We start from the raw sequence: 144,179 nt of genomic DNA, 5'->3' as shown, positions 1-144,179 counted from the left end.
CCAGGGGGTCAGTGTGGACATGGTGGAGGATTACAAATACATGGGGATACGAATTGACAATAAACTGGACTGGTCAAAGAACACTGAGGCTGTCTACAAGAATGGTCAGAGCCGTCTCTATTTCCTGAGGAGACTGAGGTCCTTTAACATCTGTCGGACCATGCTGAGGATGTTCCATATGTCTGTGGTGGCCAGTGCAATCATGTTTGCTGTTGTGTGCTGGGGCAGCAGGCTGAGGGTGGCAGACACCAACAGAATCAACAAACTCATTCGTAAGGCCAGTGATGTTGTGGGGATGGAACTGGACTCACTCACGGTGGTGTCTGAAGAGAGGATGCTGTCCAAGTTGCATGCCATCTTGGACAATGTCTCCCATCCACGACATAATGTACTGGTTGGGCACAGGAGTACATTCAGCCAGAGACTCATTCCACTGAGATGCAACACAGAGCGTCATAGGAAGTCATTCCTGCCTGTGGCCATCAAACTTTACAACTCATTGGCTCAGGATGTCTGACCCTCCAAGGGAGGAGTTGGTCCTGGACTTATTTCCTGGCATAATTTACATATTACTATTTAATTATTTATGGTGCAACTGTAGCGAAAACCAATTTCCCCCGGGATCAATAAAGTAGGACTATGACTATGACTATGACTATGACTTCATCATCTTGTCTACTTGTTGCCACTATCAGGGAGCTATGGGCTTGCACTTCAAGATCTTTCAGTACATCAGTGCTGTTGAGCATTAGCCATACACCATTAGCTGTATTCTTACATCTCAAATTTGACCTCCCAAACTACAAAACCTAGATTAAACCCCACATGTCATTTCTCTGCTCATGTTTCCAACTAGTCTAGGTTTGGCTGAATCTTTTGACAACCTCCCTCACCATTTACAAGTCTGCCAGTTTTTGAGTCATCTGCAAAGTTATCAGTCAGCCCAATTACATTTTTGTCCCCATTATTTACATAAATTATGAACAACAGATGTCACAGCACTGATCCTTGTGGAACAGCACTGGTCACAGACATCCAGTCAGAATAATACCTCTCCACCACTATTCTCTGTATTCTATGGTTAATTTTGAATTTAATCTAACAAGTCATCATGGATCCTGTGTGGCTTAATCCTCTGGATCAGCCTGGCATGAAGGACTTTGTAAAAAGCTTTATAGAAATCCATGTATACAACATCTATTGCCCTAATTTCATCAATGTCTTTGTCCCCTCCTCAAAAGACTCAATCAAGTTTGTAAATGATAACCTCCCACGAACAAAGCCATACTCACTACCTCTTACAGATCCTTGCTTTTCCTCCATACTATATTATGCTTTGTTCCTGATTCCTCTGTAAGTAAATAGTCAATGCCTTTCCTTCACAGTGACAATTATCTAGGATAAACATACAAATGTTTGTAGAACATAGAACAGTACAGCACAGTACAGGCCCTTCGACCCACAATGTTGTGCCTACCCTTAAACCCTGCCTCCCATATAACCCCCCACCTTAAATTCCTCCATATACCTGTCTAGTAGTCTCTTAAACTTCAATAGTGTATTTGCCTCCACCACTGACTCAGGCAGTGCATTCTACGCACCAACCATTCTGAGTAAAAAACCTTCCTCTAATATCCCCCTTGAACTTCCCACCCCTTACCTTAAAGCCATGTCCTCTTGTCTTGAGCAGAGGTGCCCTGGGGAAGAGGTACTGGCTATCCACTCTATCTATTCCTCTTAATATCTTGTATACCTCTATCATGTCTCTTCTCATCCTCCTTCTCTCCAGAGAGTAAAGCCCTAGCTCCCTTAATCTCTGATCATAATGCATACTCTCTAAACCAGGCAGCATCCTGGTAAATCTCCTCTGTACCCTTTCCAATGCTTCCAGATCCTTACCATAGTGAGGCAACCAGAACGGGACACAGTACTCCAAGTGTGGCCTGTGATGAAAGACCAAGTTATCAGAAGATTGATGCTGATGAGAGAGATAAGAGAGACAAAGAGAGAAGCGTTCAAAATGTTAATGAGAGAGAAGAGAGATTAACGAAAAGAGACACAGTTCCAAGTATTGACAGACCGATTGCTTTGAACCTGAACTGTTTGAAGTTTGATGGACAAGCGATACCCCAGCAGGGGGATAAGAGGAACAGGTTCGCTAAGGCACGACAGACACCACGAGATCACGAGATAACAAGACCCTGGAAGTGCGTTGTGCCCCCGCAAGTTGGTGAAAGTTTCGAGGTCTGGTCGCGGGACTGACCATAGACGCACAAGGTGAAAAGGTACGATCAGCGGGAACCTGGTGTGTGTGTCCGCCCTTGCCTGGGTGCTGGGTTCACTGCGGAAGAACGATCGTATCCGGAACGGAGGGGTCACAGTCGGTGACCTCAGACGACGTTAAAAGGGCTCGCCTGAAAGCTAACTGCGAGGAACATCAAAGGTCTGTCTGAATCCAATTTGCATATTCGCTCTCTCTCTCCAACGGCACAACAGCGATTGCTGCGAACTGTACTCAGCTGAACTGAACTCTGCGTCACTTGAGACTGATCATTTTACCCCTAGACTGCGATAGAGCTTGATTGATTCCTATTATCCTAGTTCTGTGTACATGTGTGTTTTATCATTGCTAACCTGTTGCATTTATATCCTTACGATTAGAGTACTGTGTACTTATTTCTTTAATAAAACTTTCTTAGTTCCAGTAATCCAGACTCCAACTAAGTGGTCCATTTCTGCTGGTTTGGCAACCCAGTTACAGGGTATGTAACAGGCCTAACGAGAGTTTTATAGAGTTGCATCATTACCTTGCGACTCTTAAACAGTATCCCTCGACTTATGAAAGCTAACACCCCATAAGCTTTCTTAACTACACTATCTACCCGTGAGGCAACTTTCAGGGATCTGTGGACATGTACCCCCAGATCCCTCTGCTCCTCCACACTACCATGTATCCTGCCATTTACTTTGTACTCTGCTTTGGAGTTTGTCCTTCCATTGTGTACCACCTCACACTTCTCCAGGTTGAACTCCATATGCCTTCCTCAACCCACTTCTGCATTCTATCAATGTCTTTCTGCAATCTTCAACAATCCTCTATACTATCCACAAAACCACCAACCTTTGTGTCGTTTGCAAACTTGCCAACCCACCCTTCTACCCCAACGTCCAGGCTGTTAATAAAAAATCATGAAAAGTAGAGGTCCCAGAACTGATTCTTGTGGGACACCACTAGTCACAACCCTCCAATCCAAATGTACTCCCTCCACCATGACCCTCTGCTTTCTGCAGGCAAGCCAATTCTGAATCCACCTGGCCAAACCTCCCTGGATCCCATGTCTTCTGACTTTCTGAATAAGCCTACCGTGTGGAACCTTGTCAAGTGCCTTACTAAAATCCATATAGATCACATCCATTGCACTACCCTCATCTATATGCCTGGTCACCTCCTCAAGGAACTCTATCAGGCTTGTAAGACAGGATCTGCCCTTCACAAAGCCATGCTGTGTCCCTGATCAGACCATGATTCTCTAAATGCCCATAGATCCTATCTCTAAGAATCTTTTCCAACAGCTTTCCCACCACAGACGTAAGGATAACTGGTCTATAATTACCCGGACTATCCTTACTACCTTTTTTGAACAAGGGGACAACATTCGCCTCCCTCCGATCCTCTGGTACTATTCCCATGGACAACAAGGACATAAAGATCCCAGCCAGAGGCGCAGCAATCTCTTCCCTCGCCTCGTGGAGCAGCCTGGGGAATATTCCGTCAGGCCCTGGGGACTTATCCATCCTAATGTATTTTAACAACTCCAACACCTCCTCTCCCTTAATATCATCATGCTCCAGAACATCAACCTCACTCATATTGTTCTCACCATCATCAAGTTTCCTCTCATTGGTGAATACCGAAGAGAAGTATTCATTAAGGACCTCACTCACTTCCAACAGCCTCCAGGCACATCTTCCCACCTTTATCTCTAATCGGTCCTACCTTCACTCCTGTCATCCTTTTGTTCTTCACATAATTGAAGAGTGCCTTGGGGTTTTCCTTTACCCTACTCGCCAAGGCTTTCTCATGCCCGCTTCTTGCTTTCCTCAGCCCCTTCTTAAGCTCCTTTCTTGCTGCCCTATATTCCTCAATAGACCCATCTGATCCTTGCTTCCTAAACCTCATGTATGCTGCCTTCTTCCACCTGACTAGATTTTCAACCTCCCTTGTCACCCATGGTTCCTTCATCCTACCATTCTTTATCTTCCTCACCGGGACAATTTTATCCCTAACATCCTGCAAGAGATCTCTAAACATCGACCACATGTCCATAGTATTTTTCCCTGCAAAAACATCATCCCAATTCACCCCCAAAAGTTCTAGCCTTATAGCCTCATAATTTGCCCTTCCCCAATTAAAAATTTTCCTGTCCTCTCTGATTCTATCCTTTTCCATGATAATGCTGAAGGCCAGGGAGAGATGGTCACTGTCGCCCAGATGCTCACCCACTGAGATATCTTGATCTGACCTGGTTCGTTACCTAATACTAGATCTAGTATGGCATTCTCCCAGTCGGCCTGTCAACATACTGTGACAGGAATCCATCCTGGACACACTTAACAAACTCTGCGCTGTCTAAACCATTGGAACTAATCCGGTGCCAATCAATATTAGGGAAGTTAAAGTCAACCATGATAACAACTCTGTTATTTTTGCACCTTTCCAAAATCTGCCTCCCAATCTGCTCCTCTGTATCTCTGCTGCTACTGGGGGCCTATAGAATACCCCCAATAGAGTAACTGCTCCCTTCCTGTTCCTGACTTCCACCCATACTGACTCAAAAGAGGATCCTGCTACATTACCCATCCTTTCTGTAGCTGTAATAGTATCCCTGACAAGTAACGCCACCCCGCCCCCCATCCCTTTGAAACCACTGAAATCCAGGAATATTGAGAATCCATTCCTGCTCTGGTGCCAGGCAAGTCTCTGTAATGGCCACTACATCATAATTCCATGTATGTATCGAAGCTCTCAGTTCATCAGCTTTGTTCCTGATGCTTCTTGCATTGAAGTACACGCACTTTAGCCCTTCTACCTCACTACCTTTACACCCTTTATTCTGCTTCTCTTTCCTCAAAGCCTCTTTATATATTAGATCTGGCTTTACTCCATACACTTCTTCCACTGCTCTATCACTCCAGGTCCCATCCCCCTTGCAAATTAGTTTAAATCCTCCCGAACCATGCTAGCAAACCTACCTGCAAGGATATTGGAGTTCAAGTGCAACCCATCCAATCTGTACAGGTCCCACCTTCCCCAGAAGAGATCCCAATGATCCAAAAATTTAAAACCCTGCCTCTTGCACCAACTCCTCAGCCACACAGGAGTAATGTAGTTGACAGGACCTGCAGCTTTGACTGTATTTCTCTCAATGCTAGTGGAATATTTGATTTAATGTAACTTTCTTAGGAGAAAGATCCATGCTAGTACAAACCCTCTGTCGAATAAAGTAGGTATGTATATCTCTATCCATGAATGTTCCACTAGTCACAAAGTGTATCACGATCAGTCTGAGCTATCTTATTTTGCTCTAATTGTTATCTATTTTTTTCCAATAAGATTATATGCACATTACCACCTGGAAATAGATTGGTGCCAGAAATGGAACTGAACTAAAAAAGAATCAGACCTATTGCCAAGAAGGCTAATCAAAACTTCATTGGCAACAGAAATGAAATTAAGCAGAAAGTGGAAAATAATGCTGGAATGAATTTTTTTTAAATCTCCAAATCTTTTTTAGTAATTGTGAGCAGTTGGTTTTGATAAACTGTCATGAATTACAGCAGGTGGAGCTAATTTTGATTTTGTGATAATGCAAAATGCACAATATGATAGCCAGTATTTCATTTCTCATCATTTTAATTTCTGTTCACTTCAATGGAAACAAAACTTGAGTGATATTAAGCGTGACTGACCTGACATTGCCCATTTTCATTGCTGTTCAAATTCAAAATTGCCTCTGATATGCTGTGCCTACAGATGTTCAAGAACGAAGGCCAAAGCATCACCTCATCTGGTTGATAAATCCATCTCACTAGATCTTAGCCAAAGTTTTCCAATTGCATACATTCATTAATTCCGTAATGGTAGAGCAGAAAATAACCTCATTACATTCACTGACAACAGATGTCTTCAGCCATCCCCCAAGACTGCACATCATTCAGCATCTGCATCTCCTGAATACAAATCTTGCCAATAACAGATGTGGTTCCAAAACTAGGGCACCATATTTCATGCAACATTTTGTCACCCCAGTCTATACTTGCTCTTCTGATTGTTAGCTCTAAATAATTACTTTGTTTTGAGGAATAAATGAATATATTAGCTAACAATTTTGGTTTGAAAATGAAAACCTTTGTGCATATTCATTGCTCTGTGGGTAAGGAATGTTTCTAGGGTTGTTTTCCTGGATGTGCATATATGTGATAACTATGAATAGGAAAATGAGCATGTTCTTTTACAGGGACTAGTTACCCACTTTACCACTATTAACTGTGTTCAGATCATTCTGCTTGTCTAGATCCAGACCTATGTGAATTCTTTCTTTTTTAGCTTCCTATCTGTGTGCTCTTCCTTCAATCTCAAATCTCATGCATGTCCTTGATTAATTGAAGTCCCAGATCATACAGTTTATCAGATGGCTGAGTTGGTATTGGAGGACTTCAGATTTTTGGACCATTGAGGTCTCTTCCAGGTAAGGTAGGACCTGTTCAGAAGGGATGGTTTGCATCTGAACTGGAGGAGGTCTAATATCCTAGCGGTAAGGTTTGCTAGTACTGCATGGGGGAGGGGGTTTAAACTATAGTTGCAGGGGGATGGGAACCAGAACGCCAGAACAGGTAGCAGTGTGCTTGTCTTAAAAGATGTTGTTAAGCTTACATACAAGGTGAGGGATCTAACTATTGAGTGTGGTGGGACTAATGTTCTGAGCTGCGTATAAATCAAAACAAAGAGTATTGTAGTAAAGACATAGCTTAGCGCATGGATCACATATCAAATTATGACATTGTAGCCATTTATGAGACTTGGTTGCAAGAGGGACAAGACTGGCAGCTCAGTTTTCCAGGGTTCCATTGTTTTAAACATGATAGAGCAGGATGTATTAAGGGGTTGGAGTGGCAATACTAATCAGGAAAAATGTCACGTCAGTTCTCAGTCATGACCACCTGGAGAGCTCATTGAGTGAGGCTTTATGGATAGAACTGAGGAATGAAAAAGATATGACCATGCTTATGAGATTATATTTTAGACTACACAACAGTCTGCGGAAATTTGGAGGAGCAAATTTGGAGTGGATGATTTAACTTTCCACATATTGACTGGGATTCCCATACTTTAAAAGGGCTGGATGAGAAAGAGTGTTCAGAAAAGTTCTTTTACTCAGTACATAGAAATCCCAGCTAGAGAGGGAGTGTGATGCTAGATCTCCTATTAGGGAATGACATAGAGCAGGTGACAGAAGCTTGTGTAGGGGAACACTTTGTATCCAGTGATCATAATGACATCAGTTTCAAGGTAATTATGGAAGAGATTAGGACTGGTCCTTGAGATGAGATTGTAAATTGGAGTAAGGCCAATGTTGATGGTATCAGGAAGGATCTGGCATGTCTGGATTGGGATAGGTGTTTTCTGGCAAAGGAATGCTTGCTAAATGGGAGGCCTTCAAAAGTGAAATTTTGAGAGTACAAAGTTTGTATGTTCTTATCAGAATAAAAGGCAAGGATAACAGTTTATGGAACTGTAGTTTTTGAGAGATATTGAGGCCTTGATTAAGGAAGTGCGTAGTAGGTATAGGCAGACAGGAACAAATGGAATATAAGAAGTGCAAGAGAACACTTCAGTAGGAAATCAGGAGGGCAAAAAGAAGATGAAAAGTTGCTCTAGCAAACAAGGTGAAGGAAAATCCTAAAGATCGTTAAGAGTAAAAGGATAACAAGGGACAAAATTCAGAGTGTTAATCTATGCATGGGGCCAAGAGAGATGGAGGAGATTTTAACAGCATTGTTTTGTATCTGTATTTACTTGGGAGACAGATAGGTGTGAAGAAATTCAGCACTGAGGACATGGACTCTATACAGATTACAGATGAGTTGGTATTTGCTGTCTTGATGCAAATTGGGATGAGTAAACCCTCAGGGCTTGAAAAAGTGTTCCCTAGGGCCCTGTGGGAGGCTAGTGCAGAATTGCAAGGGCCCTAATGAAGATATTTAAAACATGCTTAGTTGCAGGTGAGATGCCGGAGGACTGGAGATAGTATTGTTGTTCTGTTGTTTAAGAAAGCCTCCAAGAATAAGCCAGGAAATTATTGGCCAATGAGCCTGATATCAGAAGTGGGAAAGTTATTGGAAGGTATTTTAAGGGAGCAGATATACAAGTATTTGGATAGACTGGGACTGAGCAGGGTTAGTCAACATGGCTTTGTGTGTGTTAGTTTGTGTCTAACTAATCTTATAGAGTTTTTCAAGGAAGTTACCAGTAAAGTGGATGAAGGCAAGGCAGTAGTTGTTATCTACAGGAACTTCAACAAGGCATTTGACAAAGTCCCACATGGAAGGTTGGTTCAGAAGGTTCAGTCACTTGGCATTAAAGATGAGATAGTAAATTAGATTAGACATTGAATTTGTGGACGAAGTCAGAGAGTGGTTGTAGATAGTTGCCTCTCTGACCAGAGGCCTGTGACTAGTGGTGTGTCAAAGGGATAGGTGCTGGGTCTGTTGTTGTTTGTCATCTTTATCAACGTTCGGGATGATATTGTGGTAAACTGGATCAGCAAATTTGTGGATGACACTAAGATTGGGGGTGTTGTGGATGGTGAGGATGACTATCAAAGCTTGAAGCAGGGTCTAGGCCAGCTGGAAAAATGGTCAGAAAAGTGGCAGATGGAATTTAATACAAACAAGAATGAGTTGTTATGCTTTGGGAGGGCCACACATAATAGGTCAAACAGGGCACTGAGGAGTGTGATTGAATAGAAGGATTTGGAAATACAGATCCATAATTCCTTGAAAGCGGTGTCACAGGTAGATAAGGTCATAAAGAAATCTTTTGGCACATTGGCCTTCATAAATCAATGTATTGAGTCCAGTAGTTGGCATGTTATGTTGAAATATTTTAAGATGTTGGTACGGCCTTCTCTGGAGTGCTGTGTGCAGTTTTGGTCACCTACTTGCAGAAAAGATGTAACTCAAGTTCAAGTTTAATTGGTATTCAACCATACACGAATACCCATGAATACAGCCAACCAATACAGTGATATCCCTAGGCCAACATGCAAACACAGTACCAACAGTCACACACAGCACAAGGCATGTATAGAACATATATGATATCAGTAAAATACAGTCATAAAAATATATATTGTCCAAGACCCTGGGTCCATGAATGCAGTCTGCATTTGGACACAATACAGCTTTTCTTCTACTGAGTGAACACTTAGGGGGTAGCACCGACTCCAACTTGGACACTGCACCATGCCACCTCCAGTGGAGCGCACCAACACCAGCGGCTCTCTCCTGGGCGGCTGTAAACAGGTGTCACTTAACATGAGCAAGACTGTACAGCTCCCCAGCTGTCTGCCCCGGCCGTGCGCTAATCAATCAGTGAATCGGAATTGCAGCATTCCGCATTAATAATGTACAACAGAGTCTAATGATCACAAGAAATGCAACTAAGATGATAACTCGCTGTTAGTCTGCACACCACCTTTACACAGCAACTTATCTGATGTCTCTCTGATGCAAGCAGCAGCACGATCTGCACAAAGTCCTGCTTCTTCAATTTTTGCACGAAGGAGCAACTTGCTGATGGGGTAGACCTGCTGTACTTTAAGTTTTAAATGTCTGGTAGGGTCTTATGATCATGAAGAATACATTTTAAAAAGACAATAGCACCTTTGGTTAACCCCCCTAGAATCCACTGCGATCAAACATGCCACCATCTAGATAAGTTTAAATGAGTGCAGAGAAAATTTACAGGGATATTGCCAGGACTTGAGGGCTTGAGTTTGCATAGGTTAAGACTTTATTCCCAGAACATGGAAGAATGTGGGGAGATTTGATGGAGACATACAAATTTATTAGGTGTATTGATAGGGTAAATGCAAGCAGGATTTTTTTCCACTGAGGTTGAGTGAGAGTACAACTAGAGGTTGTGGATTAAGGATGAAAGGTGAAATGTTTAAAGGGGAGATGAGGGGGAATTTATTCACTCGGAGGCTGGTGGGTGTGGAATGATCTGCCAGCTCAAGTGCTGGATGCGGGATCGATTTCAACATTTAAGAAAAATTTGGATAGGTACATGGATAAGAGGGGTATCGATGGCTATGGTATGGATGCAGATCAATGAGACTATGCAAATTAATGGTTTGGCACAGACTAGATGGGCCCAAAGGCCTCTTCCTTTGCTGTAGTGTTCTTGGACTCTAATGAACTTGGACTAGAACTTGCTTCCCAAATGTTGCATGGTACACTTGGTGAGGTACTGCGAAGTTATTCACCTTAATGCACCAACACTGCCTCTCCTGGTTAATGTCTGTTTGATTTGAGTATAAAGGAGCACACAGGTTAGCAGCTAAGAAGAAAGAATGCTCAGAGTCCTGTAACCAGATGCAGAGATTTGCCTGAATGCCACTACAAGTGGTGAAGCGGGTAGCAGTTAGAAAAGGATTTGCTTAATTCCCCACCAATTTAAACGGGCAAGGTTTGTTCCAAGAATCACCCCTTGTAATAATGGTCAGTGAAGCACAGAGAATCTGTATTTACCGACAAGTAACTTCTATTATTTTGACTAAAAAGTATGTGGGTTCACAATCTATCTAACTGTGTGCACCCTACCAGAATCCCTGACCCTCCATGAACAGTCAATGAAGAGAAAAGGATATTACCCAGGAAAGAAGTCTGCGCTGGCCAGGCATTCCTCATGGTCCTGATCTCCACGTGACCGTGGGGTCTTCCTTATCCATGATGGTTGATCTCTGGCTGCTGGAGAGTTATCACCCCTGTGCATTTGGAGCTCGAGTCTTATAGTGTTTCTCATCAATAGAACTGTTGGATCTCCATCCCATTGGCCCAAGATCACCTGACCTACCTGGGTCACCTTCTTACTGGTCATTGTACAGGGCTACAGCCAACATTGTTTCATGGCTCTGCCCACCCCAGCCTTGTGTATTTGTGTCTTTACATTCTTACTGGTCCAAACCAGTTAAATGAGGCAACCCAGACAGAGTCTAATGTGATTACAGATTGCTTCTTTGGTAGATCTGGCACTTTACATAACAAGTAGCTGCGACTCTGAGAATGGTCTCGGGTTTAGCAGATCATTACCTGAAGTTTCCTGTGTCCACATTCAGTTGCTCTGATTAGATTATCTAAGAGCAAGGATCAGTTCAGAGTCCACAAAATAGGGGGAAGCAAAGAGAACTGGCTTGTCTGCTTCCCCTGTCCTTGATAGACTGTAGTTTCTTTTGCCAAACAGGATGTTTGTTGGAGTAGATCTACTTTGATCAGAGGTTTGTCACACATCTGTATTTCCAGGAAAAGAAAATTTTCCTTTAAAGTTCCCAGAACTCCTTAGCTTTCATCAGTTTCTCCACAATAAATAGAGAAGTATTCATTTAAGACTTCACCACCTCCCATGGCTCCACACATAAGCAAACACACTGATTCCTAAAGGAATGTACTCTGTCCTTCATTACCCTCTGCTCTTAATAGAGAAAATTCTATAGAATACAAAATACCTTTGTTACAGGTAATACAGAATACCTTATCTGTGAAAGATATCTCATGGCTCCCTAATTGCCTTCTTAACTATATTCATACCTCTCCTACCCTCCTCAAGTTAGTTGCTTGATCCCAGTTGCCTATGGCTGGCATATGCTTCCTTGTTTACCTGACCTGAGCCTCAATATGCCAGGGTTCCACCAGGGTTCCTTCATCCTGCCAGATTTGCCTTTCACTCTAACAGAACTATATTGGCTCTGAACTCTCCCAATCTCACTTTTTAAGAACTTCCCACTGGCCTGATATCCCTTTTACCTGTTTTTACCTGCTGGCAGCCTTTCTGAATTGACCTTTGCAAGTTCCTGTCTAATGTCATCAATATTAGACGTGCCTCAATTCAGGACTTTAATTTGTTGACTTGTGCTATATTCTTTCATATATCTTAAAACTAGTTGAAGTATAGTCACTGTCCTAAAGTGCTCTTTCGGTGACACATCAGCCACTAGCTTACCTCATTTCCCAAATGGAATTTAAATGTCGCCTCATCACTGTTAGGGACATTTCTCTATTGCTTGATAAAACCTTTCTGTACACACTGCCCGGTCTAATTCCTGACAGTTCCTTTCAATATTAAGGAAGTTAAAATCATTTCCTATTAACATAACATAAGATAACATAATAGCTCTGTCTGTCTAAATAGACAATGGATGCGCCCGGTTTCCAGGGCGCAGACATGGGCAATGAATATGGAGATCCTGGGCTGCCCAGACATCAAGATCCCCCCCTTGGCCTCGCAGATGTGGTCCAAAGGAAAGCGAAGCAGTACATTTAGCATCAGCTTGGCTGCAGGAGTTGCCAGGAGGTGACATGATACATCATCCAGCTGCCTTAGGGGCTCCACTCTGGATTTGTGTAGGGTTTACTCCTTAGCCTTCTCTTCTCCTGAAGATACCCACAAGGCAGTGGGATCCGTAACCCTGGATAGGGGCCCATTCCGGGTACTGTCAGCCGGAGCCAGCTGAGCCCGAGACTCGTGTAAGGCAGGGTCGTCATGTCCTGTAGTAGTGACATATGGAGCCACTACCCACTACCCATAGTCCTATTAAAACTCCGTAATTCATACATGTATCTGTGAGCTCCTTACATATTGTCCCATCCAAGACATCTTCCTTATTTCAATTGAAACAGCTTTGAGTTATTGGTGGGATTATTGGTACACTTGATTTTCTGCAGTGTGTGCCGAGAGGGTGCCTTGCTTATGACTTGGGATGAACCCAAACATAATCTATTTCTGCAAGAGCAGAAATGTCTTCACAGTTTAGTTTTGCTTTGTATCTGATGACATACTGCTGTGTTTGATTTTTGTAATTTCCCATTCCAGGAGGCATTGAACCCAAATATAACTGGAGATAAGTGATCAGAAACTATGGAAGCCGATTTGTATTTGTAGCCTTCATCATCACATGATAGCTTTGATATCAAGTCTGGATAAGGACATCTTTCTATTTATGTGCTGCTTAACACCAAACTGGGTCTGGCTATTCTGAACATAAGATTTTCCAGTCATAACAGTCCATGCTAAGCTTTGTATTAAATTCATTTATCTTTGTTTCCTGGTTCAGAAGATCACCAAAGCTGCATGCTCTTGAAAATGAAAAAAGTATGACTTAGATCCTTTTCACATTATTTGGTGAAATATTATTATAAATTTTCATTTTTAACTACAAATTGATTTAGGAAATCCTTCATCATTATAATGATAAAAATCTCTCAAATAAAACTCAATTTCATTTGCTTCTCCATGTGGAGTGCAAAGAACCAAGTTTGCACTGTATCACATCTTTTCTAATTCATATACGATAAATAAAGCTTGTATTTGACAATTATTACTGTACTTTTTACTTTTTCTTGAAACCAGTGATAGTTCACATTAGATTAATAAGGAGAATAGAATACCCTCATGCATCCAAAACTGCATTTTTGATTGGTTTTGAATAAGATGAAATCCTGTCTGCAGAGCCTCTTGATCAATGCCAGATCCTCGCTTCTCTCTGCCCCAGGAGAGGATCCAGTGGGCTCCCGGCAGTGGGCTGGGAGCAGGCCTGAGGACTGACTCGACACTTGCATTGAGTCAGGGCAAGTTACTGGAGAAGCCTGAAGTGGTTTTATTCAATGGCAGGAGAGAGCCCTCAGTGTTCATTCTTGGATGGGTCAAGCTCAGTGGTAAGAGGCAGAGAGTGCTGGATGCTTCTCTGACAAAGTGATCAGTGGTGTATCACAGAGATTGTTGCTGGCATCTTTTGTTTGTGATGTGGAATATGTTAACAACTTGGATGTGAGTGTAGGAGGTGTGACAGTAAGCCTGTAGATGACACAATAGTTGGTGATGTTGTCGATAGTGAGGAATATTTTTGAAGGTTACAGCAGGATTGCTACTGGATCAAAGGTTGGATGGAGTTGTTGGAAAGTTGGAGCAAAAGTTGATCGGGTTGGAGGCATGTCTATACGTGAGTGGGTGGGTGAAAGGATGGGAAACGGGGCATGTTTTGTTGTTGCTTTCCCTCCTCACCCCCACTTCCTGCCTTCCACAGTGACACTCCATGCATGACTCCCTTGTCCATTCATCCCTCCCCACTGATCTCCCTCCTGGCACTTATCCTTGCAAGTGGAACAAGTGCTACACCTGCCCCTACACCTCCTCCCTCACTACCTCACAGGGCCCCAAGCAGTCCTTCCAGGTGAGGCAACACTTCATTTGTGAGCCTGTTAGGGTCATCTTCTGTACCTAGTTCTCCTGGTGTGGCTTCCAGTACATCAGTGAGACACGACACAGATTTGGGAGACCGCTTTACCAAGCACTTACACTCCACCTGCCAGAAAAAAGTAGGATCTCCCAGTGGCCACCCATTTCAATTCTACTTCCCATTCCCCTTCAGACATATCAGTCCAGGATCTCCTCTACCACCACGATGATGCCACACTCAAGTTGGAGGAGGAACAACTTATATTCTGTCTGGGAAGCCTCCAACCTAATGTCATGATTATTAATTCTTCAAACTTCTGGTAATTGACCAAACTTCACCATTCCCCATTCCCATTTCACTCTCTCACCTTATCTGTTTGCCTGTCCATCATCTCACTTTGGTGTTCCTCCCCCTTTCCTTTGTTCCATGGCCTTCCATCCTCTCCTATCAGATTCCCTCTTCTCTAGCCCTTTATCTCTTTCACCAATCGACATCCAGGCTCTTTATTTCACCCCTCCCCTCTCCTGGTTTCACCTATCACCTACTTCCTTGTACTTCTTCCTCCCCTCCCCCTGCTTCTTACCCTTACTTCTCATCTCTTTTTCCAATCCTGATGAAGGGTTTTGGTTGACTGTTTACTCTTTTCCATAGATGCTGCCTGGCCTGCTGAGTTTCTCCGGCATTTTGTGTGAATTGCATTGTTTTGTTGTTGTTGCTGCTTGTGTTCTGCTGAACACTGTGGGTATACTATGTTGGTGCTGGAATGTATAGCAACACCTGAGGGCTGCCCCTAGTACAGCCTTGGATGTGTTAGTTGTTAATGCTTTCTATAGCGCTGTACTGTCGTCCTCAACCAGGCAAAGAATCTGATCCAAAGTTCAAAGTAAAATTTATTATCAGAGTACATACATGTCACTACATACAATGCTGACATTCGTTTCCTCTGGGCAAATCTATAGAATGGTAGCTGTAAACTGGAAACATCAGGAAGCTTAAACTGTAAAGAAACTGTGCAAATGTAGATATAATAAATAGCAATAATTACGAGCATGAAATAACAAGATAAAGAGTCCTTAAATGAGCGTAGATATCCCCTTTTGTTCAAGAGCCTGATGGTGGAGGGGTAGTAACTGTTCTTGAACCTGGTGGTGCAATTCCTGAGGCACCTGTACCTTCTGCCTGATGTCAGCAGTGAGAGAAAAGAGCATGGCCTGGGTGGTGAGGATCTTTGATGATGGATGCTGCTTTTCTATGGCAATGTTTCATGTAGATGTGCTCAGTGGTTGGGAGGGTTTTACCCATGATGTACTGGGCTGAATTCACTACCCTTTGTAGGATTTTCCACTCTAAAGCATTGGTGTTCCCATACTAGGCCATAATGCAGCCAGTCAGCACACTTTCCACCACACATGCATAGAAGTTTGCCAAGGTTTTCGATGACATGCTAACCCTCCGCAGACTCCTGAGGAAGTAGAAGCATTGTCATGTTTTCTTCACAATAATATTTATATGATGGGTCCAGGACAGGTCCTCTGAGATAGTGACACCCAGGAATTTAAAGTTACTGACTCTCTCCACCTCTGATCTCCAAATGATCATCAGCGCTCCTGAAGTCTACTATCAGTTCCTTAGTCTTATTGTCATTGAGTGAGAGGTTGTTGTTATTAGACCACTCAGCCAAATTTTCAATCTCCCTCCTGTAAGCTGATTCATGACCACTTTTGATAAAGCCGCAACAGTGGTGTCATCGGCAAACTTGTTTATGGTGTTGGAGCTGTACTCAGCCACACAGTCGAAGGTGTAAAGCGAGTAGAGCTGGGCAATAAGTATACATCCCTACGGTGCTCCAGTGCTGATGGAGACTGTGGAGAAGATCACCAGGTCACCAACTCACCATTCAGACAGGAGCTGATATGCTTCAACACTTCAAAATTCATGCACTTAACTGCTGATATACTTCAGAGATTCCTGCCAGTTACACAATATTTTGCAAGATAATTTGCCATCCATGGAATATTACATTTTATTCTTATACATACACCACAAGAAGTAGAGCGATACACATTAACATACTGCTGTTACTTGTCAACGTGATCACACAACTGACTCAGATACAGATGTACACAAAACCCAAATTATTTAATTCAAGTCAAAGGATTGAATGGGGTGGTGCTGTGTGAAGAGGAGGATCAGTATGGTGAGTCTCCCATCTGTAATGGCTTCTACTCCATTCCTGGCCATGACTTAGCTAAGAATGACTGGCTCTATCTCCTCCATAGGAGTCAAGTGAAGAAGGCGTACATCCTCATCTTTGTATTTCCTATCTCTAATTGTGTGCCAACTTTTGCTGTTAGAGAATGGAGTGAGTGTCGTGCAATGTTTTTAAATGCTGTACTTGCATTGGTTAAATAGCTGACGTGAGTGTAAATTGTCGATGTAGCTTGCATCCATGTTAAGTGTTGAAGGGGTGGGGGGGGGCCATGTATCTGTTGTACTGTACATGGATCCTGATTGATACAGATCATTGGTAGGTGGGTGGTGGGGTTGTGATGGACTGAGTAATAACTGAGTCCCCTGGAGAGGTTAGCACGTTATGGAATTTAATGATGCATTTACTGACATTAGCCACTTGCGGGAAGCTGTAAATCCTTGCAGCACTATGATAGTGATCATTCTGACAGCATTGTATCCAGGAGTTCAGCGACATACAAGCTGTTTCTGTACAGCCACATTTGGGCTATTATCATCCAATCAGACAACTCTCAGTCAGCCGTAAGTGACAGAAGCTGTTGTTGATAGTGCTGTGAAGTGGTACATTTACTGAATCAGGAAGAGTGAGAGCTGCTGAAATGCGCTGTCTGTAGCCTGCCCATTTAACAGACAGTAGCAGACAGCTTCAGAGATTGTGTAGCAAGGCAGAAGCAGGTGACCAATTTCTATTAATTCTGGAGATGAGGGCGCTGCTGGTAAAGACAGGATTTATTGCTGATATACATTATCCTTAAGGATATGTCGGCTGCCATCTTGAACAACTGTTGCTCAAGTCAGAGAATCGACACTGGTTCAACAATGTGTGCAGAAATCCTCTCTGGAAACAGCACTGAAATATGTTGACGTGTCATCTATTGAATTTTTACAAAGCCATAGAGAGATGCAAAGCATTAACAGGTCCTATGGCCCACAGTATCAGTGATGACCATCAGCTATCCATTTACATGAACCCCTTTTTAAAAACCCTCCACACATTCTCGTGAGCAACCTGCAAACTTTTCAGATTGCGTCACTCACCTAAGTACCAGGGACAATTTATGGTGGCCAAATAACCTACCATGCTGCACTTCATTGGTTCATTGGAGGACACTGAAGCACGAGGAAATAACCCCTATGTCACAGGATGAACGTGCAGACCCCACACAGACAGCATCTGAGGTCAGGATTAAACACAAGGATCTGTCGCAGTGAAGCAACATAACCTAAACAACAGGAATTCTGCAGATGCTGGAAATGCAAGCAACACACATCAAAGTTGCTGGTGAACGCAGCAGGCCAAGCAGCATCCCTAGGAAGAGGTACAGTTGACGTTTCAGGCCGAGACCCTTCGTGAGTCCTGACGAAGGGTCTCGGCCTGAAACGTCAACTGTACCTCTTCCTAAAGATGCTGCCTGGCCTGCTGCGTTTACCAGCAACTTTGATGTGTGTTGCCAACATAACCTAAAGGTTAATTTGCAGGCTGAGTCAGTGGTGAGGAAGGTATTCATTTTGAGAGGAGTAGAATATAAAAACAACTATGTAATGTTGAGGCTTTATAAAGCACTGGTGAGGCCTCCTTTGAAGTATTGTGAGCAGTTTTGGGCCCCTTATTTACGAAAGGATGTGCAGATATTGGAAAGAATTCAAAGGAGGTTTACAGAAATGACTTCAGGATTGAAAAGCTTATCATATGAGAAGTGTTTGATGGCTCTGGGCCTGCTGTAGTCACTGTTATTCAGAAGAATGAGGGTGGATCTCATTGAAACCTATTGATTGTTAAAAGGCCTCAACAAAGTGGAAGCAGAGAGGACACTTCCTATGGTGAGGGAGTCTAAAACCAGAGGACACATCCTCAGAATAGAGGCATGTGAACACTACCTCACTTTTTTAATATATATTATTTCGGTTTTTGCACAATTTTTAATCTATTCAATATACATATACTGCAATTGATTTCCTTATTTATTTATTTATTTTTTTCTTCTTCTGTATTATGTATTGCATTGAACTGCTGCTGCTGTCAAAAAATTTCACGACACATGCTGATGATAATAAACCTGATTCTGATGTCCATTTAGAACAGAGATGAGGAGGAATTTCTTTAGGCAGAGTGGTAGATCTGTGGAGATCATTGCAACAGGCATCCGTGGAGGCCAAGTAATTGAGTATATTTAAGGCAGAGGTTGATAGATTCTTGATTAGTCAAGGCATGAAGGGATATGGGGAGAAGGCAGGAAGACTGGGGCTGAGAGGGAAATGAAACAGCCATGTTGAAATTGTGGAACAGACTTAATGGGTCAAATGGCTTAATTCTGCTCCAATATGTTATGGTTTTATAATTCTGCCATCCTCAGGATTACATGGGTAAGTGACATTCAACAGGTTAAATATGGTTGTGAATGTTTTAGCCCTTTTTATTGGCAATGGCTAAAGCATTTGCAGCCACTCACAACCCTGAGATTCTCATCCCAGAAGCCAGTCTCCAGCCAGTTCAATTTACAGGTGATATCCAGAAACAGTTGAAACTTTGTATACAGTGAAGGCTACGGTAAGAGACAACATATCAGCTGTAGTACTGAAGATCTGAGCTATGGAATTAGGTGAACCCTTAGCCAAACAATGACTCTGGCATCCACCTGACAGAATGGAAGGTTGTTCAGGTATGTCCTGTTAAAAAATGCACATGGTACATATCCAATCTTCCTGATTATTGCCCAGCCAGCCTACTTCCAGATGGAAGTGCTGTGAAGTGTTTTGCCAGGTGAAGAGAACTCAACACCTTAACAGTACAATTCCAAACTTGGACTGACAAGCTGAGTTCTAGAGAAGAAGTGAGGTGAATGCAAGATGCATCATCTACAAAATATGCAATGGTTACTTTCCCAGACTAAGCCAAAGACTCTACTATCAAGAAGGTAGCAGATGTATGTGAACATTACTGCTTGTAGGTTTCTCTTCACACCATGCACCCTCCTTACTTGGAAATATATTACTGGCCCTTCATCACTGCTGGGTCAAAAATCTGGAACTCCCTCCCCGTCAGAGCTGTGGGCATACCTTCATCAGGAGGACCATAGCAGTTCAAGAATGTGCTTCAAGGAAAATAAGGCATGGGTAATAAATGATGATCTGGTCACCAATGGCCAAATCACAAGCAATATGTTTTCTGTTTCCTCGCATTGACTCTAAGCATGTGTCGGGGAAGTTCCCTGACTCCCTGTAAACACAGGACGTCTTTCTAACTTTCCGAAAGCTCCACCAAGATCTCCAGTCCAATATTTGAAACCTTGCAGCCTGCCCTATCCCATATTATGACACTCTCTTGCCGGAATTACTTGTAACAAATCTGCCAGCATCTGATAAAGTCACAATGCATCTTCCTCTGAAGAGTTTCAAGCTTTTAAACAGTGCAAGAATATCTTAAATGGAGTTAGGTACTCACAGTGCTGTTGCCAGGCCATCCCCATTCCATAGGTTAGTAGAAGGTGAAGTTAGAATAGGGAGCTTGTTGAATTTAGCAGGCAGGATTGTTGGTGCACTGCCTGTTTTCTAGTCAGCAGGGACTAATCATGCATCATTATCCCTGCTCATATTTTCAGAAGCTAATGAATTTAGCCCCTAGTGTAATCCTCTGCATTACTAGAAATCTGTTATTATTTGATTCCTATTGACCTCCTTAGATACAAAAAACCTGACTCAGCCAAACTAAGTGATACATTTTCAATATGGGAATTGAGACAGTTCATTAAAATTATTCAAAATGCCCTGTCTGCGAGTTTCAGTGCACTTACAGCTGAGTTTTTCCAGAACTACAGATTGCTTGTAGATAAATATAAATTGGAAGTGCTGTATCATGACATTTTGGAAAGTGGCTGCTTGGCTTAAACTCTTAAATCCTTATGTTCTTCATACATCCAAAGGTCAGCAGCTTGTCAAAGCTGTCTCTTGCCATCTAAACTTTTTTTTTAATTGGGGATAATCTATGGGGACTCATATAATTTTCTTCTGATGCATAAAGTGACTATATAATTCATGCACTGCTACAGATGGGACATAAATTTAATTCACATATTCACCTCAGGAATGAATGATTTATCGTCAATTCAGAAATAGATCGATAACCCATACAGCAAAAATACTTAAAGGTTAATCTAATTATAAAAAAAATCTTAAGAAAGAAATTAGAAAAGCTAAAAGAAGGTATGAGGCTGTTTTGGCAAGTAAGCTGAAAATAAATCCAAAGGGTTTCTACAGTTATGTTAGTGGCAAAAGGATAGTGAGGGATAAAATTGGTCCCTTAGAGAATCAGAGTGGACGGCTATGTGCGGAGCCAAAAGAGATGGTGGAGATTTTGAACTATTTCTTTTCTTCGGTATTCACTAAGGAGAAGGATATTGAATTGTGTAAAGTAAAGGAAACAAGAATGGTAGTTATGGAAAGTATGACATTCAAGAAGAGGAAGTACTGGTGCTTTTAAGGAATATAAAAGTGGATAAGTCTCCGGGTCCGGACAAGATATTCCCTAGGACCTTGAGGGAAGTTAGTGTGGAAATAGCAGGGGGCTCTGACAGAAATACTTCAAATGTCATTAGAAATGGGGATGGTGCTGGAGGATTGGCGTATTGCTCATGTGGTTCTATTTTTTAAAAAGGGTAAACCTAGCAATTATCGGCCTGTGACTTTGACGTCAGTGGTGGGTAAATTGATGGAAAGTATTCTTATAGATGGTATATATAATTATCTGGATAGACAGGGTCCGATTAGGAACAGTCAACATGGATTTGTGCGTGGAAGGTCATGCTTGACAAATCTTATTGAATTTTTTGATGAGGTTACTAAGAAAGTTGAAGAGGGTAAAGCGGTGGATGTTGTCTATATGGATTTCAGTAAGGCCTTTGACAAGATTCCACATGGGAGGTTAGTTAGGAAGGTTCAATCGTTAGGCATTAATATCGAAGTAGTAAAATGGATACAGCAATGGCTAGATGGGAGACGCCAGAGAGTAGTGGTGGATAACTGTGTGTCAGATTGGAGGACGGTGTGTAGCAGTGTGCCACAGGGATCTGTACTGTGTCTAATGTTGTTTGTCATATATATTAATGATCTAGATGATGGGGTGATAAATCGGATTAAAAAGTATGCAGATGATACTAAGATAGGTGGCATTGTGGATAATGACGTAGGTTTTTAAAGCTTGCAGAGAGATTTAGGCCAGTTAGAAGAGTGGGCTGAAAGATGGCAGATGGAGTTTAATGCTGAAAAATGTGAGGAGCTACATTTTGGTAGGACTAATCAAAATAGGACATACATGGTAAATGGTAGGGTATGAAGAATGCTGTAGAACAGAGGGATCTAGGAATAACGCTTTCTTCATGTGGATAGGGTGGTGAAGAAAGCTTTTGGTATGCTGGCCTTTATTAGTCAGAGCATTGAGTATAGGAGTTGGGATGTAATGTTGAAATTGTATAAGGCATTGGTAAGGCCAAATTTGGAGTATTGTGTACAGCTCTGGTCACCGAATTATGGGAAAGATGTCAATAAAATTGAGAGTATAGAGGAGGTTTACTAAAATGTTGCCTGGGTTTCATCTCCTAAGTTACAGCGAAAGGTTGAACAAGTTAGGTCTTTATTCTTTGGAGCGTAGAAGGTTGAGTGGGGACTTGATAGAGGTGTTTAAAATTATGAGGGGGATTGATAGAGTTGACGTGGATAGGCTTTTTCCATTGAGAATGGGGGAGTTTCAAACAAGTGGACATGAGTTGAGAGTTTAGGGGTAACATGAGGGGGAACTTCTTTACTCAGAGAGTGGTTGCTGTGTGGAACGAGCTTCCAGCAGAAGTGATTGAGGCAGGTTCGATGTTGTCATTTAAAGTTAAATTGGATAGCTATATGGACAGGAAAGGAATGGAGGGTTATGGGCTGAGTGCAGGTCGGTGGGATTAGGTGAGAGTAAGAGTTCGGCACGGACTAGAAGGGCCAAGATGGCCTGTTTCCGTGCTGTAATTTTTATATGGTTATATGGTTATATGACACTGGGAATGGACTCGAAAACATCAAGAACAACTTTTTATTTAAAATAAAATGTTTCAATAGCTCTAAGGATGTCTTACATCACCCAGAAATGAAATCTGCCTCTTCATTCAATTTGTTTGGTCACCAGTATGAAAATTCCCTAGGTAATTTCTGAGGTCAGGACATGTTAGGCACAGCTTTGTGGGCCGAAGGGCCTGTATTGTGCTGTAGGTTTTCTATTTATCTATAATTCTATCTAAGCATCTGTTAGCAATTAGACATACAATTCAGCATTAAATTGGAAATGGTGTAGGTTGCAATGTGTATTAATTGTCATTGAATTAAAGCTCATTATTACCAATTCTATTCTAATGGAAGAAAGGAGATGGAAGAAAGCAAATCCTATAGAATATAAGTCCTTAGATAAAAAAGTTAAAAGCTTATGTCAAAAAGCCAAAGAAGAATGGTTGAACTAGGAATGTGAGCAAATAGAAAGAATCCCTGTTACTGATCCAAAAAAGGTTACATCAACAAATCAAGAATATCAGTGGTAAAAAGCTCCTCTGTTCTTCAGGTGGATGTTGGAAAGCAAAGGACGGTACCACTATCATGGAAAAAGATAAGCTTATGGACAGATGGACTGAGTATATTCAGGAATTGTTTGAAGACAAACCAGGTGAAAAATCAGAAATTAAGAAAATCATTGAAGGTCCAAGTATTTTAAAATCTGAAGTTCGTAATGCAATAAGTAAAATGAAGAAAGGCAGCAAGTTCTGATGAATTAGTAATAGAAAAATTATCGCCCTTGAAGATTATGGAATTTAAAAACTTACTGATTTAATCAATGACACTTATGAGACTGGAATAAGAAACCTGGAGCAATAGAATGTGAATTACATAGGACCATAAGTTTAATGAGTCATATTACCAAGATACTTCTAAGAATTTTGATAACAAGAACTAAAAGTAAGATACAAGCTGAAATAGGCAAAGAACAATGTGGTTTTGTGAAAGACAAAGGTACAAGAAACGCAATATTGATGTTAAGGATAATATCAGATCGAGCTTTTCAAGTGTAAAAAGATTTTGTTTGTTTGTTTTATCGACTACACAAAAGCATTTGATAAAGTGAAGCACACTAAGTTATTTGAAATATTACAGAAAACTCGAGATCTAGATTCGAAAGACCTCTGCCTAATCAGAAATCTGTACTGGGAACAAACTGCCACTGTAAGAATAGATGGAGAAGTGAGTCAGTTTACGAAAATCAAGAGAGGAGTTAGACAAGGGTGTGTTTTCTCCCCTGATTTATTTATTGTGTACACATAGAACATAGAATGGTACAACACATTACAGGCCCTTCGGCCCACAATGTTGTGCCGACCCTCAAACCCTGCCTCCCATATAAACCCCAACTTAAATTCCTCCATATACCTGTCTAGTAGTCACTTAAACTTCACTAGTGTATCTGCCTCCATCACTGACTCAGGCAGTGCATTCCATGCACCAACCACTCTCTGAGTAAAATATCTTCCTCTAATATCCCCCTTGAACTTTCCACCCCTTACCTTAAAGCCATGTCCTCTTGTATTGAGCAGTGGTGCCCTGGGGAAGAGGCGCTGGCTAGCCACTCTATCTATTCCTCTTATTATCTTGTACACCTCTATCATGTCTCCTCTCATCCTCCTTCTCTCCAAAGAGTAAAACCCTAGCTCCCTTAATCTCTGATCATAATCCATACTCTCTAAACCAGGCAGCATCCTGGTAAATCTCCTCTGTACCCTTTCCAATGCTTCCACATCCTTCCTATAGTGAGGCGACTAGAACTGGACACAGTACTCCAAGTGTGGCCTAACCAGAGTTTTACAGAGCTGCATCATTACATCACGACTCTTGAACTCTATCCCTCGACTTATGAAAGCTAACACCCCATAAGCTTTCTTAACTACCCTATCTACCTGTGAGGCAACTTTCAGGAATCTGTGGACATGTACCCCCAGATCCCTCTGCTCTCCCACACTACCAAGTATCCTGCCATTTACTTTGTACTCTGCCTTGGAGTTTGTCCTTCCAAAGTGTACCACCTCACACTTCTCTGGGTTGAACTCCATCTGACACTTCTCAGCCCACTTCTGCATGTTTCCCTGCAATCTTCGACGATCCTCTACACTATCTACAACACCCCCAACCTCTGTGTCATCTGCAAAATTGCCAACCCATCCTCCTACCGCCACATTCAAGTCATTAATAAAAATCACGAAAAGTAGTAGGTCCCAGAACAGATCCTTGTGGGACACCACTAGTCACAACCCTCCAATCTGAATGTACTCCCTCCACCACGACCGTCTGCTTTCTGCTGGCAAGCTAATTCTGAATCCACCTGGCCAAACCTCCCTGGATCCCATGTCTTCTGACTTTCTGAATAAGCCTACCGTGTGGAACCTTGTCAAATGCCTTACTAAAATCCATGTAGATCACATCCACTGCACTCTCCTCATCTATATGCCTGGTCACATCCTCAAAGAACTCTATCAGGCTTGTTAGACATGATCTGCCCTTCACAAAGCCATGCTGACTGTCCCTGATCAGACCATGATTCTCTAAATGCCCATAGATCCTATCTCTAAGAATCTTTTCCAACAACTTTTCCACCACAGATGTAGGGATAACTGGTCTATAATTACCCGGACGATCCCTACTATCTTTTTTGAACAAGAGGTCAACTTTCACCTCCCTCCAATCCTCTGGTACCATTCCCGTGGACGACGAGGACATAAAGATCCTAGCCAGAGTCTCAGCAATCTCTTCTCTCACCTCGTGGAGCAGCCTGGGGAATATTCCATCAGGCTCCGGGGATTTATCTGTCCTAATGTATTTTAACAACTCCAACACCTCCTCTCCCTTAATGTCAACATGCTCCAGAACATCAACCTCACTCATATTGTCCTCACCATCATCAAGTTTCCTCTCATTGGTGAATACCGAAGAGAAGTATTCATTGAGGACCTTGCTCACTTCCACATCCTCCAGGCACATCTTCCCACCTTTATCTCTAATTGGTCCTACCTTCACTCCTGTCATCTTTTTGTTCACACAATTGAAGAATAACTTTACCCTGCTCATTAGGGCCTTCTCATGCCCCCTTCTTGCTCTTCTCAGCCCTTCTTAAGCTCCTTTCTTGCTTCCCTATATTCCTCAATAGACCCATCTGATCCTTGCTTTCTAAACCTCATGTATGCTGCCTTCTTCCACCTGACTAGATTTTCCACCTCACTTGTCACCCATGGTTCCTTCACCCTACCATTCTTTATCTTCCTCACTGGGACAATTTTATCCCTAACATCCTGCAAGAGATCTCTAAACATCGACCACATGTCTATAGCATTTTTCCCTGCAAAAACATCATCCCAATTCACACCCGCAAGTTCTAGCTCTATAGCCTCATAATTTGCCCTTCCCCAGTTAAAATTTTTCCTGTCCTCTCTGATTCTATCCTTTTCCATGATAATGCTAAAGGCCAAGGAGCAGTGGTCACTGTCCCCCAGATGCTCACCCACTGAGCAATCTGTGACCTGACCCGCTTCATTACCTAGTAATAGTATGGCATTCCCCCTAGTCGGCCCGTCAACATACTGTGACAGGAATCTGTCCTGGACACACTTAACAAACTCTGCCCCATCTAAACCCTTGGAACTAATCAGGTGCCAATCAATATTAGGGAAGTTAAGGTTACCCATGATAACAACCCCGTTATTTTTGCTCCTTTCCAAAATCTGCCTCCCAATCTGATCCTCTGTGTCTCTGCTACATTGATACAATATTACAAAAAATAAGAGACATCTTGGGAATCAAAGTTGGCGGTGAAAACATTAATAATTTCAGATATGCAGAGGACTGTGTTAATTGCAAGTACAGAGGAAGATTTACAAAACTTAATTGATAAAATTGTTGAAGAAAGTGCAAAAATGGGTCTATCAATTGCAAAAAGACAGAATGTATGGTGATATCCAAAAAGAAGGAGAATCCTATCTGCAGGCTGAGAATAAACGGGGAAGACATAAAACAAGTACAGAACTTTTGCTACTTAGGAAGCTGGGTGACATTCGATGGCAGGTGTGAAATGGACATCAAAAGAAGAATAGGGATGGCAAAAGACACCTTGACGAGAATGAAGAGTATACTGACCAAAACTAAACTAGGCATGACAACCCGCCTCAGAGTACTGAAATGTTACCTTTATCCAGTTATGTTATATGGCTCAGACTGTTGGACAATATCTAGTAACACGAGGAAACAAATTGTAGCAGCAGAGATGTGGTTTTTGAGGAGGATGCAAAGAATATCACGGACAAAACGAATATCCAACGAGGATGTCATGAACAGAGCAAAGACAAAAAGAGAAATAATGTATGAGGTCATGAAAAGGCAACGTAACTTCATTGGACATGTGATTAGGAAAGAGGAGTTAGAATGCACGGTAATTATGGGAAAGAGCGAAGGGAAGAAAGCAAGAGGAAGACAAAGACAAATGATGTTGGAGACAGCAGCCAGAGAACTGGAAATGAATACCAATGAATTGATCCACTTGACCCAAAATAGGAGTGTGTGGGCCATGGCAGTCAAAGCTCAAACTGGGCATGGCACCTGATGATGATGATGATGATGTTGTGCTCGTTTAATTGACAAGTTGCTGAGCAAGACTGACAGTATGTATGGTGGTGGTGAGTGGTTGTAGGTTTTCATTTGGAGAAAGATTTGAATACAGGAGTAATTCTAATCATCAAGGCCAGAGATCAACCTCATTATGTGTAAGTTGGGAAGGAAGCTGGTCTACCATGTCTAATTCACACCTCTCCTCACTGCCCAGTAATCCTCAGTTAGCACCTCATGTGTTTGCCACCACTGCTTGTTACAGCTTGACCATCAGCTGAGTCTCATTGCCTTGCCAACAAGTCTGATGCTAAGTCCTAGAAATGGGAGGGGGTGTGGGGAGAGATAGAAGGACTTTAAGTAGGGAATGGTGGCCATGAGTGAATGGGAATATGATAATCTCAAACTCTTGACTCCATTGTATGCTTCTTAAAAATAAATTGCCAAAGCTTTGTCCTTCACAGATTCAAAATGTAAGTCCCTAATGCACATCAAACTACAGTGGTCAAGTTATAGTTAGGGCCCTGGCATTATAGATTGGCTAGTGATATGGTGGGGTCATAGTGGCAATTTCATTCGCAAAATCCAGCAGAAGATTTGTATATTCAAATGTGCAGTTGCAGTATGGATTTGTAACAATTTTTCTCTTTCTGGATTATGTTACAATTTGTATGAGGGCAATTTCTGCCTGACTATTTAAGGATCGAATTCAGAATTGGAATTTAAAGGAATTAAGGGGTTTGGCAGAGATACAACAATTGTAGAATGTAAATTTAAGACTCTGAGAGGCTGCATCTTTCTCTAATAATAAAGGCCAGTAAAATACAGGAAGAAGATGGTTTTTAAAATGGGTTATTTTATATACAGAATATTGTAATTAAATTTGGAACAGCATTTGGTTGAAATTAAGATCAATTTAAATAACAACCAGAACAGAAATACAATTTAAAATTATATAAAGAACATAATGCTTCCAAAATAATGAATAGATTATTTCATTAGTGTTTCTGGCAGGCTTGGGGTATAATAGTAGTGAAATAAATCTCCTCATCCCCACCAGCAAACATAATTCTGCACTGAGATGACTAAACAACCCACTTTGAATTGACGAAAGCTGCATTTTTTTATTGGTGAGAGGAGACGTCGGGAAGTGATGGTGGGCTGTTTCTCTGAGTGGAAGTCTGTAACCAGTGATGTACCACAGGGATCAGTACTGGGACCTTTGTTGTTTATCATACACATAAATGACTTGACTGACAATGCCTGTGGTCTAATTAGTAAATTTGCTGATGATGTGGTGGATCTTTAGTGTTGAAGACATCAAGGATAGTTGTCTAAGGATATGAAGGGACATAGATTAGCTGGAAAATTAGGCAGGGCAGTGGCAGATGGAATTCATTTTGAGAAGAGATTTGACAAGCTGGGGTTGTTCTCAGAGGGCGAGTGTTCATCCAGATGTGTTGTGAGAACATTTGCAGCCTATTCGAACTCTCCTTCTAATTAAAACCTTGTAAGAACATCATGGAGAATCTTTTCTGCATTCTGTGCTACCACATCCTATCTATATTGTGGTGGCCAGCATTGTATATAATATTTCAAGTGTGGCCTGATCAATGCCTTATACAGCTGTAACCTGTTGTCCCAACACTTGTATTCAGTATCCTTGCCTATGAAAGCAAGAAATTTAAATGCCCTCTTCATTACCTTGTCCACCTGTGTTGCTGTTTTCAGAGAGCTATGATACTGCATGCCAAGATCATTCTGTGTATTAATGTTTCTAAGGTTCCTCCTTTTAATATGGAGGTTTATAAAATTATGAGAGATTCTGTGTCATTCTGGAGATTAGTGATACTGGTGAAATGTGTACCACCAATAAGAAGGACATAAGCAGAAATCTCTGTAAGGTGAGAAATAGCTTGGACCTTCACAGATGCTTAAGTTTTTTGAAAAATAATATTGGGTCTCATATAAAAAGGAGAGAAGATAGCTATCATTATTGTCTCATGCAGTTGGTGGGACATAGAATATCTGGACTTACTAATACATCATTATTAAACTTAAAAATTCAGACACTCAGAAGTAAATGCATCTTTACTCTTTGGAAAGTAAAATCTGAAACTGTATAGGTGTGCCAATGAGAGACTTTTTTTTTAAAATAACTATCAATTCCACTCAAATTAGGCACTCTTGGATTTAACCCAATGGTCATCACCTGATTGAGCAAAGTATCTGGGACACAATGTAATAGGCAGAGTGAACTAGCATTGCAGTTATTGTGTTGAATTAAATTTACTCAGTGAGTGCAGTGAATTGGATGTAAAAGGTTCCAGACCAGAGAATCGGTCCTATCCTTCTCCATAATTATCTTGAAACTAATGGAATTATGATCACTGGATCCAAAATATTCCCTTACACATTGTTCCTCAATACACAATTCTGTTACCTGCCCTACCTTGTTCCCTAATAGGAGATCGAGTATCACTCCCTCCATAGTTGGGACCTCTATATTGATTAAGGAATTTTTTGTGAACACATTTGACAAACTCTATCTTATCCAGAACTTTTACTTAGGAGCCTCAGTCAATATGTGGAAAGTTAAAATCACCTGTTATCACAACTTTATTTTTCTTGCAACTGACTGCAATCTCTCTACAAATTTGCTCTTCTATATTCCATTGACTATTTGGTGGTATATTAAATAATCCCATTAATGTCGTTATCCTTTTCTTATTCCTCAGTTCCATTCATATATATCCCCAGTTGATGAACTCTCTAGTCTGTCCTTTTTGAGCACTGTCATGACATTTTCCCTGACTAGTAATGCCATACCTTGAATCTCTTCCACTCTATATCATGTCTAAAGCAATGGAACCCCCCGGATCATCGAGCTGCCAGTCCTGCCCCTCCTGCAACCATACTTTACTGATGGCTACCTTGTCAGAATTCTATCTACTGGTACTCTTCTATTTCTGCTATCACTTGCATCCTAATAAAAGCACTATGTCAAAGCTTTGGAGGAAGCATGGAAGAGATTTAACAGAATATTACTCATAATATGTCCCTTTAATCTGAAGAGCCTAGGGATACAGAGTTTTTTTTTCTTTATCAAGAATACAGGAAGATTTAAAAGTTATTTTCAAAGTCATGGAGAACTTTGACTCACTAAATAATGAGAAACTGTTTCCATATAGAATGAGGGTTATTAATTATAACACAAACACAAGAAAAATCTGCAGAGGCTGGAAATCCAAAGCTCAAAATGCTGGAGGATCTCAACAGGTCAGGCAGCATCTATATAGGAGCTTCAGTCAAAAGAGAACAGTCCTGAAGGTGGGTCATGGCCCGAAACGTTAACTGTTTACTGTTTACCATAGGTGCTGCCTGACTGCCGAGTTCCTCCAGCATTTTGTGTGTATTAGTTACAATACTAGAGATGAGGTTGGAAACTGTTTCATGCAGCAGATTGCTATGATCTGGATTGAACTATCTGAGGAAAATTATAATGTTTCCAAAGGGAATTGGAGTTAAAATGAACAGAAAGACATGATGGTCAAATGTGCCACTTCATTTTTATGATCTTGTATTACAGTGCAGATGGATAAGAATTAAATGCAGTTACTTCATGTCTTTATGGTAATATGATAGTTAATTATCATTTTTCTAGGTCTGTGAATTATTGCTCAACTCCTGTCCCCATTTCACAAATGTAGGACATTGCATCAGTGTTGATGTACTGTAAATGATTCCTAACGTGACAGCCATAGATAAGACTGAGTAATTATATGCTCTCATGCAACTGAAAGAATGTCGATAATTTACCATTCAAGGCTATATTGCCCCATTTTATTTAGAGTTATTTTTATTCCCTGTTTCCTGCTGCTTTCAGAAATTGGAGTGTTAGAAAAATATTTTACTTCTTGTTATGTGCAGAGAAGATTTTAAGCTTGGTTCTGTCAGTTTAAGCATAATGAATTAGCTGAAATTTCAAGTGTTCAGAAAACCAACTCATGTTGATTTTAATAAGAGCTCTCCTCTTGGCAATCGATTGAGACTGCTGCCATGAACCACGGTATATTCTGAATATTGTTGCCAAAGCTTGGCGTCAGCATTCGGTGACAGGGACACAAGATTTTAAATTCATCAACTTGAAGTTTGATTTCAAGTAACAAAAATGTTAGACGATGAGCCTTTTGAATGCTGAATTTATGGAGCAATATTAAACAGTGTAGTGCATGTTTGTTTTTGATTATATTCTTGACATTTCACTGTTTCAACCAGAACAAGGACACAATGATTTCTGATAGTCAGTTGAAGAATCCAGGTAGAGATGAGAAAACATTGGCTGAGGCATCTGCTTGGATAATGCCAAAAAGAGTGATGTCACAAAGTTGAAAACCATGTTAACGTGGAGTGAAATAATTTTAATGTATATTTTGGTATGTCATATGCTTGTGTTAGGGCAAAAATTAAGGATTTCCCTCACATGTTATTTCAGCATCAAACTTGTCCAAGCGACATCAAAAACAACACAGCTTAGGGAACTTGCGATCAGTGACATTTTCATTAACATTGGTCTGAAAAGTGATGATTTCTGTTTACTCATAGAAGAATCATTTTGTGCTGATGCTGAAGGCTCAAAGATCTTTCATAAAGAGTTTGAGGCCCTCCATTGTTGGGGTTGTCCATGAATATTGTGTTCTAGCTAGCTATGTGACATGCAAGTCAGGGCAGTACAATATGGAGAGCAAGCTGTTGTCCGTGCAGCTGGCCCCACCTCTCCAAACAGCTGAAGAATCCAAAAGATGACAGAGACCAATAAAGTTTGGCACTAGGGATGTCGTAGGAGTTGCCAGTCAATGTTGAACTCAGTGTTGGACTGCTTCAGGGATTCCAGCTCCGGATATTTTCTCAGGTTTTACTCCCAAAGCCTTCCCTATTGAGTGGGTATAGCTATAAGGCAGCGGAGTTTTGAGATCAGCGGTTTACTTCCCCTAGATGAGTCACAGCTGACATGCCCCATATGCCTAAAGTTACTGGTTTTAAGGTGCCTTTGCCCCTTCTATATCCTAGAAACAGTTTCATTAGGCTTAATACCTAAACCACACAAGAAGGCCAGGAGCTGGACTTGGTTGTCATCAGGTAGGAGATACAGAAGCCTAAAGGCACACAGTCAGTGATTTAGGAACAGCTTCTTCCCCTCTGCCATCTGATTCCTAAATGGACTTTGAAGCTTTGGACACTACCTCACTTTTTTTTTAATATACTGTATTTCTGTTTTTGCACATTTCTAAATAATTTATTCAATATACGTAATTGATTTACTTGTTTATTTATTATGTTTTATTTTATTTATTATTATTTTTTTTTCTCTCTGTCTGCTGGATTATGTATTACATTGAACTGCTGCTGCTAAGTTAACAAATTTCACGTCACATGCCGGTGGTAATAAACGTGATTCTGATTCTGATTGTCAGGGGCTATTTGAGATACACGCTATTGGATAATGGAACCTAATCCCCACTAACCCCTGGCTATGATAACCTCAAGGAACCACATAAAGTGTTAACCAATCTGTATTCAGAGTTGTACCATGAACTGTCGTACACTAGTTTCAATATTCATATTCTCTATGCTTTCACTAAAGGCTGACACATCCTTGCATCTTCAGACATTTAGCTCTAGCTAAAACTGCCCATGAATGCCATTTAATCTCTAGACCAAGCATACCTACTTGAAGATGACACTTTCCAGACATCTCAAGTGGACACTGAGTCCACCCTTCTTGGAGGCATTTCTGGCATTCTGTGAATGTGTTATAGTGAACACCAACGCAAAATATTTATTCAGTCTGTTTGCCATTTCTTTGCCACCTCCGCCCCCACACTACCACCTCTCCAGCATCATTTTCCAGCAGTCCAATATTTACTCTTGTCTCTTACTCGTTATATATCTGCAATGTTTTTTTTATCCTCTTTTATATTATTGGCTAGTTTACCTTCATAATTCATCTTTTCTCTTTATATGGTTTTTTAGTTGCCTGCTGTTGGTTTTTAAAAGATTCCCAATCCTCTACCTTCTCACTAATTTTTAATAAATTATATGCTCTCTCTTAAGCTTTTATGCTGTTTTTGACTTCCCTTGTCAACCATGTTTGCCTCATCCTCCTTCCAGCACTAACCTAATTTTCCCAATCTACCTGCATATTGAAATCCATCATGACTACTGCAAAATTTCTCTTTTTATGTGCCTTTTCCATCTTCTTTTGTAATTTGTAGCCCATATCCTGGCTACAGCATGAAGGCTGGTACATAACCTTCATAACTCCCATCAGGGTCGTTTTACCCTTGCAGTTTCTTAATTCTACCTACACACATAAAAGTTGCTGGTGAATGCAGCAGGCCAGGCAGCATCTCTAGGAAGAGGTGCAGTCGACGTTTCAGGCCGAGACCCTTCGTCAGGACTTTTTCTTAATTCTACCTACAAGGATTCTACATCTTCCAATCCTGTGTCACCTCTTTCTAAGGATTTGATTTCATTTTTCACCAGCAGAGTCTTTTCACTCTGCCTACCTGGCTGTCCTTTTGGATATCCTTGGATGTTAAATTACTGTGATCTTCTTTCAGCCATGACTCAGCGGTGCTCACAACGTCATGATGTAACCATACTCATAGTCGTAGTCATACTTTATTGATCCCGGGGGCAATTGGTTTTCGTTACAGTTGCACCATAAATAATAAATAGTAATAGAACCATAAATAATTAAATAGTAATATGTAAATTATGCCAGTAAATTATGAAATAAGTCCAGGACCAGTCTATTGGCTCAGGGTGTCTGACCCTCCAAGGGAGGAGTTGTAAAGTTTGATGGCCACAGGCAGGAATGACTTCCTATGACGCTCTGTGTTGCATCTCGGTGGAATGAGTCTCTGGCTGAATGTACTCCTGTGCCCACCCAGTACATTATGTAGTAGATGGGAGACATTGTCCAAGATGGCATGCAACTTAGACAGCATCCTCTTTTCAGACACCACCATGAAAGAGGTGTAACGCACCACGTAACAACATCCTGCGAAACTTTAACTGCACTACATGATCATCTACCTTATTCCGTATACTGTGTGCTTTCAAATATAAAACCTTCAGTCCTCTATTCATCACTGTTTTTGAATTTGTCCCCCCGTTACACTTTAACTTATCACATTGACTGCAATTTTGCCCTAATGTTTGCCTGTCCTTTCTTACAGTCTCACTATACACTGCTTCTCCTTGTATACCAACTTCCCCATCCTCATCCCTATCACTCTGGATCTCTTACCCCGGCCAAGTTAGTTTAAACCCTCCCCAACAGTTCGAGTAAATCTACCTGCAAAGATATTGGTCTCCCTTGGGTTCAGGTGTTACCCATCCTTTTTGTACAGGTCATATCTTCCCCAGAAGCAATCCCAATGATCCATAAATCTGAACCGCTGCCCCTCTGCACCAATTCCTCAGCCATGCATTCATCTCCCAAATCATCCTATTCTTCCCCTCACTGGCATGTGGTATGGGCAGCAATCCAGAGATCGCTACCCTGGAGGTTCTAACTAACTCCCTATATTCCCTCTTCAGGACCTCCTCCCTTTCCCTACCTATGTTGTTAGTACCAGGACTTACGGATGTTCACCCTTCCCCTTTAGAATGCTGTGGATCCGATCCAAGACATCCCTGATCCTGGCACCTGGGAGGCAACATACAATCCGGATGTCTCTTTCACGTGAAATTGATGAGCTCTGTATAAGCTCTCAGATGAATGCACTTCAGGCTTCGGTTTGGTTTCTTTGAAATGCCATCGAAACTCATTGCGTGTTATGACTGAAAAGGCTGAACCAGTGTCCAATTCCAGTGTAATTAATTTTCCATTCTCTTCTGGTGTAAGCTATATTGCTTCTCTATTGTTAATTTTTACACTAGCCATTCCAGTGTTACTCTCATCATTATCAGATTTTTCACCAACAGCATGCAGATTAGTGCTCTTTTTGAAACTGCAACTTGACTTTTATGCTTGCCTTTTTTCCCACAGACTATATGATCTCTTATTAAGACCATTTCTGAAATGACAATGCTCAGACAATCTCTTCAATTCAGTCATGTGGGCTGAAACGGATTCCTCTTTCTTTTGATTCCGCTTATGAAACCTAAAGCGCTCTGCAGTCAGCAATGGCTTTGGTTCTAAGTGTCCCTGCATCAGTTTTACAATAGAAGCAAAGCTCATTTCTGATGGTTTGGGGCAAACTGTATGTCTTTGGAACCAATGCACTTAGCAAAGTTGATACTCGCTTCTCATTATTATTTCATTTGCTTGAAAATACTGCTCCAATAGTTAAGTTTAAATGAGCCAATTAACCATCGTGGAATCAAGCTCATCAACCATTCCTCTGTAACCAGATATTTCTGATATTTTAAAATCGTTATTATCACTCGATACTCACTCTTTATGAGCTCTGAATTCTTCTCGATCGTGTCTTCCCTCCAAAGAACACCTGCTGCTCTGTTTCGATATTGCTCTCACTGCATTTTATTTTATTTCAAATGTCTCGCTGCACTTTAACAGGTTGGTAGCTGTGTTGGGTTTGTTTTAAAAATACCTCTGCCAGTGTTATGCTTTGTAACTTCAACATATTAAACTAATTTCAAGGAAGACACAAGAGTCTGGGAATGAGTTTGTAACTTCGGCTTTTCTTTACGAGGTGCACATATATCATGTGGTAGCATGATGATGTATGTAATTAACATATGTAGGATAAGATAAGATATAACTTTACATATCCCAAAGGAAATTATTGTTGCAAGGTTGCTCGGTTAGGAATATACACTTTAAAATACAAAATGTAAGCATTGAGGTATGAAAAAGAATACAAAAAGTAATAGTGCAAAATACAATGTGCAGTGAAACCATGTACTTATAAACTTAAGGAGGAGAAGTTGTAGAGTCTTATAGTCACAGGGAACATGATCTTCTGTGGCATTCAGTGGTGCACCTCAGTGGAATCAGCCTGTTACTAAAGGTGCTCCTCTGTTTGTCCAGGACGTCATGGAGGGGGTGAGAGGGATAGTCCATAATGCTCCACAGCTTCTGCAGCATCCTCCTCTCAGACACAACCACCAGGGAATCCAGTTCCATCTCCAGAACAGAACCAGCCTTCCTGACGAGCTTATCAACATACAACTCGCAATGAATTACTTAAACGAACAAGAATGCTTAATCACACAATATGTATACAAGATTACTCAAATATTATTGAAATATTAAATACACAGAAATGGCTACTTCTATGGTCAGGAGGAAGTGTGAGGAGTTGGAAGAGAAGTTGTTGACTATGAGCACTAGTTCTGTCAGATAATGGAAGTGGGTGGTGGTAGTGAAAATTGGTCAAAATAAATAGAGATCTGAGGCCTTCCATGATGAGGGATACAATTGTACAGGAACTGGGCATGCATGCTAACTATGAGGCACTTGTAGCCAAAGAAATAAGATTAATGAAGTGATGGAGAGCATGTGAGATGTTGTGTATGTAGGTGGGAAGGGTCTGAGCCAAGCAGGACAGAATGGAGTTACAATACAGGTTTTGTCAGGAAGAAGCATTGGGCCTACCAGGCATTTCAGTTTGTGAATCCTGGCTAGGAGGTAGACACAGGCAGTGCATGGTTGTGGAACTTTGAGGCTGGAGGCTGGAGGTTGTGGGGGTGGATCTCCAGAGGTGATGAGATCAGTGGTTGTGGGAAACAGTGGCCCGATGCTTCTCAGAGAGTTTCTGGTTCGGGGTGGGTAACAAGAATTGTCCGAGCTTCCATCTGGCCTCTGCAAGACAGAAGTCAGACTACAACAGCAACACCGTTGTCTGCAGGTTTAATGGTAAAGTTGTGATTGGTGCAGTGAGAGTGGAGGGCAGTATGTTCAGAAGGGGTGTGATTGGAGTAGGTGAGAGGAGTGGTGGTCAAGATAATTAATATCCTGTCAGCAGCCAGAGATAAAAATATTCAGAGAATGGGTGGAAGGCCAGAGCAGAGTGTCCAAGAGGAGGAGGGCTTGGGGCAAGACTTCGAAGGGGTCATCGAGGTTGTGGAATCCTTGCTGAAAAAGTAACCATGGAAGTGGAGGCAACGGAAGAAGAGCTCAGTGTCACAGTAGATATGAAGCTCATTAATAAGCAGGCATTAGGGGTCAAAGGTCAGACACCTGCTGAGGATAGAATGTTTTACCTCAGAGAGGGCAAGGTTGGAAAGGACAGTGGAGACACAGCAGGGGTTCGAACAGAGGCCAGGGGAAGTGGTGCGGTAAAAAGAGGAGGGCTCAGAAAAGTGAAGGGAGGTGTGAGACTCCTGAAAGAAATGAAAATATCTCAGTACACAGCTTTAGTTAGACAAAATCTGGAGGACTATGTATAACGTTAGTTTCCTTAACTTAAAATAGTATACTTGCTTCCAATGGTGTGTAGTGAAGATTCCTCTGATCACTCGTAAAATGATAGAGTTTTCATATATTTAGGAATTGAGTAGGATAGGCCTCAAAGTCAGGGGCATCATTCAAATTTTTAAAATCCTTAAGAAGGCTTGACTGAATGGACACAGAGAGGAGATTCCCTTGGCTGGAGTGTTTAGATCTTGCTTCACGGTTGAAAGTTAATGTTTAAGTTATTTAGGATTGAAAACAGGAGAAACTTCTTTCCTCTGAAAGTGGTGAAGTTTTAGCATTCTTTGTCCTGGAGGCCGTGAAGACTCAATCACAGGTTGTATTGATAATTTTCTGGATATTAAAGGAATTGAGGGCTATGGAGATAATGCAGGAATTAGCGTTGAACCATGATTGTGTTGAGTAACCAACTCTAGTTCCTATTCCTTATGCTCTAATCTTTACCTTTCTCCTCATGAACCAATTTTAATATATCACAGGTGTTGACTTGTGGTTAATAAAATCTGAATGAGGGATGGTTGACCTACAATGGTGGCTGTCCATCATGCCTGACAATGACAGGAGATCTGCGTGGTTGAGTTTTTAAAGTAGTAAAGCCATTAATACTGGGGCAGTTCCACTCTCTTGACCTCAGAAGTTCAGGCCCAGTGGTACGAACAAGTGTTACAAACTGGGATCTTCCTTGGTGGCTGTGGATGACCATAATGTCTTCTGTGCCTTGTCATGCATGTCGCTCTCCACAGAGTGTTGCAGGACTGCTCCTGGTCATTGCATCTCACCGTAGATCTTATCCACCTGGTCTGCTGGAGCTGACTTTCAATGTTAGGACAGGTATGTCTCTATATCACCGGGGTATGAGGCCCACTGGCTAACCTCACCTTTTCTAGCCTGTCTGTTGAAGCAGTGTGCTGGGATGTGGCTGCTGTCACGAGCAGGCAGTTACTTGGAGCTGCAGGTGAGAGCTGAGTGTCTGGTGGAAACTAAAGGTGAGTGAGCTGCCCCAGAATGGACATGACAAGCTGCTACCTCTCCCTGGACTCACCATACATCCCTGACATACAATATAATCCCTCTAATTCCATATGAAGCAAATATCACTCATTTATTATACTCCAAACACATGTTTCTCGAGGATCCTGAGAAGGCAATGGCAAGAACAACAGAATGTTCAGGAGCTAATTTGGGCTCTGATGTACGTAGCAACATGTGAGTGAGCTCACTCAGTCACTAGCTCACAGACAGCTTGGCATTCAACACCAAAATTCCTTCCAGGCTCGACAAGAAGCTCAGAGACCTCGGCATTGACCCTGCCTTGTGCAGCTGGATCCTGGACTTCCTGTCAGATCGGAGGCAGGTGGTAAGAGTGGGCTCCCTCACCTCCACCCCTCTGACTCTCAACACTGGAGCCCCTCGGGGCTGTGTACTAAGTCCCCTCCTTTACTCCCTGTATACTCATAACTGAGTCACCACCCACAGCACGAATCTACTAATTAAATTTGCTGACGGCATTACATTGATTGGCCTAATCTTAAACAATAACAAGGTAGGCTAGAGGGAAGAAATCATCTCTCTGACACAGTGGTGTCAAGAAAACAACTTCTCGCTCAATGTTACACAAACAAAGGAGCAGGTTGTGGACTACAGGAGGAATGGAGACAGGCTAACCCTTATTGACATCAATGGATCTGGGGTTGAGAGGGTATACATCTTTAAGTTCCTTGTCATCCACATCACCGAGGACCTCACGTGGTCTGTACACATCAGCTGTGTGGCGAAAAAGGCACAAAAGCGCCTCTTTCACCTCAGATGGTTGAAGAAGTTTGATATGGGCCCCATATCCTAAGAAATTTCTACAGGGGCACAACTGAGAGCATCCTGACTGGCTGCATCACTGCCTGGTATGAGAACTGTACCTCTCTTAATTGCAGGGCTCTGCAGAGAGTGGTGTGGACAGCCCAGCCCATCTGTAGTTGTGAACTTCCCATGATTCAGGACGTTTACAAAAACAGGTGTATAATAAGGGCCTGAAGGATCATTGGGGACCTGAGTCACCCCAACTACATCTATTCCAGCTGCTACCTTCTGGGAAATGGTACTGTAGCATAAAAGCCAGGACCAACAGGCTCTGGGACAGCTTCTTCCACCGGGCCATCAGACTGATTGACTGACGCTGATTTGAGTGCATTTCTATGTTACATTATCTGTTCTATTTATTATAAATTATTATAAATTACTATAATTGCACATTTAAGTGGAGATGTAACATAAAGGTTTTTACTCCTCATGTATGTGAAGAATGTAAGAAATAAAGTCAATTCAATTCAAATCCAGCAACCACACAACCACTCCCTCCAGTCCTAAAGTGGAACCGTTTACCTTGCAGAAGAGAGCTGAGTCACTGAGCTAATTTATGAATCAGAGGAGAATTTGATGGGAATGGGAATTTGTTGTGGATATCCCCTTCTTTCTTAAAATATTTGCAGAAGTTTGTATAGGATTTGGCAATAAATATTTAAAATGTTCAGGTTTTTAGCACTTGATGCATATCAAATGAAAAGACTCAAGGAGATTAAAAAATAATCAGCTACAAATACATATTTATCATGTTGATATCAAAGAGGGAAGATAAGATAAACTGGTTTTAAAAAACAAGTTATTTCAGCTATGTGTATTTGACTTGGGTAAACAATTCTCAATCCAATGTTATTACAGGACTGGATCTTTGTGATCAGTGTTGAATAATATATTTAAGCAAGTGGTATAATTCAGAACCTGATAGAGGGTTATATCAGATAATGCCTGAAAATAGGAATAAAGATCAAAATGCACAATAAATAGTGGGCTTTGTATCAAATTTACCCAGCACACCAGGTCAAAGCTGCTAATCCATTTACTAAATTACTGCACACCTACAGTACTATCCAACTTAACTATTCACTGGTTTATCACTTCAGGCCAGGGCCCAAGTTCATGAGTGGCTAGTGCTATTTAAAGCCAGTCTGCACCTTTTAAAATATTACTTAGTGCATAATGGCATTAACCTGGGAGACAGCTGGGAAAGGCACAATGTGGGAGAACACAGAATCCAGGGTTTCCTATTACTGCACAGAATGAGTTGGCGCATAAACTGAAGCGTGAAAAAGATGTCCTTTAACTGCAGGGGAATTTTTGGGAAGGAGTAGAAAGTGTATGAAGGGGCCTTAGATACATAATGAGAGCAATAATCAATGAGCATGTGCTTCAAAATCTTCATCAAATCACACATATGGCAAATCACGACATTCCCATTGACCATCCAAGATTAACAGTGGTAGCAAAGCATTCACAATTAATGCCCCACAGAAGGGAAGTAAGAAGGGATTAAAATTAAACATATGTATATGACTGTGCAAGATATTAACATTCTCAAGTCTGGCATCCCTAGGACTGGTGTGGGGCCTGAGCAAATATTGGGGACAGAAGTTGTTCCAAGAAACCCTAACATCTGCTCAATTTTAGGTGTGGCAGTTCACTCGGCATATTCATTGCAATGCTATACAAAGTAAAATAAAGCTTACAGCATGGCTTCTCAGACACGTGGCTCAACCCATCAGCTTCACAGAAAACACATAAAAAATGCTGGTGAACGCAGCAGGCCAAGCAGCATCTATAGGAAGAGGTACAGTCGATGTTTCAGGCCAAGACCCTTCGTCAGGACAAGCTGTAAGAAGAGATAGTAAGAGATTTGAAAGTGGGAGGGGGAGGAGGAGATCTGAAATGATAGAGGAAGACAGGAGGGAGAGTGATGGAGCTAAGACCTGAAAAGTTGATTGGGAAAAGGGATACAAGGCTGGAGAAGGGAGTGGATCATGGGACAGAAGGCCTAGGGAGAAAGAAAGGGGGAGGGGAGAGGGAGAGGGAGAGGGAGAGGGAGAGGGAGAGGGAGAGGGAGAGGGAGAGGGAGAGGGAGAGGGAGAGGGAGAGGGAGAGGGAGAGGGAGAGGGAGAGGGAGAGGGAGAGAAAATAAACAAACAAACAAATAAATAAATAAGGGATGGGGTACGAAGGGGAGGGGGGGCATTAACGGAAGTTAGAGAAGTCAATGTTCATACCATCAGGTTGGAAGCTCACAGAGACATGGCTCAATTCCCCATCAGTCTCACAGAAACATGGCTCATCCTATCAGCTTCATAGATAGAACATAGAATAGTACAGCACTGTACAGGCCCTTCGGCCCACATTGTTGTGCCAACCCTCAAACCCTGCCTCCCATGTAACCCATCACCTTAAATTCCTCCATATACCTGTCTAGTAGCCTCTTAAATTTCACTAGTGTATCTACCTCCACCACTGACTCAGGCAGGGCATTCCACGCACCAACCACTCTCTGAGTAAAAAACCTTCCTCTAATATCCCCCTTGAACTTCCCATCCGTTACCTTGTATTGAGCAGTGGTGCCCTGGGGAAGAGGCGCTGGCTATCCACTCTATCTATTCCTCTTAATATCTTGTACACCTCTATCATGTCTCCTCTCATCCTCCTTCTCTCCAAAGAGTAAAGCCCTAGCTCCCTTAATCTCTGATCATAATACATACTCTCTAAACCAGGCAGCTTCTTGGTAAATCTCCTCTGCACACCCTTTCCAATGCTTCCACATCCTTCCTATAGTGAGGCGACCAGAACTGGACACAGTACTCCAAGCAACATACATCAAAGTTGCTGGTGAACGCAGCAGGCCAAGCAGCATCTATAGGAAGAGGCGCAGTCGACGTTTCAGGCCGAGACCCTTCGTCAGGACTAACTGAATGAAGAGTGAGTAAGGGATTTGAAAGCTGGAGGGGAGGGGGAGATGCAAAATGATAGGAGAAGACAGGAGGGGGGGGGGATAGAGCCAAGAGCTGGACAGGTGATAGGCAAAAGGGGATACGAGAGGATCATGGGACAGGAGGTCCGGGAAGAAAGATGGGGGGGGGGGTGACCCAGAGGATGGGCAAGAGGTATATTCAGAGGGACAGAGGGAGAAAAAGGAGAGTGAGAGAAAGAATGTGTGCATAAAAATGAGTAGCAGCTGGGGTACGAGGGGGAGGTGGGGCCTAGCGGAAGTTAGAGAAGTCAATGTTCATGCCATCAGGTTGGAGGCTACCCAGACGGAATATAAGGTGTTGTTCCTCCAACCTGAGTGTGGCTTCATCTTTACAGTAGAGGAGGCCGTGGATAGACATGTCAGAATGGGAATGGGATGTGGAATTAAAATGTGTGGCCACTGGGAGATCCTGCTTTCTCTGGCGGACAGAGCGTAGATGTTCAGCAAAGCGGTCTCCCAGTCTGCGTCGGGTCTCACCAATATATAAAAGGCCACATCGGGAGCACCGGACGCAGTATATCACCCCAGTCGACTCACAGGTGAAGTGATGCCTCACCTGGAAGGACTGTTTGGGGCCCTGAATGGTGGTAAGGGAGGAAGTGTAAGGGCATGTGTAGCACTTGTTCCGCTTACACGGATAAGTGCCAGGAGGGAGATCAGTGGGGAGGGATGGGGAGGACGAATGGACAAGGGAGTTGTGTAGGGAGCGATCCCTGCGGAATGCAGAGAGAGGGGGGGAGGGAAAGATGTGCTTAGTGGTGGGATCCCGTTGGAGGTGGCGGAAGTTACGGAGAATAATATGTTGGACCCGGAGGCTGGTGGGGTGGTAGGTGAGGACCAGGGGAACCCTATTCCTAGTGGGGTGGTGGGAGGATGGAGTGAGAGCAGATGTACGTGAAATGGAGGAGATGCGTTTAAGAGCAGAGTTGATAGTGGAGGAAGGGAAGCCCCTTTCTTTAAAAAATGAAGACATCTCCCTCGTCCTAGAATGAAAAGCCTCATCCTGAGAGCAGATGCGGCAGAGATGGAGGAATTGCGAGAAGGGGATGGCGTTTTTGCAAGAGACAGGGTGAGAAGAGGAATAGTCCAGATAGCTGTGAGAGTCAGTAGGCTTATAGTAGACATCAGTGGATAAGCTGTCTCCAGAGACAGAGACAGAAAGATCTAGAAAGGGGAGGGAGGTGTCGGAAATAGACCAGGTAAACTTGAGGGCAGGGTGAAAGTTGGAGGCAAAGTTAATAATGTCAACGAGTTCTGCATGCGTGCAGGAAGCAGCGCCAATGCAGTCGTCGATATAGCGAAGGAAAAGTGGGGGACAGATACCAGAATAGGCACGGAACATAGATTGTTCCACAAACCCAACAAAAAGGCAGGCATAGCTAGGACCCATAAGGGTGCCCATAGCTACACTTTTAGTTTGGAGGAAATGGGAGGAGCAAAAGGAGAAATTATTAAGAGTAAGGACTAATTCCGCTAGACGGAGCAGAGTGGTGGTAGAGGGGAACTGATTAGGTCTGGAATCCAAAAAGAAGCGTAGAGCTTTGAGACCTTCCTGATGGGGGATGGAAGTATATAAGGACTGGACATCCATGGTGAAAATAAAGCGGTGGGGGCCAGGGAACTTAAAATCATCGAAAAGTTTAAGAGCGTGAGAAGTGTCACGAACATAGGTCGGAAGGGATTGAACAAGGGGTGATAAAACAGTGTCGAGGTATGCAGAAACGAGTTCGGTGGGGCAGGAGCAAGCTGAGACAATAGGTTGGCCAGGACAGGCAGGTTTGTGGATCTTGGGTAGGAGGTAGAAACGGGAAGTGCGGGGTGTGGGAATTATAAGGTTGGTAGCAGTGGATGGGAGATCCCCTGAGCGGATAAAGTCGTTGATAGTGTGGGAGACAATGGCCTGGTGCTCCTTGGTGGGGTCACGATCGATACTCCAAGTGTGGCCTAACCAGAGTTTTATAGAGCTGCATCATTACCTCGTGACTCTTAAACTCTATCCCTCGACTTATGAAAACTAACACCCCATAAGCTTTCTTAACTACCCTATCTACCTGCCAGGCAACTTTCAGGACTCTGTGGACATGTACCCCCAGATGACGCTGCTCCTCCACACTACCAAGTATCCTGCCATACTTCGTACTCTGCTTTGGAGTTTGTCCTTCCAAAGTGTACCACCTCACACTTCTCTGGGTTGAACTCCATCTGCCACTTCTCAGCCCACTTCTACAACCTATCAATGTCCCTCTGCAATCTTCGACAATCCTCTACACTATCCACAACACCACCAACCTTTGTGTCGTCTGCAAACTTGCCAACCCACCCTTCTACCCCCACATCCAGGTCGATAACAAAAATCACGAAAAGTAGCGGTCCCAGAACTGATCCTTGTGGGACACCAGTAGTCACAACCCTCCAGTCCGAATGTACTCCCTCCACCCTGACCCTCTGCTTTCTGCAGGCAAGCTAATTCGGAATCCACCTGGCCAAATTTCCCTGGATCCCATGCCTTCTGACTTTCTGAATAAGCCTACCGTGTGGAACCTTGTCAAATGCCTTACTAAAATCCATATAGGTCACATCCAATGCACTACCCTCATCTATATGCCTAGTCACCTCCTCAAAGAACTCTATCAGGCTTGTTAGAAATGATCTGCCCTTCACAAAGCCATGCTGACTGTCCCTGATCAGACCATAATTCTCTAAATGCCCATAGATTCTATCTCTAAGAATCTTTTCCAACAGCTTTCCCACCACAGACGTAAGGCTCACTGGTCTATAATTACCCAGACTATCCCTACTACCTTTTTTGAACAAGGGGACAACATTCGCCTCCCTCCAATCCTCCAGTACCTTTCCCATAGACAATGAGGGTATAATGATCCTAGCCAGAGTCTCAGCAATCTTTTCCCTCGCCTCGTGGAGCAGCCTGGGAAATATTCCGTCAGGCCCCGGGGACTTATCCGTCCTAATGTATTTTAACAACTCCAACACCTCCTCTCCCTTAATATCAATATGCTCCAGAACATCAACCTCACTCATATTGTCCTCACTCTCATCAAATTCCCTCTCATTGGTGAATACCGAAGAGAAGTATTCATTGAGGACCTTGCTCACTTCCATAGCCTCCAGGCACATCTTCCCACCTTTATCTGTAATCGGTCCTACCTTCACTCTTGTCATCCTTTTGTTCTTCACATAATTGAAGAATGCCTTGGGGTTTTCCTTTACCCTACTTGCCAAGGCCTTCTCATGCCCCCTTCTTGCTCTTCTCAGCCCCTTCTTAAGCTCCTTTCTTGCTAACCCATATTCCTCAATAGACCCATCTGATCCTTGCTTCGTAAACCTTATGTATGCTGCCTTCTTCCACCTGACTGGATTTTCCATCTCACTTGTCACCCATGGTTCCTTCACCCTACCATTCTTTATCTTCCTCACAGGGACAAATTTATCCTTAACATTCTGCAAGAGAGCGCTAAACATCGACCACATGTCCGTAGTACATTTCCCAGCAAAAACATCATCCCAATTTACACCTGCAACTTCTAGCCTAATATCCTCATAATTTGCCCTTTCCCAATTAAAAATTTTCCGGTTCTCTCTGACCACTGTTATAATACCATCAAGAATGGTTACCGTACCCTGTACTTTGGAACATCTGATCACTTGGTTGTACATTTACCCCCAATGTATAGGCAAGGACTACAGAATGCAGCAGTGGTGTGGACCACAATGGTATGGTGAAGAGAGACACTGATGCACGTACAGGACTGTTGCGAGTCGATGGACTAGACAATGTTCGATGATTCATTTTTGAATCTGAAGGAATGCACCACAGTTGACATTGACTTCATCAAGATCTGTGTGGGTAATTGTTTGCCCTCAAGAAAATACCAGATGTACCCACATATACTCCGCCTCTGGATGCAAAACAAAGTTAAGATGACACTAAATAGTGACTCCTTTGCTTGCATCTTCGGAAACAGCTCTTTTTCCATCTTTAACAACTTTATTTTTCCCTTTCAGGGTTCTTTTGAAGACCCTGACCCGGAGTTGCACACTGACTTCAGTTCTTTGCTGGAATGGGACCCGTTCTCAGGGTTTCAGGACTGTCCATTATTCGGCATGCCAAGGGTTCAGCCTGAGAGTCAGGCTTGGATTTGGAATTCTAAGATCTCGGGGCTCTGGAGACGGGTGGATTGAGGGTTGGTGTCACGGCAGGAGTGCTGTGCATCATAGGGGGAGTCAGAAAATCTACTGCTGTGGGCCTGAAGACCTGGGATCTTTGCAATCTGCAGGCACAGCGCTCTAAAAAAGCGACGTTATGGACTTTTAACATTGTAAACTAGCGAGATGTTTGTTCAGCCACGGGATCCCACCACTAAGCACATCTTTCCCTCTGCCCCTCTCTCTGCTTTCCGCAGGGATTGATCCCTATGCGCCTCCCTTATCCATTCATCCCCCCCATCCCTCCCCACCAATCTCCCTCCTGGCACTAAGCCTTGTAAGCGGAACAAGTGCTACACACGCCCTTACACTTCCTCCCTTACCACCATTCAGGGCCCCAGACAGTCCTTCCAGGTGAGGCGACACTTCACCTGTGAGTTGGCTGGGGTGATATACTGCGTCCGGTGCTCCCGATGTGGCCTTCTATATATTGGCGAGACCGGACGCAGACTGGGCGATTGTTTTGCTGAACACCTACGCTCTGTCCGCCAGAGAAAGCAGGATCTCCCAGTGGCCACACATTTCAATTCCACATCCCATTCCCATTCTGATGTCTATCCATGGCCTCCTCTACTGTAAAGAAGAAACCACACTCAGGTTAGAGAACAACACCTTATATTCCGTCTGGGTAGCCTCCAACCTGATGGCATGAACATTGACTTCTCTAGCTTCCGCTAATGCGTCACCTCCCCCTCGTACCCCATCTGTTATTTATTTATGTACACACATTCCTTTTCGCTCTCTCCTTTTTCTCCCTCTCACTGTACCCCTTGTCCATCCTCAGGTTTTTTCCCCCCCTCCCCCTTTTCTTTCTCCCTGGGCCTCCTGTCCCATGATCCTCTCATATCCTTTTTGCCAATCAACTGTCCAGCTCTTGGCTCCATCCCTCCCCCTCCTGTCTTCTATCATTTTGGATCTCCCCCACCCCCTCCCACTTTCAAATCTCTTACTAGCTCTACTTTCAGTTAGTCCTGACGAAGGGTCTTGGCCCGAAACATCGACTGTACCTCTTCCTAGAGATGCTCCCTGGCCTGCTGCGTTCACCAGCAACTTTGATGTGTGTTGCTTGAATTTCCAGCATCTGCTGATTTCCTCATGTTTGAGATGTTTGTTATGTCTTCCTGCTCACTAGAAAATGGAGACACCACCTTCTCCCTTATTAGGGAGAGAGTGTCATGGTTCGGTCCGTGAAGTCGGGATTCTGGTTCACTGTCCAGTCCATCGCTCCTTATTCCAGGTTTTCTGGTTCCCTTTTTCTGTTGGGTGCTCTAATTGAGGCAGCTGATTCACATTTTGGGCTGGCTACATAAATAGCTCCTTGGTTCAGCTTCAGTTGTTCAGGATTATTATATAGAATGCAATTCTTTTCCCTTCTCCTGTTTATCCAATGATCCACACTCCAGTCTAGCAGGTGGCAGTAATGCACCTTAAAGCTGTTTTGCCAACCGCCATAAAACAACACAAGAAGAAGAAGAAGCTTCAGTTGCTGGACTGTTCCCTTCCCTTCACCTTCCTCCTGCAGCCTCAGCCTGAAGCCTTGGCCTGAAGACTTGCCTGTAACCTCACCTGCGTCCTTGCCTGTATCACTGTCAGGTTCTACCACTGAAGCAAGACTGGAGCCTTGCTGTGTCTAGATAAGGAACTGTCTATTGTTGTTTTGCACTGTCTCTGTGTCCATGCCTTTGTTGGGTAGGTCTGGCTGTTTGCTGCTACCCAGTGTTAGGAACTGTCTCTGTATCCACGCCTGTGCTAGGTAGGTCCAGCTGTTTGCCGCTACCTAGTGTTGCGAACTCTCTTTGTGTCCACACCTTCGATAGTTGGGTCTGGTTGTTTGCTACTATCTAGTGTTGGGAACTGTCTCGTCGTGTTCAGCATTCTGTGTAGAGCCCCGGCCGCAAGTCCTGTTCCCAAGGAGGGCTCCTGGCTCTGTGTTCCGTCTACGAGTCCCGACCTTAAGTCCTGTTCCAAAGGAGGGATCCTGGCTCTGTGTTCCATGTCCCTATGTTCCTGTCTCTCAAGTCCAAGGCTCCGTGTTCCCGTGCTCTAGACCAAGGCTCTGTGTTCCTGTCCTCCCCAAGTCCAAGGCTCTGTTTTGCGTTCCTCTTGTCCCAAATCCAAGGTTCCGAGGTTCCTATCGTCCCAAGTCCAAGGCTCGGCTGTTCCTGAGTACCAAGTCAAGGCTTCGTGTTCTCATCCTGTCCATGTGCCTCGTCCTGTTTTGGAGTTCTGTTGTTCTGTACTGGAGTTCCCTTTGCCCAGGAGTCTCTTGTTCTGTCATGTAGCCTCGTCTAGTCCTGTCTCCCAAGACCACGTCACGTCTTCGCCTAGTACCGGAGTCCGAGCCCAAGTCAAGACCCAGATTCTGGGTCCTTGTCCAGTCTCTGGCTTGGAGTCCGAACCCAAGCCTAGTCATGTCCTTGCCTCGAGAAACCCAAGTCATCAAGAACCCAAGCCATGTCCAGTCCTGAAGCCACTTCATGTCCTCGCCTAGTTCCGGGGTCCGAGCCCGAGTCAAGACCCAGGTTCTGGGTCCTTGACCAGTCTCTATCTCGGAGTCCAAGCCCAGGCTCCTAGTTCCCAGTTCCTTGTCCGGGTTCCGTGTTTCTTGTCCATGTCCTCGCCCAGTGTCTCTGTTATGACAGAGGGATGTTTGAATGCTGGGTGAAATGCGAAGTCTTTGGGGTAACTGCAAGCCTGCGTCTTTGCTATTGCTTTCAAGTGCTCAGTGACAGTGCCAATGCTTGTTTTTTTGCTGCTGGGGGGAGGGGAGATTGTTGCTCACTGCCACTTATGCACGGGAGGGAGGACTTTGGGGATTTTATGTTTAACTGTCGTTCATTCTTTGGGGCACTTCTCTGTTTTCGTGGATATTTGCAAAGAAAAAGCATTTCAGGATGTATATTGCATACATTTCTCTGACATTAAATTTGTACCTTTGAACCATAAAAACCCATGGATGAACCAAGAGATTCATAGTCTGCTGAGGGCTTGATGTGTGGCATTCAAGACTGGTTATCCAGAGCTCCACAAGAAGTCCAGGCAAGACCTACAGAATGCTATCTTAAGAATGAAAAAATAATTCCAATTGAAGTTAGACACAATCAGATACGCATCAGCTCTGGCAGGGTTTGCAGGTCAATACGTTCTACAAAGCAAAACCTCACATAATCAATGACTATGCTTCACACCCCAATGAACTGAACACTTTTTATGCAAACTTTGAAAGGGAGAATAAAACAACACCACTGTGAATTCCTGCAGCATCTGGGGACCCTGCGATCTTTGTCTCAGATGCTTGCATCAGGACATCTTTCAAAAGGGTGAACAATGCAAAGTGTCAGGCCTGATGGTGTACCTGGTAGGGCATGGAAAACCTGTGGCAACCAATAGTGGGAATGTTCAAGGATATCTTCAATCTTCCACTGCTACAGTTGGAGGTTCCCACCTACTTCAAAAGGATGACAATCATACCAGTCCTCAAGAAGAGCAGGGTGAGCTGCCTCAGTGACTATCGCTTAACTATACTCTCATCTAATGTGATGAAGTGCTTTGAGGGGTTGGTTATGGCTAGAATAAACTCCTGCCAAAGGACTTGGATCTGCTGCAATTTGCCTATAGGTCAACGGTGGATGTGATCTCACTGGCTTTCATTTAGGCCTTGAATCACATGGACAATGGCATTATCTACATCAGGCTGCATTTATTGATTTTAGCTCATGTTCAACACAATCGTACCCTGAATTCTAAACAAAAAGCTCCAATACCTGGACCCCTGTACTGCCCTCTGCAACTGGGTCCTTGATTTTCACCTCAGAAGACCACAGTCAGTGCTGATTAGAAACAACATCTCCTCCTCATTGACAATCAACACTGACACACCTCAAGGATGTGAGCTTCTCCTGCTGCTCTATTCTGAGACTGTGTGGCTGGGCACAGCTCAAATGCCTTCTATAAATTTGACGATAACACATTTATTGAATTGAATTAAATTGACTTTATTACTTACACTCTTCATATACATGAGAAGTAAATATCTTTACGTTATATCTCTGTCTAAATGTGCAACTTATAGTAATTTATAATATGTACAACAGGATAGTCAATATAACATAGAAATATAGTTGCATCAGCATGAATTAGTTATTCTGATGGCCTGGTGGAAGAAGCTTTCCTGGAGCCTGATGGTCCTGGCTTTTATGCTGTGGTACTGTTTTCTAGATGGTAGCAGCTGGAACAGTTTGTGGTTGGGGTGACTCAGGTCCCCAATGATCCTTCAGGCCCTTTTTACACACCTGTCTTTGTAAATAACCTGAAAAGTAGGAAGATCTCATCTACAGATATGCTGGGCTGTCCACACCACTGTCTGCAGAGATTGAGGGAAGTACAGTTTCCATACCAGGCAGTGATGCAGTCAGTCATGATGCTCTCAACTGTGTCCCTGTAGAAAGTTCTCAGGATTTGGGGGCCCATACCAAACTTCTTCAACCGTCTGAGGTGAAAGAGGTGCTGTTGTGCTTTTCTCACCACACAGCCGGTATGTACAGACCACGTGAGGCCCTCGGTGACGTGGATGCCGAGGAATTTAAAGCTGTTCACCCACTCAACCCCAGATCCATTGATGTCAATAGGGGTTAGCTTGTCTCCATTCCTCCTGTAGTCCACAACCAGTTCCTTTGTTTCAGAATTTCTGACAGTGATGAGGAAGCATACAGGAGTGCAACAAGTAGATCAGCTGGTTGAGTGCTGTCGCAACAACAAATCTGTACCCAGCATTGGTAAAGCCAAGGAATTGATGGTGGACTTCGGTAAGGGGGGAGTCGAGGGAATACACACAGGTCCTCATTGAGGGATCAGCATTGAAAAGCATAAACAGTTTCAAGTTCCTCAGTGTCAACATATCTGAAAATCTATCCTGGGCCCACTTCCACGATGCAATTTCAAAGAAGGCACAACAATGGCAGTATTTCATTCAGAATTTGAGGACACTTGGTACTCACCAAAGACTCTAGCAAATTTCTACTGTGGATACATTCTAACTGGATGTATCACTATCTGGTATGGAGGGGCCACTGCACAGGATCAGAAAAAGCTGCAGAAAGTTGCTAACTTAGCCAGCTCCATCATGGGCACTAGCCTCTCCAGCATTCAGGAAACCTTCAAAAAGGCAGCATCCACTATGCAGGACCCCAGTCATCCAGGACGTGCCCTTTTCTCATTGCCCCCATCAAGGAGGAGGCACAGAAGCCTGAAGGCATGCATTCAGCATTTCAGGAACAGCTTCTTCCCCTACGCCATCACATTTCTGAATGGACAATGAACCCTTCCATGTACACTACCTCACTGTTTTCCTCTTTTTTTTGCTTTCTTTTTACACTACTTACTATATTTGATTATATGTATTAATACATATATATATATATATATATATCTTACTACAATTTTACTTTTTTTTTATTATATAACTTAGAGTCTGGATCAATACGTGGAAATGTGATGCTGTGGGCATTACAGAGACTCGATTGACTCAGGGGCAGGAATGGCTGCTGAGTGTGCCGGGGTTTAGGTGTTTCAAAAAGGACAGGGAGGGAGGAAAAACAGGTGGGGGAGTGGCACTGCTAATCCCGACTGCGGAAAAGGAGGAAGTCATGGAGGGAATGTCTACTGAATCATTGTGGGTGGAAGTCAGAAAAAGGAAGGGGGCAATAACTCTACTGGGTGTTTTTTATAGTCTCCCCAATAGTAACAGAGACATCAAGGAGGAGACAGGGAGGTAGGTTCTGGAGTGGTGCAATAATAATAAGGTTGTTGTGATGGGTGATTTTAACTTTCCTAATATTGACTGGCAATTTCCTGACGCAATATGTAAAGATAGAAAATAGGTGCAGGAGTAGGCCATTCGGCCCTTCGAGCCTGCACCGCCTTTCAGTATGATCATGGCTGATCATCCAACTCAGAACCCTGTACCTGCCTTCTCTCCATACCCCCTGATCCCTTCAGCCACAAGGATAGATAAGCCAATTAGAGGAGAGGCTGTACTTGATCTGGTATTGGGAAATGAACCTGGTCAGGTGTCAGATCTCTCAGTGGGAGAGCATTTTGGAGGTAGTGATCACAACTCTATCTCCTTTACCATAGCGCTGCAGAGGGATAGGAGCAGACAATTTGGGAAAACATTTAATTGGGGTAAGGGGAAATATGATGCTATTAGGCAGGAATTTGGGAATATAAATTGGCACCAGATGTTCTCAGGGAAATGCACGGCAGAAATGTGGCAAATGTTCAGTGAATGTGGTATGTTCCATTGAGTCAAAGAAAGGATGGTAGGGTAAAAGAACCACGGTGTACAAAGGATGTAGAAAATCTAGTTAAGAAAAAAAGAAAAGCTTACAAAAGGTTCAAGAAACTAGGTACTGCTAGAGCTCTAGACAATTACAAGGGTGCCAGAAAGGAGCTCAAGAATGAAATTAGGAGAGCTAGAAGGGGCCATGAGAAGGCCTTGGAAAGCAGGATTAAGAAAAATCCCAATGGATTCTACAAGTATGTGAAGAGCAAGAGGATGAGTCATGTGTGAAGTGGACCAATCATGACAGAGTGGAAACATGTGCATGGAGCCAGAGGAGGTAGCAGATATACTGAATGAATACTTTGCTTCAGTATTCACCAGTGAAAAGGACCTTGGCAATTGTGGGGATGACTTACAGTGGAATGAAATATTTGAGTGTATAGACATTAAGAAAAAGGATGTGCTGGAGCTTTTGAAAGGTATTAAGTTAGATAAGTCGCTGGGACAGGACAAGATATACCCCAGACGACTGTGGGAAGTGAGGGAGGAGATTTCTGAGCCTCTGGAGAGATGATCTTTACATCATCAATAGGGATGGGAGAAGTACCAGAGGATTGGAAGGTTGCAAATATTGTTCCCTTGTTCAAGATAGGGGTTAGAGATAACCCAGGAAATTATAGACCATTGAGTCTTACTTCAGTGGTGGGCAAATTGTTGCAGAAGATCCTGAGGGGCAGGATTTATGAGCATTTGGAGAGACAATCTGATTAGCATGGCTTTGTCAAGGGCAGGTCATGCCTTATGAACATGAATGAATTTTTTGAGGATGTAACAAAACACATTGATGAAGGTAGAGCAGTGGATGTTGTGTATATGGATTTAAGTAAGGCATTTGATGAGGTTCCCCATGTGAGGCTCATTCAAAAAGTAAGGGGCATGGGACCCAAGGGATCCTGCTTTGTGGATCCAAAATTGGCTTGGCCACAGAAGGCAAAGAGTGGTTGTAGATGGTTCTGCATGAAGTTCAGTGACCAGTTGTGTTCTGCAGCGATCTGTTCTGGAACCCCACCCCTTTGTCATATTTATAAATGACCTGGATGAGGTGGGTAGAAGGGTAGGTTAGTAAGTTTTCTGATGACACAGAAGTTGGGGGTGTTGTGGATAGTCTGAAGGGTTGTCAGAGGTTACAGCCAGACATTGATAAGATGCAGAATTGGGATGGAGAAATGCAGATTGAGTTCAACCCAGATAAGTGTGAAGTGGTTCACTTTGGTAGGTCAAGTATGATGGCAGAATCTAATATTAATGGTAAGACTCTTGGAATGTGGAGGACCAGCAAGATCTTGGGGTCCACGTCCATAGGACACTCAAAGCTGCTGCGCAGGTTGACAGTGTTGTTAAGAAGGTATATGGTGTGTTGGCCTTAATCAATCGTGAGATTGAGTTCAAGAGCTGATAGGTAATATTACAGCTATAGCTGTAACTACACCTTAGTTAAACCCCACTTGGAGTACTGTGTTCATTTCTGGTCACCTTAATACAACAAGGATGCGGATACAATAGAGAGACTGTGCAGAGGGGATTTACAAGAATGTTGCCTGAATTTGAGAGCATGCCTTATGAGAATAGGTTGAGTGAACTTGGTCTTTTCTCCTTGGAGCAATGAAAGATGAGAGGTGACCTGATAGAGATGTATAAGATGATGAGGGGCATTGATCAGGTGGCTAGCCAAGGGCTTTTTCCCAGAGCTGAAATGGCTAACACGAGGGCATATAGTTTTAAGGTGCTTGGAAGTAGGTACAAGGGGGATGTCAGAAGTAAGTTTTTCCACACAGAGTTGTGGGTGCGTGGAATGTACTGCCAGCGAAGATAGTGGAGGCGGATACAATAGGGTCTTTTAAGAGACTCTTAGATAGGTATGTGGAGTTTAGAAAAATAGAGGGCTATGCAGGAAGGAAATTCTAGGCAGCTTCTAGAGTAGGTTACATGGTCATTGTGGGCTGAAGGGCCTGTAATGTGCTGTAGATTTTCTATGTTTCGAGAATGTATTGCAATATACTGCTGTAAAACAACAAATTTCATGACATAAAAATCTAATTTTAATTCTGATTCTGAACAAAATAAGACTATCACTGATGTCAGAAATAATTTTATATTGTTCATGAAATATAATATGACATTTCAGTCTTAAATCATATATACATAATGTTGTTGAAATCTTGGTGACTTTTCACTAGGGGCTGATCTGACATTGTCTGTTTCAAAACATTTCAGACCAGGGGAGCTGCTGGACCACAGAATGCTGGGTCAAGGAGTTTCACCCTATAGCTAAATAGATGAATCAAAGGCATCAGTAGAAAAAAATGAAACTAATCTTATAGACATTACTGAGGTATAGTTTCATGGTGAGCAAGCTGGGAACTTAAAATATCCAAGAATACTTCAACCTTCTCTGATGTACAATGTGGAAAGGGAAGGAAGATTGCTCAGATACTATGGGATGGAATGTTATGAGAAAGATTGCCAGCCCAGAAAACCAAGGGATAAAAACAGTAATATAGGAACTAAAATTAGCAGAAGACAGTAACCATGGGCTAATGGGAGTCCTGAAAGTAATCAGAGTATTGGACAACAATAAATTAGGAAATTAGAGTAGAAAAACAAAATAATTGAGTTAAACTTTACAATTCAACTAGAATGAATAAATCAGAGAATGACAGAGTTCATTGAAAGTATTGTCAGCAGATTACCAGAACCCTATTGAGAAAGCAAATGGAGAATAATTTACATTTTGTATCATATGGAGTGAGACAGGATTAACAAGCAATTTGAAAAAAGCTGAAGAACTGTGTACATAATATGACAGATTTTCATATTGAGTTTGATAGTAATGTGATTAAGTTCAACAGTCGGACATGAGGAAATTTGATTAAACAATATGCTGGTAAACAAGTGATTGCAATGTTGCCAAGAATACAATGAGCTTGTTTACTGGGAGGGTTTGAAATCAGCAAAAGATGATCAATAAATTGATTCAGATTGAGAACACAGAAAAGGAACAAAGATTAAGTCAGTAAGATGTATAAAAGCAGATTGTCAGCCCTATATGTGAAAAGAGATTACTGGAAGTACAGGTTATTTAAAGTTAAGGACAGGGGAAATAGAATGGGAAATAAATTAAATAGCAGAGGCATTGAACAAATATTTTGTATGTACCTTCAGAGTGGATGATAAAAACAAAGAGGAAGTTATTGGGAACCCAAGAATGGGATGGAATTTAAAATAATTAATACTTGTAAGTAAGAATTTGTGAAGATTTAATGGGGTAAATATTAGGTAACGCCTCAGATCTGAAAACACACATTCTTGGGATCTAAAAGCGGATCGAAATAGTCACATACTGTGTTAGTTCTGATCTTCCAAGATTCCTTAAGTTCTTGAAGAGTTCAATAGATTGAAAAGTAATAAATATAACACTGCTCTCTGAGCAAGAAGAAAATTAGGCCAAACAGTATGACAAAATATTTAGAATTAAAGAAGGGGATTTGACAAATTAGCTGATCTATGTTAACTGATGATACCGATCTGGGTGTGAGAAGAACAAAAGAACTTTGTGTATTTGGTCACATGAAACCTAACGTGGGAAGGCTTAGGAAGATTGGTTGGTAGTTTGGAAAACTGAAGTAGTCTAGTTATGGTAATATTCTGTGGAAATTTGGATAAATCACAAATAGTAAATCACATGAGTAAATCACAAATACGGGCAGCAAATGAAAAGGAAGCTTTAAAATAGATTGAGTATAAAAATGAAGTCTTGCTAACTGTGGCAGGCTCTGTTAGTACCGTGCTTGGAGTACCATGTTCAGTTTTATTTTATATATGGATCCAATTCCTTATATGGATTGCACCAATAAATGTAATTAGAATGTTTCTTAGAATTGGGGTGAAATTTGAGGAAAAATTGAGTATAATGCTCAATGTACCCTAAAGTTTAGAAAAAATGAAAATGAGAGGGGTTGCTGAGAGTGGATAACAACAGATGACCTCCTTAGCTGGACATTCTAGAACCAGAAGGCAGAGTTTTAGGATAGGGTATTCATCATTTAATTTAAGACTGAAATGAGAAGTATTTTTCTCACTCAGTCTATCATAGGAGGCTGCAGGTTCTCAGTTGGTAAGTATATTTAAAATGGGGAGGGAGTTTGGGCACACAGGGATCAAGAGATAGGATCGGATTGGACAGGGTTTGGTGGTAAGAAACGGAAATTAATTGACAACTTCAGTTACAAGCATTAAATAGCAGAGCAGAATCAAGGGCTATAATTACTTCCCCTGTTTCACATTTTTATACGTATATATTCTTACCAGAACAATGGAGATGTATATTAAGTTTGAATATTTTAAAATTCATGTTGACTCATTCTATTAAACACATTCCCAGACAAAACAGGGACATAATTGCAGTAATTTATTTGCATGAAGTGTCAAGACTATCACTGAGGAATAAGTATGATATGAGTGACAGTTTCATAATGCAGCTATGCAATAGCTAATCTTCTCAGCTGTACAATATCATCTCCAATGTGGCTTTGGACAGCATTTACTGCACCTAATTTCCCAAAATGCATCTACTGGCTATAGTAAAAGGCATGGAAAGGTTCTGTTTGATTTATTTTCACATCTCCATTTCTGGTAAGTAAATGAGTATCCCTGTAATACTCCTTCAAGCTTAATACTCTTTCTAGTTTATTTTTTCCTATTTCAGTGTCTAGACATTCCTGGTGAAGCCTGCATTTGTCCATGCCTTAAATGGTTTGCCAATAGTATCTCAGGGTCTATTAAATTGGTGTGTGTTGATCACAGACAGGGTAAGAGGGTAAGAATGATCGATTTCCATCCCTGAAAGATATTAAGGAACCAGGTGATTTGTGCAAAAATCCAGTAGTTTTGTAATCTTCATTACCAATTTGTTTCTATTCCAGATTGTAAACTGAACAAAAGTCACATAGCTACCATGCTAGGATATGAACTTCACAACTTTGCATAGGTAAATCAGGTCACTGAATATCATTTCACTAAGTCAACAACTACACCAACACCTTACCACTTAACAAGGGAGCTACTTCAACTCAAAGCTCCAGTCGGACAATCCACTCAAATTACACAATCCACACCAGGGGTTCATGAAAAGAGGTAATCAGGGCAGCGATCGGTATTTTGAACGCAGAGTTTTGTAACAGTTTTTCTGATTTGAGGAGCACCCAATCAGCCAGTGGCAATGTGTAAGAAGAGTTACCTTTCTGCCAGGTCCGCATTCAAGATTTAAAAAGCAGAGCTTTGAGCCAGTTTTCCTTGAGTTGGACAATCCACACCAGGGGTGTGTTGAAAGAGTTACTTTTTAATCAGGGCGGGAGGTGATTTTTCTGAGTTGAGGAGTGACTAATTAGCAAGCTGGAATCACTAGAAAGGGCCAATAAGAATAATTCAAGTGCAAGCAGAACGGCTATTCTTGTGAGTGTGCCAGTCTTTAGAATGGCTTTGGCTCATCAGGCTTTGCATCCTATTGATATCCTGCTGTATCGTCTGACATTCCTCCACACTATCCACAACACCCCAAACTTTTGTCATCAGCAAATTTACTAACCCATCCCTCCACTTGCTCATCCAGGTCAGTTATAAAAATCACGAAGGGAAGAGGTCCCAGAACAGGTCCCTGAGGCACACCACCGTTGATCTACCTCCATGCAGAATATGACCCGTCCACAACCACTCTTTGCCTTCTGTGGGCAAGCCAATTCTGGATCCACAAAGTAAGGTCCTGTTGGATCCCAGGCCTCCTTACTTTCTCAACAAGCCTTGCATGGGGTACCTTATCAAATGCCTTGCTGAAATCCATATACACTGCATCTACTGCTCTACCTTCATCAATGTGTTTAGTCACATCCTCAAAAAATTCAATCAGGCTAGTAAGGCACAACCTGCCTTTGTCAAAGGCATGCTGACTGTTCCTAATCATATTATGCCTCTCCAAATGTTCACAAATAGATAGATAGATAGATAGATAGATATACTTTATTAATCCCGAGGGAAATTGGGTTTCATCACAACAGCACCAATTAAGAATAGAGCGTAAATATAGCAATACAAAAACAACAAAGAATCAAACAACAAAATGCAAACTATGCCAGATGGAAAATAAGTCCAGTACCAGTCTATTGGCTCCGGGTGTCTGACCCTCCACGGGAGGAGCTGCAAGTTCGATGGCCACAGGCAGGAATGACCTCCCGTGCCGCCCAGTGTTGTATCTCGGTGGAATGTGGCCAAAGTCCAACAGTAAAATGTTCAATATCCGGTCTACAAACACGGTTCTCGATCGTCATGTGACCAGGATTGCACCATCTGTTGTTAACCAGATCAGTAAGCACCCAACTCGTTTATGCTTACCACTCTCAGTGCACTTCTGGTCAGCCGGAACGATATTACCCACCGAACTCCTCTTCTCCACAAGTCTCTATTGTCTCGACCCGGTCCTCTTTCCTTGACTTTGTGATCCCCCTCTGCATCCTCTGTGTGTTTTCCTCCAGATTTCAGCAGGGGTGTCCGCCGCTCTGCTCGCTAAACCGGCCGGCATTAACGCAAACAGCTGGTCCCTGGAATACACAATGCGACCTTGCTTCTGTCCCGCGTGTCGGGATGTAACTTTTCCAGCACTAAAAACCCAAATAAAACTCTCTCTACCAGCATGTTAGAGAGGGTGCAGCTTTGACGTGTAACCGTGAAAAAAAATACAAAAAAATAACGCAAGTTAAAAAGTAAGAAGAAAGTAAGAATAGATCAGAATGGCTGTACCAGGCTGCATGCACAACCGGTGCATGCGCACAAAAACCCTGCCTCTCAGGATCTTCTCTATCAATTTAACAACCACTGAATTAAGACTCACTGGTCTATAATTTCCTGGGCTAGCTCTACTCCTTTTCTTGAATAGGGGAACAACATCTGCAACCCTCCAATCCACTGGAACCTCTCCCATCCCTATTGATGATGCAAAGATCATTGCCAGAGGCTCAGCAATCTCCTCCCTTGTCTCTCACAGTAGCCTGGGGTATATCTTGTCTGGTCCCGATGACTTATCCAACTTGATGCTTTCCAAAAGCTCCAGCACATTCTGTTCCTTAATGTCTATATGCTCAAGCTTTTCAGTCTGCTGTAAGTCATCCCTACAATCGCCAAGATCCTTTTCCATAGTAAATACTGAAGCAAAGTATACATTAAGTACCTCCGCTATATTGTCCAGTTCCGTACACACTTTTCCACTGTCACACTTGATTGGTCCTATTCTCTCATGTCTTATCCTCTTACTCTTCACATACTTCTAGAACGCCTTGGCATTTTCCTTAATCCTGCTCGCCAAGGCCTTCTCATGGCCTCTTCTTGCTCTCCTACTTTCATTCTTAAGCTCCTTCCTCCTAGCCTTATAATTTTCTAGATCTCTATCATTACCTAGTTTTTTGAACCATTCATAAGCTTTTCTTTTCTTCTTGACTAAATTTTCAACAGCCTTTGTACACCATGTTTCCTGTACTCTACCATCCCTTCCCTGTCTCTCTGGAACGTTCCTCTGCAGAACACCATGCAAATATCCCCTGAACATTTGCCACATTTCTGCCAAACATTTCTCTGAGAACATCTGTTCCCAATTTATGCTTCCAAGTCCTGCCTGACAGCTTCCCTGCCTCCCTGTACTCCAACTAAACGTTTCTCTAACTTGTCTGTTTTTTGAAGGAAAATTGTTTGATGTTCTGTACTTGGATTTTCAGAAAGCCTTTGACAAGATGCCACACATAAGGCTGCTTAACAAGCTATGAGCCCACGGAATTACAGGAAAGATTTTAACATAGATAAAGCAGTGCTGATTGACAGGAGGCAAAGAGTGGGAATAAAGAGAGCCTTTTCTGGTTGGCTGCCAGTGACTAGTGGTGTTCTGCAGGGATCTGTGTTGGGAATGACTTTTTTTTTACATTATATGTCATTGATTTGAATAATGGAATTGCTAGTTTTGTTGTAATATTTGCAGAGGATACGGAGGGGCAGGTAGTTTTGAGGAAACAGAGATTACAGAAAGACAGACAGATTAGGAGAATGGGCAAAGAAGGGGAAATTGAATACAGTGTCAGGAAGTGCATGGTCATTCAGTTTTCTAGGGGAAATGAAAGAGTTGACTATTTTCTAAACGGAGAGAAAATATAAAAATATGAGGTGCAAAGGGATTTGGGAGTCCTTATGCAGGTTTCCCTAAAGTTTAGTTTGCAGTTGAGTCTGCAATAAGGAAGGCAAATGCAATGTTAGCATTCATTTCAAGAGGACTAGAATATATATATGTAAGGATGTAATGTTGAGACTTTATAAAGCACTGATGAAGCCTTACTTTGAACATTGTGTGCAGTTTTGGGCCCCATATCTTAGAAAGGATGTGCTGAAACTGGAGAGAGTTCAAAGGAGGTTTATGAAAATGATTCCAGGTTTGGACAACTTGTCAAATGAAGAGTGTTTAATTGCTCTGGGCCTGTATTCACTGGAATTCAGAAGAATGAGGGGTGACCTCATTCCTGATATGTATCGAATGGTGAAAGACTTTGACAGAGTGGATGTGGAGAGGATGTTTCCTATGGTGGGACTATCTAAGATCAGAGGAAACAGCCACAGAATAGAAAGACACCTTTTTAGAACAGAGATGAGGAGGAATTTCTTTAGCCAGAGATTGGTGAATCTGTGGAATTGTTTGCCACAAGCAGCAGTGGAAGCCAAGTCTTTATGTATATTTACGGCAGAGGTTGACAGATTCTTGACAGGTCAGGGCATGAAGGAATATAGGGAGAAGGCAGAAGATTGGGTCCGAGAGGAAAAATGGATCAACCATGTTGAAATGGCAGAGTAGATTTGATGGTCCACATGGCCTAATTCTGTTTCTATATCTCATGCTCCTATGATCTTATAGCAGCCTACTATCAATCTATGGAACAGTGTTGTATAACTGCTGTGACCCATTGATTTAGCTTTCATTATCTCTGGTCATCAGCAGTTAACGTTGCTGATAATCAATATATTCTGCTCTTCCATGATCTCAGAGAGCTGTGTCGAACAACACATTTTCCAAAACTGAATTAGTTTTTAAAACTTACTATAACATCTTTAAATGCCCTTCATTATGAAGTTCTGTAATTTTAAAACTGTGGTTATCAAAATGTCTTTAATTGCATATGCAAAATTATTATTAGTTATCTGCACAACAATCCAAATAGGTCTTTGGACCAGTTATAAATGATACAATCTATTGATAGTTTTGTAACCTGATTTAAATTTAAATAACAATTGCAGTATTCCAATGCATTCGTTTAAGTCACTGAATCCATTGACCGTGAATTAAAGGAAGCAACCTTGACTTTCAAGTCCAAATTGGCAATATACCATCAATCACTCCAAATGCATTGCCCTCAATTTTCATTTCTATTGAAGATGGGTGATTGATCCAACAATTTCTGTTTTACAAAATTATCCCACAAGTGTCTTATTTACAAATTAGAGGAAAACCGTGAGCCAGATTTGGTTGTCTAGCATCAGAATCAGATTTATTATCACCGGCATGTGATGTGAAATTTGTTAACTTAGCAGCAGCAGTTCAATGCAACACATAATCTAGCAGAGAGAGAAAAAAAATCAATAATAAATAAAAATTTAAAAATATAAATAATAGTAATAAATCAATTACAGTACATGTATATTGAATAGATTTTTAAAAATGTCCAAAAAACAGAAACACTGTATCTTAAAAAAAGTGAGGTAGTATCCAAGGGTTCAATGTCCATTTAGGAATTGGATGGCAGAGGGGAAGAAGCTGTTCTTGAATCACTGAGTGTGTCCCTTCAGGCTTCTGTATCTCCTACCTGATGGTAACAGTGAGAAAAGGGCATGCTCTGGGTGCTGGAGGTCCTTAATAATGGACGTTGCCTTTCTGAGACAATCCTACCTGAAGATATCCTGGGTACTTTGTAGTACCCAAGGAACTGACTAGACTTACAACCCTCTGCAGCTTCTTTTGGTCTTGTGCAGTAGCACCACCCCTTCTCTTCCCCCATATCAGACAGTGATGCAGCCTGTCAGAATACTCTCCAAGGTACATCTATAGAAGCTTTTGAGTGTGTTTGTTGACATGCCAAATCTCTTCACACTCCTAATGAAGTATAACCGCTGTCTTGCCTTCTTTATAACTACATCGATATGTTGGGACCAGGTTAGATCCTCAGAGATCTTGACACCCAGGAACTTGAAGCTGCTCACTCTCTCCACTTCTGATCCCTCTATGAGGATTGGTATGTGTTCCTTCGTCCTACCCTTACTGAAGTCCTCTTTCGTCTTACAGACATTGAGTGTCAGGTTGTTGCTGCGGCACCATTCCACTAGCTGGCATATCTCACTCCTGTACGTCCTCTCATCACCACCTGAGATTCTACCAACAATGGTTGTATCATCAACAAATTTATAGATGGTATTTGAGCTCTGCCTAGCCACGCAGTCATGTCACCGGCATATATCATGAAATTCATTAACTCAATGGTAGCAGTACAATGAAATGCTTGATAATTACAATAGAGAAAAAAAATACTGAATTACCATAAGTATATACATGTCTATTAAATAGTTAAGTTAAAACTAAGTAGTGCAAAAAATAACAGAAGTACCTCATGCAACATACATCAAAGTTGCTGGTGAACGCAGCAGGCCAAGCAGCATCTATAGGAAGAGGCGCAGTCGACGTTTCAGGCCGAGACCCTTCGTCAGGACTAACTGAAGGAAGAGTGAGTAAGGGATTTGAAAGCTGGAGGGGGAGGGGGAGATGCAAAATGATAGGAGAAGACAGGAGGGGGAGGGATAGAGCCGAGAGCTGGACAGGTGATAGGCAAAAGGGGATACGAGAGGATCACGGGACAGCAGGTCCGGGAAGAAAGACAAGGCGGGGGGGTGACCCAGAGGATGGGCAAGAGGTATATTCAGAGGGACAGAGGGAGAAAAAGGAGAGTGAGAGAAAGAATGTGTGCATAAAAATGAGTAACAGATGGGGTACGAGGGGGAGGTGGGGCCTTAGCGGAAGTTAGAGAAGTCGATGTTCATGCCATCAGGTTGGAGGCTACCCAGACGGAATATAAGGTGTTGTTCCTCCAACCTGAGTGTGGCTTCATCTTTACAGTAGAGGAGGCCGTGGATAGACATGTCAGAATGGGAATGGGATGTGGAATTAAAATGTGTGGCCACTGGGAGATCCTGCTTTCTCTGGCGGACAGAGCGTAGATGTTCAGCAAAGCGGTCTCCCAGTCTGCATCGGGTCTCACCAATATATAAAAGGCCACATCGGGAGCACCAGACGCAGTATATCACCCCAGTCGACTCACAGGTGAAGTGATGCCTCACCTGGAAGGACTGTTTGGGGCCCTGAATGGTGGTAAGGGAGGAAGTGTAAGGGCATGTGTAACACTTGTTCCGCTTACACGGATAAGTGCCAGGAGGGAGATCAGTGGGGAGGGATGGGGAGGACGAATGGACAAGGGAGTTGTGTAGGGAGCGATCCCTGCGGAATCCCACACCTCAGTGAGTTCCGTGTTCGCCATGATGCGGAACTTTTCTTCCGCCGTCTCCATCTCCGAGCCTACTTCTTCGGCAAGGACTCTTCCACCCCCATTATGACCCCTTCTCCCGTCTTCAACCCTCCTCTTCTTCATGGACACCCCGCTCTGGTCTTCTGCCTGCTCTGGATCTCTTTATTGCCAACTGCCGACGGGACATCAACCGTCTCGACTTCACCGCACCTTGTCCCCATTCCAACCTCACTCCTTCGGAACGCTCTGCTCTCCACTCCCTCCGCACTAATCCTAACCTTATTATTAAACCGCTGATAAGGGGGGTGCTGTTGTAGTCTGGCGTACTGACCTCTACCTTGCCGAGGCACAGTGACAACTCGCGGATACCTCCTCTTATTTACCTCTCGATCGTGACCCCACTAAGGAGCACCAGGCCATTTTCTCCCACAATATCACCGACTTTATCCGCTCAGGGGATCTCCCATCCACTGCTACCAACCTTATAGTTCCCACACCCCGCACTTCCCGTTTCTACCTCCTACCCAAGATCCACAAACCTGCCTGTCCTGGCCGACCTATTGTCTCAGCTTGCTCCTGCCTCACCGAACTCGTTTCTGCATACCTCGACACTGTTTTATCACCCCTTGTTCAATCCCTTCCGACCTATGTTCGTGACACTTCTCACGCTCTTAAACTTTTTGATGATTTTAAGTTCCCTGGCCCCCACCGCTTTATTTTCACCATGGATGTCCAGTCCTTATATACTTCCATCCCCCATCAGGAAGGTCTCAAAGCTCTACGCTTCTTTCTGGATTCCAGACCTAATCAGTTCCCCTCTACCACCACTCTGCTCCGTCTAGCGGAATTAGTCCTTACTCTTAATAATTTCTGCTTTTGCTCCTCCCATTTCCTCCAAACTAAAGGTGTAGCTACGGGCACCCATATGGGTCCTAGCTATGCCTGCCTTTTTGTTGGGTTTGTGGAACAATCTATGTTCCGTGCCTATTCTGGTATCTGTCCCCCACTTTTCCTTCGCTACATCGACGACTGCATTGGCGCTGCTTCCTGCACGCATGCAGAACTTGTTGACTTTATTAACTTTGCCTCCAACTTTCACCCTGCCCTCAAGTTTACCTGGTCCATTTCTGACACCTCCCTCCCCTTTCTAGATCTTTCTGTCTTTGTCTCTGGAGACAGCTTATCCACTGATGTCTACTATAAGCCTACTGACTCTCACAGCTATCTGGACTATTCCTCTTCTCACCCTGTCTCTTACAAAAACGACATCCCCTTCTCGCAATTCCTCCGTCTCCGCTGCATCTGCTCTCAGGATGAGGCTTTTCATTCTAGAACGAGGGAGATGTCTTCATTTTTTAAAGAAAGGGGCTTCCCTTCCTCCACTATCAACTCTGCTCTTAAACGCATCTCCCCCATTTCACGTACATCTGCTCTCACTCCATCCTCCCACCACCCCACTAGGAATAGGGTTCACCTGGTCCTCACCTACCACCCCACCAGCCTCCGGGTCCAACATATTATTCTCCGTAACTTCCGCCACCTCCAACGGGATCCCACCAGTAAGCACATCTTTCTCTCCCCCCCCCTCGCATTCCGCAGGGATCGCTCCCTACACAACTCCCTTGTCCATTCGTCCCCCCCATCCCTCCCCACTGATCTCCCTCCTGGCACTTATCCGTGTAAGCGGAACAAGTGCTACACATGCCCTTACACTTCCTCCATTACCACCATTCAGGGCCCCAAACAGTCCTTCCAGGTGAGGCATCACTTCACCTGTGAGTCGACTGGGGTGATATACTGCGTCCGGTGCTCCCGATGTGGCCTTTTATATATTGATGAGACCCGACGCAGACTAGGAGACCGCTTTGCTGAACATCTACGCTCTGTCCGCCAGAGAAAGCAGGATCTCCCAGTGGCCACACATTTTAATTCCACATCCCATTCCCATTCTGACATGTCTATCCACGGCCTCCTCTACTGTAAAGATGAAGCCACACTCAGGTTGGAGGAACAACACCTTATATTCCGTCTGGGTAGCCTCCAACCTGATGGCATGAACATTGACTTCTCTAACTTCCGCTAAGGCCCCACATCCCCCTCGTACCCCATCTGTTACTCATTTTTATGCACACATTCTTTCTCTCACTCTCCTTTTTCTCCCTCTGTCCCTCTGAATATACCTCTTGCCCATCCTCTGGGTCACCCCCCTCTTGTCTTTCTTCCCGGACCTCCTGTCCCATGATCCTCTCGTATCCCCTTTTGCCTATCACCTGTCCAGCTCTTGGCTCTATCCCTCCCCCTCCTGTCTTCTCCTATCATTTTGCATCTCCCCCTCCCCCTCCAACTTTCAAATCCCTTACTCACTCTTCCTTCAGTTAGTCCTGATGAAGGGTCTCGGCCTGAAACGTCGACTGCACCTCCTCCTATAGATGCTGCTTGGCCTGCTGCGTTCACCAGCAACTTTGATGTATGTTGCTTGAATTTCCAGCATCTGCAGAATTCCTGTTGTTTGCGTTTAAAGAAGTACCTCATTACTTTTTTAGTGTTCCTGGGTTCAATGTCCACTTAGAAATCAATGGCAGAGGGGAAGGAGCTGTACCTGAATCAGTGAGTGTGTGATTTCAGACTTCTGTTCCTCCTTCCTGGCAGCAACAATGAGAAATAGAGCCATTTAATTTCCAGTAAACACATGCCTTCTGTGTATGCACTATCAAGCATCTAAATCCAGATCCAACCCAATCCAACTTGCAAAACTCTAAATCTGTCACATGGAATCCACAGAAGGGTCCATTCTTGCTGTTTCCCCAGTGAACAATTAATTGTCTCCTGGAGGCCACAAGATGATGCACAGCTTTAATAATTGTCATGGGACGGCAGATAGGATGCAACATTTTTCTAATTGTGTTTTTTTTTTGTAAAAGTTGTGTGTAATTTATATTTAATTTCATATTTTCCTTGTGAATGTTGTGTATCTGATGCTCTGTGGCTGTGATGCTGCTGTATTTGTCGTACTTGTGGATACAATTTCTTAATCATATAACAATAAACTTCACTATGAAACTATTACTTTCTAAAATTATTAGCTGCTTTTAATATTTGTAATTATGTGTTTTAGTTAACTTAGTTATAGAAGGTTTTTGGACTGGAACTATTTGTATCAATTTCATGGATTTTAACTCTCTGTAAGTCTATGGGATATTAAAAAAAACTATAATCCTATTGTAACTTTAGCAGCCAGTAATGTCCCATCCACTGGAGTCTGAACGTCACCAGGCCAACAAAGATAGACACTTCACATCTGGACCATGTAAGCATGTGAAACAGCTACCTTCAGTCTCTCCCACCAGTTGGATGAGAACAACATAGAACATAGAATAGTACAGCACAGTACAGGCCCTTCAGCCCACATTGTTGTGCTGACCCTCAAACCGTGCCTCACATATAACCCCCACCTTAAATTCCTCCATATATCTGTCTAGTAGGCTCTTAAATTTCACTAGTGTATCTGCCTCCACCACTGACTCAGGCAGTGTATTCCATGCACCAACCACTCTCTGAGCAAAAAACCTTCCTCTAATATCCCCCTTGAACTTCCCACCCCTTACTTTAAGCCATGTCCTCTTGTATTGAGCAGTGGTGCCCTGGGGAAGAGGCACTGGCTATCCACTCTATCTATTCCTCTTAATATCTTGTATACCTCTATCACATCTCCTCTCATCCTCCTTCTCTCCAAAGAGTAAAGCCCTAGCTCCCTTAAACTCTGGATCATAATGCATACTCTCTGAACCAGGCAGCATCCTGGTAAATATCCTTTGTACCCTCTTGAATGCTTCCACATCCTTCCTATAGTGAGGTGACCAGAACCGGACACAGTACTCTAATAACCAGAGTTTTATAGAGCTGCATCATTACCTCACGACTTTTAAACTCAATCCCTCGACTTATGAAAGCTTTCTTAACTACCCTATCTACTTGCGAGGCAACTTTCAGGGATCGGTGGGCATATACCCCCAAATCCCTCTGCACCTCCATACGACCAAGTATCCTGCCATTTACTTTGTATTCTGCCTTGGAGTTTGTCCTTCCAAAGTGTACCTCCTCACACTTCTCCAGGTTGAACTCCATCTGCCACTTCTCAGCCCACTTCTGCCACCTATCAATGTCTCTCTGCAATCTTCAACAATCCTCTACACGATCTACAACACCACCAACGTTTGTGTCGTCTGCAAACTTGCCAACCCACCCTTTTACCCCCACATCCAGGTCGTTAATAAAAATCACAAAAAGTAGAGGTCCCAGAACCGATCCTTGTGGGACACCACTAGTCACAACCCTTCAATCCAAATGTACACCCTCCACCACGACCCTCTGCCTCCTGCAGGCAAGCCAATTCTGAATCCACTTGGCCAAACCTCCCTGTATCCCATGCCTTCTGAGTTTCTGAATAAGCCTACCGTGTGGAACCTTTTAAAATGCCTTACTAAAATCCATATAGGTCACATCCACTGTACTACCCTCATCTATATGCCTGGTCACCTCCTCAAAGAACTCTATCAGGCTTGTTAGACATGATCTGCCCTTCACAAAGCCATGCTGACTGTCCCTGATCAGACCATAGATCCTATCTCTAAGAATCTTTTCCAACAGCTTTCCCATCACAGACGTAAGGCCCACTGGTCTATAATTACCTGGACTATCCCTACTACCTTTTGTGAACAAGGGGACAACATTCGCCTCCCTCCAATCCTCCGGTACTATTCCCGTAGACAATGAGGACATAAAGATCCTAGCCAGAGGCTCAGCAATCTCTTCCCTCGCCTAGTGGAGCAGCCTGGGGAATATTCCGTCAGGCCCTGGGGACTTATCCGTCCTAATGTATTTTAACAACTCCAGCACTTCCTCTCCATTAATATCAACATGCTGCAGAACATCAACCTCACTCATATTGTCCTCACCAACATCAAGTTTCCTCTCATTGGTGAATACCGAAGAGAAGTATTCATTGATGACCTCGCTCACTTCCCCAGCCTCCAGGCACATCTTCCTACCTTTATCTGTAATCGGTCCTACCTTCACTCCTGTCATCCTTTTGTTCTTCACATAATTGAAAAATGCCTTGGAGTTTCCTTTACCCTACTCGCCAAGGCCTTCTCATGCCCCCTTCTTGCTCTCCTCAGCCCCTTCTTAAGCTCCTTTCTTGCTACCGTATATTCCTCAATGGACCCATCTAATCCCTGCTTCCTAAACCTCATGTATGCTGCCTTCTTCCACCTGATTAGATTTTCCATCTCACTTGTCACCCATGGTTCCTTCACCCTACCATTCTTTATCTTCCTCACTGGGACAAATTTATCCCTAACATCCTGCAAGAGATCTCTAAACATCGACCACATGTCCATAGTACATTTCCCTGCAAAAACATCATCCCAATTCACACCGGCAAGTTCTAGCCGTATAGCCTCATAATTTGCCCTTCCCCAATTAAAAATTTTCCTGTCCTCTCTGATTCTATCCTTTTCCATGACAATGCTGAAGGTCAGAGAGTGGTGGTCACTGTCCCCCAGATGCTCACCCACTGAGACATCTGTGACCTGACCTGGTTCGTTACCTAATACTAGATCTAGTATGGCATTCCCCCTGTCAACATACTGTGACAGGAATCCATCCTGGACACACTTAACAAACTCTGCCCCGTCCAAATCCTTGGCACTAATCAGGTGCCAATCTATATTAGGGAAGTTAAAGTCACCCATGAAAGCAACCCTGTTATTTTTGCACCTTTCCAAAATCTGCCTCCCAATCTGCTCCTCGGTATATCTGCTGCTACCAGGGGGCCTATAGAATACCCCCAATAGAGTAACTGCTGCCTTCTTATTCCTGACTTCCACCCATACTGACTCAAAAGAGGATCCTGCTACATTACCCACCCTTTCCGTAGCTGTAAGAGTATCCATGACCGGTAATGCCTCCCCTCTTCCCCTTCCCGCCCCCCATCCCTTTTAAAGCACTGAAATCCAGGAATATTGAGAATCCATTCCTGCCCTGGTGCCAGCCAAGTCTCTGTAATGGTCACTACATCATAATTCCATGTATGTATCCAAGCTCTCAGTTCATCACCGTTGTTCCTGATGCTTCTTGCATTGAAGTACACACATTTTAGCCCTTCTACCTTCCTACCTTTCCACCCTTTATTCTGATTCTCTTTCCTCAAAGCCTCTCCATATGTTAGATCTGGCTTTACTCCATGCACTTCTTCCACTGCTCTGTTGCTCCTAATCCCATCCCCGTTGAAGAGGGAAAGGACAGATTGGAACTCATTCAACAACTCTGGCCCAATAAAGCAATTTGAGAAAATATGACTGGAGGCACCATAATTGAACAAAGAACGAAAGATTCGAGATACAAGAAACCATAGAAACCATAGAAACTACAGCACAGAAACAGGCCCTTTGGCCCTTCTTGGCTGTGCCAAACCTTTTTCTGCCTAGTCCCACTGACCTGCACACGGACCATATCCCTCCATACACCTCCCATCCATGTATCTGTCCAATTTATTCTTAAATGTTAAAAAAGAACCCGCATTTACCACCTCATCTGGCAGCTCATTCCATACTCCCACCACTCTGTGTGTGAAGAAGCCCCCCCTAATGTTCCCTTTAAACTTTTCCCCCCTCACTCTCAACCCATGTCCTCTGGTTTTTTTCTCCCCTTGCCTCAGTGGAAAAAGCCTGCTTGCATTCACTCTATCTATACCGATCATAATTTTATATACCTCTATCAAATCTCCCCTCATTCTTCTACGCTCCAGGGAATAAAGTCCTAACCTATTCAACCTTTCTCTGTAACTCAGTTTCTCAAGTCCCAGCAACATCCTTGTAAACCTTCTCTGCACTCTTTCAATCTTATTTATATCCTTCCTGTAATTTGGTGACGAAAACTGAACACAATACTCCAGATTCAGCCTCACCAATGCCTTATACAACCTCATCATAACATTCCAGCTCTTATACTCAATACTTTGATTAATAAAGGCCAATGTACCAAAAGCTCTCTTTACGACCCTATCTACCTGTGACGACACTTTTAGGGAATTTTGTATCTGTATTCCCAGATCCCTCTGTTCCACTGCACTCCTCAGTGCCTTACCATTAACCCTGTATGTTCTACATTGGTTTGTCCTTCCAACGTGCAATACCTCACACTTGTCAGTATTAAACTCCATCTGCCATTTTTCCAGCCCATTTTTCCAGCTGGTCCAAGTCCCTCCTCAGGCTCTGAAAACCTTCCTCACTGTCTACTACACCTCCAATCTTTGTATCATCAACAAACTTGCTGATCCAATTTACCACATTATCATCCAGATCATTGATATAGATGACAAATAACAATGGACCCAACACTGATCCCTGTGGCACACCACTAGTCACAGGCCTCCACTCAGAGAAGCAATTCTCTACCACCACTCTCTGGCTTCTTCCATCGAGCCAATGTCTAATCCAATTTACCACCCCTCCATGTATACCTAGCGACTGAATTTTCCTAACTAACCTCCCATGCGGGACCTTGTCAAAGGCCTTACTGAAGTCCATGTAGACAATATCCACTGCCTTCCCTTCGTCCACTTTCCTGGTAACCTCCTCGAAAAACTCCAACAGATTGGTCAAACATGACCTACCAGGCACAAAGCCATGTTGACTCTCCTTAATAAGCCCCTGTCTATCCAAATGCTTGTAGATTCTGTCTCTTAGTACTCCCTCCAATAACTTACCTACTACTGACGTTAAACTCACCGGCCTATAATTTCCCGGATTACTTTTCGATCCTTTTTTAAACAACGGAACAACATGAGCCACTCTCCAATCCTCCGGCACTTCACCCATAGACAGCGACATTTTAAATATATTTCTGCCAGGGCCCCTGCAATTTCAACACTAGTCTCCTTCAAGGTCCGAGGGAACACTCTGTCAGGTCCCGGGAATTTATCCATTTTAATTTTCCTCAAGACAGCAAGCACCTCCTCCTTTTCAATCTGTACAGTTTCCATGGTCTCACTACTTGATTCCCTCAATTCCATAGATTTCATGCCAGCTTCCTTAGTAAATACAGACGCAAAAAACCTATTTAAGATCTCCCCCATTTCCTTTGGTTCCGCACAAAGCCGACCACTCTGATCTTCAAGAGGACCAATTTTATCCCTTACAATCCTTTTGCTCTTAATATACTTGTAAAAGCTCTTTGGATTCTCCTTCACTTTGACTGCCAAGGTAACCTCATGTCTTCTTTTTGCCCTCCTGATTTCTTTCTTAAGTATTTTCTGGCACTTCTTATACTCCTCAAGCACCTGTTTCCCCCTGATTTACCCCCTGTTTCCTATACATTTCATACAATTCCCTCTTCTTCTTTATCAGAGTTGCAATATCCCTTGAGAACCAAGGTTCCTTATTCTTATTCAATTTGCCTTTAATCCTGACAGGAACATACAAACTCTGCACTCTCAAAATTTGCCCTTTGAAGGCTTCTCACCTACCAATCACATCTTTGCCAGAGAACAACCTGTCCTAATCCACGCTTTTTAGATCCTTTCTCATTTCTTCAAATTTGGCCTTCTTCCAGTTCAGAACCTCAACCCTGGGACCAGATCTATCCTTGTCCATGATCAATTTGAAACTAATGGTGTTATGATCACTGGAACCAAAGTGACTTCTTTCACTTGCCCTAATTCGTTTCCTAACAGGAGATCCAATATTGCATCCCCTCTAGTTGGTCCCTCTATATACTGATTTAGAAAACTTTCCTGAACACATTTTACAAACTCTAATCCATCTAGACCCCTAACAGTATGGGAGTCCCAATCAATGTATGGAAAATTAAAATCCCCTACCACCACAACTTTATGTTTCCTGCAGTTGCTTGCTATCTCTCTGCAGATTTGCTCTTCCAAGTCTCGTTGACTATTGAGTGGTCTGTAATACAATCCCACTAATGTGGCTATACCTTTCCTGTTTCTCAGCTCCACCCATAAGGACTCAGTAGACAAGCCCTCTAATCTGTCCTGCCTGAGCACTGCTGTAATATTTTCCCTAACAAGCAAAGCTACTCCCCCACCTTTCATTCCTCTGCCTCGATCACATCTAAAACATCGGAACCCTGGAATATTAAGCTGCCAGTCCTGCCCCTCCTGTAGCCAAGTTTCACTAATTGCTATAATGTCATAATTCAACGTGTCAATCCACGCCCTCAACTCATCCGCCTTCCCTGCAATACTCCTAGCATTGAAATATATACACCTCAGAATATTTTTACCACCACTCACAACCTTTCTATTAGCGGATTTGCTTAAACTTTCAACATCATTTATTTTCACCCCAGCCACACTGTCAGCTCTGGCACTCTGGTTCCCATCCCCCTGCAAATCTAGTTTAAAGCCTCCCCAATAGCACTAACAAACCTCCCTGAAAGGATATTGGTCCCGCTGTGGTTCAAGTGTATCCCGTCTCTCTTGTGCAGGTCCCACCTGCCCCAGAAGAGGTCCCAATGATCCTGAAATCCTGAAAGGTTCAAGTACATTTATTCACAAAAAATGTATAAATCATACAGCCTTTATACTTGCTTACTAATAGGCAGCCACTATGCAAGAAACCTGAAAGAATCCAATTTAAAGAAACAAATAGAATAAAAAATAAAAGACTCGATGCTTAAGAGAAAGAAAAAAATACAGATCATGCAAACTATTGAAGTGAACAACAACATTCTGAACCAAAAATTAGTCCTCAGATCTGAACTCTGGAGCTGCCCAGAGAAGGCCCAAAGCCTCACTTATCAGTTCATCATATTAGCTGGCAAGGAACACAGTAGGTAGGGTAGCCTTCCTATCCTCAGCATCATGGAAATGACCATCATGAAGAATGAGCGAAATTGGATCTCGTCCCATTCGACACTCTGTCTTTTCAGTATATCTTGCACAGAATATAAATTGACCCAACAATGAAACAGCGAAAGGCTCCAGCGCACTGGGGAGAAGAGAGAATATCATGTAGAGCAAGTAAAATTGGCTCTGGCCTCTGATCTGGGCCAGCGTTTAAATTGTCTAAACTGCATTTTGTACCTCACTAGGACCCAAGCATTGCTGTCACAAAAGGCTCCAGGACAAAACCACACTGCCCAGCGAATCACTTTGGGCCCAGATTTTGTTGCCTAGCCCAAAGCTGCTCTCAACTCTTCAAATCAGCTCTGTGCCCAGAGCAATCCAACTTCACACCGGGCCTGTTGTACGAACGTTGAAATTGAATGTCCTCTGCCTGGGTCCCTACTTCTCCTCATGGTGCCCAGAGTGATCCAACCTAGCTCCCAGGCCAGCTGTACAGGCATCGGAACTCTATCTGCAAATCTGGAACGATTCATCCCCCGCCATTGCTTGTACCCTTCACCATTTTTGGTGATAATTTAACACAATTTTCCTCAGAAAAGGTATTTTTAGTGATGCTTTTGTTGGACTTTTTAGCTTTTTGACTACCAGGAAGCTGTCACACATGTTCGGTCGCGACATCTTATTCCAGAAAGTCTAGTAATTGATAGCAACTTGACTGGATCTGATAAAATATGGTAAAAATGAGCTCTTCTCATGAAAGCTATACAACCTCTCATTAGTTCTATAATTCTTAATGAAGTACCTGCATAATTTGTAAGAAACAGCTTCATAATAATTTTAAAGCTTAAGAATTCATAAAAATGAATTGCAATAAATTGAACATATATTTTAAAAATTGCAGATGCCAATTATGACATTGGAAAAATTAAGATATCATTTTACATTAATGATTATCATATAAGAACATAAGAGCTAGAAGCAAAAGTAGGTCATTTGACCCTTTGTATCTGGGCTGTCATTCAATAAGATCATGGCTGATCTTTCAACTGAGGCCACTTCCCTGCACTCTTCAAGCATTCCTCTGTACACAAAGCCAATTGATATACTTTGAGAAATAATTTGTCGTATTGCAGGCTATTCATTTCCTGTGATTTTCATTTTGGTAGACGTCATGGAGTGAGAATACTGATGAGTGCACAGTAAGGTATAATAACACACAAGGAGCTTTTTACCAAGCACAGTACATTACAAAGATATTCTAAATCTCACACTGGGAATAACAAGGTGCTCGTGCTGCATAAAAATGCTAATGACAGGACAGGGTAAGCAGTATCTTCTACTATTGGTTGTAAAGCATGCTGAATTGCATTTTAGCACTTTAAACAAAAATGCATAAGAGATTTGAATGGAAAATGTTACAGTGAGTAATAAAGTTCAGACAAATCGGCAATGGATCTCCAAAAGCTAGCAAAACCTTGGCTTCTCTAAAGAAGCTTTCTAACCTTGTAAATTTTTATTTTGTATACATATTTTTTCTGCTTATGATGTTCTATTTCATGTTACTTGACAAGCTGAGGATGGGTGTATTTAAATACAGTATGCCAACCTGCAATATTAATTTACTGCCATTCTTACAAGAAGTCACCTATCCAAACCTGTTTTTTTATAATGAATTTACTATTTACTAATGATTTACTATTAAAATTGCCCTAATATATCATTTAGTGCTAGACTTTCATGAATCCCTTTCATGGATGAGTTTTTAACATTGCTGTAAAATTTAGTGTAACATTCTCGACCTTGGTTAATTCATGTGTAGTTAGTGAGTTAATGAGAGAAGATGATATTGTTTTGGATTGGACATTCAACTAATAAGGATACAAGAAGAAGCAGAAAATTGAGTGAAAAATATAACATCTTAAGTTCAACATCTATTAAATTATAGATTTTCATTTAATCTTGACAACCTACCTTTAGTTTGTAATATATTAGCTAAAATTATAATGATATGTTATCACATTAATGAAATGAGTGACAGAAAATAATATGAATACTTCAGTTATTGAGAGAGACTGCATAGGCTAAGCTTGTTTCCCCTGGAGCAATGGAGGCAGAGGAGAGGCCTTATAGAAGTATATTAGATTATGGGATGCATTGATAAGATTTTGACACAGAGAATGATTGATATTTAAAACATGCTGCCAGTGAACGTGGAATTAAATACAATTGCCATGTTTTAGATGCACTTATAGAGACATTTAAATAGAGGAAACACAGAAAGATAAAGTTATATTGTGGGCAAATAGGAATAATGTAGAACGGAAGGAAAGTCAGCATAGATATGATGGGCAGTGGGACCAATTTTGTGCTGTACAACTCTGTGATTCTATGATTCAAAGAGTTAATTAAAGAAATAACAGATGTAATTAACAGGACAATGGTAAGTTTATTTGAGTCATTGAGTTTAGTGATTTTAAAAACTGAACTTGGCCTTTGCTAAAAGCCATGCATAACAATGACCAAGCAAATTAGAAACTAGCAAAAGTTGACCTAATAGACGTTCACACTGTTGCATGAGTAAAAGCGTAAAAAGGGAGCAGAAATCCATGGGGATTTGTTCAGGTGTAAACACCACCTTCTGATGTAAAATATCTACAGGGGAGATATATCAGTCCAGATAATGGATAATACAGTAGAAAGTTTTAACTGTCTAGTTCATGCTGTAGATGCTGCCTGACTCACAGAGTTCCTCCAGCAGTTTGTCTTTTGCTTCCTACAAAGGATGTTGTGTTGAGTCACCATCTATGCACAACACTGGGATTCTGTACATGTGAATGGAGAGATGTAGGTAATTTAGTGTATTGGTGTAACTTATTGCATCATGGATCTGTGAAACCTTGGCCAATCTGTAAATTTCTGAAGCTTCTTCTTGTTGTTTACCAAGCTGTGAGTGGAAGGTAACAATGTTATAGAGTCATAGAGTAATGAAGTATGGAACCAGGCCTTTTGCCTTGATCCATGCTGACAACATAATCGTCCCCCAGCCCTTCCCCTTTATTTACCTATCCAAATACCCCTTAATTGTTGAATTTCAACTATTCTCGACCATTTCCTCTGATAGCTTATTCCAGGTGCTCATATGTCTGCTGTGTAGAGAAGTTACTCTTTTGTCTCTTTCAAAAATCACCCCTCATATCTTGTACCTGTACCCTCTAATTTTGGACTCCCCAACTCTGGAGAAAAGAGTATGATCATCCATCTTATCCATAACCCTCATGATTTTATACACTTTGATAAGATCAACCCTATTCTCCTATGCTCTAAGGAATAAAGATCCAGTGTGGCAAACCCCTCCCTGTAACCCAGGCCCTCTAATTCAGGCAGCATCATTATAAATCTTTTTTTGCACCTTTGCCAGCTTGACAATGTCTTTCCCATTGCAGAGTGACAAATTGTACGTAATATTCCAATTGCAGTCTCAGCATTGACTTACATAACTGCAACCTAATGTCCTTACTCCTAAACTTGATGCTTTGTCTGATGAAGTCCAACATGTTAAATGCCTTCTTCATCTCCTTGTCTACTTGCATGGCTGCTTTCAATGGATGGCGCACTTGTTCTCTCAGATCTCTCTGATCTAGAACACTGCTCAGTCCTCTGCCATTCACAGTATTAGTCCTACCTGGATTGACTGTCCAAAATGCATCACTTCATATTTGCCATTCTCAGCCCATCTCCCTGACCAATCAAGATCTCTTTGCAAATCATTGCAATTTGCTTCACCATCAATATGACTCCCTAATTTAGTATCACCAATCAGCAAATTTGCTAATCATGCCACATACATCATATTCATACCATTTACACTAACCCCTGGGGCAGCCACTAATCATAGACCTCCAGTCGAGAACCCACCTTCAGTCATCACCCTTTGCTTCCTATTATCCATCCTTAATCCCAGGCGACCTAACATTCCAGATCAGCCCATCATCATGGTTTACAGAAAGAGCTTAGAAAATGAAGAATCTGGTCCTCTAAGGCAGCAGTTTGATGAAAGCGTTTGATTCAGCTGCAGGACTGATAACAAGAGTAGCCTTCATTTAGTTTTAGACCAGCAGCAGTTTCTTCTCTGTGTTGCATTATTGTACAGGCAGCATGAGGTCGTTGTTGCATCTTACAGCATATTTTTATTGTAACATTTTCTCAAGAAGCATGTTGCAATTTTGTGTGGAGCTCCTGACAGTTCTAAACCACCTCTCTTATTTTGTACCATAAAAAGCAACAATTGCTTCTGAGTCAACAGATTTTAAAATTGATCTGTGACTTTGCTCTTGACTGTCATAACTTTGTGTGTTGTCTTGTAGATGGTAAGACATGTACAGTGACCTCTGCCCATGATGGCAATTTTTAGTTGCAGTGATTATGTGCAACAGTGTTTTAAGATAAATACAACATTAATCATCTCTCTGTCTACTATTCCAGTTGAAATTCCCTTGAATGTTCAAGGTAAACACAGTACCATACAGCAAATGCGTCGGTATCTGTCCCAGCTGACAATTCCCTCAGCCTTGAAGCGCAAGGTTACGAACAAGCAATTTTAGATGATTTCTCAGTGTGGCTTTGTGGGGATAAGATAGAAGTTCAAATTATCTTTCAAATTAGATACTAAATGAAAGAATGAATGGCCCATTCACATTGATGGTAACATTTTTGTGATATTATTTAAAAAAAACAATGACTGGCTGATGGGCATTCATCCTCCATGCAATACTACAGAGACAAATTAACTTGTGGTGCAGAATTAATCACCTCGCCTGAGAGGATGGCACCTTGAAATGATAATTCCATTTCTGGTGCTGCAGTTGCTGCCTAAACAGCTGAGTGTTTTCAATCTAGTCAGTTTGCTCTCTTCTGTGTATTTTATTTTCATTTCAAACTGTGTTTGATGTCACTTTCACTTGATGGAACTTGGTTGTATGTAAATTGGCTAGTGTATTTCCCCGACTATGATGACTAAACTACCATAGTCATTGCATTAGACAAAAGAAAAAAAGCAGCAGATGGTTGAAATCTGAAACAAAAATGAAGAATGCTGGAAATACAGAGGTCATGCAACATTTAAGATAGCCAGAATTTTGACTGATGCTTCTGCAGAATCTATTTCTTCATTTGCAACACTCAACAGTACAGTGATGTTTTATACTTTTCGAACAAAAAGGCAACAATTAAGGATTAATACAAGCAGCTCTGCAGATGCTGGAAATCCAAAGCAATGCACACAAAATGCTGGAGGAACTCAGAAGGTCAGTCAGGATCTATGGAAATGAAAAAACATATGCAGTTTCGGGCCAAGACACTTCTTCAGGACTGAAAAGGAAGGGGGAAGATGGCAGAGTAAAAAGATGGGGAGAAGGTAAGGAAGATAGCTGGAAGGTGATAGGTAAAACCATGTGGATCGGAAAGGTAAAGGGATAAAAAGGAAGGAATCTGGAGGGAGTGGAGAGGAGACCATAGGAGAAAGGGAGGGAGGAGGGGACTCAAGGCGAGGTGCTACACAGGTGGGAAGATGTAAGATGCCAGACTGGAGAATAGGAGGAGGGGGGGGAGAATGGAAAAAATTACTAGTAGGAGAAAGTGATATTCATGCCATAAAGTTGGAGATTGACCATAGAAACCATAGAAAAAAGTATAAGGTGTTGATCCTGCACCCTGAGGGTGGCCTCATCGTGGCACAAGAGGAGGTCATGGACCGACATGTGAAATTGAATTGAATTGACTTTATTACTTACGTGCTACATGAGGAGTAAAAATATTTATGTTACATCTCCGTCTAAATGTGTAATCTGCAATTTATAGTAATTTATAATGGGAATGGAAATGATAAATGATTATTTAGTTTCAAAGACCAACTGCATATCTAAATTTAACAATCTGAGTGTAGAAGAATAACTTTTACATATTTACAATGGGGGCACATTCCAACTGGCTGAACCCCTTTGAGTATTTAAATACCGGTGGCTGGTCTGAAAGGTTCTGAGCACAGGCCACCACACACCTGAAGTATAGTACTTCTCTTACAGTATTGAGGGACGACTCCCTGGATATACAGTCAAAATATTAAGTGACAAAGCAGACATGTTCTGGACTATATATTATGTAGCAGAGATGTTTTTAACAATGTGCTAATATAGGTAATAGCTTTCCTGATCTCAGCAGGAAAGTTTTAACGAGGCCTCATTAGCAGGAACATTTATATATTTACTCTCCATGCATAGTTGCAATGGTGCAGAATCAGAATTTACCACATCTGTCATTGGTTTCAAAGGCTTTGAAGTATCAGTAGAAGTTAAATTAGTTTGTTAGTGATGTAGTGGCATCTGCACCAGACTTTGAGGCAAGTGATCCCAGGTCTGAATCCGGTAAGCTCCTTGTACACTTTCCATCCATGTTGGATTGAGCATTGAGCTAGTGACTGGGCCTTGTTAAAAAAAAAAGTCAAAAATTTTACTGCCCGATGTGCCACAGAGCATGTAAAAGAACAACAAAAAGACTGGTTTTAATCATTATGTCAGATATCCCACCTCTCCTGGAAGTTCTGGGAGTCTCCTGCATATCGATAGTGGCTCCCTGACACTCGGAAATTATATACAATATTCCGGAAATAGATTTTTTTTGAGAGGGAGAGGGAGAATCCTGATTAGTCTCTCTTTGTGCTAAGAGTGGTCCCCAACCACTGGGCCACGAGGAAACAATAAGATTTGGCGATATGAAATGATATGAATCAGCTGCATCTTTCCTCATTCCCTGTCACGCACTGTTGAATTTTAATGCAAGCGAGGTCATTAGTGATCCAAGACTTGCAAAGCAATGGGTCCGTGACCGATTTGTGAATGTCCCCGGTGAATCATCCATGTCAGCGTGGGAAAAAGATCAACTCCTCGAGCTTGCAAATGACGGTGGGCTGAAAAGTATGTTTGACATAACATCTCTTACCGGCATTCTGGATCAAAGTCAAGGCTGAATATCATGAGATAGCCACGAAAGCACTGAAAATGTCGCTTCCATTTCCAATATTTCTGCGAAGTGGGGTTTTCTGCAATGAATGCAATGAAAACTAAATTGCAGAATAGACTGGACATAAGGAACCCCCTTCGAGTATCGCTGTCTCCCATTATCCCTCGATAGGACTGTGTTGTTGCAGGTAAACAAGCCCAGGGCTCCCACTGATTCAGCGATATTGGTGTGTTGCAATGATTTTATATGTTCATACGAGAAAAATATGTGCTGTGCGTTTAATATCCAAACGTTACTTAAAATGTTATGATGCTATTAACTTAAAAGTGACTTATAATTCAGTGGTCCTGTCCTCTGGGCTGCAAAGAATACAGCAGTGGCCAGAACGCACCCAGCACATCTTTAAGAAAAAAGCTGAAATAAACAAGCTAATTAAAATTAGGTGCCACCTGGCAGATAAATGTCGGCCCAGATCAGAGGCGATTGCCGATTGCGTCGTCTCTGATCTGGGCCGACATTTACGTGCTGGGCGGCACCTAATCATTTAGCTTGTTTATTTTGGCACTTTTCTTTTAAAAGTTGTGCTGGGTGCGTTCTGGCTACCGCTGTACAGCTGCATTCTTCGCGGCCCGGAGGTTTGGGACCACTGTTATAGTTGACTTATCACTACATTCATGCAAGGAAAATATATGCTGTGTGTTTAATATTAAATTTGTTAGAAAAACCCCTTTAGAAACAAAATTGAGTGTACTAGCCACTTGCAAGTGACTTACAGTTGACTTATCACCTATGTTCCAGTCGCGTTTAACACCAGCACCCCCCGGGGTAGGCCGGTTCGCAAGAATATTGAGAATATTGTCAGTATTAAACTGGTCTGCAGTGCAATAAAAGCTTGGAGACCCCTGATTTAAACTAGCTGGCTGGCTGCCAAGGAGCTACCCTATTGATGTCCTACGTGATGAGGCTAAACTCCCTGTAGACTTGCTTAAAGTTGTAATAGGATAAACATGATAATACAAGTACGCATTTTAAAGTCACATTTGCTGCATATACCCAACTTGGTTTACAGATTAGACAAAATCACTGAACATATTACATACACCCTTGGAGGTCGACCGGGGGTGGGGTGGAGTGTCTGTTATGTAGTCCACATAATTCCATGCCTCAAGAATCTTTAACAGACAGGTTACAGCTCTTGAACTTAACACAGAATTTGACAATTTCAGGTAACCAGGTTTTCCAGCTTGTATGAAAACTCAGTTTTTCTTTCTGAAGTGCAGAATATTTTCATCATTGTTATTTAAATCTGATTTCTGGCATCTGCAGTGTTTTTCATCCATGTCTGAGGTAGTATTTTGTTTTAATTTTACTTTCTCCTTGGTTTTTTATTCAGCTCCTACTTACTGTATACCCCGTGGATAAATCAGCTGTATTGATCAAGCCTTCAACATCCTCTTTCAGCCTGCACCGACCCTTATATCATTCAGTTTCAACAATCACACACATTTCCTTTGATCTCTCCATTTTTTCCCTTTTCTTTGAGTGCTTTTCAGTTCCAATGAACAGTGATTGAACTGACCATTAAGTTTGTTCCTCTCTTCAATGACACTGCCCGACCTGTTGAGTATTATCCGCTTCCTCTGTACTTTCTTTACAGTAGTAAGTAATCAGAAAGTAGGTCTTTAGGACAGCTAAGGGTTTTAAAGATGCTTGATAACTGTTATGGGAATACAAGTGCCCTTCCTTAACTGGTACAGAATTTCTTAATAATTCTGCAACAATGGTGATACTACTTCATTTAAAAGTGAGAATAAATTAGTAGATCTTCCAAATGTAAGCGTCAGGATTTCATCTTGAGCCAATAGTGCCAAGCTAAGGTTACCTGGCAAACTAAACTAATTTGCACTTTCTTATTCTCCCACTACAAGTGGAAGTTGAGTTTGGTGTAAAAAGGGATAATTTGCAACTAGTCATCCATTACACAGCACAGAAATTTTCCTTTTGATTGAAAAGGATAATTGGGAGGTTTTTTGTTATTAATTGCACAATAAAACCTGGTATTCCCTACTTGAAACTATTGTACATTTTAATATTAACCCTGCTACTCCCCATGTTCTCTCTCATTAACCTTTAATCTGAAGAATATTGTCAAAATTAAAACTTTGTTATATTCAGAATATAGTGTGTTTCAAATTTTTAGCTGATTAGATTTTCTTATGCATGATTAGTATGGAGCATTGGGAATAAATCTTGCAACATACAATAACTAAATTAAAAGCCCTTACCAATGTAAACTTTTCAATTGCTCATTGCTTGTTGTATTATGATGAGATTTTTCACAAGGGAAATTTATGCACTTGTTAACATTTCTCTCAATAATTTACAAGTTGATTTTAAATGAAATTCATCTGCATTGTTTCCAGATTTTTTCCCGTTTCTCTTATTTGTGGAATTTTTTCTTCTTTCAGCGATCATTGGAAATTATATTTGGCACAAAATTCTTCATAACCAATGATAGAGAAACTTGCGTCAGTGAAACATTTATCTGTGGACAATGACCATAAAGATACACAGGTGAAGGCAAACCAAGACTATACAAATTTGCCGCTCACTTGATGTACTGTAATATCATAGTCATTGACTATAAATAAATCGCTACTAATTGGTCCAAAAACAATGATAGCAAGAACCCAATGCTGGTGTGGTTTGAGATCTATTGAAAAAATTGACTTTTGCCTTCCAAGCATGCTACATTTATTTTGAACTTTTGATTGCATTATGACACTGATGTCACTTAATCCTTTTTAGAAGATTCTTGTGTTATATTAAGTGAAGCATGCTAGGACATACATTTGTAAAAAAATTAATTTTATCAGTTGTGGAGTCAGTATTAACAATAATTTAACAAGTGAGTTAAAACTCAGTATTTCAATGCAAAAAAGAAACATGAAACCAATCGTTGTTCTAAAAAATGTGATGGGGTAAATTATAGTAAATGCATTATTGAACCACTTTTCCGTTTAGAAATAACGTGCAATGCTTCCCGAGTGCAGTTTTCTTTTACGTAGATTAAATTTTGTATTTATCTAATAAATATCTTAACTTTTCTGAAGTTTCTTTGGTCAATGAGATCTTTTTTCTCAAAGTAATTTTTGAAAGGTTTATTTATAAGGAGAGTAAAAACCTGATGTCAGGAGATGTTAAACACTATCCTTCTGTGTATTTAGATAATCAACTTTTTGTACTTCAGGGCAAATATATCCTGTTTCCTACAAAATGGGCATTGACAAATTGTTAAACAGCTGTAATTGTACCTTTTCCGGGCCTGAATTTAATTTATTCTTTGCTGATTCCAATAAAACAATAAACCCATATGCAACACACAGAAAATGCTGGAGGAACTCAGCAGATCAGACATCTTCTATCGAAATGAATAAACAATTACTGTTTCAGGCTGAGAACCTGCTCCAGGTCTGGAAAGGAAGGGTGAAGATGCCTGAATAAAAAAGGTGAGGAGAGGAGAGGAGAAGAAGAATAGCTAGAAGGTGACAGGGGAAGCCAGGTGGGTAGGAAAGATAAGGGGCTAGAGAGGAAGGAATCTGATAGGAGAGGAGAGTGGGCTATGGGAGAAACAGAAGGGGGGCACTGTAAGAGTTGATAGGCGGGTGAGAAGAGGTAAGACATCAGAGTGGGAAATAGAAGGGGGTGGGGGGAGGGAATTTTTTTTTAAACCTGAAGGAGACAGCGATATTCATGCCATCAGGTTGGAGACCACCCAGATGGATATTTTGATATATACCTTGATGGTTTATGAGGCATTTAATGTTACATGATACAAGCATTCAACATTTCTAGGTCTGGTGTTACAGCAGAGGCACCCATTTATGAACAAAAGCGTTTTACATTGAATCATGGATTCTGGCTCTCTTCTGCCTTGTTGTCACATTGCTTCCGTTCATATGACTAGAAATCAGTGGGATAGAGCAAAGTGGCTGTCTGTCATACATTCCACTGAGCTTTATTGACTTCATTTCGTTGATGAATTAGATAGGCTGTATAACAGATGGACAATAGATTCTTTAGAGTTTCCTGTTTCAGTAGTAATGTTAAAACCTGCCCAAATGATCTCTACCTCTGATGATTCTAATTAGAGTGGTGGTAGTCGTGTGATCACTTGAGTTGAAATTGGTGTTCTCCCAAGGGCTTAGTCACTTAATGGAGAATGCCTGTGCATGATTTTGTTTAATGTGGGGAGGCTGATGTGTGTGCAGCCATCACAGGATCATTAACATATCAGGGTGAGGATCCAGTGGCAGGGGCATAGAACATAGGACATAGATCAGTACAGCACTGGAACAACCCTTTTGGCCCATGATTTTCTGCTGAATCAATTCGTAATCAAATACGAACGAAACTAATCTCTTCTGCCTACACAATGTACATTTCCTTCCATTTTCCTCACATTCATGTAGCTATCTAAACATCTGTTAAAAGTCGTTAATGAATCTGCCTCGGCCGCCACCCTTGGCAGTGCATTCCAGGCACCCGCCACTCTTAAAAAACCTGCCCCTCGCATCTCCTTTGAAATTACCCCGTCACCTTAAATGCATGCCCTCTGGTATTAGACATTTCAACCATGGGAAAAAGATACTATCTGTCTACTCTTCTCATAATCTTATTAATCTCTATCAGATTGCTTATCAGCTTTTCCTACTCCAGAGAAAACAGCTCAAGTTTGTCCAACCTCTCGTTGTAGCATATACCCTTTATTCCAGATGGTATCCTGGTAAACCTCTTCTACACCCTCTCCAAAGCCTCGACATCCTTTCTATAATGCGATGACCAGAACTGTATGCAATACTCCAGATGCAGCCTAACTGGAGTTTTATAAAGCTGCAATATAACTTCCTGACTTTGAAACTCAGTGCATCGATTAATAAAGGCGAGCATATCATATGCCTTTTTAACTGCCCTATCAACTTGTGTAGCCACTTTCACAAACCTCCAGTTAGAACAAGTCCCTTCCACCACTACAGTCTGTCTTCTATGGCAAGCCAGTTCTGCATCCAAATGGCCAATTCACCATGGATCAGATGCATCTTAATCTTCATCAATCACTCTTGTCACCTCTTCAAAAAACTGTCACAAATTAGTACAACATGATTTCCCCCTCGCCCTAATTCAGGTATGGTTGTCCAAATGCTCATAAATCCGATCCCTAAGAATCCTCTTCAGTAACCTCCTTATCACTGATGTGAGACTCAATGGCATGCAAAATGACTGGGGACCCTTCACTGCTGTTGTGTTGTTGTCATCACCTTCAGCCAGTTCCATCGAGGTCTTTATTCTCAGTATTCTCATGCTCTAAATTTCCATCTGAATTCCATTTATCTGCATTAATTTCTATTCATTCCTGTCATTCTCTAATATTTGACTCTGTACATCTCTCCTTTTTACTCTTAAGGCTATTGGCTAGATCTTGACTTCTCAATTTCTGTAGCTTTCACTATTCATCTTCAGACACTTGTCTCTTTCCTTCAATGTACAAAGTAGATTTATTATCAAAGTACATATGTGTCACCATATCCAACCCTGAGATTCATTTTCTTGTGAGCATACACAGTAAACCCAAGAAACACAGCAATCAATGAAAGACCGCACCCAACAGAATGGACAAACAACCAGTGTGCAAAAGACAAACTGTACACATACCAAACAGAAATAATAATAATAAACAAATAAACAATAAATATTGAGAATATGAGATGAAAAGTCCTTGAAAGTGAGTTGATAGATTGTGGGAGCAGTTCAGTGTTGGGGCTGATGAAGCTGAGTGAAGTTATCCCCTTTAGTTCAAGAGCCGGATGGTTGAGGGTTAATAACTGTTCTTAACCTTGGTGGTGTGAGCCCTGAGGCTGCTGTACCTTCTTCCTGATGGCAGTAGTGAGAAGACAGCATGGCCTGGGTGGTGGCATCCTTGATGATGGACAGCACCACCCTGTGACAGCACTCCATGTAGATCTTGATTCCCAAGCACCATCCTCATTTCCCCCTTTTGCATCGATTCCTGAGAATAAGCACTTTTGACTTTTGTCCAACTCATTCAAAACTGCCACTGATTCACAATTGCCCAGCCTGTAGCCTTGTATTTACTGGAATTCTTCGGCTATCTTGGGCAACGACATTCTCACCCGAACTTCAATGTTCTCAGCAAATTCCTCATTTTCTCCATCCTCTTGCCTCTTTCTAATATTTGCACTCTTTTCAGTCTAAGGAAAACAGCACTAATGGGAAGCAAGTGGCCTCATCATTCATTTCTTGATTAGTCTCATTCACACTTGTTAAAGCCAATTTGCATCATTCCAATTCCAGAGAGTGAAAATGACGTTATGTTCAATTCCTTCTGCTGCGTACCTAGCAAATGCTTATATTCTTACCCAACCAATCTTGCCACTAAATAAAACACAAGAAATGCTAAATGTTCTGTATCACATGTTTATATCTTTTTGAAATTTGGGACAGAATTTCAGAGCTCAGAGAACACTGCAATGGAAGTACTATAACGTGCATTTAGCTAACCAGGGATAAAGTTCTCTGTACAGGCAGACCTCAGGTCTCCTGTGACAGGGAAGTGAGTATAGGAAAATCTGCTATAAGCAGGCCTCACTAACTCAGTGAATGAGTGATAGTATCTGCTTTTCAGTCGTAGCTCCCTTCACTCAACCCTGCCCAGGGTGGGTGTGAGGGAAGGACATGAGGGTACGATAGGCTTGTTCACATATATACTCAGTGATCACTTTATTAGGTACCTCCTGTACCTAATAAAGTGGCCACTGTTTGTATATTCGCGGCCTCCTGCTGGTGTAGCCCATCCTCATCAAGGTTTGATGTGTTGTGCATCCAGAGATGCACCTCTGCCTTCACTGTTGTAAGACACGGTTATTTGAATTACTGTTGCCTTCCTGTCACCTTGAATCCGTCTGGCCATTCTCCTCTGAACCCTCTCACTAACAAGGCAATTTTGCCCTCAGAACTGCCACTCACTGGATTTTGTTTGTTTTTCCCCCATTCTCTGTAAATTCTGGAGACTGTTGTGTGTGTGAAAATCCCAGGAGATCAGCAGTTTCTGAGATACTTGGACAACCCCATCTGGCACCAACAATCATTTCATGATCAAAATCAATCAGATTACCTATCTAAAATGCTGGTGGAATGCAGCAGGCCAAGCAGCATCTATAGGAAAAAGTACAGTCGACGTTTTGGGCCGAGACCCTTCATCAGGACTAACTGAAAGAAGAGATAGTAAGAGATTTGAAAGTGGGAGATGGAGGGGGCGATCCAAAATGATAGGAGAAGACAGGGGAGGGGAGGGATGGAGCTAAGAGCTGGAAAGTTGATTGGTGAAAGGACTACAAGGCTGGAGAAGGGAGTGGATCATGGGACGGGAGGCCAGGGAGAAAGAAAGGGGGAGGGGAGCACTAGAGGAAGATGGAGAGAAGGCAAGGAGTTATTGTGAGAGGAACAGAGAGAGAAGAGAAAAAATGAAAAAATAATAAATAAGGGATGGGGTAAGAAGGGGAGGAGGGGCATTAACGGAAACGTTGACTGTACTTCTTCCTGTAGATGCTGCCTGGCCTGCTGCATTTCACCAGCATTTTGTGTGTTGCTTGAATTTCCAGTATCTGCAGATTTCCTCATGTTTGCAGATTACATATCTTCCACGTTTTGATGTTTGGTCTGAACAGCAACTGAACCTCTTGACCATGTCTGCATTCTTTTATGCACTGAGTTGCTGCCACATGATTGGCTGATTAGATATTTGCATTAAAAAGCAGGTGTACAGGTGTACCTAATAAAGTGGCCACTGAGTGTTTGAACTGCCCATGTAGAGGTTGTTCGTAATCTAGGGAAAACCTGTATATGACTTTATTCTAATGGAAGTAACAGTTCCTCTTAATTCTTCACCAAAATTAGCCATTTATTGGGTACCTGACCTAATTTATCACTGGAGGTTCATTCTCTTCTAGATTCTCTGTCTGCTTTCTCTAATCTCAACTGATTCATTGGAATGATATTCCAACATTCACAGCTACCCTTCAACAATAAGGATTGACTTCAACTTCCTTCCTGCTACTGCTGATGTTAGAGATCATTCCTTCTTCGCCAGAACAGTCTTCCTACAATTCCAACAAGGCTCTCATATTTCTCTTTAAAACGTGATCCCCCATGACCTTAAAGTTTCTAGTTCCTACCGCACTTAAGACCATCTCACCCTTAAGTCATTATTTGCTTTTCTCCAGTCAGGTTTCTGCCTCTGCTGAGAATTGAAATAGTCCTTACACTAGTCCAATCATTCTCTGACTGTGGTAAATTAACTGTGATTGTCCTCAATTTTTCTGCTGTTTTTAGTACTGTTAATTATTCCATCTGCACTGTGTTGCCCATTTTACCGCTGAGGGCGCAGAACCATCTGTCTGTAGATAGAGACTTCTCAACCATGCATGACCTCCAAAGAACCTTGGACTATCAATTCTTGTCCTCCCCCCATGTTACTGCAGACAAGAGGCCAAGTGCCATTGCCTGGAAACTTATCTCTAATCATAAGTGGTAAATGTGCTGTATGATCATTAGAGCATGTTGAACTCGGCTTTCAAATTCATTCCGCCATATGATTCTACAATTATATACTTTGACTTTTCATGAACAAGAATAGATTTCCAGGAAAACAGTTTCTGAAAGCATTCAGCTAAGCAACACTTACAGCTCGTGTCTCTGTACTTTCTGATTACTTGTTGGATTTGTGAAGTTACACATTGTGATTGTTTTCAATTGCATTTTGAAGGCCATACTCTATTTTTGCTTAAAAGATATTTTTTCCAGATTTGTTCATACTTCTGGGCAACAACTTGCCCATCATCTTCTCTAATTCTAAACACCTCCAAATCTCTGCTCTCTATAATGCAATCTCATATCAAATCCCAAACATCCAGGAAAAATTTATTCGCTGACCTACAGTGATTCGTGGTCCTGTGATAATACCCAATTTAAATTCCAGCCATGTTCTTGCTTAGTTTAATCTCATCAGCCACCTCCAATGTTAAAACCTCTTCCAGACCTTTCTATTAATTAACCTTATGCTCATCTCTTATACATTACCTCTCTACCAAAATCTCTTCCCCAGGTACTATATACCGTTATTGGTAGCTCCATTCTTGGCTATTCATGACACAACTAGATTTTCCTCTTCAAATCCCTTCAGGATTTTACTACCACCTTCCCCTTTAAGACCAATATTAAAACTCACTATACAACACAATTATTTGCTTGCACTTCCTAATCTCTCATGGGTTAGTCTTTAAGCCTCTGAAGCACCTACGGGCATTTCTGTAAAAAGCAGCACATATCTGGGAGCCTATGGTTGTTACAATATTATGTAACTATGGTTCAGTTCTTATGAACCTGGTTAGAAAAGACTGGCAGTTTATTTGATTTTGAACCAAACAGACAACAGGCTTCATTACCTTGAATAACGCCAATAGAAACTGTCAGTAATTGATACCTCTGGGATTTATTTCAGGTGATTAAGACAGGTAATCTATTGCAGGTTTAAGTCTGAGCCATTCAGTGCATTGTTGAAGCTGGCACTTGATGCATCTTTAAGCAGATTTCACTTCATAATGCATGGCACATTACGCAGTAAGTGAGAAATCTAGATGTAACCTTTCACAACTGGTGTATCGCATAATAATGCGACAAGAAACATGGCAAAAAGCATGTCTAATCTCAAACAAGTAGAAATCTTTCAGTGATTTAATTTTGTAAGGAATGTAACATGATCAGTAGAAGGACCCTATTAATCAAGAATTAATTGCATCACTTAACAAGATAGCAATGTTTCAGCTTTGAGCACACTTGGTTCTCCATTAAAAAAAAATCACAATTCCAAGAAAAAACTCACAAACTACTTTGGCAGGGGGATGGGAACTGGAGTGATAGGTCAGAGGATGGGGTAGTTGGTATATTGGTGTAAAGATACATGCAGCATGTAGAGAGCTTGTGAGGAAGGACAGGCTGAAATGTGTCTATTTTAATGCAATAAGTACCAGGAACAAGGGTGATGAACTTAAGCAAAGGGCTGTACACAGAAATACAATGTTGTGGTCATTACAGAGACTTGGCTGTCAGAAGACCAGGAATGGTTGCTGGGTGTTCTGGGGTTGAGATGTTTTAAAAAGGACAGGGAGGGGGTTAACAGAGGTGGGAGGAGTGGCATTGCTAATCAGAGACAGTAAAACAGCTGCAGAAAGGCAGGATGTTGTGGAGGGATCATCTACTGAGATCATCTACTGAAATTAGAAACGGGAAGGGACCAATCAAACTATTGGGAGTATTCTATAGAGCCACACCCACCCCACCCCAAATAGCAATAGAGACACTGAGGCACCAAGAAACAGAGCAGGAGCCAATTTTGGAAAGGTGCAAAAATAACAGGGTTATTGTCATGTGTGACTCCAACTTCCCTAATATTGATTGACCCCTCCTTAGTGTAAAAGGTTCAGGTTAGGGTTAGGGGCTAGAGCTAGGGCCTAGGGCTAGGGCTAGGGGCTAGGGTTCAGAGTTTAGGTGTGTTCAGGAAGGATTTCTGAATCGATATGTGGACAAGCTGACTCGAGGAGAGGCTATACTGGATCTGGTGCTGCGCAATGAACTAGGTCAGGTGACAGACCTCTCAGTGGGACAGAGACAGTGACCACAAACTCCCTGACTCTTACTATAGCCTTGGACAGGGATAGGAGCAGATGCTTTAGGAAAGTATTTAATAAGATGCTATTAGACAGTAACTTGGTTGCATAAATTGATAACAGATGTACTCAAGAGTGTTTAGGGTGCACCTACGGGGTTTCTGGATAGATCTGTCCCATTGAGGCAGAGAAAAGATCATAGGATGAAGGAATGGTTGACAAGAGATATAGAACATCTACAGTATTCAAGAGGAAGAAAGAAGATTACTTAATGTTTAGGAAACAAGGATAAGATGGGGCTCTAGAGGTAGGCAGGAAGGAGCTTAAGAATGGAAAACTATAATGGGACATGGGAAGGCTTTGGTGAGTAGGATTAAAGGAAATCCCCAAGTGTTCTACATGTATGTGAAGAACAGGATGATGGTCAGATTGCTAGTAGGACTGATCAGAGATAGTAGAGGAGAAACATCTCTAGAATTAGAGAAAGTTGGGGAGGTCCTTACTTTGCTTTGGTATTCTGTAGTGAGAGGGACCTTGATGTTTTTGAGGACAATGTGAAGCAGTCTGATATGCTTGATTATGTTGATTTTAAGAAAGCAAATGGACTGGAACTTTTGAAAAAACATTATGACAGATACACAAAATTCTCTGCAGATGCTGGGGTCAAAGCAACATGCACAACACGCTGGAGGAACTCAGCAGGTCGGGCAGCATCCATGGAAACGAAGAGTCAATGTTTTGGGCCGAGACCTGATGAAGAGTCTCAGCCCGAAACATTGACTGTTCGTTTCCACCGATGCTGCCTGACCTGCTGAGTTCCTCCAGCGTGTTGTGCGTGTTATTATGACAAATACTGTGGGTCCCCTGGGCCACACAGGATGTACCACAAGTTACTAAGGGAAATGAGAGAAGAGATTCCTACACCCTTAGCAATGATCTTTGCATCCTCACTGACCACAGGAGAACATAAAATAGTAGATAGGAAAAGGCTCTTCAGCCTACAATGTTGTGTTGAACCAATTGAACTAGTAATCAAATAGCAAACAAAGCTAATCCACAAGCTTTGCAGATTAATGCACATATCCTTCCAATTTTCTTACGTTTATGTACCTATCTAAATGCATCTTAAATAGTCGCTAATGTACGTGCCTTTACCACCACACCTGGCAGCAAATTCCAGGCCCACTCATGATCTTATAAATTTCCATCAGATCTCCTCTCAACCTTTACTGCTCCTAAGAAAACAGCCCAAGCTTGTCCAAACTTTCATTATAGTACAAGCCCTCTAATCCAGGCAGCATTCTGGCAACTCTTCTGCACCCTCTTCAAAGCCTCAACATCTCTATTATGCAGTGACCAGAAACGCATACAATACTCCAGAGGCCACCTAACCGGAGTTTTATAAAGCTGCAACACAACTTCCTGACTTTTGAACTCAATGCCTTGACTAATAAAGGCAAACATGTCATATGCCTTCTTAACCACCTATCAACCTGTGTAGCCACTTTCAAGAAATTATGAACTTGGATCCTAGATTCCTCTGTTCATCAACACTGTTAAGGGTCTTGCCCTTAACAGGGTGCTCTCTCTTTATATTTGATCTGCCAAGGTGCAATACTTCACATTTGGATGGGTTAAACCATTTCTCTGCCCATATCTGCAAATTATCTATACCCTGATGTATACTTTGGCAGTCTTCTACACTATTGAGACCACCAAACTTCATATAATCTGCAAACTTACTTATATACATCCCAGCAGAGGTCCCGGTGGAGATGCTTGTGGAACACAACTAATCACAGACCTCCAGCTAGAATAGTTCCGTTCGACCATTAATCTCTGCCTTCTATAGGAAAGCCAGTTCCGAGTCCTAATGGTCAATTCACCATGAATTCCAAGCAATTTAATCTTCCGGATGGGCCTACATTATGTCTCTGTCTAAATGTGCAATGAGCAATTTATAGCGATTTAAAATAAATAGTATGTACAACAGGATAGTCATTATAGCATAGAAATACAGCCACATCAGCATGAATTAAGCAGTCTGATGGCCTGGTGGAAGAAGCTGTCCCAGAGCCTGTTGGTCCTGGCTTTAATGCTGTGGTGCCATTTCCCGGATGGTCGCAGCTGGAACAGTTTGTGGTTGGGGTGACTTGGGTCCCCAGTGATCCTTCGGGCCCTTTTTACACACCTGTGTTTGTAAATGTCCTGATAGTGGGAAGTTCACATCTACAGATGTGCTGGGCTGTTTGTACCACTCTTTGCAGCGTCCTGCAATTGAGAGAAGTACAGTTCCCATACCAGGCAGCGATGCAGACACTTCCTCCCTTACCACCATTCAGGGCCCCAGACAGTCCTCCCAGGTGAGGCGACACTTCACCTGTGAGTCGTCTGCGGTGATATACTGCGTCCGGTGCTCCCAATGTGGACTTCTATATATTGGCGAGACCCGACACAGACTGGGAGATCGTTTTGCTGAACACCTACGCTCTGTCCGCCAGAGAAAGCGGGATCTCCCAGTGGCCACACGTTTTAATTCCACATCCCATTCCCATTCTGATATGTCTATCCACGTCCTCCTCTACTGTAAAGATGAAGCCACACTCAGGGTGGAGGAACAACACCTTATATTCCATCTGGGTAGCCTCCAACCCGATGGCATGAACATTGACTTCTCTAACTTCCGCTAATGCCCCACCTCCCCCTCGTACCCCATCCATTATTTATATACACAGATTCTTTCTCTCTCTTTTCTCCCTCCAACTACACCCTTTGCCCATCCTCTAGGTTTCCCCCTCTCCCCCTTTTCCTTCTCCCTGGGCCTCCTGTCCCATGATCCTCTCACATCCCTTTTGCCAATCACCTGTCCAGCTCTTTGCTCCATCCCTCCCCCTCCTGTCTTCTCCTATCATTTTAGATCTCTCCCCACCCCCCTCTCAAATCTCTTACTGGCTCTTCCTTCAGTTAGTCCTGACGAAGGGTCTTGGCCTGAAACGTCGACTGAGATGCCGCCTGGCCTGCTTTGATGTGTGTTGCTTGAATTTTCAGCATCTGCAGAATTCCTCGTGTTTAGCGATGAAGACAGTAAGGATGCTCTCAATTGTGCCTATATAGAAAGTTCTTAGGATTTGTGGTCCCCACGCCAAACTTCTTCAACCATCTGAGGTGAAAGAGGTGCTGTTGTGTCGTAATTTTTTAAAGTGCTCTAAGTCCTAAGCAACGCACACAAAATGCTAGAGGAACTCAGCAGGTCAGGCAGTATCTATAGAAATGAACAGTCAATGGTTGATGCCAAGACACTCCTTTAGGACTGAAAAGGAAGGGGGAAGGTGCCAGTATAAAAAAGGTGGGGGAGGGCAAGTGACGAGCTAGAGGAGATTGCTGAGCCTCTGGTGATGATCTTTGAATCATCAATGGGGATGGGAGAGGTTCAGGAGGATTGGAGGGTTGAAGATGTTGTTCCTTTATTCAAGAGAGGGAGTCGAGATAGCCCAGGAAATTATAGACCAGTGAGTCTTACTTCAGTGGTTGGTAAGTTGATGGAGAAGATCCTGAGAGGCAGGATTTATGAACATTTGGAGAGGTATAATATGATTAGGAATAATTAGCATGGCTTTGTCGAGGGCAGGTCGTGCCTTACGAGCCTGATTGAATTTTTTTGAGTATGCGACTACACACATTGATGAAGGAAGAGCAGTAGATGTAGCGTATATGGATTTCAGCAAGGCATTTGATAAGGTACCCCATGCAAGGCTTATTGAGAAAGTAAAAAGGCATGGGATCCAAGGGGACATTGCTTTGTGGATCCAGGACTGGCTTGCCCACAGAAGGCAAAGAGTGGTTGTAAACAGGTCATATTCTGCATGGAGGTCAGTGACCAGTGGTGTGCCTCAGGGATCTGTTCTGGGACGCTTACCCTTTGCGATTTTTATAAATGACTTGGATGAGGAAGTGGAGGGATGGGTTAGTGAGTTTGCTGATGACACAAAGTTTGGAGGTGTTATGGATAGTGTGGAGGGCTGTCAGAGGTTACAGCAGGACATTGATAAGATGCAAACCTGGGCTGAGAAGTGGCAGATAGAGTTCAACCTAGATAAGTGTGAAGTTAAACGCAAACAACAGGAATTCTGCAGATGCTGGAAATTCAAGCAACATACATCAAAGCTGCTGGTGACCCGTACTGACCAAGGGTCTCGGCCTGAAACGTCGACTGCACCTCTTCCTATAGATGCTGCTTGGCCTGCTGCGTTCACCAGCAACTTTGATGTATGTTAAGTGTGAAGTTGTTCATTTTGGTAGGTCAAATATGATGGCAGAATATAGTATTAATGGTAAGACTCTTGGCAGTGTGGAGGATCAGAGGGATCTTGGGGTCCGAGTCCATAGGACAAAGCAGCTGCGCAGGTTGACGCTGTGGTTAAGAAGGCGTACAGTGTATTGGCCTGCATTAACCGTGGAATTGAATTTAGGAGCCGAGAGGCAATGTTGCAGCTATGTAGGACCCTGTTTAGACCCCACTTGGAGTACTGTGCTTAGTGTTGGTCACCTCACTACAGGAAGGATGTGGAAGCCATTGAAAGGGTGCAGAGGAGATTTACAAGGATGTTGCCTGGATTGGGGAGCATGCCTTATAAAAACAGGTTGGGTGAAATCAGCCTTTTCTCCTTGGAGTGACGAAGTATGAGAGGTGACCTGACAGAGGTGTATAAGATGATGAGAGGCATTGATCGTGTGGTTAGTCAGAGGCTTTTTCCCAGGGCTGAAATGGTTGCCACAAGATGACACAGGTTTAAGGTGCTGAAGAGTAGGGTCAGAGGTGATATCAGTGGTAAGTTTTTTTTACTCAGAGTGGTGAGTGCATGGAATGGGCTGCCGGCAACAGTGGTGGAGGCAGATATTACAGGGTCTTTTAAGAGACTTTTGGACAGGTACATGGAGCTTAGAAAAATAGGGGGCTAGTCTAGTAATTTCAGCACAACTTTATGGGCTGAAGGGCCTGTATTGTGCTCTAGGTTTTCTATGTTTCTAGAATGTGGTAATGTGGTCTGTGGAAAAGCTCAAGAGCTGGAAAAGGAATATGATAGGAGAGGAGTGGATTTTTGGAGAAAGGGAATGAGGAGGCAACCCAGAAGTGATGAGAAAGTGAGAAGAGGTAAAAGGCCAGAATGGTTAATAGAAGAGGGGAAGGGGAGGGGATTTTTTTTTTTAAACCAGAAGGAGAAATCAATATTCATACCATCGGGTTGGAGGCTACTCAGACGGAATACAAGGTATTGCTCTTCCACAGCAAGGATGGCCTCGTTTTGGCACAAGAGGAGGCAATCTATTGACATATCAGAACAGGAATGGGAATTGGAATTAAAATGCCTGGCCAGCAGGAAGTCTTGCTTCTGGTGGATGGAGTGGAGGTGCTCGATGAAACAGTCCCCCAACTTACAACAGGTCTCACCAATGTAGAGGAGGCCACATGGGAAGCAGTGGCTGCAATCGTCAACCCTAGCAGATTCAAAGGTGAAGTATTCCTCACCTGGAAGGACTGTTTATGACTCTGAATGGAGGTGAGCGAGAAGGTGAATGGACAGGTGCAGCATTCAGGCAGCTTGCAGGGATAAATGCCAGCAGGGAGGTTAGTGGGCAGGGATGAACGGACAAGGGAATCACGGAGAGAATGATCCCTGTGCAGTGTGGAGGATTAGGTAAAGATATTTTTACTGGTAGGATCCCTTTGGAGATGGCAGAAGTTGCAAAGGATGGCATGGTTAATGGGGATTCTCACGGGGTGCTGGGTAAGGACAAGACAAACTATCACTGTTAAGGCGGCAGGAAGATGGGGTAAGAATGGATGTTGGGGAAATGGAGGAAATGGAGAAAATGTAGGTGAGGGCAGCATCAACAGTGGAGCAAGGGAAACTCCATCCTTTGAAGGAGGACATCTCTGATGTCCTGGAATGGAAAGCTTCCACCTGAGAACAGATGCGGTGGAGATCAAGGAGCTGAGAAAAGGGAACAGCATTTTTACAGCAAGTATGAAGGGAAGAGATAACCGTGGGACTTGGTAGGTTTATAAAAGATGGCGGATGACAGTTTGCCTCCAGAGATGGAGACCGAGGAATTGAGAAAGGGGAGAGAGGTGTCAGAAATGGACCAAATGAATTTAAGGGCAGGGTGGAAGTTAGAGGCAAAGTTGATGAAATTGAGGAGCTCAGCATGGGTGCATGAAGCAGCAACAATGTAGTCATCAATATAATGGAGGACAGTTAGGTAGTAGAGGCAAGCATAGGCCAAAGCTGCCCCTAGAGTCTGGAGAAAGTGGGAGGAGCTGAAGGAAAATTTGTTGAGGTTGAGGACCAGTTCTGCTAGATGGAGAAGGTGACAGTGGAGAGAAATTGGTTTATTTTTTGTTGAGAAAGAAGCGGAGAGCTTTGAAGCTTTCTTGATGGGGGATAGAAGTGTACAGGGACTGGTACCATGGTAAAAATGAGGCTGTCAGGGCCATGAATTGAAAGTTATTGAGGAGATCAAGAACATGAAAACTGTTGCAGGTGTAGGTGGGAAGGAACTGAACCAAGGAGATAGAAGTTCAATGGAGCTAGGATCAGGCAGAGACTTCTAGGGATAGGCATGAGGTGGTGTCTGAGAGTTGCTGCTTGCCTCAGCAAGGTAAATTCTATTCTGAATAATTCTCTCCAATAACTTCTCAATGAGTGACTCACTAATCTAAAATTTCCAGGGGTAAGGGGTTTCTTCTTTGTTATGTTAAAATTAAAATGGCTTCTTTGTTATGTTAATATTTTAAGCTGCTGCGTATGTGAATTAAAATGGCTTCTATGTTATGTTAAATGCTGAGAAAGTCTCCAGCTAGCTCTTTGCTTGGGTTATAACAGATATCAGATGTACTATGAGCCAATAGGTGTTCATGTTATTCTTTCTTGGGGTGATATGCTGTCTCATATGGCTGGGAACCAGGGGCTTTTGGTGGGGAGTCGGAGGAGAGACCGTGAGGATGACGCACGTGCGGGAAAGCTCAGGTTGATCATCCAGGTAGTCCCGAGCTGCGAGTCGACGGGGTCAGAGTGGTCCCGCAGAGGTCCCCGAGCTCCAACGTGTGCACGAAGAAATTGAACTTTGATAGGTCTGGCGCCTTTTCTATTCTTTTTTTTTGTATTAAACTTCTATTAATCTCATATACTTAGTAATATCTATGAAGTGTAATTGGTAAAACATACAGTGTGTGCTGGCTGATGATTGATGTTTGAGCTGAATCCAGTGGCAGTTGTACAGTAACCAACATAACCGGGAGACAAGGTGGGCAGCGGACGGGGTTTCCCCAGATAAATACGAGCCAATATAGCTGAGCGTTACACAGGATTATCAGAATCAGGCTTAATATCATTAGAGTATGTCGTGAAATTTGTCAATTTAGCAGCAGCAGTACGATGCAATATCTGATAATACCAAGAAAAAGTAAATCACATCCTGTAATATGTATATCAGATAGTTAAATTAAGTACAAAAGCAGAAATAATTTTAAAAAGAGGTAGTGTTCATGGGTGCAATGTTCATTTAGGAATGGTATGAGAGAGGGGAAGAAGCTATTCCTGAATTGCTGAGTGTGGGCCTTCAGGCTTCTGTACTTCCTTCCTGATGGCAACAATGAGAGAGGGTGTGCCCTGGGAGATAGGGATACTTAATAATGGGCACCACCTTTCTGAGACACCACTACTTGGGGATATCTTGGATACCACAGAGGCTACTACCCAAGAGGGAGCTGACTAATTTTATAACTTTCTCTAGCTTCTTTCGATCCTGTGCAGTAACTCCCCTATTCCACAGTGATGCAGCCTGTCAGAATGCTCTCCACTCTACATCTGTAGAAGTTTGAGTGTTTCAGGTGACAAACCTAGTGAAATATAGCCACTGTCTTGCCTTCTTTATAGCTGCATCGATATGTTGGGACCAGGTTCAGTCCTCAGCGATCTTGACACCCAGGAACTTGAAACTGCTCACTCTGTCCATTTCTGATCCCTCTATGAAGATTGATTCATGTTTCCTTGTCTTACTCTTCCTGAAGCCCACGATCAGTTCTTTGGTCTTACTGACATTGAGTGTAAGGTTATTGCTGCAGCACCACTCAACTAGCTGGTATACCTTGCTCCTGTACACCTTCTCGTCTCCATCTGAGATTCTGCCAACAATGGTTGTATCATCAGCAAATTTAGAGATGCCATTTGAGCTGTGCCTAGCCACACAGTCATGGGTGTAGAGAGTGGAGCAGTGGGCTGAGCACACATCCCCGAGGTGGGCCAGTGTTCATCGTCAGCAAGGAGGAAATATTATTCCCAATCTGCACAGTTAGGATATCAAGGATCCAATTGCAGAGTGAGGTACAGAAGCTCAAGTTCTGTAGTTTATTGATCAGAACTGTAGGAATGCTGGCATTAAATACTGAGCTATAGTTGATGAACAACATCCTGTTTGTATTGTCCAGGTGACCTATGGCCGTGTGAGAGCCACCGTGACTGTCTCCCATAGACCTATATAGCAATAGGCAAATTGCTGAGGGCTAGGTCCTTGCTGAGGCAGGAGTTGATTCTAGACATAACCAACCTCTCAAAGCATTTCATCACTGTAGGTGTGACTACTACAGGACAATAGTCATCAAGGCAGATTACACTACTCTTCTTAGGCACTGGTATAATTGTTGTGCCTTTGAAGCAGGTGGGAACAGTGGGAGGTTGAAAATGTCATTGAATACACCTGCCAGTTGGTTGGTACAAGTTTTCAGAGTCTTACCAAGTACTCCAGTGGGGCCTGCCACCTTGTGAGGGTTCACCCTCATGAAAGACAGCCTGACATCGGCCTCCGAGAGGCAGGTCACAGGGTCACTGGGTGCAGCTGTAGTTGCATTCTCCCTTTCAAAGTGGAGATAGAAGGAATTGAGCTCATCTGGTAGCAAAGCATGACTGCCATTTATGGCATTGAGTTTCGCTTTGTAGGAAGTAATGTCCTGCAAACCCTGCCAGAGTCATCATGCATCCAATATCACCTCCTACCTCGCTCAGAATTGTTTCTTTGCTCTTGAAATAGCCCTCTACAAGTCTTACCTAGTTTCCTTGTACAGACCTGGTTGCCAGAATTAAACGCCACAGATTTAGCCCGCAGCAGACGACAAAACTCTTGTTTCATGCATAGCAAGTTTTCATCCTGATGGTGTATAGTGAACCTGTCAATCTGAATTGCTGCATCTGGCATGGAAGGGGTTAAACAGGTTTCAGTGAAGCAGAGGATGCATGTGCTCCTAATGTCCCTCTGATACAGCAACCTCGCTCTGAGGTCGTCAGTTTTATTTATTGAGGATTGTACGTTTACCAGCAAGATAGTTGGTATTGGTAGTTGAAAACCTCATTATTTTAAATGCATTTGTAGCCCTGAGCTACAGCCATGTGTCCGATGAGGAGTCCTTCGAGCGAGGATAGTACGGCCACAGCTGGCATTATTTCTGCTAGTTTTAAGCAGCAATGGATTATTCAATCACATTAAAACATCTTTATTAACTGCACAGGCTTTGGATGCAGTTGTTATTCTCATCTGTAGCAGGCTGAAATGGGAATATTCAATCATGTCCATTGAGCGGCGCTGCTTTGAATTGGCCCTTAAAGTCACTCTGGAAATGAATATTTGGTTCCCTTCTTGAATAATCAAACATGAGCTACTTACTAGTCCTATGAGACCTCAATTGTTGCTAGAGAGGACACAAAGATATTGATCAAGGTCCCAATAAATCTCTTATCTTGCCTCTCTCAGTTACCTGGAGTCTATTTCATAAGGCCCTGGGGAATTATCCACCATGATACTCTTTAATGGATCCAACACAACCTCATTCTTTCCTTTGAAATGCCCTGGCATATTAATATCCTCCTTCTTGGTAAATACTATATTGATAGTAGTACCAGATGACTGGATGGTGATTCAGTTGTTTAAAGGTATAGCAATCACATGAGAGTCATTAAGAATCAGAGGTCATAAGAGGGTCATTAGTCTTACCTTTGCCTGAATGAAGGTGTGAACTGTTCTGGAGACGCCAGGGTAAAGATGTTGAGACTACATTGTAAGGTGCTAGGTGGTGTCATACCCATTCCCTCTGTTCAGGGCCCTCCATGAATTAGAACTGAAAAAGCCTTTTGAATGAGTGGTGAAATGTCTTGTAGACAACACAGCAGGTCCAGTTGCCTTGATTTACTACTGCATAATAAACAATGACCTGGTTGACTGAGAATCTTCATAGACCAGCTGGAATACAGTTTTGAAAACTGTAGTCATGTACTTTGGTAGAAGAAATAAAACCAGACTATTCAAAAATCTGATGTGCAAAAGGACTTGGGAGTCCTTGTGCAGGATTCCCTAAAGGCTAATTTGCAAGTTGAGTTAGTGGTGAAGAAGTCAGATGGCAATGTTAGCATTAATTTCAAGACGACTAGAATATAAAATCAAGGATGTAATGCTGAGGCTTTATAAGGCAATTGTGTGTTGTCCTGGAGTATTGCAAGCTCTTTTGGTGTCCTTATTTAGGAACAGTTGTGTTGACATTGGAGACGGTTCAGAGGAGGTTCATAAGAACAGTTCTGGGAATGAAAGGCTTATTGTTTGAGGAACAAATGATTGCTCTGAGCCTTTGCTTGCTGACAGGGGTTCTCAATGAAACCTATTGAATGCCGAAAGGCCGAGACAGAGTGGATGAGGAAAGAGTTTCCTATGATGGCAGAGTCTAGGACCAGAGGGTATATCCTTAAGGTAGAGGGATATCTATTTAGAAAGGAGATGAGGAGGAATTTCTTTAGCTAGAGGGTGGTGAATCTGTGGAATTCATTGCCGCCAGCAGCTATGGTGACCAGGTTTTTGGGTGTACTTAAGGCAGAGGTTGATAGGTTCTTGATTAGTCAGGACATGAAAGGTTCCAGGGAGAAGACAGGAGAATGGGATTGAGAGGGAATGGATCAGCCTTGGTGAAATGGTGGAGCAGACTTGATGGATCAAATTGTCTAATTCTGCTCCTATATCTAATGATCGTATGGTCTTTCTGAGGAGCAGGTCACACCATTTTGAATTATTTGAGGATGTGACAAAGCACACCAATGAAGGTGCATCAGAAGATGTGGTGTGTATGGATTTTAGTAAGGTGTTTAATCATTTTCCCCTTGGAAAGCTCATGCAGAAAGGAACTGGGATCTAGAGAAACCTGACTGTGTGAATACAGAAATGGCTTGCCCTTAGAAATAGTGAAAGTAGGAGGTATTTGGCTTGGAGGTCAGTGACTGGTAGTGTTCCATGGGGATCTGTTCTGGAACCAGGGCTCTTTGCATTTTTATATAAAGGTATGACTTTGAGGAAGTGGAAGGTTAGTTAGTAAGTTTGCAAACAATTTGAAGATTAGTGGACTTGTGGATAGTGTGAACAGTTGTTCTAGGTTGCAGCTGGAGATGGACAGGATGCAAAGCTCGGGTGAGAAGTGGCAGATGGAGTTCAACCTGGAGAATTGTGAAGTAACTTATTTTGGAAGGTTGAGTTTGAAGGCAGAATACAGGTTAATGGCAGGATTCTTGGCAGTGTGGATGAACAGAGAATCTTGCAACGCTAATGGAAGTGTAGAACCATAGAACACTACAGCACAGAAAACAGGCCATTTGACCCTTCTAGTCTGTTCCAAAACAATTTGCTCGTCCCATTGACCAGCATCCAGTCCATAACCCTCCAGACCTCTCCCACTGTACCTATCCAATTTATTCTTAAAACTTAATGATGCATTTACCACATCAGATGGCAGCTCGTGCCACACTCCCACCACTTTGATTGAAGTTCCCCCTAAACCTTTCCCCTTTCACCCTAAAGCCATATCCTCTCATTTATCTCTCCTAATCTAAGCGGAAAGAGCCTATTCACATTCACTGTCTATACCCCTCAATTTTGTAAACCTATCAAATCTCCTCTCATTCTTCTACGCTCCAGGGAATAAAGTCCTAACCTGTTCAATCTTTCTCTGTAATTCAACTCCTGATGACCCAGTGACATCCTAGTAAATCTTCTGCACTCTTTCAATCTTATTGATATCCTTCCTATAGTTAGGTGACCAGAACTGTACACAATACTCCAAATTTGGCTTCACCAATGTCTTATACAACCTCCCCATAACATCCCAACTCCTATACGCAATACTTTGATTTATGAATGCCAGGATGCCAAAAGCCTTCTTTACAACCCTGTCTATCTGTGACACCACTTTCAGGGAATTACGTATCTGAACTCCCAGATCTCTTTGTTCCTCCGCACTCCTCAGTGCCCTACCATTTACTGTGTATGTCGTACCTTGATTTGTCTTTCCAAAAATGCAACACCTCACTTGTCTGCATTAAATTCTATCTGCCATTTTCTGGCCCATTTTTCCATTTGGTCCAGATCCCTCTGCAAGCTTTGAAAGCATTCCTCACTGTCCACAACACCTCTAATCTTAGTGTCATCAGCAAACTTGCTGATCCAATTTACCACATCATCTAGATAATTGATATAGGCAAAAAAAACAATGATCCCAGCACAGATCCTTGAGGCACACAATTGTTACAAGCCTCCAGTCTGATAAGCAATCATCCACTACCACTGTCGTCTCCCACAGCCAATTTCGAATCCAGTTTACAACTTCTCCATGGATACCTAGTGTCTGAACCTTCCGAACTAACCTGCCATTTGGGACCTTGTCAAACACCTGACTAAAGTCCATGTAGACAACATCTACAGCCTTCCCTTCATCTACTTTCTTGGTAACTTCCTCAAAAAATTCTAATAGATTCATTAAACACGATCTACCACACACAAAGCTATGCTGATTATGCTTAATCAGCCCTTGGCTGTCCAAATACTTGTATATCTGATCTCTCAGAACACCTTCCAATAATGTACCTACTACTCACCAGCCTGTAGTTACCTGGCTTACTTTTAGAGCGCTTTTTTTTAAAATATAAAAAACAACAGAACAAAATGTCATTGAATACACCTGCCAGTTGGTTGGTACAAGTTTTCAGAGTCTTACCAAGTACTCCAGTGGGGCCTGCCACCTTGTGAGGGTTCACCCTCATGAAAGACAGCCTGACATCGGCCTCCGAGAGGCAGGTCACAGGGTCACTGGGTGCAGCTGTAGTTGCATTCTCCCTTTCAAAGTGGAGATAGAAGGAATTGAGCTCATCTGGTAGCAAAGCATGACTGCCATTTATGGCATTGAGTTTCGCTTTGTAGGAAGTAATGTCCTGCAAACCCTGCCAGAGTCATCATGCATCCAATATCACCTCCTACCTCGCTCAGAATTGTTTCTTTGCTCTTGAAATAGCCCTCTACAAGTCTTACCTAGTTTCCTTGTACAGACCTGGTTGCCAGAATTAAACGCCACAGATTTAGCCCGCAGCAGACGACAAAACTCTTGTTTCATGCATAGCAAGTTTTCATCCTGATGGTGTATAGTGAACCTGTCAATCTGAATTGCTGCATCTGGCATGGAAGGGGTTAAACAGGTTTCAGTGAAGCAGAGGATGCATGTGCTCCTAATGTCCCTCTGATACAGCAACCTCGCTCTGAGGTCGTCAGTTTTATTTATTGAGGATTGTACGTTTACCAGCAAGATAGTTGGTATTGGTAGTTGAAAACCTCATTATTTTAAATGCATTTGTAGCCCTGAGCTACAGCCATGTGTCCGATGAGGAGTCCTTCGAGCGAGGATAGTACGGCCACAGCTGGCATTATTTCTGCTAGTTTTAAGCAGCAATGGATTATTCAATCACATTAAAACATCTTTATTAACTGCACAGGCTTTGGATGCAGTTGTTATTCTCATCTGTAGCAGGCTGAAATGGGAATATTCAATCATGTCCATTGAGCGGCGCTGCTTTGAATTGGCCCTTAAAGTCACTCTGGAAATGAATATTTGGTTCCCTTCTTGAATAATCAAACATGAGCTACTTACTAGTCCTATGAGACCTCAATTGTTGCTAGAGAGGACACAAAGATATTGATCAAGGTCCCAATAAATCTCTTATCTTGCCTCTCTCAGTTACCTGGAGTCTATTTCATAAGGCCCTGGGGAATTATCCACCATGATACTCTTTAATGGATCCAACACAACCTCATTCTTTCCTTTGAAATGCCCTGGCATATTAATATCCTCCTTCTTGGTAAATACTATATTGATAGTAGTACCAGATGACTGGATGGTGATTCAGTTGTTTAAAGGTATAGCAATCACATGAGAGTCATTAAGAATCAGAGGTCATAAGAGGGTCATTAGTCTTACCTTTGCCTGAATGAAGGTGTGAACTGTTCTGGAGACGCCAGGGTAAAGATGTTGAGACTACATTGTAAGGTGCTAGGTGGTGTCATACCCATTCCCTCTGTTCAGGGCCCTCCATGAATTAGAACTGAAAAAGCCTTTTGAATGAGTGGTGAAATGTCTTGTAGACAACACAGCAGGTCCAGTTGCCTTGATTTACTACTGCATAATAAACAATGACCTGGTTGACTGAGAATCTTCATAGACCAGCTGGAATACAGTTTTGAAAACTGTAGTCATGTACTTTGGTAGAAGAAATAAAACCAGACTATTCAAAAATCTGATGTGCAAAAGGACTTGGGAGTCCTTGTGCAGGATTCCCTAAAGGCTAATTTGCAAGTTGAGTTAGTGGTGAAGAAGTCAGATGGCAATGTTAGCATTAATTTCAAGACGACTAGAATATAAAATCAAGGATGTAATGCTGAGGCTTTATAAGGCAATTGTGTGTTGTCCTGGAGTATTGCAAGCTCTTTTGGTGTCCTTATTTAGGAACAGTTGTGTTGACATTGGAGACGGTTCAGAGGAGGTTCATAAGAACAGTTCTGGGAATGAAAGGCTTATTGTTTGAGGAACAAATGATTGCTCTGAGCCTTTGCTTGCTGACAGGGGTTCTCAATGAAACCTATTGAATGCCGAAAGGCCGAGACAGAGTGGATGAGGAAAGAGTTTCCTATGATGGCAGAGTCTAGGACCAGAGGGTATATCCTTAAGGTAGAGGGATATCTATTTAGAAAGGAGATGAGGAGGAATTTCTTTAGCTAGAGGGTGGTGAATCTGTGGAATTCATTGCCGCCAGCAGCTATGGTGACCAGGTTTTTGGGTGTACTTAAGGCAGAGGTTGATAGGTTCTTGATTAGTCAGGACATGAAAGGTTCCAGGGAGAAGACAGGAGAATGGGATTGAGAGGGAATGGATCAGCCTTGGTGAAATGGTGGAGCAGACTTGATGGATCAAATTGTCTAATTCTGCTCCTATATCTAATGATCGTATGGTCTTTCTGAGGAGCAGGTCACACCATTTTGAATTATTTGAGGATGTGACAAAGCACACCAATGAAGGTGCATCAGAAGATGTGGTGTGTATGGATTTTAGTAAGGTGTTTAATCATTTTCCCCTTGGAAAGCTCATGCAGAAAGGAACTGGGATCTAGAGAAACCTGACTGTGTGAATACAGAAATGGCTTGCCCTTAGAAATAGTGAAAGTAGGAGGTATTTGGCTTGGAGGTCAGTGACTGGTAGTGTTCCATGGGGATCTGTTCTGGAACCAGGGCTCTTTGCATTTTTATATAAAGGTATGACTTTGAGGAAGTGGAAGGTTAGTTAGTAAGTTTGCAAACAATTTGAAGATTAGTGGACTTGTGGATAGTGTGAACAGTTGTTCTAGGTTGCAGCTGGAGATGGACAGGATGCAAAGCTCGGGTGAGAAGTGGCAGATGGAGTTCAACCTGGAGAATTGTGAAGTAACTTATTTTGGAAGGTTGAGTTTGAAGGCAGAATACAGGTTAATGGCAGGATTCTTGGCAGTGTGGATGAACAGAGAATCTTGCAACGCTAATGGAAGTGTAGAACCATAGAACACTACAGCACAGAAAACAGGCCATTTGACCCTTCTAGTCTGTTCCAAAACAATTTGCTCGTCCCATTGACCAGCATCCAGTCCATAACCCTCCAGACCTCTCCCACTGTACCTATCCAATTTATTCTTAAAACTTAATGATGCATTTACCACATCAGATGGCAGCTCGTGCCACACTCCCACCACTTTGATTGAAGTTCCCCCTAAACCTTTCCCCTTTCACCCTAAAGCCATATCCTCTCATTTATCTCTCCTAATCTAAGCGGAAAGAGCCTATTCACATTCACTGTCTATACCCCTCAATTTTGTAAACCTATCAAATCTCCTCTCATTCTTCTACGCTCCAGGGAATAAAGTCCTAACCTGTTCAATCTTTCTCTGTAATTCAACTCCTGATGACCCAGTGACATCCTAGTAAATCTTCTGCACTCTTTCAATCTTATTGATATCCTTCCTATAGTTAGGTGACCAGAACTGTACACAATACTCCAAATTTGGCTTCACCAATGTCTTATACAACCTCCCCATAACATCCCAACTCCTATACGCAATACTTTGATTTATGAATGCCAGGATGCCAAAAGCCTTCTTTACAACCCTGTCTATCTGTGACACCACTTTCAGGGAATTACGTATCTGAACTCCCAGATCTCTTTGTTCCTCCGCACTCCTCAGTGCCCTACCATTTACTGTGTATGTCGTACCTTGATTTGTCTTTCCAAAAATGCAACACCTCACTTGTCTGCATTAAATTCTATCTGCCATTTTCTGGCCCATTTTTCCATTTGGTCCAGATCCCTCTGCAAGCTTTGAAAGCATTCCTCACTGTCCACAACACCTCTAATCTTAGTGTCATCAGCAAACTTGCTGATCCAATTTACCACATCATCTAGATAATTGATATAGGCAAAAAAAACAATGATCCCAGCACAGATCCTTGAGGCACACAATTGTTACAAGCCTCCAGTCTGATAAGCAATCATCCACTACCACTGTCGTCTCCCACAGCCAATTTCGAATCCAGTTTACAACTTCTCCATGGATACCTAGTGTCTGAACCTTCCGAACTAACCTCCCATTTGGGACCTTGTCAAACACCTGACTAAAGTCCATGTAGACAACATCTACAGCCTTCCCTTCATCTACTTTCTTGGTAACTTCCTCAAAAAATTCTAATAGATTCATTAAACACGATCTACCACACACAAAGCTATGCTGATTATGCTTAATCAGCCCTTGGCTGTCCAAATACTTGTATATCTGATCTCTCAGAACACCTTCCAATAATGTACCTACTACTCACCAGCCTGTAGTTACCTGGCTTACTTTTAGAGCGCTTTTTTTTAAAATATAAAAAACAACAGAACAACATGAGCTACCCACCAATCCTCCAGCACCATACCTGTGGCTAAGGACATGTTAAATATTTCTGCCAAGGCCCCTGCAATTTCTACACTAGTCTCTCACAAGGTCTGAGGAAATATATCAGGCCCGGGGGATTTATCTACCTTTATTCATTTTAAGGCAGCAAGCACCTCTTCCTCTTTAATCTCCTTATGTTCCATGACACCACTGCTTGTTTCCCTTCCTTCCATATACACTATGCTAGTTTCTTGAGTAAATACTGATGCAAAATTTGTTTAAGATCTCCCCTGTCTCGTGAGGCTCATAGACGACCACTTTGATCTTCTAGGAGACCAACTTTGTCCCTTACTGTCCTTTCACTCTTAATATACTTGTAGAAACCCTTTGGGTTTACTTTCACATTATCTTTCAAAGTAATCTCATGTCTTCTTTTTGCCTTCCTGATTTCCTTCTTTAGTATTTTCTTACATTTTCTATACTGTTCAAGTACATCATTTTTTCCTTGTTGCCTATACCTGCTATACACCTCTTTCTCTTAACCAGATCACAAATACCCCTTGAAAACCAAGGTTACCTATGCCTGTTAACTTTGCCTTTAATCCTGGCAGGACCATGCAAACTCTGCACTCTCAAAATCTCACCTTTGAATTACTTCCACATACTGAACACATCCTTGCCTGAGAACAATTTATCCTAATCCACTCTTCCTAGATCCTTTCTCATTTCCTCAAAATTGTCCCTTCTCCAATTTAGAACCTTAACTTGAGGACCAGACCTATCCTTATCCCTAATTAACTTGAAACTAATGACATTATGGTCACTGGACCCAAAATAGTCACCTATACATGCTTCTGTCACATGACCTGTCTGGTTTCCCCATAGGAAATCAAGTATTGCATCCTCTCTTGTTGGTACCTCTGTATATTGATTTAGAAAACTTTTCTGAACACATTTGACAAACTTCACACCATCTAACCTAGAGTATTGTGTGCAGTTTTGGTCCCCTAATCTGAGGAAAGACATCCTTGCCATAGAGGGAGTACAAAGAAGGTTCACCAGATTGATTCCTGGGATGGCAGGACTTTCATATGAAGAAAGACTGGATGAACTGGGCTTGTACTCGTTGGAATTTAGAAGATTGAGGGGGGATCTGATTGAAATGTATAAAATCCTAAAGAGATTGGACAGGCTAGATGCAGGAAGATTGTTCCCGATGTTGGGGAAGTCCAGAACGAGGGGTCACAGTTTGAGGATAAAGGGGAAGCCTTTTAGGACCAAGATTAGGAAAAACTTCTTCACACAGAGTGGTGAATCTGTGGAATTCTCTGCTACAGGAAACAATTGAGGCCAGTTCATTGGCTATATTTAAGGAGTTAGATATAGCCCTTGTGGCTAAAGGGATCGAGGGTATGGAGGGTAGACTGGTACAGGGTTCTGAGTTAGATGATCAGCCATGATCATACTGAATGGCGGTGCAGGCTTGAAGGGCCAAATGGCCTACTCCTGCACCTATTTTCTATGTTTCTAACCCTTTCACAGTGTGGGAGGCCCAGTGAATGTGGAAAGTTAAAATCCCCTATTGCAACTTCTTGTTTCTTACATCAGTCTGCTATCTCTGCTGATTTTCTCTTCCAATTCTCTGACTATTGAGCAGTCTATAATACAACCCTATTAGTGTGGTCACCCCTTTCCTATTCCTCAGCTCCACCCATATCACCTCTGTAGACAAGCCCTCATTGCTGTGGTATTCTCCCTGACTAGTAATGCCACTCCTCCCCCTTTCATCCCTTCCCCTCTGTTACATCTGAAACAACAGAACCCACGGAACACTAAACTGCCAGTCCTGCCCCTCCTGCAACCAAGTCTCACTAATAGCAATAATGTCATAATCCACATGTCAATCCACACCCCAAACTCATCTGCCTTAAATACAATACTCCTTGCATGGAAATAGATGCACCTAAGAACATTTGTCTACATGCAGTCCTCACATGACCTTCATCCTCCTCCACTTCACCTTCTGCTCTAATACTCTTGTTCCACTCCGCCTGCAAATCTAGTTTAAACCCCCAAGTAGAACTAGCAAACCTACTCACAAGGATATTAGTCCCCCTCCAGTTCAGGTGCAAACCATCCCATCTGCACAGGTCCCACCTTCCCTGGAACAAAGCCCAATTCTCTAGAAATGTGAAACTCTTTCTCCTGCACCATCTCCTTAGCCACGTATTTAGCTGCATTATCTTCCTATTTCTAGCCTCACTAGCACGTGGCACGGGTAGAAATCCTGAGATTGCAACCCTGGAGGTCCTGTCCTGTAACTTTGCACCCAACTCCCTATACTCTTTGCAGGACCTCCTCCTTCTTCATATCCACATCATTGATCCCTACATGGACGACATCTGGCTGTTCACCCTCCCTCCTGAGAATACTGAGACCTCAATCCAAAATATCACAGACCCTGGCACCAGGGAGGCAACAAACCATGCAGGATTCTTGATCTCTCCCACAGAACCTCTTATCTGTCCCACTATCAAATCCCCTATCACTACTGCTTTCCTCTTTTCCCTCCTTCCTTTCTGAGCTGAGGATCAAATCTCAGTGCCAGAGACACAACCACTGCAACTTGTCCCCACCAACAGTATCCAAAATGGTATACATATTATTGATGGGAACAGCCACAGGGTGCTCTGCTCTTTTTTCTGTCTACTCCCCTTCCCTCTTGACAGTCACCCAGCTTCCTGCCTCCTAACTTTCAGGGGTGACCATCTCCCTGAAACTCCTGTCTATTTCTGCATCTGCCCCACAAATGATCCAAAGTTCATCCAGCTCCAGTTCCCTAACTCAGTTTCTTAGGAGCTGCATCTAGATGCACTTTTTACAGGTGTAGTCATCAGGGACAATTGTGCTGTCCCTGACTTCCCACATACTGCATACAGAACACTCAACTGCCCTAACTGCTACCTCCATTATCTACTCCTAAGTTAATTAAATTAATTAAAGGAACTTACCCAGTCTTACCTCTCTGGGAGCAGGCTCATTCTCAGCCTCTGCTTGTCAAAGCCTCAAAGTTCCACTTCTACCCTGAGCCACTCACACACTAGTTCCTCCTCTTCTTCTAGCTGTTTTGATGCATCTAGGCATATTACAGCCCTCCACAGGATGTATAATTAATTATAGAACTTCCAGGAACTCAAATTCTCAAATACAGCCTAGTCTCACATATAAACTGAATAATAGATTCTTCATTCAGATGTTGATTCTATTGATAGCCAAACAAAGACTTAATAGAAAACTAAAGCAAATTTAAGTTAGATTTCCCATTGAACAACATGCTTCTTTCAATTTTATATCAATTACAGCTCAGCAAAACATGCTGGACTATCTCTAGACTAGCCACTCCTCTTCAGTTACCCCTCCTTTTATTTGTCCCTGCCAATTATCTCAAGTACTCACGCTCTCTAATCAACACTCTGTTTAACCCTTCAGTTGCCCTCCATGCTCCTTTTTAAAGCACACTCACCTGAGCTGCTACCTAGCACTCAGCGCTCTCCCGAGCCTCTCGCTTCTCCTCCTGCAGCGACCGTTTCTCGATCACACTGTATGATAATTAAAATCCATAACAGCATAAAACATAGGAGCAGCATTAGGCCATTTGGCTCATCCATTCAATCACGGATCATTTATTATCCCTCTCAAATTCTCCTGCCTTCTCCCCATAACTTTTGAAGCCCTTACTAATCATGAACATTTTAATCATTGCCTTAAATGTAACCAGTGACTTAGCCTCCACAGCCTTCTGTGGTAAAGAATTTCACAGATTCTGCAAACTTTGACTATCTCATCTCTCTTGTGACGGGACATCCTTTGATGCCAATGCTGTTCTCTGAGCTCTAAGACTCTCCCACTATTGGAAACATGCTTTGCATGTCCTGTCTATTCTAGGCATTTCAATAAGATTCCCCTTCATTCTTATCTCCAGAGAGTACAGGACCATTTTATTCTCAGGATCATTTTTGCAATCCTCATCTGGACCCTCTCCAATGCCACATCCTTTCTTAGTTATGGAGTCCAAAGCTGCTCCAAATAGTCTAACTGTGATCCGCCCAATCAAGCCCTGTAAAGGAGGGGGAATATGTGGAAATGTAGGAAATCAATGGTGTAATTAAATTAGGTTGATTGGGCAAAACAGATGTCGTAATGTTGACGCTTGTGCATTTGATTAGGATCCTCATTAAACTTCAAGCATATTTATATATTAGCATTGAAACATACACAAAGATAAAAGTCAAAGTTGTGTTTAATGTCATATGCACAAATACATGCATGTACATACAGTTACAATGAAAAACTTGCACCAGCATCCCAGACACAAGCATCACATAAGGAGCATTCACAAGAAAAACATGAACCTAAATTATAACTAAGCATAAACATATTGTTATGAAACACTCCCAATCCACCAGCTTCCGGGATTTAGACACTCTAAGTCTCTGGAGTATGGCTAGCTGGAATGGCCCCTTTAAATGTTCAGGACAATCCCACTAATTAGCAATCATATTTTGGTTGCCAAGAATTGCTAAGTCAAGAAGCACCTGAACTGAGGTGTTACACAAGCCCTACTAGTGGTATAGTCTAGTGTTTGTTTCGTGCTCAGTTCTCAATCCTTGCTTCAGATATTCCAGCATTTGGGTCCAAACCATCGTCATCAAGGACTCTCATCACACATATATTATACACATATTTTTAAAAGAAAGAATTCGATTAGAACCAGAAGAAAATCAACTTCAGTAATCAAAGTAGTCACGGTGCTGCTACACTGCAGTGCTAATCACTACAGTGACTAGTGTGGTGCCTCTTGGTATTGAAGGGAAGTAACTGTTCTTGAACCTGGTGGTTAGTCTTTTGTACCTCCTGCCTGACAGTGGCTGGAAGAAGATGGCATGACACAGATGATGAGGATCTTTAAAACATAGAACATAGAAAAGTACGGCACAGGAATAGGCCACTTGGCCCACGGTGTTGTGCTGAATCAGGAAAAGAGCAAATCAAAAACCAAACACTAATGCCTCCTACCTACACCATGCCCATCAGACAATAAGACCACAAGATATAGGAGCAGAATTAGAGCATTTGGCACATCAAGTCTGCTCTATCATTTCATCATGACATATCCAATTTTCCCCTCAGACGCAATCTCCTGCCTTCTCATCATATCCCTTCATGCCCTGACCAATCAAGAATGTATCCACCTCTGCCTTAATTATACATAAAGACTTGGCCTCCACAGCTTCCTGTAGCAAAGAATTCCACAGATTCACCACCCTCTCATTAAGACATTCCTCTTCATCTCCGTTCTAAAGGGACACCCCTCTATTCTGAGGCAGTGTCATCTGGTCTTAGACTATCCCATCTGTCGCTGACTAGACTATCGCTGATGGGAGTTGTGTACAGGCCATCTAACACCTAATAGTGAGGTTGAGGATGGCATTAAATAGGAAATTGGAAATGCGTGCAATAAAGGAACAGCAGTTATAATGGGTGACTTCAATCTACATATAGATTGGGTGAACCAAATTGGTAAGGGTGCTGAGGAAGAGAATTTCTTGGAATGTATGCGGGATGGTTTTTTGAACCAACATGTCGAGGAAGCAACTAGAGAGTAGGCTATTCTAGACTGGGTATTGAGCAATGAGGAAGGGTTAATTAGCAATCTTGTCGTGAGAGGCTCCTTGGGTAAGAGTGACCATAATATGGTGGATTTCTTCATTAAGAGGGAGAGTGACGTAGTTAATTCAGAAACAAAGGTTCTGAACTTAAATAAGGGTAACTTTGAAGGTATGAGACGTGAATTAACTAAGATAGACTGGCAAATGATACTTAAAGGGTTGATGGTGGATATGCAATGGCAAGCATTTAAAGATCACATGGATGAATTACAACAATTGTTCATTCCAGTTTGGCAAAAGAATAAATCAGGGAAGGTAGTGCACCCATGGGCTGACAAGGGAAATTAGGGATAGTATCAATTCCAAAGAAGAAGCATACAAATTAGCCAGAAAAGGTGGCTCACCTGAGGACTGGGAGAAATTCAGAGTCCAGCAGAGGAGGACAAAGGGCTTAATTAGGAAAGAGAAAAAAAATTATGAGAGAAAACTGGCAGGGAACATAAAAACTGACTGTAAAAGCTTTTATAGATATGTGAAAAGAAAAAGATTGGTTAAGACAAATGTAGGTTCCCTACAGACAGAAACAGGTGAATTGATTATGGAGAACAAGGACATGGCAGACCAATTGAATAACTACTTTGGTTCTGTCTTCACTAAGGAGGACATAAATAATCTTCCGGAAATAGTAGGGGACAGAGGGCCTAGTGAGATGGAGGAACTGAGCTAAATACATGTTAGTAGGGAAGTGGTGTTAGGTAAATTGAAGGGATTAAAGGCAGATAAATCTCCAGGGCCAGATGGTCTGCATCCCAGAGTGCTTAAGGAAGTAGCCCAAGAAATAGTGGATGCATTAGTGATAATTTTTCAAAACTCGTTAGATTCTGGACTAGTTCCTGAGGATTGGAGGGTGGCTAATGTAACCCCGCTTTTTTAAAAAGGAGGGAGAGAGAAACCGAGGAATTATAGACTGGTTAGCCTAACCTCGGTGGTGGGGTGCTAGAGTCAGTTATCAAAGATGTGATAACAGCACATTTGGAAAGCGGTGAAATCATCGGACAAAGTCAGCATGGATTTGTGAAAGGAAAATCATGTCTGACGAATCTCATAGAATTTTTTGAGGATGTAAATAGTAGAGTGGATAGGGGAGAACCAGTGGATGTTGTATATTTGGATTTTCAAAAGGCTTTTGACAAGGTCCCATACAGGAGATTAGTGTGCAAACTTAAAGCACACGGTATTGGGGGTGAGGTATTGATGTGGATAGAAAATTGCTTGGCAGACAGGAAGCAAAGAGTGGGAATAAACGGGACCTTTTCAGAATGGCAGGCAGTGACTAGTGGGGTACCGCAAGGCTCAGTGCTGGGACCCCAATTGTTTACAATATATATTAATAACTTAGATGAGGGAATTAAATGCAGCATCTCCAAGTTTGTGGATGACACAAAGCTGGGCTGCAGTGTTAGTTGTGAGGAGGATGCTAAGAGGATGCAGGGTGACTTGGATAGGTTAGGTGAGTGGACAAATTCATGGAAGATGCAATTTAATGTGGATAAATGTGAGGTTATCCACTTTGGTGGCAAAAACAGGAAAACAGATTATTATCTGAATGGTGGCCGATTAGGAAAAGGGGAGGTGCAACGAGACCTGGGTGTCATTATACACCAGTCATTGAAAGTGGGCATGCAGGTACAGCAGGCGGTGAAAAAGGCGAATGGTATGCTGGCATTCATAGCAAGGGGATTCGAGTACAGGAGCAAGGAGGTACTACTGCAGTTGTACAAGGCCTTGGTGAGACCACACCTGGAGTATTGTGTGCAGTTTTGGTCCCCTAATCTGAGGAAAGACATCTTTGCCATAGAGGGAGTACAAAGAACGTTCACCAGATTGATTCCTGGGATGGCAGGACTTTCATATGACGAAAGACTGGATTGCCTAGGCTTATACTCTCTGGAATTTAGAAGATTGCGGGGGGATCATATTGCAACGTATAAAATCCTAAGCAGATTGGACAGGCTAGATGCAGGAAGATTGTTCCCGATGTTGGGGAAGTCCAGAACGAGGGGTCACAGTTTGAGGATAAAGGGGAAGCCTTTTAGGACTGAGATTAGGAAAAACTTCTTCACACAGAGAGTGGTGAATCTGTGGAATTCTCTGCCACAGGAAACAGTTGAAGCCAGTTCATTGGCTATATTTAAGAGGGAGTTAGATATGGCCCTTGTGGCTAAAGGGATCGGGGGTATGGAGGGAAGGCTGGTACAGGGTTCTGAGTTGGATGATCAGCCATGATCATACTGAAAGGCGGTGCAGGCTCAAAGGGCCGAATGGCCTATTCCTGCACCTATTTTCTATGTTTCTATGTATCCCAAAATAGGAACATCCTCTCCACATACACTCTCTCAACGCCTTGCACCATTCAATAGGTTACAATGAGGTCGCCCCTCATTCTTTTAAATTCTAGTGAATGCAGGCCCAGAGCCATCAAACACTCTTCATACGACAAGCCATTCAATTCTGGAATCACTTTTGATAATCTCCTTTGAACCCTCTCGTGTTTCAGCACATCCTTTCTAAGATAAGTGATCCAGACCTGGTGACAATACTCCAAGTGAGGCCTCACCAGTGCTCTATAAAATTTCAACATTACATTCTTGCTTTTATATTCTAGTCCTTTTGAAATGAATGGTAACATCACATTTGCCTTCCTCACCACAGACTCAACTTGCAAATGAACCTTTAGGGAATCCTGCACCCTTTGCACCATAGTTTTTTGGATTTTCTCTCCCTTTAGAAAATAGTCAATCCTTTCATTTCTTCTACCAAAGTGCATGACCATACACTTCCCAACACTGTATTAGACCATAAGACATAGGAGCAGAATTAGGCAATTTGGCTCATCAAGTCTGCTCCACCACTCAATCACGGCCGATCCTTATTTCCCCACCTCAGCTCCACACCCCAGCTTTCTCCTTGTAACCTTTGATGCCATATCCAATCAAGAACCTACCAAGCTCTGCCTTAAATACACTCAATGACTTGGCCTCCACAGCTGCCTGAGGTAACAAATTCCACAAATTCACCACCTTCTGGCAAAATAAATTTCTTCGCATCTCTGTTTTAAATGGATGCCCCCTACCCTGAGACTGTGCCCTGTTGTCCTAGACTCCCCCACCATGGGAAACATTCTTTCCACATCTGCTCTGAAAAGTTGCAGTGAGATATCCCCTCATTCTTCTAAACTCCAGCAAGCACAGATCCAGAGCAAACAACCCTTTCATTCCCAGAATCGTTCTTGCAAAACTGCTCTGAATGCTCTCCAAAGCCAGCACATCATTTTTTAGATGAGGAGTCCAAAATTGCTCACAATATTTAAGTTGAGGCCTCATCAGTGCCTTATAAAGCCTCAGCATCACATCCCTGCTATTGTATTCTAAACCTCTTGAAATGAATGCTAACATTACATTTGCCTTCCTCACCACTGAATCTACATGCAAGTTAACCTTTAGGGTGCTCTACACAAGGTCTCCCAAGTTGCGTTGCATCTCAGATTTTTGGATTTTCTCCCCATTTAGACAATAGTCTGCACTTTTATTTCAATTACCAAAGAGCATGACCATGCATTTTTCAACATTGTATTTCATTTATCATTAAAGGAGTGGACGTCGGATTTCGATGGACAACCGAAGAAGAAGAAGAAGATTTCATTTACCACTTTCTTGCATATTCTCCTAATCTGTCTAAGTACTTCTGCAGCCTACCTGTTTCCTCAATACCACCTGCCTCTTCACCAATCTTTGTATCATCTACAAACTTGACAACAAATCCATCAATTCCATCATCTAAGTTATTGACATACAGCATTAAAAGAAGCAGTCCCAACCCCGACCCCTGTGGAGCACCACTAGTCACTGGAGGCGAACCAGATCCTTTTTATTTCCACTCGCTGCCTCCTACTAATCAGCCAATGCTCTAACCATACCAGTAACTTTCCTGTAATACCATTATCCTGTGTCACCAAGTACTCTATAATCTCATCCTTAACAATTAACTCCAACATCTTCCCAACCACAGAGGTCAGGTTAACTGGTCTATAATATCCTTTCTGTTGCATTCCTCCTTTCATAAAGAGTGGAATGATATTTGCAATTTTCCAGTCCTCTGGCACCATGCCAGATTTCAATAATTTTTGAACGATCATTACTAATGCCTCCATATTCTCTACCACTACCCCTTTCAGAACCCTACGGTGCAGCTCATCTGGTCCAGGAGACTTATGTATCCTTAGGTCTATCAGCTGTTTGAACACCTTCTCCCTTGTAATAGTAACTGGACTCATGTCTCTTCCCACACACCGTTCAACATCTGGCACACTGCTAGTGTCTTCCACAGTGAAGACTGATGCAAAATATTCTTTAGTTCATCTGCCATCTCCTTGTTCCCTGTTATTATTTCTCTGGCCTAATTTTCTAACAGTCCTATATCCACGCTCATCTCTCTTTTATTTTTTACATACTTGAAAAAACTTTTACTATCCACTTTGATATTGTTTTCTAGCTTGCTTTCGTATTTCCCTCCTAATGATTCTTTTAGTTGCTCTTTGTACATTTTTAAAAGCTTCTCAATCCTCTACCTTGCTGCTAATTTTTGCTTACTGTATGCCCTTTCTTTTGCTTTTACATTAGCTTTGACTTCTTTGTCAGCCACGGTTGTATTATTTTGCCATTTGAGTATTTCTTCATTTTTGGAGTACATCTATCCTGTACCTTCCTCATTTTCACCAGAAACTCACGACATTGCTGCCCTGCTGTTATCCCTGCCAGGATCTCCTTCCAATTTAGTTTGGCCAGCTCCTCTCTCATAGCCCCATAATTTCCTTTACTCCAAGGAAATATTGTCATGTCAGAATTTACTTTCTCCCTATCAAATTTCAAGTTGAACTTAGTCATATTGTGATCACTCTCTCCTAAGGGTTATTTTATCTTACACTCCCTAATCACCTCCGGTTCATTACAAAACACCCAATAATGTATAGCTGATCCCCTCATAGGCTCAAAGACAAACTGCCCTATTCCATCTGCCATGCCTTTGCACTTTTTCCTAATCTATCTAAGTCCCTCTATAGCCACTCTACTACATCAAAACTACCTGCTCCTCTACCAATCATCATATTGTTTGCAATCTTTTCAACAAAGCCATCAATTCTATCATCCAAATTATTGACAAATAATGTGAAAAGAATTGGTCCCAACACAAACCACTTGTCATTGGCAGCCAGCCAAAAAAGGCTCCCTTTATTCCACTCTGCCTCCTGCCAATCAGCTACTGTAAACCTCTAGGGTAATGCCCTCTACAAAAGCTGCTTGGAGTCGGGTGTTCCATTCAATGAATTGAGATTGGAGGTGTGGGTTGTTCTGGTGCCATGCCCTACAAAAAAGACACACAAAGTCAGGTTACTGACAGCACCTGCTCTTCTCAAGAAAGATCTGTTTATATACACCACGCCTCAATCAAAACCACTTTCAGAGGAGCTTAGAAGAAGAATTGCAGAGATGCATCAAGCTGGAAAAGGCTACAATAGCATTTTTAAAGATCTGAGTGTTCATCAGTCCACAGTAAGAGAAATTGTCTATAAATGGAGAAATCTCAGTATTGTTGCTACTCTCCCTAGGAGTGGGCATCCAGCAAAGTTCACTCCAACAGCACAACGTGCAATGCTGAAGGAGATGATAAAGAACCCCAAGGGTGACAGCAAAACACCTGCAGGAATCTCAAGAACTTGTTAAGGTCTCTGTTCATGTGTCCACTCTAGGAAAAACACTGAACAAGAATGGTGTTTGTTCGAGGACCCCACAGAGGGAACCATTGCTCTCCAAAAAAAAAACATTGCTCCATGTCTCAAGTTTTCAAAATACAACCAGGAAGTTCTATAACACTATTGGGACAATGGTCCGTGAGCAGATGAGACAAAAGTTGAACTTTTTGGCAGAAATGCACATTGCTATGGTTTGAGGAAAAACCAACACCAAAATCTCATCCCAACTATGAAGCATAGTGGAAGGAGCATTATGGTTTGGGACTGCTTTGCTGCCTCAGGGCCCGAACAGCTTACAATCGTTGAGGGAACAATGAATTCAAAAATGTATCAAGACATTTTAAAGGAGAATGTCAAGGTAACAGTCCATCACCTGAAGCTTAATTGAAATTGGATTATGCAACAAGACAACAATCTGAAAGATGAGTAAATCAACAACGGAATAGTTTAAAAGGAAGAAAATTCATGTTTTGGAATGGCCAAGTCAAAGTCCTGACCTTAATCCTATAGAAATGCTGTGGAAGAACCTGAAACAAGCAGTTCATTCAAGGAAGCCCACCAGCATCCCAGAGTTGAAGCAGGTTTGTAAGGAGGACTGGCCAAAAATTCTTCCAAGCCAATGTGCAGCACTGATCAACAGTTATCGGAAATGTTTGGTTGAACTTATTGCTGTACAAGGGGGTTACACCAGTAACTGAAAGCAAAGGTTCACATACTTTTTCCAACAAATACATGTAATATTGGATCATTTTTCTCAATAAATAAACAAACAAGTATAATGTTTTGTGTGTTATTTATTTAATTGGGTTCTCTTTATCTAGTTTTAAGACTTACTTGAAGATCTGATCACATGTTAGGTCATATTTATGCAGAAATGGAGAAAATTCTACAGGGTTCACAAACTTTCTTACACCACTGTACCAATCCAAATGTGTCTTCATTGATACTATTGTACCTGCCTCAACCATTTCTTCTGTCATCTCATTCCACATACTTATCACCCTCTGCATGAAAAACTTGCCCTCAGACCCTTTTTAAAGTTTTTCCCTCTCTATATTTATGCCTCTTGGTTTCAGACTCCCCTTCACTTGGGAAAAGAATGTTCCCTTACCATCCACCTTATTTATGCCTTTCAAAGTTTTGAACATTTCTGTAAGATTGCCCCTCATTCTCCTACATTCCAAGGAATAAAGCCTGCCAAACTCTCCCTTTTACTCAAGCCTTCTAGTCCTGGCTTATAAATCTCTTTTGGCATTCTCTCCATTTTATACTAAAGTGCACACAACAACTTATACTAGTGCAACATGACATGCCAAATTCTATACTCAGTGCCCTGACTGATGAAGACCAGTATGCTAAATGCCTTGTTCGCCAGTCTGTCTGTGATGCCACTTTCAATAAACTACACGCTTGTACTGCAAACGTGGCTACATATGGAGAACGAGGTTTTGGTCTCATGCGAATACTTCAGCCTATTTTCTGATGTTTTATTCAGATTACTTACTAGATAATTTAATTACTCTACTTTCTCTTTCTTATTTCTTTTTATTATTATTAGTGATGTAAAAAAAATCACCATTCTTTCTTACCTTCTTGCTGTTTTCCTTTTATTTTTGAGTTGCTATCTTCTTTCTACCCAACTGTTGAATGTGTACGTTTATTGCTTTCCATGCAGTTCTACATCTGTATGTAGTTTGCCTTCTCTAAACTCTCCCTTCTTGAGTGCTTAACAAAGCTCATGGAGCTAACTGATGGCCTGAAAGATCATTTCTCAATATTCAACTGAATAACATTAAGTTACTCTGCAACTTTTAATGCTGAAATTGTGTCGCCTACACAATGTTAACTTTAAAATTGTAGACCTGAATTCTTGTAAAATCACATTTGTAAGTCAATTAATGTACTATCATGTCCAAGTGCAAACAAAATGAGTAGTTATATATTACAGTGATTGCATTACATATCCTGTTTGTGCCTTTGAGTTAAAAGATTTCCCTATAGAAAGCAAAGTTACTTTGGTAATACGATAGCTGCATTTCAGATACCAGTGTCTTGATGACCTGCTTGGGCAATGCTTCCAAATTATTAAAGAAAGTTAACTGCAGGGAAAGGAGGTTACCCATCTCATTACTATAGACTAGATTCATATACAGGTGTTCAAATGAACAGACAGCGCTCGTCTGTGAAATTGTCAGTCTTGGAATAATGTGATTTTGAACTTATAGACATGAAAAACTTGACTAATTTTATTTGTGATCAACTACAATATGAATTTTTCACTACCTATGTCCTTTTTAGGTTTTGGAATAAAGCTGGAAATAATGAACAGACATTTACTGATAAACTCATTTAATTCCATCAGATTTTGAACATGAATTAACAAACTTGCCAATGGATTTTCACATGTTAAGCATTTCAGTGTAGTCCAAGCTCTTTGCCAGCATATGATTTAGAGCAGAGGTTATTTCAAGCAAGGAGCAGAATGCTTTCCTTCAATATTCTCCCCTTTACCTCTCTCCTCCTCAGCCACGCTGAACTAATGTTGCAAAGTTCCTATCAATTCTTCTGTATCTTATACAATTGTTGGTGAGGGTCAATCTAAAAAGCAAATGCTACAGGAATTTTTTGTCAATTGTGAAAAATAGCATGCATTAGATGGAGTTACAGTGATCCAACTAATAGATCAAATCAAAGCTCTGCAGTTCTGCCACTTTATTAAAAAAATAAGGTAATATGAAGAAAGGCATCCTTATTGTCAGAATGGTGGGGTACAGTGAGTAAATTGTAAAGAAAAGGCTGAAACCTTTCCAGTGATCAGGTGAATAAATGATCTACCTTGGGCTTCTTTCCAAGATTCCCATCATCACTGCTGTCAGTCTTTAACAAATTTGAATTATTTCAGGTGCTATTGAGAAATGAAAGAGAACACTATGCAACGACAGCCATGGAACCAAATAACATCCAGGCTAGAGTACTGAGCCTTGCGCTCCAGAGCTAAGTGAGTTATAACACTAGTGTAATTTCAATAATGTAGAAATTTGTCCAGAAGCAGGAAAAATGAAATCCAGTGGATAAATCTTCAGTTAATTGACCCTCAGTTATCAGCAGGTGGCAGAGGGTGTCATTGGCAATGCTCACAAATGTCTTCATTGGATTTTGGTGGGGCATTGTCTCCAGTCCTCACCCCATTCTTGGTCTAAACATGATCTAGTGTAAGATACGAGTGGTTGTTTTTGATATCAAGGCAACAGTTGATGGAGTAGGCTCTCTAGGAATCCTAAAGAAATAGATATCAAAGGGCATCTTTGGGAAAAATTTCCAATGAATTGGCTTGAGTTTCATAGAAAATGATCGCCATTGTTGGATGTCAGTCATCTCAGCTCATAACATCATTCCAAATGTACTTCAGGATGGTGTCCAATGTCCAGACATCTCCAACTTCTCCAACTTACTTATATCATAAGATCAAAAATTGGCAATGATTGCTTATGACTATTCAATGTTCAATTACATTTGCAACTCCACAGGAAGTGAAATAGTCCATGTCTGCATCTAGCAAGAGCTAAACAACTTTCAGGAAATCGCTGATGACAGATTTCCAAAAAGGGGAATACAATCACTTTTTTTTGACATTTGATGGCATTATCATTGCTGAGTCTAGTGATGACAGTCAATGCTAGACTCTCAGCAATGCTGACATTCATAAAAATGAATAGTTAAGAAAATAATTCAGCCATGCTAACCAATCCTGGTTGTTTGTGTCCTTAGCCAATGTCATCTTGAAGGGGTTGGACAGAGATCTCTGGCTCATTTTTCTGCCTTCAAGAAATGCTGAAATGAATTTTCCTATATCAGTAATTGCTGAAGTTCAGATCAGCTTATCTATCATTAGAGCAAGGACTGAAGAAAGGTGTTATCCTTTTCATCTCCATGCCTGGACATCTCAACATGAGTTGTACTCATTCAGTGCAGCACAAGAATATTTAACTGGACATAATTAACATTGTTTTATGACTTAAATACTGTCAAATTCCAATAGCAGACCAGATTAATTTCTATATTACTGTTAGTAAAAGTTAAGGTTTGGAGAGAAATCAGTCATTATACAGTAATATTGAATGGTCTGATTTATAGGTTGAGGACAAGATGACATTAACACTGTTGAGAGCTCTGTTACAAAAATCGCCCCTTGTAATAATGATCAGTGAAACAGAGAGAATCTGTAGTTACCAACAAGTAACTTTTATTGTTTCAACTAAAAGCACGTGGGTTCACAAACTTTCTCTGTGAGCACCGTACTAGAATTCCCTGGCAGTCCATGAATAGTCAATGAAGAGAAAGGATATTACCCAGGAAAGGAGTCTACACTGGCCAGGCATTCCTCATGGTCCTGATCTCTACGTGTCCGTGGGGTCTTCCTTATCCACGATGGTTGGTCTCTGGCTGCTAGAGAGTTATCACCCCTGTGCATTTGGAGCTCCTGAGTCTTATATGGTTCCTCATAAATTGAACCATTGGATCTTCACACCATTGGCTCAAGGTTACCTGTCCTACTGGGTCACCTTCTTACTGGTCATTGTACAGGGCTACAGCCAACATTGTTTCATGGCTCTGCCCACCCCAGTCTTGTGTATTTGTGTCTTTACACTCTGACTGGTCCAAACCAGTTAAATGAGGCAACCCAGACAGAGTCTAATGAGATTACCGATTGCAGGTCTGGCATTTTACAAAACAAGTAGCTACTCCTCTGAGAATGGTCTCAGGTTTATTGCTCTGATTAGATTGTCCCAGTGCAAGGATCAGTTCAGAGTCCATTCCCTTTACATAACAAATGGCTATTTGTTTGAGAATGGTCTCCGGTTTAGCAGATCACGACCTGAGGCCTCCCGTGTCCATATTCAGTTGCTCTGATTAGATTATCCAAGAGCAAGAAACTGTTCAGAGTCCACAAAATGGGGGAAACAAAGTAACTTGTCTGCTTCCCCTGTCCTTGATCAGACAGCAGTTTCTTCTGGTCAACAGCTCAGTAATGCATGATCACTTAACCACAAAAACATCTTAACAAATAGTTGGCAAAGTAAATGGATTTGGATTAATCTATATATTGGAGGAAAAAACAAAGAAAACACAGAACAAATGCTGTCAGCCTATCTGAGCAATGTTGATAACAATCAATGGGTGAGCAATTGATTCTCCAGCATTTCATCAAGACCATGTATATGTATACTGTATACCCATATATATGTAGGGCATCAATGAGTTCAAACATTCTCTGACTCTATTGGTCAGGAAAGTCATGTGGTGTGCCTACTTTGTAACAAAGTAATGACATCTAGAATACACAGGCAATTCTGAAGACATGTACTTTACAAATTATATTACATCATGGCGTTGTACGCTCTGTTGTCACTTTATTAGGTACACCTGTACACCTGTCCGTTAATACAAATATCTAAACAGCCAATCATGTGGCAGCAATTCAATGCATAAAAGCATGTAATCATGGTCAAGAGGTTCAGCTGCAGTTCAGACCAAACATCAAAATGGGGAAGAAATGTGATCTATGTGACTTTGACTGTGGAATGATAGTTGGTGCCAAATGGAGTGGTTTGAATATCTCTGAAACTGCTGTCCTCCTGGGATTTTCATGCAAGGTATTCTCTAGAGTTACAGAGAATGGTGCGAAAAAAAAATTGGTGAGCCGCGGCAGTCCTGTGGTGAAAATGGCTTATTAATGAGAGAGGTCAGAGGAGAATGGTTCAAGCTGACAGGAAGGCAACAGTAACTCATATATCCACACATCACAACAGTAGTGTGCAGGAGAGCATCTTTGAAGTGGATGGGCTACTCCAGCAGAAGACCACGAACATACACTCAGTGGCTACTTAATTCGCCTCAGGATGTACCTAATACAGTGGCCACTGAGTGTACTTTGAAAGTTTTGTAAGAGTGAACTGCAGAAAAAAAATTGTTGTGTATCATAAACCTTTTTGAATCTACTGCTTGTTTTTTACCTATATTACAGTCCTTGCTTAGTAGTTAGTTGTGCTTACACTACTGAGTAAGAATATTGTTACTTCAAGGCAAAATGCCCGCCTTGAGCACATGATCAAACTTAACATTTTTGTTGTATGAAGAGAGTGTTACAGTTTTGAAAGTGACACTATTTATATGAATGATGAGTTGTTTATCCTTTGAAGTTGAGCAAGGGTCTCTTGGCTAATGTTCATACTTTAACCAATATTGTGTAAACAGATGATCAGTTTATTGACCTCAGAGGTATTAATCTCAGGATTGCTTTCTGTGCCATGAGTAGGAATGGCACAATAGACAGGATGACTATGTGGCTTGAGCAGTGGTATCAGAGAGAGGGTTTCAAATTTCTAGGGCATTGGAACTGGATTTGGGGGAGTTGGGACCAAATGGCTTACACGTGGGCAGGACTGGGATCAATGTCTAAGGGGAATTGTTTGCTACTGCTGCTGGGGAGTGTTTAAACTGAATGGCAGGGAGATGGGAATCCATATAGAAAGACAGAGCGAAGCAATGCAGAGACGAATGTAAAAGTTAGAAAAGAATAAGAATGGAGTACAGAAGAGTCAAATGCAAGAGACACAAAAATTACCAGATTCTAACAGGACAATGAGTGTAAGGACACATTACTTGAATGTCCATAGTAGTCAAGACAAGGTCAGTGAACTTGTAGCACAAATCAGTATAAAGTGGTATTATTCAGCGGCTACAGCAGATATGTGGTTGTATGGTGGGGATAACATCCAGGTGAAGGATAGGCAGTAAAGTATGGGAGATTGGCCAGTGCTATTAATTAAAGATGAGTTCCGGGCAGCAGTGTGAGCTGATATAAGATCTAAGTTCCAGGATGCTGAATCTGTCTGGGTAAAGATTAGGAATAGAAAAGGGGAAAAAAAAAATCACTGGTATGCGTTGTCTATAAGCCGTCAAATAATAACGTTACAATAGTACAGGCAGTAAACCAAGAAATATGTGATGCATGTAAGATTGGATCAGCAGTGGTCATAGGGTCTTTAACTGGATATAAATTGGGAGAATTAAGTTGGTCAAGGCAGTATTGAGAAGAACTTCATTGAATGCATCTATGATAGCTTTCTGAACAGCATTTTACTGAAGGTACATTGGTTTGCTGATGACATGGAATTGGATGGAAAACCAAATTGTGCAAAGGATGTGGAGAGTCTACAGAGAGGTATAGATAGGTTAAGTGAGTGGGCAAGGGTCTGACTGATAGAATGCAATGTTGGTAAATGTGTGATTATCTACTTTGGAAGGAAAAATAGAAGACCATATTATTATTTAAATGATGAAAGACTGCAGCATGCTATTGTGGAGAGGGGCTTGGGAGTGCTTGCATATGAATCACAAAAGATTGGTTTGCAGATCCAATAGGCAAATAAATGGTTTGTCTTCATTGCTCAAGGGTCTCTTTGCCTACAAAGTGATGAATCTGTGGAGTTCTCTGCCAAGGCTACCTCATTGAATATACTTAAGTCACAGTTAGGTTTGTTTTGCACAGTAAAATGTTAGGGTAATTAAATATTATGGAAGACTGCAACCCTGTCAAGTCCTATCCTGCAGACTCACAAGCATTTCACTTAAACAAGTAGCACTCAACTAGTGCTACTTTCCATGACTGTGTTCTGTGTTGTTGAAAGGTGTTAATTTGTATCTGCTGCATTTTGTTTTCATTACTAAGTATGTGAAAACCTTAAGATTTGATTTTTAAAGTAAGTAGTTGAATAGAAATTATAAGATTCTTGCTAATTATGGAATTAATTTCAAATTTAATTTTCTAAAGAAATTACAGTTTGACTATTGATACCACTTCAGGAACTTGGTTTGTACTTTGCTTTTGATTTCTGGCAGAGATGTTGTTACACATATCAGAACCATTATATTGGCTCTTCAAATTCTGAAAGGCACAATTAGTCAGTGAATTGGGATGTGTGACTTTGCGGTTCTGCATAATTTCTTATGATTTCTTACCCTCAGAGCTGTAATAACATCATTACTTCAATGCTGGAGTCAGTTATCAAGGATGTGATAACAGCACATTTGGAAAGCGGTGAAATGATCGGACAAAGTCAGCATGGATTTGTGAAAGGAAAATCATGTCTGACGAATCTCATAGAATTTTTTGAGGATGTAACTAGTAGAGTGGATAGGGGAGAACCAGTGGATGTGGTATATTTGGATTTTCAAAAGGCTTTTGACAAGGTCCCACATAGGAGATTAGTGTGCAAACTTAAAGCACACGGTATTGGGGGTAAGGTATTGGTGTGGGTGGAGAATTGGTTAGCAGACAGGAAGCAAAGAGTGGGAATAAACGGGACCTTTTCAGAATGGCAGGCGGTGACTAGTGGGGTACCGCAAGGCTCAGTTGGCAAAAATAGGAAAACAGATTATTATCTGAATGGTGGCCGATTAGGAAAAGGGGAGGTGCAACGAGACCTGGGTGTCATTATACACCAGTCATTGAAAGTGGGCATGCAGGTACAGCAGGCGGTGAAAAAGGCGAACGGTATGCTGGCATTTATAGCGAGAGGATTCGAGTACAGGAGCAGGGAGGTACTACTGCAGTTGTACAAGGCCTTGGTGAGACCACACCTGGAGTATTGTGTGCAGTTTTGGTCCCCTAATCTGAGGAAAGACATCTTTGCCATAGAGGGAGTACAAAGAAGGTTCACCAGATTGATTCCTGGGATGGCAGGTCTTTCATATGAAGAAAGACTGGATGAACTGGGCTTGTACTCGTTGGAATTTAGAAGATTGAGGGGGGATCTGATTGAAACGTATAAGATCCTAAAGGGATTGGACAGGCTAGATGCAGGAAGATTGTTCCCGATGTTGGGGAGGTCTAGAACGAGGGGTAACAGTTTGAGGATAGAGGGGAAGCCTTTTAGGACCGAGGTTAGGAAAAACTTCTTCACACAGAGAGTGGTGAATCTGTGGAATTCTCTGCCACAGCAAACTGTTGAGGCCAGTTCATTAGCTATGTTTAAAAGGAAGTTAGATATGGCCCTTGTGGCTACAGGGGTCAGGGGGTATGGAGGGAAGGCTGGGTTCTGAGTTGGATGATCAGCCATGATCATAATAAATGGCGGTGCAGGCTCGAAGGGCCGAATGGCCTACTCCTGCACCTATTTTCTATGTTTCTATGTTACTATGTTTCTGTGTTAGGCTAGTTGTGAAGCAAGGAAGCATGATTAAAACTGACTGTTTGTAGGCTAGGTTACTGTCAGAGAGGCTACAATATAATACGCATATAGATCCAGCTGAAATTCACTCTTATTAAACTAGATGCAAACACATCAAAGTTAACACTTTGGCTTTCAAAAACATAAAAAAAGTGGTTTAATAAGGCTTGCATCATCTAGGTAAATAAACATTGAAAATAAGATGCAAAATAATTTATTGAACATCCACTGTTATCTTACGTGAATTTTAGACAGATTAGGGCATTTCTTACTATAAAATATTAGGTGAGCATGCCTGTCGAGGTCAGTATTACTTCTGCATTGCTATTTGCACTGGTAGAACTTTTACTTGGTGCGACATTTTGAAGACCTCTCATAGTGCCGTTGCGCATGGAGTTCTGGGGTTTTGACCCAATAACATTAAAGGAGAAACACACACAAAATGCTGGAGGAACTCAGCAGGCCAGGCAGCATCAATGGAAAAGAGTACAGTTGACATTTTGGGATGAGACCCTTCCTCAGGACATCCTTAAAACTGTTTTGCTTGGATTTCCAGCCTCTGCAGATCTTCTCATGTTTCTGAACAACAAAGGCGTATCGTTTTCAGTCAAAGCTCTTGTTTGGCTTGGAGAAGAATTTGAAATGGTCGAATCAGGTGGGACAAACTGGTCATTGCTTCTTCTCCTTTACATTACTATTCAGTTCTCTATTGTTTTTCCTACCATTAAGTTGTGCTTTATTTATTTAAGATATCTGTGAATATATGGCAAACAAATTTTACTTTGACTGACGGGGTGCTGAGTGACACTTCAAGATTGGATTAACTGTTCTGGCTTATAATTTACAATTGCTGTTCATTTAATAGGAGAAATAATGCATCATTGCTTTGAAGGCAAGTGACTCTCATGCTTCTTTAAAATCTATTGATCAATTTCTCATTGAGCCGGATATAAGAAATCTAAGATATTTGAAACCAATAGACTGCTCAATGTCCCGGTGCAGAAATGCACGGCAAATATAACAATGATTTGCTGCAGGCTCCAGATGCTCAAGCATTTGCTCTGTCAGAGACTTGAAGAAGGATGCATGATGCTTGTGATTCCAGAAGTCGCACATTATGGCTCAATGCCTTACTGTAAAGGGATCACCAGATTCACACAAAAATTATGATTGAGTTTCACTGTGAACTTGATTTTGACAGCAATTAGATGGCAAGTGTATCAAGTGCTACATTTGCCCATCTCTATTAGACAAGGAAAATAACTTCTATTCTTGATAAATATTTTGAATTTCTCACAACTATCTCCCTTTGTCCCACAGCCTCCCTGGCCCTCTCCTCCAAAACATTGACCTGCTACTGTTTTCACTGTCCTGTGTTTAGTGCTCTTCTCCCCCATCCTGTGCAGCCAAAACATTGGCTTTTGCAAACCATTGGTGACTAATAGACAATCGTTAAACCCAGTAGCTCACAATTTAGTCCTTGTACTCACTGTAGACCATGGAAAATGCCAAAAAGCACAATGAAATGTGATCATTGTGGCTTGAGTTTGCTTTATGCAAAGAAGTTTGCTCAGCTGCTCCCTAGTGTCAGCTGCTTTATTGATCCAGGCATTTTGAACTGATGAGGTCCTATGACTTCTTATTTATTTATTGGAGGAAAGTGAATCGATTGAGCAGGTAAATGATATAAATGAAGGTAATACTTAGAGCCTGTCCTAATGAACCTCTGTGAATATGTGTGCAACACACGCAAAATGCTGGAGGAACCCAGCAGGCCAGGCAGCATCTATGGGAAGAAAAAACACAATTGACGATTCGGGCCAAAACCTTTCAGCAGGACTGAAGATAAAAAGCTGAGGAGTAGATTTGAAAGGTGGGAGAAGGGGAGAGAGAAAGACCAGGTGATAGGTGATACTTGGAGGGGAAGGGATGAAGCAAAGAGCTGGGAAGTTGATTGGTGAAAGGGACAGAAGGGCATGGAAGAAAGAAAAAAGGTTTAGGGAGGAAGAGCAGCAGAGGGAGGCGATGGGCGGGCAAGGAGATAACATGAGAGAGGGAAAAGGGGATAGGAAGTGGTGAAGGGGGGTTTTTGGTGTCTCTCTCTCCCTTGCCCCCACCTTTCAAATCTACTCCTCAGCTTCGTTCTCCAGTCCTGCCGAAGGGTTTCGGCCTGAAACATTGACTGTACTCTTTTCATAGATGTTGCATGGTCTGCTGGGCTCCTCCAGCATTTTATGTGTGTTGCTCACATTTCCATCATCTGCAGATTTTCTCTTCTCTGGGAATATGTGTTTGCTGAAGCACTGTATGATGTTAACAGCAAATTTATTCCTACCATTCTTATCTACAATTTCAAGACATTAAGATTTACAGAATTAAAACATTTTGTTTCATTTGTTTGATGAAACATATTTCTCGTGTTGATATTTCAGCAGGAATAAAGAGACAAGTTGTGGCGACCCACTTTCCAGCACACTCGAACCGGTTCACGAAACAGCGCACGCCGGCAGAGAGGTCGGTCCCAAAAAGGGCGCCAGGCCATCTTCACCAGCAGGGGGAAAATCCCGCACGCAGAAAGGGTCTGTAAATATGCATTCCCCACAGCAGTCCCGCCCGGGGAGGGCAGGAACGGGAAGGCTTTAAAGGAGGCCGCGAAGTTTGAACAAATCTCTTTTATCGCAACTCCAACTCACCGACTACGTGTCGTTATTCTAGCGCTGTGTAGCACACCGCTACAAAGTGTTATTTTAAACCTTTGATGATATATTAGCTGATATTCAAATAAATGTCACATCAAGTGTCTTGTGAACATATTCTTATACTTGTTAGAAATAAACTAATTTTTAGACACAAACACATACATATCAGACTCTGAGGAATGCCTGCATGACTTCTCCAAAATAAAAAGAAAATGCTGTACATTAACAATTTTTAGATGCTTCACTCCTACACAGTTTGCACACATTCGTCATCATTTTCTTAATCCTGCACTGCTAAATGGGCTGAGACTTTTTTTAGCAGGCAGCCAGCTGCTTTTAAGTTAATCAGCCAACAGCTGATGAATAATTTGTTCTGTCAATAGGATATGTGTAAACCTTGAGTGCACTTGCAGACACATTTATGCAGCTTGAAACTGACAGGAAAATACAGTATGTGAGAGATAGTGAGGTGAATGCTTGGGTTCTGACCTGTAAGTCTTGTGTTCAGGAAGATTTGTGCACCCTTTTCAGTAGAGATCTGTGCACTGTGCAGATCAGGGGGTAGATATTTATAAAAATCAATAAAATGGCTTATTAACCTGCAGGCAGTGCTCCACTGGATTCCAAACAATATTGTAAGCATTTTCAAAAGGGTAGCAATGAAGTTAAAAAAAACTGCTGGATTGATGAGTTTGTAGTAGTGTCAACTATTTTTGAACCTCTAGAGGGTATTCTTCATTTACCTTATCTCTGTGTACACAAGATTTTGTCCTCTGTTTAGATAAGCTTCAGGCAAGCTCCTGGTTCTGCACATGACTGCACCCACATTAATCTTAACTTTTCAAATCAGACTGAAGGAGGTAGCCTATATTCCCATAATGACTTTTATCCACAACACATTGCAATGCCAACAAAATTAAGTCTGAATCCACAAATTCAACTGTCCAAATGGATGGTCAGCACCTGTTGCTTTGGATAATTTTGACAATCAGTTCAATCTCTGAATGCTAAATAGAAAATACCTCACAATAGAATTCAACATCAGCTACCCACCGTATTATCACTAAAACTATGTTAGAAAATTGTAACCTGATTTTTTCTAAAATGGTAGTATCTTCAGAACCTTTAAGTGCCTAAAGTGAAACAGAGTATTTGGTTGTTTTCCAAACACTGGGCGTCAATTCAATTGACAGAATATTTCCAAATTAGAACTATATATTTTAAATTTTCTTAAGATCGAATATTGATAATGCAGGTTTTAATGTGACATATGTTTTGACTCTGATTGGGGAAACATTATTGTGAATAATGTGTTCTGATGAACAAAGTAAAGTAAAGGGAGTTAAAGCAAGTCACTAACGGTGATGAGGTTGTTAGGTGTAGAGATTTTTTTCCCCGTCACTAACACTGATAAAGAGACTGCTCTGTACTTAATATTCAGCTTTATTGAAGTCAATAAAACTGAAGGTGTGGAATTGGTTACAACAGATATTAAGTACTTGGTTGTTCAGAGCCTACAACTCAAACTGAATAGCTCTTTTACAAACCACTCCACCTCATCAACTTCAGATTTCCTATGTGCACGAAGTGAGATTAGGTAAGTGACCGCAGGAATATATGGTAATAATGCTCACTGCAAAACAATGTGAGCTGTTCAGTTTTCTGGTAGCATTATCAGTACTGGGCAAGTTCAGTGCAAGTGCCTTATTGCTGGAAGTACATTGTATATACAACACCAAAAGTTGGTGGAATTGGCCTGTGCTGGTGTTCAGAATTATAGAATGTAGACCAAGTGTTGGCCATATAGTTCAGTTTGCTGTTGCTCAGTAAGATCATGTATGATCTAATCTTGGGCTCAAACATTCTGTTCTCACCCCATCTCCCTCTAAAGAGAACAAAGACAGAGATCCTCTACACCTCTCCTTTCACCCTAGCAGCCTCATGGAACTCTCTCGGAGACAGCAAAGTAGCAGATTGACTCAAAAACACACCAGAATGTAGATAGCAGGATCCAACAGTAGCAGAATTACATCTGGAATAAAAAGCAGATGTAAAAGAAGTGAAGGGAATTGCTTTGTGAATTGTCTTGAGGATGTTGCTTCTGATAGCGTAGTTTGCTAGCACCATCTTCTTCCAGAGATCAGTGAGATTCCATCATTCACCTTATCTTGTCCCCTCTACCCCTATCTGCCTTTCACAGGGTCCACTTCCTCTGTGACTTCCTGATTCACTCTTCCATTTCCACCATCCTTCCATACCATCTGTCTGAAAGCCCATCCTGAACTCCCAGTTGCATGTTTGTTTGTGAAGCTAAGTCAAGTTTATTATTCACAAGTGTGATGTGGTAAAGGCACAATTAAAAACTTGCTTGCAATAGCATCTCACATTTGTGAGTTCAAACAACGTAGAATATAAATTATACATATATTCCACATTCCCTTTCCCATTCCCACTCTGACATGACCATCCTCAGCCTTCTCCACTGCTAGGATAAGATCCGCCACAAGCTGAAGGAGCAAGACTTCGTATTCTATCTGGGTAGTCTCCAACCCCATGGCATAAATACTGAGTTTTCTATTTTCAGATAGTTTTCACTTCTCGTTTTTTCCCCCACTCCAACCCCCTCCCTCTTCCTCTCTCTTTCTCTCTCTCTTCCCCTCTTTCTCTCTTACTCTTTCTCTCTCTCTCCCCCCTCCCCTCTCCCACTGTTTTATCACCCTCCCTCTCCCCCTCTCCCTCTCTCTATCTCTCTCTGATCCCTTTCTTTTTGGCTCCTTTCGCCTTTCTTATCAGATTCCAGCTCTGGTAGCCTCTGTGTTGCTACTTATTACCCTTTAACAGCTGCCTCTTCGTTCGCTCCCCCTTCGCCCCCTCTTGACCCCATCTTGCTCTTCTTTTTTGCATGCATCCCTCTATCATCCCAAATTTATCTCTCTCCTCCCCACTTGGCTCAACTTGCCCATCATGCTTCATCCACCCCCTCTGTCCACTAATTATCTTTGGCTGCTGTCTCATCATGTATCTTCTTCTCATCTTACTAGCTATGTCCACTCTCCACTCTTACTCCTAATGCAGAGTTTCAACCTGAAATATCAGCAATTCCTTCTCCACCCACAGATGCTGCTCATCCCATTATGTTCTTCCAGCAGACTGTTACTCTAGATTTCAACATCTGTAGTCACTTGTGTTTGTGTGTGCTCCCTTGGTAAATCCAAAGATAATTTCACTAATTTTTCATCAATCTGTATTGCTCACAATATAGTCCACTTAATAATAACTATTTAGCATTTTCCCAGCAGCTGTCTCTCCATAAGTTAATAAACCTAACATTTAAAGTAGTTAAAATAATCTTTCAATTGCCTGTAAGGTCTTAAAGTACAATTTGCTTTTTCTTCCCAGTTCCATGAACAAAATCATATTATATTGAAATCATTTATTGCAATACAAGTGCTTGTTGTTAGTGAGATGGAAGCAGTAAGCCTATTTTAATTTTAACTTCTTTTCAACAAAAAGAAAGAGGCTCTGGTATGTAGATGGAAATGGCATTTTGCTACGTTATTGGATTTTGGATTTCATTTAGTTTCAGTATTATGTGCTGAAATTGCTACTTCAGAGGATAATAGTTCAGCTTTTACCTTGTCAGGTATATGAAATATCATGACACCAAAATTTAAATACAAACAAGAAGGGAATAATATCAGTTTTCTCAGTGAAGAGCAGACAGACGAAGGCCAAGACATATGACACTCAATCACCAGTAAAACTGTTTTGAGTAAACTTGCATTAATTACCAGTAATCCATCTGAAAGGATCATGCAGGAAATTGAAAGAATAGTGTCTATTGAGCACAATATTTCATAGTTTTGGGGCTTGTCATGATCAATTTTACTTTTTTTGAAGCATCTCTCAATCTCATATTAATGCCATTCTTCTACAATAGTGACGGGAAAGAGGCCACCCTTCTATTTGGAAATTCTTTGAATGAGTCCTGAAAATGTGGAAGATTTCATACTGCTCCATCAGTAGGAGGTGCTGATATTCTCTTTTCTAAGTGCCAATACTGCCCACCACAGCTTATATGAGTGTCTCATAAAGCAATACTATCACATAAACTCAATTTTATAATAAATATTGGATCGTTATTTCACAATAAAGACATTTGAAACAAATAAATATTGGATTGTTTAATCATCTATTTGATGATGTAGATCAAATAAATCTAGATGAATTCTAAAATATATTTGTATTCATACGTGAGACATGTTATTGTTGAAACTTAATTGATTCTTTAGTGACCTAATAGTACTTCTCAATATTTCACTTTTTACGGTCCAAAGAAAGATTTCTTTTTAACCACACAACCATCAGAAAGATCTTTTTAAGAGGCAAATATTTCCTGCCAGGCAGTTATCAACTTTTTATCACCTCTGGTTGAGGAGAGAATTAGATAATACTTTGAGCTTTAGGGCCTCTAATATTAATGAGAACAAGTAGACTGGATCATAGTATAAAATCTTGTCTGGTACACTGAAGCACTCAGTCAGTATTGCTCTGAACCATTGGACTGGAATGGGACTTCAAGTCTGCAACCTCCTGACAAAGGGGAAATGTCACAAAATGTGTCAAATTGGCATTAAACTTTGTGATTTAAAGGTCAGTATGCAATGATTCATCCACATGATGAATAGATTAGAGCATTAATGTAATGCAATTTAGAGGTTGCTTGTTATTCCTTCCTTAACATATTAATTGTTGAGAGAGACTTCTGACCAGAACCATACACTAACCGCAGGAACTGCGAATGCTGAGGATACATTAGGTTGAAAATAACACTATGTGAAATTCAGCCAATTCACACCATTTAATGGGGATCTTCAGTGTGGTTTTATTATAACTAAGCAATGTTTCTCTGACTTTCTCTACACTACTCCATCTGGTTCATTAACACCTTATATTATGTATGTGGTCTGTACATACCGGCTGTGTGGTGAAAAAGGCACAACAGTGCCTCTTTCACCTCAGACAGTTGAAGAAGTTTGGTATGGGCCCCCAATTCCTAAGAACTTTCTATATAGGCACAACTGAGAGCATCCTGACTGGCTGCATCACTGCCTGGTATGGGAACTGTACTTCCCTCAATCACAGGACTCTGCAGAGAGTGGTGCAGACAGCCCAGCACATCTGTAGTTGTGGTCGTCCCACTATTCAGGACATTTACAAAGACAGGTGTGTAAAACGGGCCCAAAGGGTCATTGGAGACCTGGGTCACCCCCACCACATTTGTTCCAGCTACTACCATCTGGGAAACAGTACTGCAGCATAAAAGCCAGGACTAACAGGCTCTGGGACAGCTTCTTCCACCAGGCCATCAGACTGCTTAATTCATGCTGACAACTGTATTTCAATGTTATTGACTGTCCTGTTGTACATAATATTTATTATAAATTACTATAATTGCACTTTGCACATTTAGACAGATACGTAACATAAAGATTTTTACTCCTCATGTAATAAAGTCAAGTCAAGTTATATTGAGGGAAACTGTCACAACTGTTGTGGGCTGCATCAAAGGTAGTGCTGAATCAATATACTAGAGGGAGATGAAGCATTTGGCAGAGTGGTGTAATAATAACAACCTCTCACTCAATGTTGATAAGACAAAGGAACTGATTGTAGACTTCTAGAGAGGGAAGCCAGAGGTACATGAGCCAATAATCATCAGAAGATCAGAGGTGGAGAGAGTCAGTAACTTTAAATTTCTGGGTGTCACTATCTCAGAGGAACTGTCCTGGTCCCATCAGATAAATATTATTTTCAAAACAAGCAAGACAGCACCTCTACTTCCTCGGGAGTCTACTTTCCCGGGAGTTTCCTCGGGAAATTTGGCATGTCATCAAAAACCTTGGTAAATATCTATAGATGTATGGTGGAAAGAGTGCTGACTGGCTGCAAAACGGCCTGTAATGGGAACCATGCCTTTGAGCAGAAAATCCTGCAAAAGGTGGTGGATTCAGCCCAGTACATTATAAAGCCCTCCCAACCATTGAACACATTGCCATAGAAAAGCAGCATCCATCGAAGATGCTCACCACCCAGGCCATGCTCTTTTCTCTGTTACGAGAATACACATAAAATTAAGATGTTTGCTGGCCTGGGCTAGCATCGGTGGCATCAGCAGTTGGTCTGCCACCTGCCCTCAGGGGAAGGAGAGATAAGGAACAATGGAGCAGCGTCTGGAGATGTGTAATGAAGGGATGTGGGAGGAAGAGCTGTCTGGAGCGGCTCCCCCCTTTGAACCCTGAACTGTTTGAAGTGATGGACAGGCGATACCCCAGCAGGGGGATAAAAAGGGACAGGTTCGCTAAGACAGACACACACGCCACCCGAGGTAACGAGACCCTGGAAGCGGTGCGCTTCTCACGAGTGGGTGAGAAGTCCCAGACAACGACAAGGGTGGAAAGGTACGATCAGCGGGAACCCGGTGTGTGTCCGCCCTTGCCTGGGTGCCGGGTTCACTGCAGAGGATCGACCGCATCTGGAGGAGGGGTCACAGTCGGTGACCTCAGGTGACATCACCAAGGACCCGCCCAAAAGCTGTTTGTGAGCCATCCCGCTGGTCTGTGAGTGAAGCTGTGCTGAATGATGAGTTGTTCTCTCCGTCTCTCTTCCCCCACCTTGTCCATCGCCATGGCAACGATTACTGCGACCTGAACTTTGAGTCATTTTGAAATTGGTCATTTACCCCTAGACAACGATAGAGCTTGATTGATGCTGTTATCTTAATTCTGTGCACATGTGTGGTTATCATTGTTGAATTGTTGCATTTATTATCCTTTCGATTACTGTGTTACTTGTTTCTTTAATAAAACTTTCTTAGTTCTAGTACTCCAGACTCCAACTGAGTGATCCATTTCTGCTGGTTTGGCAACCCAGTTACGGGGTACGTAACATAAGTGGGGTTCTCGTCCGCGATTTTGAACGCTAAATTTGGGACGGAGTAAATTGATTGGGTTAAAATTCCCGAAAGAAAGAAAAGACAAACAGCAGAAATGGAGGTTGAGGAATTTATAAAGGCGCCGACCTTGGAGGCATTAGAGGATGCCAGGAAATCGGAATTGATAGCTGTGGCCAAACGGGTGAATCTTGCTAAGGTGAAGTCGACAATGAGGAGAGAGGAGATACACAGAGCTATTGTAGAGCACTATGTATCTAAAGGTGTGTTTCCCCAAGGTGAGCTGGGGGAGGTGTCTATTGAAAAACCTGCTGGAGACGCGGTACAGGTACAGCTTGAAAAACTGAGACTCGAGCACGAGTTCCGGGTACGGCAGTTAGAAAGGCAGGAGAAAGAGAGAGAGTTAGAAAGGCAGGAGAAAGAGAGAGAGAGGGACAGACAGTTGGAGAGAGAAGAGAGAGAGAGGGACAGACAGTTGGAGAGAGAGGAGAAACAGAGGGAAAGGGAATTTGAGCTGGAGAAGTTAAAGATAAGGGCCGAGCAGGGGCTCGTGCCGAACCAAGGTGGAGGGTTCCGGGCGACCCAGGAGGTTAGGCTGGTTCCCCCATTTGACGATACCGATGTGGATCGGTACTTTCTCCACTTCGAAAAAGTAGCTATAAGTCAGGAATGGCCGAGGGATAAGTGGGTTGTCTTACTTCAGAGTGTACTGAAAGGGAAAGCCCAACAAGCTTACTCCGCTTTATCCCCGGAAGATGCCCAGAAGTATGAGGTGGTGAAGGAGGCCATCCTCAGGACTTATGAGTTGGTCCCGGAGGCATACCGGCAGAGGTTCCGGAATGCGAGGAAGCGGTGGGACCGCACGTATTTGGAGTTTGCTCGCGAGATGCAAACATATTGTGAGCGTTGGTGCGCCTCGAAAGGGGTAGAGGGGGATTATGACAGACTGCTGCAACTGGTTCTGATTGAGCAGTTTAAAGGTTGTGTCCCTGAGGGTATGAGACCCTACCTCGATGAGAAAGAGGCAGCCACGTTAGCCGCAACTGCTAAGTTAGCGGATGAGTATGCGTTGACGCATAAAATGAAGGTTGCCCCGAGTAAAGGCTACCAGAAGGGTAGTCAGGACGGCGGGGAGAGTCCACCGGAAAAGTCAGAAAGTAAGCCGGGGACTAGTGAAAAGGATAAGGTAGACCGGGAGCAGTCTGGTAGGAAGTCTCCTGGAGTCGTCTGTTATAATTGTGGGAAAGTCGGACACTTTGCGTCCAGGTGCTTTGCCCCAAGGAAGGAGACGGGGAAAGGAAAAGCGGAAATTTTGAATGGCTGTATTGAGCTGTTAAGCGAACCGCTAGGGAAGGACAGGTCTGAAAAAGTCCAGGAAGGGCGCGAGAGGTTTATCTCGGCCGGACTGGTGTCAGTGAAGGAGAGGTTAAAACCAGTTCCAGTGCGGATCTGGAGAGACACGGGAGCGTGTCAGTCACTAATACTGAAGAGTGTATTAGAGTTTAGCTCAGAGACCCAGACTGGGGAGGTCGAGGTCAAAGGTGTTGGGGAAGGGACAGAGTCAGTCCCTTTGCACCAGATACATTTACAGAGCAGCCTGGTCTCTGGACTAGTCACGATCGGGGTGAGGTCCGAATTACCGATGAAAGACGTGGAAGTCTTGCTCGGTAATGACATCGCCGGAGGAATCGTGTTCCCAGTCGTGAGATTGACGGGTCAGCCTGCCAGCATGGAGGCCCCGCCCGCGATGGTGAATTTGGCTGAAACATTTCTGCCAACCTTGTATGAGACAGGGTGTAGTGAGATAAGAGGTAGTGAGGGAGCTGGGACGGACGTAGCAGTAGCCAGGAAAGAATTTGTGCAGACGCAGGAGCGAGACGAGGGGCTGATGGTTTTTGCCGAGACCGCTCTCTCTGACACAGCCTTGACAAGCTATTGTGCGGATGAGGAAGTGCTAAGGAAGAAAGGGAAATCAAGTACAGCATCCGCAGATGAGGAGTGGGGGGTGGTGCAAAAGAGTTACGGGGATGAGGTTTTTAACATGGCCCACGAAGTACCCCCCGGTGGACATTTTGCGGTGCTGGGGGAAACAGTTGGTGGAATCATGAAAGAGATTTACCGGCTGCCCAGGGGGAAGAATGTTATTGATCATGACCGACGCGAACTGAGACGGTCACCGGCTTTTGATATGCTAACAAACCTAGTCGGTGTTAGCGTGGAAATCAATGAAGCTAGGGGCCCCTTGATAAGAGGAAAAAAACATTTTGAAAAGATTAGGATGGGATCGGTCAGATGGGAGAAGGCTATTGTTTTGGCCAGGTCTACTGATAAGGTCTCTCCCTTAATCCCCGAAGGAGTAATTAAACGACTCGCACCCATGTGTTTGATTGTCCCGAGGAAATGCAAAGAACTGGGACGTTGGGTTATGTCGGTTACAATAGGGCGGCCAAGTAAACAACACCCATATTTTTTGAGTAATTCAGTGACTAAAGGGCTGATGAACACAGAGGTGTGTATTGGCAATTTAACACGGCTGTCTGAAGCCAGCTTGATAGTGAACCTTGGAAAAAATGAATTCGGCCACACGAATGTCACTTACCTGGGAATTGTGGTGACACAGGGGCAGCTGGCAGTGATGCAAGCTACAGTGCAGGCTATCTCTGACCTCCCAACCCCGACAGACAAGAGGGCCCTCAGAAGGCTTTTGGAGATGGTGGGGTACTGCAGGAAGTTTTGCAATAACTCTGCGGTCAATACCCGTCCCCCTCCTACTAAGCCCTTGCGAGAGAAAATTGAGTCGGAATGGGACGACCCTTGTTGTTGTGGTCCGGGACAAAACCAAATGAGAGGTTACATTGGTCGCAATTCATCAGTGTTTTTGGCCACTATGAAGTTTGCTGAGTTGGAGCCTGGTCTAAGGAGTTATTAATAACACGTGTAAAAGGAACAGAAAATGTGATGACTGTCTGTCAAGGTGTTGACAGCTTCAAATTCTCTGTATTAGCTAAATAACTGTTAAAGATGTATATTGTGTATGTATCAGACAATGTAGTCATGTTTGTAATTTTTACCTCCCGGTAAAAATCCTTAAAGGGGGGAAGTGTTACGAGAATACACATAAAATTAAGATGTTTGCTGGCCTGGGCTAGCATCGGTGGCATCAGCAGTTGGTCTGCCACCTGCCCTCAGGGGAAGGAGAGATAAGGAACAATGGAGCAGCGTCTGGAGATGTGTAATGAAGGGATGTGGGAGGAAGAGCTGTCTGGAGCGGCTCCCCCCTTTGAACCCTGAACTGTTTGAAGTGATGGACAGGCGATACCCCAGCAGGGGGATAAAAAGGGACAGGTTCGCTAAGACAGACACACACGCCACCCGAGGTAACGAGACCCTGGAAGCGGTGCGCTTCTCACGAGTGGGTGAGAAGTCCCAGACAACGACAAGGGTGGAAAGGTACGATCAGCGGGAACCCGGTGTGTGTCCGCCCTTGCCTGGGTGCCGGGTTCACTGCAGAGGATCGACCGCATCTGGAGGAGGGGTCACAGTCGGTGACCTCAGGTGACATCACCAAGGACCCGCCCAAAAGCTGTTTGTGAGCCATCCCGCTGGTCTGTGAGTGAAGCTGTGCTGAATGATGAGTTGTTCTCTCCGTCTCTCTTCCCCCACCTTGTCCATCGCCATGGCAACGATTACTGCGACCTGAACTTTGAGTCATTTTGAAATTGGTCATTTACCCCTAGACAACGATAGAGCTTGATTGATGCTGTTATCTTAATTCTGTGCACATGTGTGGTTATCATTGTTGAATTGTTGCATTTATTATCCTTTCGATTACTGTGTTACTTGTTTCTTTAATAAAACTTTCTTAGTTCTAGTACTCCAGACTCCAACTGAGTGATCCATTTCTGCTGGTTTGGCAACCCAGTTACGGGGTACGTAACATAAGTGGGGTTCTCGTCCGCGATTTTGAACGCTAAATTTGGGACGGAGTAAATTGATTGGGTTAAAATTCCCGAA

The 144,179-nt window shown here is 42.3% G+C and overlaps 1 long non-coding RNA gene across 1 annotated transcript; it reads left to right on the top strand.

The window, feature by feature from the left end:
• The first annotated feature begins 76,054 nt into the window (after positions 1–76,054).
• Positions 76,055–133,062, top strand: LOC134358802 (uncharacterized). Its single transcript, XR_010020951.1, has 3 exons — positions 76,055–76,066; positions 131,071–131,169; positions 132,947–133,062. It is a non-coding gene; the product is annotated as an uncharacterized LOC134358802 (long non-coding RNA).
• Positions 133,063–144,179: the final 11,117 nt, after the last annotated feature.

This window comes from Mobula hypostoma, chromosome 2 (genome assembly GCF_963921235.1).
Source record: "Mobula hypostoma chromosome 2, sMobHyp1.1, whole genome shotgun sequence".
Taxonomy (NCBI): Eukaryota; Metazoa; Chordata; class Chondrichthyes; order Myliobatiformes; family Myliobatidae; genus Mobula; species Mobula hypostoma.
Note: the sequence above shows the minus strand (reverse complement) of the source record. Positions and strands in the feature narration are given on the sequence as shown.